Here is a 140,114-nt window from a genome sequence, read left to right on the forward strand (position 1 = left end):
GTTTTATGCTATACACTCCATAGACGGCCGCTGTTATTATTTTTTATACAGCAGGTTCTTATTAGTCATCCATTTTATACACATCAGTGTATACATGTCAGCAGCTGTTAGTTGTGATAGGAGCATGATCTGGTCCCCACACCCCCTGCTCTAACTCAGTTCACATCCTCTTCTTCTCAGCTCTACTGACTCACTTGCTATTCCTCTGTCAGAACATGCACTCTCTGGCCAGTGCTGGCTTCTGGCTTTGCTCACAGTGGAATCTTGGCTGAAACACTTCACATCCTGGTGAATCCTGTAGTCCTTCAGGACTCAGCACACATGCCCCCTTCTCCAGAAATTCCTCTCTGACCTCCCCAGGTTGGGTCAAGCCGCTTCTCAGGCCCTCTAGCAGCCCACACTTACTTCTATCACGGTTCAGTTCTTACTGCACCTTTGGGCGGGCCGTTGCTAAGTTCCTTGCAAGACCACTCAAGCTTTCTGGGAGGTTAAGAAAGGGCCAGCCCACTCCACTTATTGAAGGCTCTTCAGGAAAAGGAGGACGAGGAAACTGTGCTGGGTTTTTCTTTTCTTGTTTCTTGTTTTTGGCCGCGCCGCTGGGCATGCGGCACTTATTTACCCAACCAGGGATCGAACCTGTGGCCCTTGCAGTAGAAGTGCAGAGTCCTAACCACTGGACTTCCAGGGAATTCCCTGCGCTATATTTTAAATGTTTAAATGATTGGCAAGTCGTAGGTGCTCAACAAATATTTGTTGAATATAACAAATTAGTAATGTTGACACAAAGAAAGGCAATGCAGTATAAGTGTGCTATTTCCAAATATGCAATTTGCAGATTTTTATTTTAAATGTGAATTCATAGTGCATTACAGGTGGTTGTTTATATCAGGTTCTGTCACCCTATGTATACCCTCATCTGGAGGAAACTGCAATGGCCCCGTGCCGACCCTGCTGAGGAGATGGGAGATCCTTGGGCAGGGCTGGAGGTGGGAGTATCTGAAGGCCCGGCACGCAAAAGGGGGGGTCTCATCTTCCACCCTACACCCTCGGGGAATCCCCTGTGCCAGCCTCGACCCAGGCCCCTCTCCCGCGCGCCTGGGTGGCGGCCTGGACGCCTCTCGCCGCCCCGCCCGCAGGCGGCGCCCTCCGGCCAGTCTCCCGCTGGGGTCGCGACGGGGCGTGCGCGCTCAAAGGATTGCATCCGCACTTCCTGGTAGCAGCGCGCGGGGCCGTTGCGGGGTTGCTGCGGGGTCCCGGGGACCGTGCTCTCAGCCCCGGCCTGTCCCCGGTCACCTGGGGCCGGGCGCGGCAGGTGCCCGGCGGCGACCTCGCTGCAGGTCTGGGCGGGCGCCCAGCGCCGCGGACGCGGAGCGCGAGCCGGGAACCGGGAGCCGCCGCGCCTCGGGTGAGTTGCGAGGACTCGCGCCTGGCGTCTCGCAGCTGCTTCCCTCCTCACCCGGGGCTCCGGGGTGGGGAGGCCGACGGCACCGCGCCGCTCTCCGCTTCCATAGCTGTGCTCTGCGCGTCGGGGAGGGAGAGGAATTTCACTCCCGGGGATTCAGGGGCTGGGGTTCTTTATTACTTAAGAGATCCTGGAGTGGCTGGTGGCCCTGGACTGAAAGCCGAGGACGCCGCGCTCCGGCTGGGGGGTGATCGTAGCCTTCGCGCCACGGGTCCGCCCCGGGTTTGGACCCGGGGGTGGGGTGCAGGGATGGAACCGGTGGCCTAGGTTGGGTGTATACTCACATCCAGCTCGTACCCCCTTTCCAGGGGAGAGAGCTATTAAACATTGTAAAACATCAGTGTGTGCAACTTTCCTTCCTGGAACACACAGGTGGGCATATAGTCACGGCCACACATGCTCGTGTATTCGTTGGGGCGGACTTTGCGTCCCCTCTCTTGGCCCTCGGGCGTTGGGGACGGTGCTCCCGCGAACGCCGGGCATTGGGATTAAGCCCTGGGGCTTTTCAGGTTGGTTGTTCTCTGAGACCGTGGCGTTCTGGGTGGTTCCTCTGTGCCCAGCCTGGATGGCTCAAAATTCTCTCTAAATAACTTGGGACCGCCCTCCGGAATTTGTTGGCTCAGTGAAACTCCTCTTCTCACCTGGGCAGGTGGTCTCGGGAGGTGGCAGCGGGGTCCCCCGCCCCCCGCATTCCGGAAGCGACCGCGAGGACCCGGCTTGCGGAGGAAGGTCCAGCTGGGAGGAAACGCACTTGCCTCGCACCATTGCTTTGCTTGTGCAAATAACTCGGGTAAGGGCCGGGGCGGGGGGTCGTTCAAACCCCGGAGATAAATCCACCACAGACCAGAATTGCAACGGACACTTGAGTGAGTGTTTGGATCTCAGAATTGTTCATGGCTTCAGGTCAGATCAATTTCGTTTGTGCTTTTCAGGTTACTTTTAAACTTCTTTAACTATGAAACGACTAATTAACATACTCGTTTTTTCTTGACAGCCCCTAAGACTGGAGTTTCTTTGTGGTATCTCTAGAATAGAATTGCTGGGAATTGCAGGTGAGGATCAGCTTGGCTGCTATGAGAATCGTAGGGATGGAGGGAACCTGTGGTTTAAAGACTAAGAGACAGAAGGTGGCAATGCTATGTGTAAACCTTGGTTGGGTCCTGATTTGATGAAAATAGTTTTTTTAAAAATTGTGCCAATAGAGGAAATTTGTACTGGCTGGTTTTTAGTATTAAGAATATTAGTTTTGTTTAGTTACTTTTGGTAACAGTATCATGATTAGGGTTGTTTTGAAACCCTTATCTGTTAGAAATACATTCTAAACTTGAAATATAGGTTGAGGATTTGCTTCAAAATAAGCCAGTTTGGGGGAGGGCTGCTAGCGGAGAAGTGAGGGGGAACAAGGTGAAGGGAGATTGGCCATGAATTGTTAATAGTTGAAGATGGATGAATGGTGGGGGTACGGACTGCCTTGTACTCTTGACTCTGCTTTTGTATGTTTGGCATTTTCCTTTCAACGTAACACCACTTGTGGAGGTTTTTTGCAGAAGGTAGATTTGGAAGGTAACACTAGTGGTTCTAGATTCACAGCCTTCCACAGATCCTCACTCTTTGTTAGCTGGGTATAAAGGCTGCCTCTGCAGACTCATAACAAGTCTTTTCCTCCCTCCCAGGGGTGCCGCTTTATTTTGTTGCGAAGGCATAGAGTATTTGCTGAGTGTGACAAAGCTGAGAGGATCAAGTTGATGCAGGTGGATGCTGGGTCAGCTTTTTTTTTATACAAAGGGTATTAGCGAGCATAAGGGTTGAGTTGTCTCGAAATGGACAGGTTGTATAAAATGTGTTAGCAGTTTTTCTGAACTGCGCAAATCCTTTCTAAGTTATGCTCATCAAAAAACAGAGCCCAGAGTAGTGAACACTCCCGTACACACTTAGGTTTTGTGTACACTTTTGGAAGCACTGTATACATCAGTACAAAGTCAACATTATGAAAACGAATCACAAGGTGAGTGGAGCTCGACTTATTACCCAAGAGAGAGATCTTATCTCTGTGTGTGGCCTGTTTCCTGTCCTTACCTTGTTTGCTTCAGGTATCATGCAGTGTAAATATTTAGCAAAGAACTGGCTCCTGAAATTTCTGTGTATTCTTTTCCAAGAACCTTGCTTTCAAGAGGAGGGACATGGGAAGTTGTATCTATGTATTCATCCAACTTGCTTATTTTTGCCCCCTCTGGATTTATCATATAATTCCTACTCATTCTATCATGCCTGATTAATAATTTGGAAAAGTGATGATCTCATGAGGGAGCTATTAAAGTTCAATAGAGGGAGGAAAGGGAGGCATATAGTCCCGCAAGATAAACCCACATTTCTTAGTAGATATCGTGGAACTGATTTTAATGCCTCCTTGCTTTTAAGAGAAAACAACGCAAGTAAATGATATCAGTGATAGCTGAAAGTTGAAGTGTTAGATGAATGCCCTCAGCCTAGACCTTGCCCGTGTAGATTCACTAGAATAAAAGAGGTTGTAAAGATGCTTTAAGTCAGATTCAGTTGAGGAAATGCCAGAGCATGTCCCAGTTTCCTCGTAGTGCATGGGAAAATGAGAGAACCAACCAAAATCCCCTTACTGTTGGGAAATATCCTAGTGAATTCATGATGGTACTTAAGTGAAATTGTTTGGCTTGTGACAGTTTTCTTTGTGTGAATCAAAGAAATACGCAACTGTTAAGTGACTTTATTTTCGACCTCAGTTCTCTGAGACAAGAACATGGAGAGAGAAAAGAAACTTGCCAGGTTCTTAAGTGAACAGGCAGTGACCTCATGTATGCTCTCCTCTGTGAGAGGATGGTAGATTTGGGCGGACTCTGGAGAGTTGATTGTTAATCGCCATTTTAAGGAATTACCACAAATGTGACACCATCTTCTCCCACATCATGTTATGGAAGGGTATAAACACATTAGAAAAGCAAATTACATACTGCTTTGTTGGCCTAGAAACGAGAGGAAAGGGTGTTGGCAATCCACTCAATAATCCTCTTCTAATTTGTAAGCACTCAGCTCTCATCTACATCACTTCATCCCATCCTGTGAAGTTCAGCAGCGGTGCTGGAGGATTATTTTAGTTTTTAGCAGATGAGAAATTTGAAAATCTAGAGAAGCGAAGGCTTGCCAGGTGGTTTCTTTGGAGATATGGGGGAAGGAAATTTAACATTCATTAAGAGTTCAAGTCATCTTCACACACGTTTTTAATTCTCACAAAGCTCTCTAAATTGGGTATTTTCAACCCATTTTGTGGATGAAATTGTAGCTAAGAGAGGTTCGTAGTTCACTTGAGGTCTGGCAGCTGGTAAAAATAGAGCCAGGATTCAAATTCAGATCTGTTGGACCTTAGAGTTTACGTTATTTCCAGCCTCTGTGCTGGTCCAAACTCTAGCAGACAGCAGAGCTACCATACCCAAGAGTTTTTTTTTTTTTTTTCTGGTACGCGGGCCTCTCACTGTTGTGGCCTCTCCCGTTGCGGTGCACAGGCTCAGGACGCGCAGGCTCAGCGGCCATGGCTCACGGGCCCAGCTGCTCCGCGGCATGTGGGATCTTCCCGGACCCGGGCACGAACCCGTGTCCCCTGCATCAGCAGGTGGACTCTCAACCACTGCGCCACCAGGGAAGCCCAAGGCAAGCTATCTTTTTTGCCACATTCAACTGCCCTGGTTACAAACTGGGGCCGTGTGCCACATCCAGCCGACAAGGATGTTTTATCAGGCCAGCGCAGAGTTTGGGAAAATCAAAAACAAAGCTGAGCCAATGTTGACAATTGAGAGGTTTCAAATATTCTGCCCCCAAGAATTCCTGAAGGCGGTACTGGAGCAGCCTTCTCTCTAGAGAAGGGTAGTGTACTCCATTTCCCCCTGGTCTCCACCACTCCCTATCGTGGTCCCCATCCTTGAGCCCAGGGACCATCGCACTTGCACCGTTGTTTCTTACAGTAAGAGTTCTTCCTACGTGTGCATCTACCCAATATGGAATAACCCAAGAGAGCTTGGGGGCTCTTGTCTCAAGAAAAAGGGAAAGAGCGTATTCCTTTGAGAGAATGAACACTCTTGTGTTTACTCTGCAGTGATTCTGTGACAGAAAATACAAGGTATGTCATCATTTTTCTCACACCCTGTCTGTGTTACTCATTTACATAGAACTACCCCTGCAATACAATAAAAATGGAGTACATGTGTGGGCACGCTGCAGCAGAGAAAAGGAGGGCCTCCCAAACCCCAAACTACTGACTCTTTGTGAGCAGGAAGATGCGTCTTGTGCACCTGGGGGGGTTCCCCGGTGTGTCCTGTAGGGGTGGGCCACCAAGAAGCCCTCTGTCTTTAAGCAGCCTGACTTTGGGATCCAGAGGGATCCTGAGATGGTGCCCTGGCTCTCTGCTCTGAGGGCCCCAGAAAGTAATCCCCTCCCCCTCCTCTGCCCACCCCTCTCCAGCTGGTGACAGATCTGTCCTGCACACCACTGAGGCATGGCCCCATCGGAAAGCTCCGCAGGCAGGAGGAACTGAGGCGCCCTAGTCCAGCCTTTGAGAGGTTTCTGGGGTGCAAGTCCAAGAGTGGCCTGATTCCTCATCTTGAAACTTTCGCTCAAGGGTCGTGGGACAGATGTTCCCGCCTCTGTCTGTATGTGGAGTTTCGTTGCAGGGGAGGCTGCCGTTTAGATCTTTGTTTCCTCTCCCTGAGTTCCGAGTACTCGTGGCTGCTGCGTGGAGGTGTGGGCATGGTGAGGCAGAGGTGCTGAGAAGGAAGTACAGATGGAACCTTGCCGTGCGGTTTTGAGGAAACGTCAGGTGTTGTTTTATGACCTTTGTCACTAGAGCTGTGAGTCTAGGTGTGTGCGTACCCCAGTGTGAGAAGAAACGTGGGACGGGGGGCGCTGCAGGCGGGCTGCCTTGTGTGGTTGGAAGGACATTAGAGGCTGAGGGCTTTCCTAAGTGCCAGGCCGGCGGGTTGATCGGAACCTTTCTGGGGAGCTCTGGGCGTGTTCTCAGGTAGGTGATTACTGCTCCCTGGTCAAACACACGGCCTGCAAGGAGACTAGGTTGATGACCGGCCTCAGCAAACACAGGTGAAGCGTGGCGCCCCCGAGTGTGGACTCTCGCCAGGTGGCTGATGTCTCCCTGGTTCTCCCACCACCTCGCTGTGTGACCTTGACCTTGACCTATTTTTCTAACCACTCTGCCCTTCGGTTTTCTCCTGTGTAAAATGGAAGTACTGAGCACACCTACCTCACAGGGCTGCGAGGATGAAGCGGCGCGTGGAGGGCCCGGCGTGGAGTAGGGGTTCCCTGAGCGCTGGCTGTCGCTGTCGCTGGAGCCCCGCCTTCCTTCGCTTTGGCCTTTATTCGGGGGATTTCCCCCCGAGAATTTTAGAAGGCAGGCTGCAGGGTAGACACGCTTTCCAGCTCTGACCTCCCTGTTTGCAGAGAACGCCTGGCCTGCCTCGTGGCCTGAGGAAATGTCCTCCGTGACAGATGTCAGCAGGGGGTTTGGCGGGGCAGCTTTGGGACTGATGACGAGAACGGGCCGGGAACTGGGGCTGTGGCCCTGTGGTCTGGGGATTGAAATGCTCTGTGCCTCTGGAAAGGAGATGGGTCCCCCCGCCGGCCCCTGGTGGGGGAGGAGCGGACTGCGTAGATGGGGCAGATGCGTCTGCCGCGGCGGCGGGGCTCCGGCCACCTGAGTCCTCTCCGGCGCCTCTTCCCTCAGCTGGGGACGTGCCCTCCTCACGGGAATGCTGGGAGCAGCTAACAAATACGAAGCCCTGACCCAGGCCCCGTGAAGTACTGTGTCCGACCTGCCCTTTGGTGGCGAAGTCAAAGACCGGGTACCCCAGGGGGTTTACTTTTAACTTGGAGAAATAATAGAGGTGCTGTTGACCTGTACTGGCAGAGCATTTTGTAGTTTTCAAAGGGCTCTCCAATTTGATCTTTGACCAGTGCTGCGGGCTTATTTGTTTGCATTTGTTTCTCTTGCCTATTGCTCTCTGTCAGGAGAGGTACACAAGTGAACTGAGGTTCAGGCCAGAGGGGAGCCCAGAAGTGGGAACAGAGGAGTGGGCTGTGCGTTCTGCTTTATCAGAGAAGGTAACCCGTGTTCGTATTCCTTATGCCCTTAAGGAGTCATAGGGAGTGATGACGTCTGGGGAGGGGAAGGGGGAGATTGAGAGCAGAGGTGTTCTCAGGAAGCTGAAAGCATCCCTTGTGTCCAGGGAGGCTGAACGGAGGGGTAGCCCGTCCCCCCCAGAGTCCCCTGCCAGCAGCCGAGGGAGAGGTCCCCCGGTTGACAGCTCCTGCCCAGACCCATTCACGGAGGTACCAGTGGGGCTCAGGGGGAGGCGGGGCTCTGGGCTACTGGGCTGCCTCCTCCTCCTGCCCAGGTCCGGACCTTCATGGAACTGTTGCCTTTCTCCTCCTTTTTTTCTCCTGCGCCGCTTCCAGCCAGGTGTTCCAGTGAGATGCTGCACAGCCTCCACGGCCCTCCCCACCCCAGCTAACAGCCCACAGAGCTGCTCCCTTCTGACTGTTCTGCAGGGGTTTCCCTCCACAGCCCCTGCCATTTCCCATTGGTATCCTTGCCCCTGCTGCCTGCTGATTCTGTGTGTCCTGCAGACCAGCAGCAACGGGAGCTTGTTAGAAGTGCAGAATCTCAGGCCCACCCCAGACACAGTGAATCAGAATCCAGCTTTTACCAAGATCCACATTCAAGCTTGAGAAGTATTGGTCTACAAGGCCATGACCTTACCAACCACAGGTGGCCTGGCATTAATTACCTCTGATCTGTGTATATTCGTACATTTTTCAGGTTTACCCAATATGGGAATAATGCTGTATGTACCACTGGTTTTCAGCCTCCCATCCCCTACCATTAGACTGTCTGAGGATAACAGCTCACGCCTCTCGGTTACGCTGATTCTCAGGGATCAGCACAACCTCTGGAAGGCATGAGGAATTCCATTACAGTATCGCCCCCCACCGTGAGAAACCCTGGTATATACAGCTTTTATCTCAGTTCTGTCATCTTACATTGTATTGTCAGCATTTTCTCGTACTTTAATCTTTCTGAAGAGCTTGTCTTTCATGGCTACAGATAGTAGTCCATCTCATGACTGTCATAAATCATTTGACTACTTCCTTATTGTGAGGCATTTGAATTGCTCTGATCCTTTTGGGGTGGGAGAGTGTTCTGTAGGCTATTATAAGTATGCTGAAGTGAGCTGCTCAGGCCGTAATTACTTCCTTCAGCTCTGATTATTCCCTTATGGTGAATTCCGGAGTGGAGATACTGAATCAAGAGGCATGAACATTCTAAACACTCTTTAAAATGCAGGAGGAGTATAGGAAGTACCCTGACAGATACCCTCCCGGGCACTGGGTAGTGTGGTCTGTAGACAGATTCTCTGGGGAGCAGCAATCACTCCTTGTTCATCATCACACATGTCAAGGCCCAGCTTACAGCAGATTCTGAGGTGTGACTCCCAAGGGGGTTGGCGAGTGGGAGGGAAGTTACCTGAAGGGTGGGGGTGGGTAGCTGCCTGTGATGGTGGCATTTCTTCCTCCTGGCCTGAATCCTGAGTCCACTCACCAGCCAGCAGCTTCCTTCAGGGTGTGTCTGCACGTTTTACTTGCCTTCCAGTGGCAGGCGCAGGCAGGACGGGGAGTTTGTGGAGGCCTGAAATGACAGCCTCACTTACTAGTCCTGAATCTGCAGTTCCCGACTGGCACCAAACTTGTTTTTGCTTCATAAGTCTGTGACCGTTAGGTTTGTAACACTTTTTCCTCCCTCGAGCGGACCAGGAAACTCATGTTAAGTAAACTGTATTCTGAAAGGTACACTCAGATTCTGTCATGAAGAAGAAGTGATATATCAACATTGTATTTGTGATTGAGTCATGGTTTGAACTTGGTTGCCAGGAATATATTTTTGGCCCTCTATAAATATGTTTGGAGTAAATGAGCAAATGAATATGCACAGAATGAATGAGTTCGATTATGTTAAATAACATACATATATTATATTTGTGTGTATCACATGACATAATTAAAACATTTTAAACTGAATATTAAATCATTAGCCATTCATTTATATTAACTATTTGACATGTTATGACTTCCAAATAGACACACACACACACACACTATACTTTCTGGAAATAAGTGTGATTGATTCAGAGGTTGTCTACAGCAAACAACAGACTCTTTTATGAATGGAATACAGTGTACAATAGGAAAACAAAAGTGGCTTCTTTTGTCAACATGTTTTTGAGATTCATGCATGTTGTGTATTTCAGTAGTTTGTTCTTTTTTATTAATAGCTGATATTCCACTCTTTGATTATACAACCATTCATTTGTCCATTCTGCCTGGAAGACCATTTGGGTTGTTTTCAGTTTGGGGCTTTTATGAAGGAAACTGCTGTGACCATTCTTTTACAAGTCCTTTTTTAAAAACACAGTTTTCTTGAGGTGCAATTTACATGCCATAAAATCCACCCATTGTAAGTGTACGATTCTATGATTTTTATAGATTTGTACAGCCATCACCACAATCTAATTTTTGAACATTTCTGTCACCCCCAAAGTTCCCTCATGCCGGCTTAAGTCCCCACTCCTAAGCCCAGGCAGCCACTGACCTACTTCCTGTCTCTTGCCTTTTCTGGATATTTCCTATAAATGGAATCCTAGAATATGTAGGATTTTTGTGTCTAGCTTCTTGCACTTAGCATAATATTTTTGAAGTTCATCCATTTGCAGCATGTATCAGTAGCTTGTTCCTTTGTATTGTTGAATAGTTCAGTTTTACAGATGTAACCACATTTTATTTATTTCTTCGCTAGTTGATGGACATTTGAATTGTTTCTGGGTTTTGGCTGTTATAAATAATGTTTCTGTGCACATTCATGTACAGGTGTGTGTGGGCCTATATTTTTATTTCTCTTGGGTAGATTCTTAGGAGTGTAATTACCAGATTATATAGTAAGTTTATCTTTTTAAGAAACTGGTAAACTGTTTTCCAAAAGTGGCTGTAGTGTCCCACCAACAATGTATGATGGTTTTGATTTCTCCACATTCTTGCCAACACTCAATATTGTTAGTTTTTTAAATTATAGCCATCCTAATGGCTGTATGAGTGTATCTTATTACAGTTTATGTGTTTTTTTGTTTGTTTTTTTTTTTTTGGCCACGCCACTTTCGGGATTAGTTCCCTGACCGGGGATTGAACCCCTGCCCCCTGCAGTGGAAGTTCGGAGTCCTAACCACTGGACCACCAGGGAATTCCCTTATAACAGTTTAAATTTACATTTCCCTAATGACTAATGATGATTAGCACCTTTCCACGTGCTTATTATTATTAGTCATTTGTATATCTGCTTTGCTGAAATATCTAGTTAAATCTTTTGCCCTTTTTTTTTTTTTGGCATGCGGGCCTCTCACTGTTGTGGCCTCTCCCGTTGCAGAGCACAGGCTCTGGACGCGCAGGCTCAGCGGCCATGGCTCACGGGCCTAGCCGCTTCGCAGCATGTGGGATCTTCCCGGACCGGGGCACGAACCCGTGTCCCTTGCATCAGAAGGCGGACTCCCAACCACTGCGCCACCAGGGAAGCCCTGCCCATTTTTTTAATTGGGTTGTCACCATCGTCATATGGAGTTTCAAAAAAATTTTAATATTCTATAAAATATTCAAATAAAAATAATTGAAGTAAAATATTCAAATATTTTTTAAATTCTAGAGGCAAGGGCTTTATCAGATATATGACATGCAAATATTTTCTATGAATCTTTGACTTATATTTTTATTTTCTTAATGGCACCTTTTAAAGAAAAAAGTTTTAAATTTTGATGAAGTCTAAGATATCAATTTCTTTTCTTTTATGGTTTGCACTTCTAATTACATATCTAAGAAATATTTCCTAACTGTGTACAAGCCTTTTTTTAATAGATGTTATCTTTTAGAGCAATTTTAGATCGCAACAAAATTGAGCAGAAGGTACAGTTTCCCGAAGAGATTTCTCATATATTTCCTGTGTCCACGTATGCATAGCCTCCCCTATTATCAGCATCCCCAATCAGTGACACATTTGTTATAGTCGTTGACCTTACATTGACGCATTGTAATCACCCAAAGTCCAAAGTTTACATTACAGTTCTCTCTTGGTGGTGTACATTCTGTGGGATTGGACAAATGTATAGTGACATGTATTCACCATTACAGTAGCATACAGAGTAATACTAAAAATCCTCTGTGCTCTGCCTGTTCATCCCTTCCTCCCCTCTAACCCTTGGCAACTACTCATCTTTTTACTGTTTCCATAGTTTTGCCTTTTCCAGAGTGTCATATAGTTGGATCACACAGTATATAGCTTTTTCAGATTGGCTTCTTTCACCTAGTAAATGCATTTTTTAGGGTTCCTCCATGTCTTTTCATGGCTTGATAGCTTTTTTTTTTTCTTTAATGCTAAGTAATCACAGTTTATCCAGTCACTTTCTGAAGGACATCTTGGTTGCTTCCAACTTTTGGCAATTATCAATAAAGCTGTTATAAAGACTTGTGTATAGGTTTTTGTGTGGATATAAGTTTTAAACTCCTATGGGGTAAATACCAAGGAGGGTGATTGCTGGATCGTATGATAAGAATATGTTTAATTTTGTAAGAAACCGCCAATCTAAACTGTCTTCCCAAGTGGCTGTACCATTTTGTATTTCCACTAGCAGTGAGAGTTCCTGTTGTTCCACAAGCTCACTAGCATTTGGTGTTATCATACAGGTCTTTTTGTGGACATGTATTTTAATTTCTCCTGCATAAATACCTAGGAGTGGAAGTACTGGATCATAGGATAGATGTATGTTTAATGCCAGACTTTTCCAAGGGGTTGTACCATTTTATACTCCTACGTCTTTCCCAATACTTAGTATTGGTCTTTTTACTTGTAGCCATCCTGATGGATGTGAAACTGTATGGCTATGTGCTTTTAATTAGCTTTTTCCTGATGACTAATGATGTTGAGCACCTTTTCACATGCTGTTGACCATACGTCCATTTTCCTTTTGAACTGTCTTTTCAAGTATATTGCCCATTTTTGTTTTGAGTTGTCTTTTTTTTTTTTTTTTTGCGGTACACGGGCCTCTCACTGTTGTGGCCTCTCCCGTTGCGGAGCACAGGCTCCGGACGCGCAGGCTCAGCAGGCTCAGGGGCCATGGCTCACGGGCCCAGCCACTCCGCGGCATGTGGGATTTTCCCGGACCGAGGCACGAACCCGTGTCCCCTGCATCGGCAGGCGGACTCTCAACCACTGCGCCACCAGGCAAGCCCTGAGTTGTTTGTCCTTTTACTGTTGATCTGTAGGCATTATAGATAGATAGGTAGGAAGGTAGTTAAGTAGGTAGACATATAGATAGATAGATAGATAGTCTGGTAGTCTGAGCACAAATCATTTGTTAGATACATGTGTACTGAATATTTTCCCCCAGTATATCTCTTGCTTTTTCATTTTCTTATAAGCAAAAGATTTTAATTTTAATGAGTCTACTTTATAATTTTTTCTTTTATGGTTGGTGCTTTTGTGTTTTGCTTAATAATTCTCTACCTACCCCCAGGGCTGCAAGATTTTCTTCTTTGTTATCCTTCTAAATGCTTTAGTCTTAGCTTTTACATTTAGGCCTGTGATCAATCCTGAATTAATTTGTGAGTATGGTGTGAGATGGGATTGAGCTCCTTCTTTTTCATACAGTTATCCATTTAGTGCAGCACCATTTATTGAAAAGACTTTCCTTTCCTCCATTGAATTGCCTTGGTACTTTCTTGTAAATCAAGTGGACTGTTGGAACTCTCTACTCTGTTCTATCTGTTTGTCTGTTCTTAAGCTAGTACCACACTATCTTCAGTTCGGTAGTTTATCAGTCTTGAAATCAGGTAGTGTAAGCCCTTCAACTTTGTTCTTTTTCAAAAATTTTCAACTATTCTGGCCCTTTGCATTTTCTTTCTTTTTTTTAAATTAACTTTTATTGGAGTATAGTTGCTTTACAATGTTGTGTTAGTTTCTCCTGTACGGCAAAGTGAATCTTTTGCATTTTTCATGTACACTTTAGAATCAACTTGTCAGTTTCTACCAAAAAGCCTGGTTGGATTTTGATCAGGACAGCATTGAGTCTACCAATCTAGAGAGCATTGTCATCTTAACAATATTAATCTTCCATAGACATGGTATATCTTGCCATTTATTTAGGTCTTTAGTTTCTCTCAGCAGTGTTGTTGTTGTCTTCTCAGCAGTGTTTTATAGCTTTTAGCATTGATGATTTGTACATTTTTTTAAAAAAATTATTTACTTACTTATTTTGGCTGCTCCAGGTCTTAGTTGTGGTGTGCGGACTCTTAGTTGCAGCATGCGGACTCTTAGTTGCGGCATGCAGGCTTCTTAGTTGCAGCATGAATGTGGGATCTAGTTCCCTGACCAGAGATTGAACCCGGGCCCCCTGCATTGGAAGTGCAGAGTCTTACCACTGGACCACCAGGGAAGTCCCTGATGATTTGTACACATTTTAAAAGATTTATTCCTATGTATTTTACATTTTAAAGTCTACTGTAAATGGCAATTTTTACATTTTCAAATTTTGTTTTATATATATGCTATATATATATATACACACATACATATATGTGTGTGTCTGTGTGTGTGTATATATATATATATATATATATATATATATATACAATTTTAAAAATTGATCTGCAACCTTAGTAGAGTAACTTAGTAACTCCAGTAAATTTTGGGTAGATGCCTTAGCATTTTCTGTATGTATAAACATCATCTGCAAAGAGTTTTACTTTATTCTTTCTAATCTCTATGCCTTTTTTTTTCCTTGCCTTGTTCCTTTAAGGGAAAAGTGGTCAGTTTTTCACAGTTAAGTATGATGATAGCTGTAGTTTTTTTTATAGATGTCCTTTATCAGGTTGAGGAAATTTCCCTCGATTCCTACTTTGCTGAGAGGTTTTTATCATGAATGGATGTTGAATTTTGTCAAAAACTTTTTTCTGCATTTCTCAAGATGATCATATCGTTTGTTTTCCTTTATTCTGTTCATGTGAATGTGTCTCTTTTTCATCTTTTGGCACTTTTTCATTATGTCAAATTAGGGAAAAGACCACTGTTACTACTTCTGACACTCGAACATCTTGGCATTATTCATTGAATGTAGGTTCAGGAGCATGATTTAGATGGTTTGAATCTGATCATCTCCATAAAATACTTTATAAACTAAAAAGCACCATATATATTTAGGTAGAATTATTTGACTTAAGGGGCCTACCTGTCCCCCAAAACTTCTCTTAATCTCTGAAACTTCTGCTGTTCGTCTCATGCCTAAAAAAATCAGTATGAAAATAACAGAACTGTACACAATGAGATTTTGACCTTAAAAGGTCTTACTTCCTACTTTCTGAGCTTGGGAGACCTAACTTATGGATATGACAAAGTCCTTCCATTTAAGTGTCCAGTAATATTTCTCAAAAAAGAAATTCTCAAAAAAATCTGTATACTTGTTGCCTATGTCCCAATTCTTCATTGACCTGAAAATCCTGGGGGACTAAGAAGTCTATGGTCCTTGGTCTAAACACTGGAGAAATCAATGACTTAAAAGGAATTTCAGATGATTTGGGGTGGAGCTATCACCCTCCCAGACTTCAGACTATACTACAAAGTTACAGTAATCAAAACAGCATGGTACTGGCACAAAAACAGACACATAGATTAGTGGAACAGAATAGAAAGCCCAGAAATAAACCCACACACCTATGGTCAATTAATCTATGACAAAGTAGGCAAGAATATACAATGGAGAAAAGACAGTCTCTTCAATAAGTGGTGCTGGGAAAACTGGACAGCTACATGTAAAACAATGAGATTAGAATATTTCCTCTCACCATATACAAAAGTAAACTTAAAATGGATTAAAGACCTAAATGTAAGACCTGAAACCGTAAAACTCCTAGAAGAGAACATTGGCAGAACATTCTTTGATATAAACTGTAGAAATACTTTTTTTGGACCTGTCTCCTAAGGCAAAGGGATAAAAGCAGAAATAAACAAATGGGGCCTAATTAAACCTAAAAACTTTTGCACAGCAAAGGAAACCATCCACAAAACAAAAAGACAACTTACTGAATGGGAGAAAGTATTTGCAAATGATATGGCTGACAAGGGGTTAATATCCAAAATAAAGAGCTCATACAACTTAATATCCAAAAACAAACAATCAAACCCAATCAAAAATGGGCAGAACACTTGAATAGAAATTTTTCCAAAGAAGACATACAGATGGCTCAACATCACTAATTTTTACAGAAATGCAAATCAAAACCACAATGAGATATCACCTCACACCTGGCAGAATGGCTATCGTCAAAAAGAACACAAATAACAAATGTTGGCAAGGGTGTGGAGAAAAGGGAACCCTTGTACACTTTTGGTGGGAATGTAAATTGGTGCCACCACTATGGAGAAAAGTATGGAGGTTCCTCAAAAAACTAAAAGTAGAACTACCATATGATCCAGCATTTCCACTCCTGGGTTTATATCTGAAAAAAACCAAAAACATGAATTCAAAAAGATACATGCAACCCAGTGTTCATAGCAGCACTATTTACAATAGCCAAGATATGGAAGCAACCCAAGTATCCATCAGCAGATGAACGGATAAAGAAGATATGGTCTATGTATACAATGGAATATTACTCAGCCATATAAAAGAATGAAATTCTGCCATTTGTAGCAATGTGGATGGACCTAGTGAAATAAGGTGCTTAGTGAAACGTCAGAGAAAGACAAATACTATATGATATGATGTATATGTGGAATCTAAAAAATAAAACGAACAAATGTATACACCAAAACAGAAACATATTCACAGATTAAAAAAACAAACTAGTGGTTACCAGTAGGGAGAGGGAAGGAGGGAGGGGCAAGATAGGGGTATGGGATTAAGAGACACAAACTACTATGTATAAAATAGATAAGCAACAAGGATATATTGATAGCACTGGGAATTATAGCCATTGTCTTGTAATAACTTTTAATGGAGAATAATCTAAAAATACTGAATCACTGTGCCATACACCTGAAACCAATATAATATTGTAAATCAACGATAATAAAAATAATGAAATTAATCAATATAAGGAGATGTGTATGTTATATTTTCTGAATCCTGAGAGAATGGAAAAAACAGGTGGGTGTTTATGGTAGTAGTGTAAGCTGGCATAGGTCTGGGATGCTGTTGTCGATGACTTATAGGACAGCTTGACCCTGGTTGATTGGGGAGGCTATCCCAGGTTGTGTGAAGTTGAAAAAAGGATCTCCCTTAGGTGATTGGCCTGGTTCACTTTCTCAGCAATGACCGACAGACCCATAGTTTTAGAAACTATGGACAACTGAACTTGAGCAGTGTCGTCATCTCTTTGATTGTTGAGTCATCCCAGGAGCCATGTTCAGTAGCTTGGGACTGCCAGTGAGGTCTCATTGAGCAGGGGTTTCTGATTGGTACTTTCCAGATCACTGTATGCTTAAACCCCTTCCTTTGCTTGAGAGCAGGACTAAAGTTGATGATAATCATTGAGAACTAGGAAGCAGTCTCTAGTTCAAATGTCCTTTGAGGACTAAACCTCTATAAACATGTTTACTAAGCAGTTGTCCCATATGTATTTGGACATTTCTGGTGGTGGTGCAAACACTAGCTCCCAAACTAACATGTCCTCCTTTTGAAGAATTCCCAATCTGGTAACCCTTTAACTATTACTCTTGTGAATCCCTTTCCCCTATGTGTTGACTTCTTTAGGTATATTCCTATTTATTGCTATCTTTCTTAAAATTTGGTGGCAAAAGCAATTAATACAAGGTATGGAACTCCCTTCTCCTTAATTCTGAACACTGTACTTGTATTAATTTGTGTGTTCACACCAAAATGATGAAGAGATGAATATATATGTGTGGAATTTGCAATAAATAAGACACAGTCACACTGTGAGGGAGGGATATGTGAAAATATACATCACCAGAATATTAATTTATAAGCGAACCTAGGGCATTGGGTAAAAATTAATGACAGCTGTATGGAAAACCAAATCTCATCAATGTAACCTAATTTTTTCAAGAACATAGTAAGGATCTGGAGGAAACAGGGCACATATGTCTTGACTTTCTCATGCTGTTGATTTAATTATGAATAACATAATCAGCAACAACCCAGGGAAACATAGTTTAGCTTATATGATACCAGTCAGATGGTGGGAAGGTCAGAGACATCAAGGATATGGTGCTGGTGCAGGATAGCGCTTACCAGTTAACCCTTCAGAGGTCAGTCTGGGACCCAGTCCCATTAAATAAACTTTATGACTACTGATGTATTGTGTATATATTGGTGTGCCAGAATACTGGAAACAGAAGTCAAAATAACCTGGATAAATTAGGTACTTAACAAACTGGACAATGTCAAATGAAGGCTAATTTTGTAAGCAGGAAGTTCAGATTGGAGAATGATTGGCTCTGTGCCTAGTCTGGCAGAACAAGCCCCTGGGCCGTGATGAATCACAAGGTAGTGGAGCCATCAATGACTATTATACGAGTATGTGCACAGTACCACATCTCGTAAGTCAGTGCTCTGGCTAAGGATACTTTTAGGAGGCTGAGAAGTAGGCAAAACATACAGTGAAGGCTTACAGTGGATAAAAATTTTGAAATAGAAGCAGAAACATAAATGCAGCAAGATGGGAGGGATATGAAAAAGAAGCAATTAGAAGTATTTTGTATTAAGTAGGATAGGCTAAAATGCTGTAAAAATAGGTAAAAAATACAGTGGCTCAAATTCAGTACAAGTTTATTGCTGTCATATAACAGTCCTGGGCGGATATTTCAGGTCATTGGGGGTCCCTCTATATTCAGGGACCCGGCTGATGGTAGCCCGGCTGCCTTCACCATGTGTCCTGCAGAGTTGCTCTGGTTGCCCGTAGGAAGGCGGAATGAGCTTTGCCCAGAAAGGGCTACTATCATGTCTGCTCACATCCCATTGGCTAGAAGTCAGTCATGTGACCATACCTCACTGCAAGGGAGACTGGGAAATATAGGTCCCCTGTGGGCTTCAGGAAGAGAAGAGAGCACAGGTTTTGAAAACCACTAACCGTTTCTGCCATACCTCTAAGAAACAGCAGTTGACAACAGATTTCTCATTAACAATAACATTTAGAATACAAAAGAGTACATACCTTCAACTTAGAATTTAATACTAGTTAAACCATCATTCAAGAATGGTCAGCAGTCCCTATGGAGGAGAATTTGGCAATATATGGCTATGTAAAGATGGAGGCAGAGACAGGTGTTATGCTGTCACAAGCCAAGGAATGCCAGGAGCCTCCAGAAGCTGGAAAAAGCAAGGAAGGATGCTCCTCTAGAGCCTTCAAAGGGAGCATGGCTCTGTTGAGACCTTGATTTCAGATTTCTGGGCTCCAGAACTGTGAGAAAATTAATTTCTTTTCTTTTGACTACCCGGTGGTAATTTGTTATGGCAGCCCTAGGGAACTAATACATCTACCTAGGACCACAACGATTTTCTCCTGTTTTCTTCTAAAAATTTCAGTTTCACTTTTACATTTAGCCTTATGATCCATTTTGAGTTTACTTTGTGTATGATGTGAGGTAAGGGTTAAGGTTAATTTTTCCCATATGGATATATGGTTTCCAGCACCATTTTTAGAAAAGACTATCCTTTCCCCCATTAATTACCTTGTACTTTTGTTGAGAATCAATTGACCATAAATATGTGGGTCTACTTCTGGATTCTCTTCTGTTTGATTTATAGGACTATCCTTATGCTAATACCCCCTCTTTATTTCTATACCTTTATAGCAAGTCTTAAAATCAGGTAGTGTAAGTTCACCAACTTTGTTGCTCTTAAAAATTATTTTGGCTCTGCTGGGTTCTTTACATTTCCATATAAATTGTACAATCAGCTTGCCAATTTCAACAAAAAAACTGGCCGAGTCTTAACAATCCATCATATATGTCTCCATGGATTTAGATCTTCTTTAATTTCTGTTTTATTAAATATTTTATTTATTTATTTGTAAGTGTAAAGGATTTTTTTTAAATTGTATAAAACAGGCAAAATTATTTAGGTCAATACATTCTGAAGGAATTTCACATGTTCTGATTCCTTCCACTGCCAGTCACTTAGTTCCTCCAAGGTTTGAGTCATAATCTTCAAGATAAGATAGCCCTTTCAAAAAGAACTTCTGCTCAGTCCACATTTGTCATGTCAGTCAGTCCACAATTCTTCTAGGTCACCTTCTTTGATCTCCCATAGAATATGGACACACTTTAAAAATTCCCCAACTGTAATTTTTGGGATCCAATTTCCTCAAGCAATTTACTTTAGGACCATGTTTAGGGTCAGAGGAGACGGCTCTGACTGGTTCTGAATTTTAGACACCCTCTAAACATGCATTAAGTTGAAATCAGATTACTCCTATGCTATCACACCCTAGAACAGTACATATCATTGGGCTATGCCACTACCTTTTTTTTTTTTTTAACATCTTTATTGGAGTATAATTGCTTTACAATGGTGTGTTAGTTTCTGCTGTATAACAAAGTGAATCAGCTATACATATACGTATATCCCCATTTCTCTTGCCTCTCCCTCCCACCCTCCCTATCCCACCCCTCTAGGTGGACACAAAGCACCAAGCTGATCTCCCTGTGCCATGCGGCTGCTTCCCACTAGCTATCTTACATTTAGTAGTGTATATATGTCCATGCCACTCTCACTTTGTCCCAGCTTACCCTTCTGCCTCTCCGTGTCCTCAAGTCCATTCTCTACATCTGCGTGTTTATTCCTGTCCTGCCCCTAGTTCTTCAGAACCTTTTTTTTTTCCCTTTTAGATTCCATATATATGTGTTAACATATGGTATTTGTTTTTCTCTTTCTGACTTACTTCACTCTGTATGACAGACTCTGGGTCCATCTACCTCACTACAAATAACTCAATTTTGTTTCTCTTTATGGCTGAGTAATATTCCATTGTATATATGTGCCACATCTTCCTTATCCATTCATCTGTTGATGGGACACTTAGGTTGCTTCCATGTCCTGGCTATTGTAAATAGTACTGCAATGAACATTGTGGTACATGACTCTTTCTGAATTATGGTTTTCTCAGGGTATATGCCTGGTAGTGGGATTGCTGGGTCGTATGGTAGTTCTATTTTTAGTTTTTTAAGGAACCTCCATACTGTTCTCCACAGTGGCTGTATCAATTTACATTCCCACCAACAGTGTAGGAGGATTCCCATTTCTCCACACCCTCTCCAGCATTTATTGTTTGTAGATTTTTTGACGATGGCCATTGTGACCGGTGTGAGGTGATACCTCACTGTAGTTTTGATTTGTATTTCTCTAATGATTAGTGATATTGAGCATCCTTTCATGTGTTTGTTAGCAATCTGTGTATCTTCTTTGGAGAAATGTCTATTTAGGTCTTCTGCCCAGTTTTGGACTGGGTTGTTTGCTTTTTTGATATTGAGCTGCATGAGCTGCTTGTATATTTTGGAGATTAATCCTTTCTCAGTTGCTTCGTTTGCAAATATTTTCTCCCATTCTGAGGGTTGTCTTTTCATCTTGTTTATGGTTTCCTTTGCTGTGCAAAAGCTTTTAGGTTTCATTAGGTCCCATTTGTTTATTTTTGTTTTTATTTCCATTTCTCTAGGAGGTGGGTCAAAAAGGATCTTGCTGTGATTTATGTCATAGAGTGTTCTGCCTGTTTTCCTCTAAGAGTTTTATAGTGTCTGGCCTTACATTTAGGTCTTTAATCCATTTTGAGTTTATTTTTGTGTATGGTGTTAGGGAGTTTTCCAATTTCATTCTTTTACATGTAGTTGTCCAGTTTTCCCAGCACCATTTATCGAAGAGGCTATCTTTTCTCCATTGTATATTCTTGCCTCCTTTATCAAAGATAAGGTGACCATAGGTGCATGGGTTTATCTCTGGGCTTTCTAGCCTGTTCCATTGATCTATATTTCTGTTTTTGTGCCAGTACCATACTGTCTTGATTACTGTAGCTTTGTAGTATAGTCTGAAGTCAGGGAGCCTGATTCCTCCAGGTTTGTTTTTCTTTCTTAAGATTGCTTTGGCTATTCAGCGTCTTTTGTGTTTCCATACAAATTGTGAAATTTTTTGTTCTAGTTCTGTGAAAAATGCCATCGGTAGTTTGATAGGGATTGCATTGAATCTGTAGATTCCTCTGGGTAGTATAGTCTTTTTCACAATGTTGATTCTTCCCATCCAAGAACATGGTATATCTCTCTATCTGTTTGTATCATCTTTAATTTCTTTCATCAGTGTCTTATAGTTTTCTACATACAGGTCTTTTGTCTCCTTAGGTAGGTTTATTCCTAGGTATTTTATTCTTTTTGTTGCAATGGTAAATGGGAGTGTTTCCTTTATGCCAGTACCTTTTTCAAGTCCAGACACTGTGTTCTCAAGATACAAGCCTTAAAAAAGAAGCCATCTTTGTTTCATGTCAACATTAAAATTAGAGTACTAAATCAGTATAGCTGATAATTTCCCTTATATCTTATGCTTTTAAATTATCAATTTTATAGTCCTGGAAGCAACCTTTATGTTTGTAAATACCCCCATCACTTGAACCTGTTTTAAGTATCATGTTCCTTCTTCTGTATCAAAACTCATACTGAAGAATGAGCTCTGGGTTACAAAGGAGGATTTATTTTTGCATCTGTCTGTTAAGTCTTTGTCCACGAATTACACAAAAGCAAACACAAGTACCATTTCTGCAATGTTTAAAATATTCAGAATACTGTGCTTGCCTGTGCTTTGGCAAATTTATTCCTAAATGTTCCATAGTTTTGATGCTATGGCAAATGTTATTTCATTTTCCAATTATTTATCACTGGTATATAGAAATACAATTTTTAAAAAATTAACCCGCAACCTTGCTAAATTCACTTGTTACCTTTTGTAGCTCTTGTTTCAGACTTTCTAAGTACATGATCATGTCACCCATGATTAAAGACAGCTTTACTTCTTTCTTTACAGACTACATGCCTTTTATTTCTTGTTAATGACTTACCGCACTGGCTAGGACCTCTAATAAAATGTTGAGGAGGGTTGTAGGGTGGACATCCTTGCATTGTTCCTGATTTTAGGAGGAAAAAGCCCACTCTTTCATCATTTGAACTTAGATGTGGGTTTTTCATAGATGCTTTTTATCTGGTTGGGAAGTTCCCTTCTATTATTTGTTTTCATGAGAGTTTTTATCATGTTGGATTTTGTTAAATGCTTTTTCTACATCTGTTCAGATGATCATATAGTTTTTCTCCTTTATTCTGTTAACACGATGAAGTACATCGATTTTCTAATGTTAAACCAAGATTGCATAAACTGTGGTGTATTAGATTATATTATTATTTTCATATATTAATGAATTTAATTTTTTCATTAAGGATTTTTGCCTCTATATTCTTAAGGAATGATGCTTTGTAATTTAGTTTTCTTGAAATGTCTTTGGTTTTGTTATAAGGGTAATTCTGGTCTTGTAAAATGAGTTGGAATGTGTTTCTCTCTTCTGTTCTCTTTAAGCTTGGTATTTCTTCCTTAAATGTTGGGCAGAATACATCAGTGAAGACATCTGAGCCTAGAATTTTCTTTGTGGGAAGGTTTTTAAGTACAAAATCAGTTTCTTTAATAGGGATATTTTTGTTTGCGTTTTGGTAGTCCATGTCTTTCCAGAAATGTGTGTGTCATCACAGTTGTCTCATTTATTGGAATAAAATTATTCTTTTAAAAAAATATTTATTTTTGGCTGCATTGGGTCTTTGTTGCTGTGGGCGGGCTTTCTCTAGGTGGAGCGAGCAGGGGCTTCTCATTGCAGTGGCTTCTCTTGTTGCAGAGCACGGGCTGTAACAGGCGCACGGGCTTCAGTAGTTGTGGCATGGGGGCTCAGTAGTTGTGGCATGGGGGCTCAGTAATTGTGGCTCACGGGCTCTAGAGTGCAGGCTCAGTAGTTGTGGTGCACGGGCTTAGTTGCTCCACGGCATGTGGGATCTTCCCAGACCAGGGCTCGAACCCATGTCCCCTGCATTGGCAGGCGGATTCTTAACCACTGCACCACCAGGGAAGTCCCGGAATAAAATTATTCTTAATAGTCCCCTATTATCTTTTTAATGTTTATAGGATCTGTGCTGAGGTCCTCTCTCTCCTAATTTTGGTAAGTTCTTTCTCAGTTTGGTTGGAGGTTTACAATTTTATTGGTTTTTAGAAAGAAGCAGCTTTTGGTTCATTGTGTTTTTTTGTTATTTTTGTTTGTTTTTAAAATTTCATTGTTTTCTGTTCTTTAGCTTACTTCCTTTAGCTTACTTTAGGGTTTAATTTACTCTTCTTTTTCTTTTTGGCCGCACCACGCAGCTTGTGGGATCTTAGTTCCCTGACAGGTATTGAACCCGGGCCCTCAGCAGTGAAAGCGTGGAGTCATAACCACTGGACTGTGAGGGAATTCCCTTACTCTTCTTTTTCTTAAGGCGGAAATTCAGGTCACTGAATCAAGACCTTATTTTCCAATACAGGCAAATATAAGAATCTCAGAACGATACAGTCAAGAGCAATTAATGTAGTGGAAATTAAAACTGAATTTTGCTTTTGCTGGTTTTCTTATATTTGCTTTGCTGCTTTTCAAAGTTCTTTTTTCTACTGTAGATTTATAAATTCTGATAATATAAATAATACATGCTAATTCTTAAAGAAATGTTCAGGGTACAGAGAATTATAAGGAATTTTATGCATCAGGATAGGCCGTAACATATAATCACAAAACCCTTCCAGCTTGATACAACAAACTTTATTTCTTGCTTACACTGTACATCCATTCTGAATCACCTGGGGTTTTGCTCCACTGCTCCACACAGTCACTCAAGGACCCAGATTGACAGAGGTCCCACTGTCTTGAGCTGTACTGTCTGGAACACATCCTGTTTATTCCGTGTGGCAGGGGAAGAGAACACTGAAGGGGCTCTCATGGGATCCTTTGGGTGCCAGTAATCTGCACAGTCACTCTTATTTGGAAAGCTCTTTCATATACATAAATTGGATCCCTTTCTACATTTCCAGTTGTGAGTTGAGCCATAATTGTGTCTTACTGAAGAGCTTTGAAATGAAACCTGAGGTTGAACTTCAAGCTTCAACGCTTAGCGGTCACACATCCTAGGGAAATGAGCTTGTTAACCCCCGAGCATTTCCTCATGCAAAAAAATAATATCTACCCTTCATGATTGTTGTAAGGATTAGATAAAAGGCACATAAAATCCCTGGACAAGGCTCAATACATTATTTCTCCCAGAGGCTTTCTTCACTTGTGAGGCTCAGCAAATACAGCTACAGTGCTAATCCCATTTTCTGTGTAATAGTTGACCAGAACGTTAACTGTGCTCATCTTCCCATCCTATTGTTTAATGCAGATGGTTTTGCTAGGAAACTTTTCTGTGATTGCATAACACAACTATTTGATTGTAATTATGCTATGAAGTTACATACCTCTTTTTTACTCTCAAACTCTCATGAATGTACAGTGGATTTTCCAAAAGCTACATGTGTGATATCACAGCTGATTTTATAGATGAGAATCCAGCTGTCTGCCGTTGAGCCAGATACTACAGTAATTTGTGAAATGTGAAACAGTGCCACTCTGCTCACTCCATTTTTTTGTTTGGGAAAACAGAGTAATTTTTCACTTTAAAAAATGTTACTCACGTTAACATGCACCAAGTGTCAAAAGGTCCTGAAATGAAAGTTTGAGAGCTGCTAGTTTAGACTCTGAACCTGTGGGTGAAAACTGCAATGTAGGCAGTATTTCTACAAACGGATACCATGTTATCTGCACCCATATCTCAGGGTCTTTGGTGACTTTTAATCTAAGTATCCCTTTCCTTCCTTTTGCTGAAAAAAGAAGTTACTTGCCGTAATCCTACAAATAGTTACAGTTTCTCTAAGCAGAGATCTGGAGGCAGTTACAGTGAATTCCAGTTATTTAGGTGGCTATTAATGACGGTTATTTTATTTTCTATCTTTCACACAGAGCTTATTCACATGGCATTTTGGTATGCCAGGAACCAGAAGTGATACTTAAAGGCAGTAAAACTGAAGTAAAATAGGAAGATCAGCTAAGAAAGACCTACTGGAGAAAGCAAAGTAAGTGTGGTGTGTTAAGAATTAATTGGGTTATAAGTGGAAAAGCAGAGACTGGGTCAGTGAAAAGAAGTCGTCGTTTGTTTCCCTCAGGCCCTACTAATACTTCTAAACTGGCCAGATCACACAGCAAGCCCAAAGATGCCCTGAAAAGGACCTGCACATTAACTTCTTGAATTGTATATGAAGCATGACTTGATTCATAAGTAGTTTAAAACATCATGCAGGAAAAGGATCATATCTTCATAAATCTTTGCATCCCAGTAGGTTAATGTGAACATTTTTCAAGGGAAAATTGGAGGACGGGTAGCCCATCAAAGGCTTTTTGTCTTCTACAGGGAGGTTTTTTTAAAGACCAAAATAGTGGAATTTTGAATACTTTCAGTAGTTTATGGAGTAAGTAGGGTTTAACATTTTCATCTAAGAAAGTTTTCATTGGTTTCCATGATTATGGTGTTCAGGAACCATTGTAAAATGACCAAAACCTCATTTTCCAACATACATTTTTCCATACAGTCCCTTTGACTGCTTTTTATTGCCTCAAGTTGCATATCTTCCCTAGGCCTTGTCTCTGAAGTTTCTTCCAGCTTTATGTTTCTCTTGCATATTCCATTTCAGATTTGTTGTCTTCTTTCTCCCCATCTTCTTCTGAAGAGGTTCTTGGTTAGTGCCTCGGTGGCTGTGGCTGACCCTCTGCCCCCGACCCGCTTCCTTGGCCCCTGGGAGACACTCAAGGTTGCTTCCCTCCTGCAGGGACAGGCCTGCTGTCCTGGCCTTCCAATCAGCTCCCCTGGGAGAGTCAGTGGTGAAATGGAAACTGAGGAAACATCCCTTGGATGTCGCTTACTTAAGTACGATTCCTTAGCTTTAATTTTGGATAGAACTGTAAAGGGTACAGTCATTTTATACTGATAATCCTTTCTTTTATCTTAAACATGCTTTTTTTGTTTTGTTTTGTTTTGTTTTTCCGGTACGCGGGCCTCTCACTGCTGTGGCCTCTCCCGTTGCGGAGCGCAGGCTCCGGACGCGCAGGCTCAGCGGCCATGGCTCACGGGCCCAGCCGCTCCGTGGCATGTGGGATCTTCCCGGACCGGGGCACGAACCCGTGTCCCCTGCATCGGCAGGCGGACTCTCAACCACTGCACCACCAAGGAAGCCCTAAACATGCTTTTTTAATAAGTGGGTCTTTATAAATATGAACCCACATCGTTTCCCTTCCCCACCCCCATTCTGAACCAACATTTGCTATTTAAAACTAAGCCTGTTTTTTTTCTTGGCACAAGGATTTCATATGGTCTTAACCATTCCACCCAGGTTTCCTTATCCAAGGCCAGTAGTGTTTGTCAAGGTGGCAGCCATGATTCTGTGCCCCTGTATATCAAATCTGGAATGGAACTTTTTCTGAGAGGGAAAAGTTAAACTATATAGTATATTTGAGTATAGGAAAAAAATTGAGCGTACAAAAGAACTTGTTTCATTTGTTCTTTTATAACCTATAGTTATGAAAATAGGTATTGGATGCTTTTTTATAACTCTTTACATGTGTGTGTAAATAGATACATTATTTGTGTGTCTTAATAACTTAGCTAATGACAAGGTACATTGATGGCCATGAGAATATGTTAAAGAAAAAATTATTTATGATCCTTGTTAAAGAACAATGAGGCAGACTTTATTCAAGATGACTGCAATAGGTGTGGGGACCACAATAATGGGATTTTGCAGTTGGGGTTGGGGGGGTATAGAGACTAGACTCAACTCCAAGTACAACAAGGAAAAGGGGGAATTTATACCCAAGGAGGAAGGTGGGGGTCAGGTCAGTGAATGGACTGTTACCAAGGAAACATCAGGGGTTACGAGGGGATTCTGGTGAAACTGACCTACCAGAATTCTTGCTGAAGGCAGGTCAAGGTGATTAGACATCAGCTAAACTAAAGGATGATGGGGATGAGGAACCTGGTCAGATATTAAGAGAGATCAGATATTGAGAGTGAGAGATCCTGCCTAAACCGACTTAGCAATATTCTTGCTAAAACTGGACAATGAAAAGACAAATACAGAAGCTCAAAAGTTGGCCTAGTTGAAGAGAGTTGAATTCTCTTCTCAACTAGGAGAGACTCTTTGTCAACTTAGGGTTCATTCTGTCAACAGAACTGGTGGCCCTCTCCCTCTCTTTTCTTTACCCTCAGACAGTATCCTCACTACTTCCTTGAAATTAATCATCAGTTACCTGTAGGCAAATTGTTTTTTTTACTTTTCAGACTTGATACTCCCTTACTTTTTTTTCTGTAAAGTTTGAGAAAATCAGAAAAACCTATAATACTACCATATTAATAACCTGATATGTATCTTTTCAGTCTCTTTCTATACATGTATAATATCTGTAAAAAATTAGATGACATGTTGCTGCATAATTTTTTATCCTGCATTTCACTTAAGTAAACATACTGTGGAAATTTATCATGGTATTTTTTTTTTTAACATGTAACAAAACCACAAGGCATAACAACATTTAATAAGTATAGAAAAGGTAGAGTGAAAACTAAGTCTTCCTATCCCGAGAAACTTTTTTTTTTTTTTTAATAAATTTATTTATTTATTTTTGGCTGTGTTGGGTCTTCGTTTCTGTGCGAGGGCTTTCTCTAGTTGTGGCAAGCGGGGGCCACTTGTCATCGCGGTGCACGGGCCTCTCACTGTTGCGGCCTCTCTTGTTGCGGAGCACAGGCTCCAGACGCGCAGGCTCAGTAGTTGTGGCTCACAGGCCCAGTTGCTCCGCGGCATGTGGGATCCTCCCAGACCAGGGCTTGAACCCGTATCCCCTGCATTGGCAGGCAGCTTCTCAACCACTGTGCCACCAGGGAAGCCCCCGAGAAACATTTTTAATGGCTGCATAATAGTACATCGTAAGGATGTATCACTTTATTTTTACTTTAATTTTTTAAATTTTTGGCTGTGTTGGGTCTTTGTTGTTGTGTGCGGGCTCCTCACTGTGGTGGCTTCTCGTTGTGGAGCATCAGCTTCAGTAGTTGTGGCACATGGGCTCAGTAGTTGTGGCTCACGGGCTCTAGAGCGCAGGCTCAGTAGCTGTGGCCCACGGGCTTAGTTGCTCCGCGGCATGTGGGATCTTCCCGGACCAGGGCTCAAACCCGTGTCTCCTGCATTGGCAGGCGGATTCTTAACCACTGCGCCACCAGGGAAGCCCCAAGGATGTATCACTTTTTTTTTTTTTTTTTTTGCGGTACGCGGGCCTCTCACTGTTGTGGCCTCTCCCATTGCGGAGCACAGGCTCCGGACGCGCAGGCTCAGCGGCCATGGCTCACGGGCCCAGCCGCTCCGCGGCATGTGGGATCTTCCCGGACCGGGGCACGAACCCGTGTCCCCTGCATCGGCAGGCGGACTCTCAACCACTGCACCACCAGGGAAGCCCAGGATGTATCACTTTTAATGCATCCCTAATTGTTGACATTCATGGGTAGGTTTTTTGTTATTATTTGGGTTTTGTTTTGCTGTTATAAACACGGTTGAACAGTCCTGCAGAAACAACTTAGGGTTAACTGTGTTTTGTTTTTTTTTTTAAGGCTAAATTTGTGTGGGATTTTCTTTTTTTTAAGGCTAAATTTCTTGAATTTCCTTCCTTTTCTTCCATCCTTTCCTGCTTTCTTTCTCTTTGAACTTTCCCTTTCATCATCTTTTTCCTGCTTTGAATGCATTTATCACTCAAGCTCAGCTCCTGTTCGTTTGCCCTTACCTAGCAATTCTTAACGTTCTCAGGTATCCCTACTGCCTCCCTGTATTCTTTCATCTCTCCAGATGCTACACCTGATGAATCTTTTTCCTCAACCAATATTTTCATGATTTTCAGCTGAACCGTCTGTTTTATATCTTTGAGCTTCAGAGATTTATTTGAATGATGATCCTGCAGCTAAAAAGATCTGAAACCAGATATACTAAAGGGGCCTCATAAGCATTATCTAAATTTCACGGACAGAAAGACAAAACCGGGTAATGTCTGGTGTCAGAGTGGGACTGAGTCAACAGCTATCAGTGGATTGTTCTGAGTATTCCTATCAGGCTGCTATTTGAAGCCTATGTGTATATATATATATATTATATTATAGATATTATATATAATATATTATCTATAATATATATATTATAATCTATAATATATTATATATATATATTTTTTTGTATTTTCTTGGAATGTATTTTATTTCTAGAAGTCAAACTTGCTAAATGTTTTTTTCCCAAAGGAGAAAATTCAAACCATCAATGTGATATCTTATTCACAACACAGTTAATAGTAGAATGATCTCATGATTATGTCATGACTTAATGCAGGAACCTTCCAGATTTTTGGAAAGAAGGACCTCAGTTTTTATTTCCAAGGAACTATTCTCTTTCTAGGAGAGTAAAGGAGTGAAAATCAGGTATCCTAGATCCTCTTTCTAGTGCTACACAGAGTTTCTATGCCTTTTTTCTGAATTATTCCCAGCTCTTCAGTTATAAAATTGGATGACATAAAACATGGCTTGTTTTTACAGTAGATGTATTTCTAAGAGTGTTTCAGTCATTTTTTAAAATTAATTTTTATTGGAGTATAGTTGCTTTATAATGTTGTGTTAGTTTCTGCTGTACAGCAAAGTGAATCAGCTATATGAAGGCTGTATTTTGGCTCTGGTAGATAAAAGTGTTTTTCTACCTTTTTTCAACAAGTTATTAAAACCTGTGCTTCTGTAGAAGTTAGTAATTTATATAAAACAGTTTGGTTATAGATCTGAGAGCTCTGGACCATCTGGGTCTCAAAGAATGACGAGAGTATACACATTAATTATTCTTGATCATATTCTGTATTCTAAGTATAAGAAATATGTTTATTTGGGGAAATGATTGGATTAAAATAGATTTTTGAGATGAGGTGCTTGCTTTGTAAAGTTTTAAAACAGTGATAGCATCAAGATAACATCAAGGTTTTCTTTTCACTTTTCTTTGCAGGGATGGAAAATAAAGTGAAGCACTGTTTTATTGTAGCAGCAGGCCTTTGAAATTGAACTGAAAAAAAAAATGACTGCTCTTACTTCAGAGAACTGCTCTTTTCAGTACCAGCTACATCAAACAAATCAGCCCCTAGATGGTAACTGTCTGTTATTCTTGATTACACTTGGGAAAATATTATTAAATATCCTCACACTAGGAATGAGAAGAAAAAACACCCATCAAAATTTTATGGAATATTTTTGCATTTCACTAGCATTTACTGATCTTCTACTTTTGGTGAATATTTCCATTATATCCTATTTCAGGGATTTTGTACTTTTAGGCATTAGGTTTACTAAATACCACATCTGCCTATTTACTCAAATTATTTCTTTTACTTACGGCTTTTTGCATTATCCAGTTTTTCTGACAGCTTGTATAGATTATTACCTGAATTTCTGTAAAGCCACCAAGCTTCCATTTAAGTGTCAAAAAGTATTTTATTTCTTTGCAGTTATTTTAATTTGGAGTTCAGTCCTTACTTATGTTTTGGGAGATCCAGCTATCTACCAAAGCCTGAAGGTACAGAATGTTTATTCTTATCAGTGTCCTTTCTACATCAGCATTCAGAGTTACTGGCTGTCATTTTCCATGGTGATGATTTTATTTATGGCTTTTATAACCTCTTGGTCAGAAGTTATTACCTTGGTACAGGCTGTTAGGATAACTTCCTATATGAATGAGACTGTCCTATATTTTCCCTTTTCATCCCACTGTAGTTATACTGTGAGCTCTAAAAAAACACTCTTGCCCAAGTTGATTATCTGTTTTCTTGGTACCTGGTTACCATTTGTACTACTTCAAATAATTATCCTTTTACTTAAAGTACAGATTCCAGCGTACATCGAGATGAACATTCCGTGGTTGTACTTTGTCAATAGTTTTCTCATTGCTACAGTTTTTTGGTTTAATTGTCACAAACTTAATTTTAGAAACATGGCATTACCTGTGGATCCATTTGTCAACTGGAAATGCTGCTTCATTCCACTTACAATTCATAATCTTGAGCAGATTGAAAAGCCTATATCAGTAATAATTTGTTGACATGTTGCCATGTTAAAACTAAAACTAACAGCTACAAGAATTATAATTTTACAAATGGGAAAGAATGATGACTTGGGACATATAAAGAATGAACTGAACTGAAAGCTCTCCCCCACATCCCAAACTTTCATACCTTTTCAGAATATGTCTTTTTGGGATTGTGATATTATTGTTTTTTTTTTTTAACAAAATACTTCCAATAAGAAATATTTATACCTGTTGACCATACTGATATTTGTGTTACCCAGAAAACTACTGGATACAAACTGTTAGGTAAATCTGCGATTCACTGCCAACTTTTCAAATTTAAATAAACATTTTTATTACACTTAGAGCAAGAATATCAAGATTGTTTTCTTTAAATAATTTGGTGTAAATATTCTTTAACATAAGGGGAAAGATTAGTGCAATTTAAATTTAGCTAATTTTAGGACTTCCCTGGTGGCGCAGTGGTTAAGAATCCGCCTGCCAATGCAGGGGACACGGGTTCGAGCCCTGGTCCGGCAAGATCCTACATGCCGCGGAGCAACTAAGCCAGTGCGCCACAACTACCGAGCCTGCGCTCAAGAGCCCGCGAGCCACAACTACCGAAGCCTGCGCACCCTAGAGCCCGTGGGCTGCAACTACTGCAGCCTGTGCACTCTAGGGCCTGCGTGCCTCAACTACTGAGCCCATGTGAGGCAGCTACTTAAGCCCGCGCGCCTAGAGCCCGTGCTCCACAGCAAGAGAAGCCACCGCGATGAGAAGCCCGCGCACCGCAATGAAGAGTAGCCCCCGCTTGCCGCAGCTAGAGAGAAAGGCCACGTGCAGCAATGAAGACCCAGCACAGCCAATAAATAAATAAATTCTTTTTAAAAAATAAAGTGGTTAAAATGGTAAATGAAAAAAAAAATAAATTCATTTAACTTAAAAAAATATATCTCTGTTCTTAGTGCAAATATTCCTAAAAGAAAAGTTTTGGTTGCTCACCTTACAGAACTGGGAGTGGTGACTAGGTCTCTTCCCTGACATAACAGATCCATCTTCAGTTGTAACTTATCATCTGTCATATATTTGCATGACAACCCGTAATCACATGGGCGACGTACCATGGTGTGAAGGTAGGGTTTCTCACCCTCAGCACTACTGATGTTTTCTGTTGGATAACCCTTCGTTGGGGGAGCTGTGCTGTGTGCTGCAGCACGTTTGGCAGCATCTCTGCCTTCTATCCACTAGGTGCCAGTAGAACCTCCTTTCCCAGTCACTACAATCACAACGTCTCCGGAGACTGCCGTACTCCCCTTCAGTGGGCAAAACTGTTCCCGGTTGAGAACTACTGGAGTGAAGCAATCTAAACGGCAGAAAAATCTGAAATCACTCTGTGAGTTAAGCTACACAGATACCGTCTAATTTGTCAATGTACAAACCTACTCTACTTCTCTGTGTTACTTTCCTTCTGAATGTAGTGGCTTTCTAATTGGCCATCTGTGGAACTGAGATACTTAAGAATATATTTTACTTAATAAGTAAAGACTTACCCTCTCTGCAGATTTTAAACCTGGATAATGTATAACTATTTCAAGCCCCACTAAGCTGTTTGTTTACTTAGAAGATGCCCCGTGCCTCACAAGCTTAAAGGAAAAAAAGAAATTATTCAGTTGACCAGCCAAATGGAAGAGGCTTTTATTTGTAAAGAAATGAACTTACAACTGGTCTACAATATATTATTGTAATATAAACAATATAAATAAATGATCCTGTAGGCCCACTAACCTTCCATCCAGACCCACATGAAGCAATGTTACAACAATATTCTATGTGAAAATGTGCAGGTAACAAAGGTGCAATTACAAGCAAGTTTAAGCAGCAGAGTATAAGGTGCTTTAATTTAACAGTTAATGTTGCCATCAACAAACATTTGAAATGTTCAATTTTACTTCACTGAATACAGACACAACAAATATGAAAATCTAAAATTCATACACATGCTACTGTTAATATGAAAGTGCTTTCTCTTTTTTAAAAAAATACACCAAATGGACAATCTTTTTACATAGATCATGGTGTGCTCTCATAATGCAAAATTAACTTCATTGTCAGGTTATACATTTTAAAACTGCAGCTATAGACACCAATCTAGGACCGCTAATGCTAAGAGTGCTAAAACTATTTCATTCCCTGCAAGGAGGACTCTAGTACAATATCCAACATAAAGAATACATCTATATATAATCTTAACATTTGTTTTTTGTAAAGATAAAAAAATGTTTTCTTTCCCCTTGGTGATTCTTTGTTTATCCTGGTTGGGTCAGTGTTTGAGGTTTTAATAATATGAAAGTCCTATTTAATTAGAACAATGGGAGGAAGCAAAAGGAGGAATTAAAAAATCAGTTAACATGTGCATAAGGCATCAAAAATAAAAATTTTTTAAAGTTTATCACAATTTGCCTTTGTTAAGTCAACAGCAAAAAATGTTTTCAACAAGCAAGCAGACAAAAAGCACTAATTCAACAAAGAGGCTTGAAATGCCTGACACCAGTGTCGGTATCCATCCTGCACGCTGCTGTCTACAACTCCAACCTACACCACAAGCTCACCCCTTACTTTGAGGAGTTTTTTGGAGCTTACTTTGACTTTTTTTTTTCCTATGGAAAAAACAGAAAGACCAAGCTTTTGAATGAGGTGACTGGGAATCTAGTTAAATGTCTTAGAAATTAGATGTCCAAAATTATACCATCTTTGCACACTCCCACTGATTTTTTAAAAATTTAGAATACACATACAAAAAGTATTTATGTAATAGATATTTTAACAGCAAAAATATTTGAAAAATTACGTAAGTTAAAATATTTTAAAAGTTTTAACCAGTACCATGGAAAAATTTTTTTAAACCCAGACTATCTGGTCACTTGGATGTTAGTGTTCCTGTTTACAAACACTTTATTATAGATTCTAGTCTAACACGTATTTGGACATTTTCCTGCTTTAAAAAGCTGTGACTATGATACATAAAAGATCTTTTTAATGTATTTTCATTTTGTATCTTTATGGAGAAGGTTAGTATCAAGTGATATTAATATGTAAAGTTGTGTCAACAGGAAATCACAATGTAATTCACAGAATCCTCGGGTGGTAAGGGACCTTCTTCCCAGTTAATCAATTCTCCCATTCTATATTTACTCCCCAAATACTTGTAAATTCAAGCTCCAAGCACAAAACTGTTTTACTCCTTACCGGTTCTGCATTTTAAAGGAAACCCTTTTACTATGCAATATATGAGTGCTTTCTAAAAAGTAGATATTTGTGATAACAGTAAAATTTTATGTAATCTTTCTTGCTTTAAAAAGACAAAAACAAAATAAAAACCAAACCTGTTCAGCAAGCTCTTCTGAGATTTTTCAGTTTTCAAAAGTTACTGCACTGTCAATACTGGGTGTAGTTCAAAATGTATAGTAAATCAGCACCAGCTTCTTTGTATTGTTCTGTCACACACCCTGCATATAGCAACACCTCTGGAATAGATTCAAGTGTCAAAATAATTCTGAGAAATATGGGCTGTCACAACAGTTTCAAAATATAAATCCTAATATTAGGTACCTTTAATTCTGTAACCTAATCAGATATATGGATTAGTATGCAAAATGTTTTATAGGAATTATGATGTGATTCACTCAGCTCCCTTAGATATCACCTAGCCTAATCCTTTACCCAATGCATAAAAATTCCCTCTCAGTTCCAACTTTACATTCAGTACATTAAGTAATAATAATTACATCCATGTTTGTTCAAGCCACAATCAAAAATGGGGGGAAGAGAGGATTTTGTTTACTTATTACTAGTTCCTTAAGTATACCACACACTGCACAGTAAATGTTCAAATGGTTTGCTAAATGAATGGATAAATGAATGAATGACAATGTTCTGATGTATTCATATGTTCAGTGGTTTAGCAAGAGGTGTTTAGAAAAACGTCCTCATTTGCTCATCTGTGTGAATTCTCTACCTTAATCCTTAGGAGAACAAAGACTGTGGGTGACCCAGGAAACGGATGCTTAATAAGTAATTATCTTTTAGCAAAGGCTCTTAAGTGTGAAATGAACCATTAAGAAAGGAAATTAAGAGAATTAAGATAAAAGAGAATTAAGTAGGAGCAACTTTAAAAAATACCCCATTATGTGGCCTAGAATCGTAGTTTTATACAGCTTAAAGATGATTTTAAACAAAATCAACGTTTTGAGTAGTACAGGCTCCATGCTGGATACTCAGAAGAGGAAACAGGTTAAAAGCTAAGTAATGGCCTAAGGTGTCACACAGCTAATTCACCAACTAGAAGTAAAACCCCAGTCTCCCAGCCAGTGTTTTATCTTCATTTATCATGTTAATTTAATGATTATGTGCATCTCTTATTTACTATTGAAGTAATTATTTAGTACTACCTAAAACAAAATTATGGCTTTAACATAAGCATTCTAAAAGATTTTAAGCAATGGATACATCTGGTTTGCTTGAGGCAAGACTAAAAAAGTTCCTTTTTCTAAAATATGTTGATGTTCATTTCACTACCATTCCCCACCGCTCCTATAAACCCCCAATTTTTCACCTCCATCAATTAAAGCTCCACAAAATCAAGGATTTAACACTGATAATAGTCCCTAAAGTATAACTTTCAAGTCAATAAGACGGCTACTGTCCATCCTTAAGATTACTGGAGTGAATTTAAATAGGTGGTCTAAAAGGACTTACTTTTTTTACTCTTACATTTAAAACTATACCATGTTAGCATAATAGTGCTTTAAATTTATATAGATTTTTTTCCAAATTAAAATTCATTTATTACTTCTTTTAAACAATACATTTTAAGACCTTTACACACAGGTTTTCTTTTTCTATGGATTCATACTGACGCCACCAATATCACTGAGAACAACTGTACTTTTCAAAGGCAGTAGAAAAAAATACTTTTTAAATGTACCTCTTCTCTAATGTCGGAGGTTGAAATTGTCACCTTTAAGTAAAATTAAATGTTCACAAGCTATACAAAGGGAAAAAAAATGAAACATTTGTGGAAAACATTTCCCAAAGCTCCCATGAACATGGCACTTCAGAGGTGTGTGTTCATGTGGTAGAGCAGAATGGGAGAGTTTTCATTAGAGAAGCTGAGCTTCGGATCTGAGAAGGAGGGCAGGTCTCCCTTCTCATGTACGTGTACTAAAGTGAAAGTTCAGGAAAAGCCAGACGTTTTGCTCTGGAATATGATGGTAAAAATTATATTTGTGTTAGTGCTTTACAACTTCCAAAAAAACACCTTTACCATAGTATTATTTTAAAGTAGATTAAATAAGCTCTGAAAAATAATATGTAAAACTTTATAATTTTTAAAAATTTAGGAAACTTTTTCCAAAGAAGATAATATAATTTTCAACATTTTTTTTATTGAAGAAATGGCTTATATTAGTGCTATGAGGGAAACTATATAATGATACATGTTATGAACTTCTAACAAAAGAGGAATATCTTCCCAAAGAATTTTTTTAAGATGTACAGCTTATAATAGGTTGAAATTAAATTTTAATAAGATTGCATATTTACTTTCCCTAATATTGTATTTGTGCTTATTTAATTGAATCACAATTGTTAAGATGAAATCAAATGCTCTAAACAGATTCAGAAAATACCAATATTGATGAATGTAGATTAAACAGTTCATTTCATGATCCACACTATTGTGCATCAAAGAAATAGAGGTAGGCTTGTGTTTACTGAAATCCACGCTAATAAACAGAACCCTACAGCTCTTAGTCATCCAACTCTTAGACTGAGACACAACCTAACAAAACACTATCTTAAAAATCTTAAAAATGCCTTTGTAACAATCCACAAGGTTGATTCAACTGTAGTATCTGACAATGGATACTCTCTCCTCTATATAATTCTGATAACTCAATTATAACAATCTTTGAGTTCTTGACAAATATTCTCCAACTATAATAATTGTCACCTTTTTCAGAAGTCAAAAATCACCAATTTATGTATCATTGGAACTATTAATATGCTCCTAAGGGCAGAATCTCTTGATAAAGAGAGTAAAAGAATGAGTTTGATTACAGGTAAATCTTGACATAAAAAAACCTATACTGTTTATTGCTATAACTGGGACCCAACCATTACAATTTATTATTCTGAACTACTGATGGCCATATCTATACTACACAACCTCACTCAGTTAACCATATTATCCTCTTGGGTCTGGAATGCTTTTCCCCCCGTTTGTCTCCTCCTCCACTTCCCTGTCCTTTCCCCTAGAAAACCTTCCCCAAGGCCCCGTTATAGTTACATGTCCTGCAAAGGAAACAGACTGAGCAAATATTGTACATAAATGGCCAGTTTCCACTGCCCAGAGGGTTTACGAAGACATGACTGTTAGGTATTAGAAATTCCTGCCCCAGTTACCTCCCTAAAATTAACCCGACTACAAAGTCCTCTGTAGGGATTTTCAGGCAAAGGTCTCTCTAAGAAGAAAGTTTTCACACTGTTTCCTTGGGGCTTGAGGAGGTAAGGGGAGTGAGGCTCTTTCATCCTATTAGGCAGTAATGCTCAATGCCCATTGCCCAGAGGCAGCATGAGTTCCTGCCATTCACTAAGGGTGAGGATCTTCAAACCACAAAATATAACCAGGCTGTTCTGGTGGAAAATATGTCTTTGAAATGTTTTAACAGTGTGTCCAGCCAGGGATTTCTTCCACTCCATATGGCTATGAGGATAGCATCATTCCCCATATATGTGCAATAGTTTACTCTTTCCAAGACTGTTTACACACATGCAAACATAGCCTAAGACTATACTCAATCTGTATATTGCCTCCTTACCATACTTGTGCTATGGTGGTACCAAAACCCTGCAAATGCAAATAATGGGACTTCATAACATTTAATTGAACAAGCCAGTGATATGGGGCACTCGGACAGATTTCAATCCAAGACTGGTATTTGAATAAATGTCTGACTATAATATTACACTGGATATGGGAAGATAAACTATGTCAAAAATTAAAATAAAGTCGGCTACCTACAAAAAATAATTTCTATTTGGAACTAGGTAAAACATGACTATTAACTTCAAAAGTGCAGAAGTTTGTTCAGCGCTGAAGTGGGATAAACAAAGTGCCAGTTCTCTTGTCTGCTTCTCCACCATTCTCAAGCTCCTTCACTAATACTTCCTTCCTTCTATTCCACATTCTCTATTCTGAGGGGACGGCCCTTAAACTGGGACTTTAAAAAATGTCTGTTTAGAGGATGTGCCAGCAAATTAAAAGTACCATCATGGAAAAATTACCAGCCACTTAAAAAGTGACAGCTTGTGGGACAGCACTCTTATACTGATTATATATCAAAGCTGCACAGCTGTGTCAGACACATGCCTACACAAGGCTTGATGAAAATGCACATCATGTAAGAAACAACTTTTATAAACCAGCTCTCTGTGTACTTTCTTAGGAACACATGGCTTAAAGCAAATAAAATTTCAAACTTGTAGGGATTTTCTTCCTCAATGGGAAAAGTGCATCAGTATAAAGAAGTCAGAAAATGCAAACTTAGGTAGCAAAAGTAGGAAGAACTTCCCATGTACCCTTTCTGTTGTCATTCCTTCTCCTCAATCAAAATCCTAAAACAACTAGTAATATGAAGGAAAACGAAAATGACAGCACCCTCCCCACCTATTTCATACTAAAACTGTGCTTTAAGCTCAGGAGAGAAGTGGACACCCAGTGTTATTGTCTATATCCATTATACATAACGAAATTTTGAAATTCAGATAGTTAAATCACCCAGAAAGAAACAGCTGCATCAATGGGAAAACTACTAGTTAAAAGCCAATGAGCCATTTCTAAATAAAATAACCTGAAAAAAGCAAGTATATTTTCTGGGTATGTTTTGAGTAGGGACAACAGAAGATCTGGTCTGTTCTTAAGATTATTATAAGATTTAGGATTATAAGGTGCTCTCCAATGGAAACCCCTCTTGTAAGCTTTCTCAGATACTTAACACAGTGCTACGCACAGGGGCTTTCAGTAAGTACATAATGACTGATATCAGAAGAGGGACCACAGTTCCAAGTTAATACCTTAAAGGCTATGTATAGGTAATATAGTTATGGGAGGTAATCATTATTGCCAGGGGAGTCTATCCCCAAAGAATCAATTCTGTATGAATTGTTTGTGGATCATCTGTGACAAAGTTTTAATTCCAGGGGAGACTTTCCATTGTGCCCTTCAGCCCTCATACAGTGGACCATCTCCTACTAATGCTTAACCTATACTTGTGTTCTGAAATTACAAGATGAGGGGAAAAGTCAAAGCATATGACAACTCTGTCATAATGATTAACTGCTAATAAATGAAAATTAACTGTAGAGTACCTACATTTCCTTGAAACTGTAATCCAATAATTAAAAATGTGATATACAGAAATATGTGACATAGACTACAAGCTATTGTAGGTCTGGAACATGAGCCTTACGCTATATTACATATTCTAATCCTACACATAACTATCAGTAAATGTCTTTTCTTTAAAACATTACTACACAAAAGAATCCCACAAAGCATACATTCAAACAAGAGGCATCTAAAGGTTAAAAAAATTACCCGCTGTATTTTTGTATAAAAATAATCAACATTCTCTAATGTACACAAAGCCAAAAGATAAATATCTGTGATGTCTTTAATGACATCTTTAGTCTTCTACTAGCGTAACACAATCTTTTTTAAAAGATCAGTGACAATGACTGAAACCCATGGACTCTTCCTCACTTACTGAACTTCTGCCAAATATCTGTGTATGTTCCTTCAATTATTAAAACATTTCCATTGTATGGTAAAGATAAGATAAAAAAAGATTAAAACATTTCTGATGTCCAGGACTATAAAGTTCACAGGCCTGCCACAATTTTTAGTGCCGTAATTCTAACAGAACGCTAACTGTTCAATGAAAGGTTTTGCTTTAAAATCTTTTTTCCCTAAAACGTGTACATACAAAATTAGATCCAATTATCCAAGAGAGATCAGTTGGATAAGTGCTTTGCAGGAAGCATACAAAGATTTAGTCAAGGAAAAAGGAATGTGCATTCTAGCTAGATCCAGCTTGTTCAACACTAGAAAAATCCAAAGACCAACCACATAGCCACTACAAAGTATCGCCCTGCCAGCAAAGGCTGTGCACTGGTTCATAAGGCATAATCATATTATGCCTTCATCAGTGCAGAGAGATATGAAAGAGAATTGTTATTATGACTCAATACTGAGAGGCAAAATTCTAAGTATGCTAGTTCTCATTTTACAGGCAGATTTCCCCCCTTTTTCTAGAATGCATAAAACTGGGAAAAATACTCTAGCAGAACATTAATGCTATCTGAAATACTTCCGTTGTACAATGTATTCCTTATTACATCCCTTTTTAAATTTTTTTCCTCAAAATATCCCTCTGGGTGAAAAAGAGCAACATTTATCCCTCCTATGTTACGGTTTCTCAACCTTGGCACTACTGACATTTTGGACCAGATAACTCTTTGTTGTAGAGGGCTGTCCTGTGCATTGTAGGATATTTAGCGACATCCCTGTCCACGCTTCAGATACCAACAGCAACCCCCTGCCCAACCCCTAAGCTATGACAACCAAAATGTCCCTTGACATTTTCAAATGTCCCCTGGGGAACAAAACTGACCTCTGTTGAGAACCACTGCTCTAAGAGAACAAAAACTAAGAGGAAAACTAACTTCCTCAGTCACACCAAATTCTTGGTCAAGTTTGGAAAAGAAACCAAATCTTCTAACTTCCAGATCAGTATTATTCATGCTAGAATGCAATCCTTTTTATAGACAAAGCAATTGTCTACAAGACATGTTTTTTAAAACATACAGTGATATCTCACTGCATACAATTCCAGTCACTGGACTCCAAAATTATTCCTAAATCACTCCTAAATTATATCTCTCACGACAACCCATAGAAAAATTATAGGGTAGAAAAATGTATAAGAAAACCGAATCAAAAGAGGAGAAATGTAAATCATTAAATTACTTTCAAAAGGATTTTTTATATTAATGATAAACATCACCTTTAAAAAAATTATCTAGTAAAACACTTTGAAAAATATCATGGCCCTCTATAACAAGTCTTTCAATGTTGTGTGTAACCTGTAAAATTAATTCACCAATGTTAGCTAATTATGAAAATGTATCAATATAATGAATTATTTTATCTGTAGAAGAAATGTCAGCCTTAATGCAGAGATCCCAATGTGCTTGGCTATCCATCACAGTAAGTGATAATATTGTAGGCCAATTTGAGCCTTTACCTTACAAGTTTGTTTAAGAATAAAACTGCTGTTATCTCAGAGCCTCATGATCCCGTTAAGATTCCTTCAGAGAGTTGATGCGTGCACAGATCTTTAGGGCCGGGCCTAGCTTGATATTCATTGCACTCATAAGATGGTCTTCTTTTAGCAAGAGAAGAGCCTGTCCATCAATCTCCTGTGCTCTGAACTCATCTGCAATATCCTGGCAGCCTAGAATTTGATCAGAGGAAGGATGTTAGAATTAATACACAACAATCAGAGGTTACTCCTAACAGTCACAATTATGCTCTCACTGGGTCTGAGTATCTGAAATACAGGCTGAGAAACAAATGAAATTTATTGATGGTCGTCTTGGGTTCACTCTTGAAGAAGAGAGTATTTCCTGACATTCTAAAAAGTAAGAATTCGAAATCCAGGTAAAGCAATTTACTTGGAATTCTTGTTCTAAAAATAATATTGCAGAAATAATTATAAGTCAGGTAAAATGTACAGATTGTTCAGTCCAGATATAACATACCTTCATGAAAAGGGCAATGCTGTCACCTGAAAGCATGCCACACATACAGCAAGTTTGGATTAACTAGTCATTATACCTCAAGAACTTTACTTTGTATAACATATCCTTCACATACAGGTACAAAAGAATAAAATATAATGTTCTGCCATTTAAATAATAATTTAGAAATATTTTCTCAAGTACCACTTTCATTATCATTTGTATCTTTATTCTGATTTACAGCCTTCAATGTGCCAGGCATATCCAAAACATTTTTATTATTCACTCAGGACAGAACCAATCCATCAAAATTATAGTATCAATCTATTGCTGAAATGTATTACAACGATCAACTTGTAATTTCAACTTCAAATCTTAATATCACTGGACTAATCTCCACTTCTGATAAGAAAACATAAATTCTCATTGAAATTTTGAGCTTGCTGGCTAATCTCTTGACAAATAACCAATATTTTACCTCTCTGTGTAAACCAAGTGCTTTAAAGCAAGTAACAACGTGAGCACTCTACTTGAACCTCAAACGTTTCTATTATCTACCAAATTTTGCACAGCCAGGCTAATAAACTTCCCCACTAAGGGTAAAGAAACCAGCAGGGAAGGTAATGAATTAACGAACCATGAGAGGAGACAATGCAAAAATATGGAAGCTTCCTTATAAAAGACAAAATTATAAAAGTGAATTTAAGAATAAAAACTAACAGCTTAAAGTCTTTCTTTTCTATTCAAATCAGCATTCTAAGGGAGAACACAAAGAAAAAGATAATGGAAATGGTTACATTATACCTTTGGATACAACTTTGCTGGAATGATTATTCTTTCTACTGCAAATGTATCATCCTCTTGTTTATATAAGAGGATGATGTCATCCCTATAACCCCAGCACCAAGCACAAAACATTGTAGGTGCTAAATACATATATTTTTGGATAAGGGAAGGACTGACTGAATGAATAATGAACAAAACCAGAATCTTCTAAAAAGGAGCCATCTGTAAGAGTAACACAAACTTTTTTTTCTGTATTCAGCTGTGTGGCCAGCTTTTCTCTTGGTTATTTCTTTTCCATCTTCTCTGTTGGTTGTATCCTTCCTATTTCCTATATAGCAAACAGCTTTTCAATTTCTCTATTTTAATAATTTCTCAGATTTTTAAAAACTGACATTTCAAAAGTACCCTATGCAAAATTTTTATGCTTTTGGCCACTTACCATATAAAAGAAACTATATAGTTAAAATGGGATTACTCACCATAGAAAAGCCCCTTTTCTTTTCCCAGAGGTAGCTCTCAAAACTGGGCAGACAAAACTGACTAATCTTGCATCTAGTTGTGACTTCATCCTTCTTTTTATGAAAGAACTAAATGTTCTTCTCTCTTCAGTCTTACAAGAACACAGGAAAGAAAAGAAGAGAGAGAAAGATAGCGTAGGACTTACTTAGATTCAGAAAACAGAAGCAATGAGAAGTAATGAGGACCATAAGAGCTACATTTGGGAATAGAAACAAGGAGTTCTCCATGAAGAAATTCATAGCATGTGCTTGTTCCTCGGGATTATCAGAGCGCTCTTCAAATGTCTTCTTGTAGACAGACAGTAAATGTATCAGCAAAATAATACAGAACAAAAAGTTGGGAAACAGCATGATCAAACAGGAATGAATTAGCTTCAGAATTTTAGATCACAACTTTCTTAAGCAAACCACAAAAAGTGTATTTATACCATACATTAGTATAGAAATGAAAAAATAAAGTGACTTAAAAAAGAAAAATGGAAAAAAAAGGCAGAAGCAAATACGCTTTCCTGAAACATATTAGAGAAAGATGAATTTTTTAAAAAAACCTAGATGCTCAAGGTATACTGAGCTATAGTTCTATCAATTTCTGACATATTTAGAATCTACTTCTGTAAAACAGCTGGCGCCCCAGGAACATTACAGAACATATCCCAACTGCAGCAACCAGTCAGCTCAGCTGGCTTTACATCACCACAAGCAGACATCAGAATGGGCATGGACCTCTGCACATGGACATGGGTCTCAAATGAACCTTACAAATGTCCAGTCACTTTTCCAGCTAAACCTAAAACAAAACACCCCACCCCAAAACTAACATCAGTAAGGATGATGAAAAGATATTACCTGCACTCAATACTACAGAATTAGAAAGTCCCAATATCAGTATTATGAAAACCAGTAAACCGTCATATGTTTTTAGACAATACCTACTTTATATGCCTTCAGGGAAACCAAATCTACTGCAGATTCACAGATCAACAAATACAGACTAAAGTGATCTTTGCAAAAGGCAGTTCACTGTATCAAGGAAGAGTTAAGGAAGATAACTGCAGTAAACTGAGAATAAAAAGAACCGTTCCTATAGAGAACTTTTTAATGTACAAAAATTTTGAAGAAAATAATTTTTCACTCGGTAACAGCTCTGAGACTGGTCTGCATACCAGCTCTAACATGGTCCCACCAAGATGGTTCACAAGATGACATTATACGATGAGAAGAGAAAACGTTAGGAATAAATATAGGTGCCCTGATGAAAGAGGGAAACCTAGCCTCAACTGGAAAGAAACAAAATACAAGAGATTACAAAATTTACAAGTTTGTTCACTCCATGAGAAAAGCTCAGGGAAAAAAAAAAAAAATCCAGCCCTGAATGAGCTGAAAGCGGCGCAAAAGGAAGTTTACAAAGGCCAGAGGAACATAGAGAAATAAAGATAACGGCTTTCTGGCTGAGATTTACCTTAAGCTACAGGCATTATTCAGAGAAAAACTTTGAGAAAGAAGATGTTAACTGATCACACAAATAAGCTTGTTATTTAGCCTGTCAAAGCAGTTTAGAAATACTCCCATTTAATCAGGTAAAAGAAAAGCAGAGTTATATTCAGCAAACTCTTAAACAGTACCAAGCAATCCTAAATTATAAAGCAGTCTGCTTTATATATAATGTTTTCTAAACAATCAGCAACAAAATTAAGTGTCTTGATGAACTCAATAAGACAAGCATCTCAAGTTATAAGAAATAATTTTTTTCAATTCAAATGAAGCAAGAGTAAGACAAAGGAGTTAGCCTTTGTTCTAATAAAGCAGCCAAGAGTAGTCTCATGGCAAATGGATGCTGGGGAAAATTAGAAAACTAGTCCTAAAAAAAAAAAGCATATGAAGTCATAGAAGAATCAGCAGTATCTATTATTTGTTAATTATGTGGCCAACTACTTTCCTCCTCCCCAAAGTAAAAGAAATATTTTCCCCCTAATGAGAAATCAGGCTGACAGCTCATGTACTCCATTTGGAAGACTATGTCTGAAGATGACAGAATCAAAGTCCAGCCTCAGGGATTAGTGTCAATTCCAATGTTAATTCTCAAGATATCTAGACTGGTATAAAACTTAAAATTTTTTGCACTGAGTATTAAAACCACACCCAGTGAAGACTCACCATTCTCTAATATGTCAGCTTTTTAAAGCAGATTCTAAACCCACATGGTCAGCACTTAAATCACACCTAAGTTTTCCTAGATGCATGCTTAAAACTCTTCCCATGAAAAATGTATCCCTTCTTTAAACAATTTCATCTTTCTTAAAAGTGACCATACCTTGTTTAAAAAAAAAAGAAAAACTTATTTAACATTTCTAAAACAAGCTATTGAAACAATAATTTAATAAAATTTCAGAGTTCTGTACATATATCTTCCTCAACTTACATCCTGACAAACCCATCGTAAGTTGAAAACATCAAGTCGAAAATGCATTTAATACACCTAACCTTCTGAACATCATAGTTTAGCCTAGCCTACCTTAAACGTCCTCAGAACACTTACATTAGCCTACTGTAAGTTGGGCAAAATTTTCTAACACAAAGTCTATTTTATAATAAAGTGTTAAATGTCTCAAGTAATTTATTGAATACTGTGCTGAAAGCGAAAACCAGAGTTGCGTGGGTACAGAATGGTTCTATCAGCTATTTACCCTCGTGACAGCGTGGCTGACTGGGAGCTGCCCTACCCAACCTGAGGAGAGAGTACTGTGCTTCATATCACCAGCAAAAGATCAAAATTCAAAACTAAAGCACAGTTTCTATTGAATGTGTATCGTTTTGTACCACCATAAAATCGGAAGTTCATTAAGACAACCCATCACAAGCCAGGAATTTTTTAAAAAGCAGAATACTTCTGAATATACTTTCTTCACTCATACAACACTTTATTTAATTAATTTATTTTAATTTTTATTATTATTATTTTTTGTATTTTGGCCGCACCACACGGCATGTGGGATGATTCCCCAACAAGGGATTGAACCTGGGCCACTGCAGTGAAAGCGATGAATCCTAACGTCTAGGTCACCAGGGAACTCCCAACACTTTAGCTGTAAGTTTGCTTCTGAGACAGTGGTCACCTTCACAGAAAGATTAATTAGCAAAAATAGCTGGATTAATTTTAATAAGTCTGTAGACAAGTTCAAAGGGGATGTATTTTTCTGGAAAGCTTGTGTCAAGAGATATGATAGATTCACTGAAAAACCAAAATGGAACAAATATTTTTAAAACCTTATTTTCTATATTCATAATGTCAAAGTGAATGATAAAGGTTTGCTGATTTAAAATATATTGTCTTAACATATATAGCAGTGTGGGTCTCATGATAAGCAAAGGTGCAGCTGTCTTTAGTAGCCAGCCCCTTAGAGAAAGTGGAAATAAAAGATTATTGTTGTAGTAAAGAAAAAAGATAAAGAACATAATGACTTAAGCTGATGGAAGGAGTACCAAATGAGAGAGCAGAAAACATAAATAAGAAAGTAACCCTACTGGAATGGAATATCATAACTGAATTTCAGTTGTCTACTTAATTTCAGAAGTATTCTTGATGTCTATTTACTGCAAAGAATCAAAGAATGCAGCCTCCTTTAAAAGAAACAGCTTGTTTTTCTTTTTTTAAAGAAGCCAAACTTTTATATTATAAAAGGTGCTGATTAGCTTTCAAAAAAGTAAAAAAAAAAAAAATTATAGTCTCTCTTACTTCATTTAAAAAAGGTTAAATTAGGAAATAAGGAGGAAATAGAATAGAAAACTGGAAGAGCAGAAGGGAAGAAGTGTCTGACTCAATCTCTCTACTGACCTCTCGAGAGAAATCAGACTGAAGAGAAGAGAGCACCTTTAATCTCTTCACCGGCTGAGGTGTCACAGCAGAAGCAGGACTAGTCAGTTTTTATCGACTTGGGGGGGTATGAGAAAATACCCAGTTGTGCTGAGGGAATAAGCAAGAGGAGACAGATCACATTTCAATACCAAATGCCATTTAATGAGTACATATACATAGAACTTCTCTAACCCTTTTGTGCAATAGGTGTGGATGGATCTAATGTCATTCCTCTGTGTGTGCACAAGACAAATATGAAGGCCAAAGTGGTGAATCACATACCAGGCAAAGAATGGATGAAGGCCCAGACGTCATCAACTGTCCATACAGATGGCTCCGTTTGTGCAACTGGTAGCAAGTCACTGTTCTCAGGCATTTTCCTCATTCTCACATCCCGAAGCTCACGCTCTCTTTCCCGCTCACTCTGCCTGCGCAGGCGTGTTGTCATAGCAGATGGCACAGAATCTTCATGAGAAGCCAAGTCTTCTTCTGCAGATGGATAAGTAATTGGAAGCTGGAAAATGTAGTACAGGTAAAATACAGCATTGCACTTTCCTTGTATTTCTGAAAAGGGTATTGTACATTGAATCAAAGTTTCTACAGACCTGCCTAAGGATATGTTCTCTTGCTGCCCCATCAGGGCCACTTGGACGACGGCCACGATGCCCAAGACTTTGATTATCAGGCTTACGATTCCAACGACTAAGTGCAAATTTTTTAGAACAGCTAACATTGTACCTAAGAAATTCAAGTAAGAAAAAAATTAAATGATGTATGGGACACTCCATTTAGTAACTAATTATGACCTTAAAGTGCAGTTGTGAATCAGTAAGTGCCATTTATTTCATTATGGTCTGTAATACCTCAGAAAGTAAACCATAGTGTTCAATAGATTTACTTATGCTAACAGTAAAAAAAAAAAAAAAAAAGTGGCCTCGTTTTACATCATAATATAGCTTTCAATATAATACTGGACACCTATAACAAGGTATTGATATTTTCTCCTAATAACAGCGTGATAGAAACTCTCTGCAAAATACAGAGGATAACTCATTTTTCTAGCTGCAAAATAATTCAAGATTCCAGGAGAAAATAAATTATGAATTAATTATTTAAACATTCAAATTGTTATTTTTCCAGGTAATCATTTCTGAAGAGATTAATAAAAAGAGGTTAATATAGTAGAGAGGGGGAAATCTCAAATGGCTAGTAAAATATTTTTCAAATATAACTAAAATCAAGGAATGAAAAGGTAAAGTTGAGATTTCAAAGTTCCACAAGGAATTCATGGGTCTCAGGAATTCAGGAAATTCAAATATATATAATTCTTTAAAATTGGCTGAAAGATTACTGTCTAATATTTTTAAATATACATTTTTAACATATATATATTTAATATATGGAACACTTTATGTATTTGCCTATCATCTTTGTGCAGGGGCCATGCTAATCTTCTCTGTAGCATTCCAATTTTAGAATATGTGCTGTCGAAGTGAGCACTCTAAAATTTTTTAATGTAGACCTTTGTAAAGCATGATGACAGCTTATAAGAGTCCTATGCCATTTACTTAGTTCCAACACCCTAGAACAGGTGCTGGCAAACTTCTTCTATAAAGGGCCAGATATTAAATATTTTAGGCTTTGTAAGCCACACAAGTTTCTGGCACAACTACTCAACTCTGCAACTGTAACATGAAAGCAGCCAAAGACAATAATGAATGAGCATGGGGACTTCCCTGGTGGCACAGTGGTTGAGAATCCGCCTGCCAATGCAGGGGACACAGGTTCAAGCCCTGGTCTGGGAAGATCCCACATGCCATGGAGCAACTAGGCCCATGCGCCACAACTGCTGAACCTGCGCTCTAGAGCCCACGAGCCACAATTACTGAGCCTGCACGCCACAACTACTGAAACCTGCACGCCTAGAGTCTGTGCTCTGCAACAAAGAGAAGCCACCGCAATGAGAAGCCCACGCACCGCAATGAAAAGCAGCCCCCGCTCTCGCAACTAGAGGAAGCCTGTGAGCAGCAACAAAGACCCAACGCAGCCAAAAATAAATAAATAAATATATTAAAAAAAAAAAAGAATGAGCATGGATGTGTTCCAATAAAACTTTATTTAATAACATTTAAATTTGAATTTTATGTAATTTTCAGGTGTCACAAAACGTTATTCTTTTGATTCTTTTTCAACCACCTAAAAATTTAAATACTATCCTTAGTTCAGGAACCATATAAAAATAGGCTCCAAAAAGGACTCAGCCTGGGCATAGTTTGCCAACCCCTTCCCTAGAAAGAAGAGTGAAAAGAGATGATCTAAGATACAAATTTCTGAAAAGCTACACAAAGGCTAAGAAAAATATACACAGTTCCTCTTTTTTTACACATAAAACTGCCATTGTAATTTCTTATTTTCAAAACTCTTTTGCTCTAAGATGATTTTTCAGGGAAATGACAAGAATTTCCTCACCTATGTTTTATGAAAATATCAGGAGGTAGAAGGACTACTATGAGAGTGAATAGGCTATTTTTCCACTAAAACTATAAAAAAGAAAAGTGTCCTGATGGTCACTTCATTTTACTCTAAAACAATTCAACAAGCTCCTCCTGTGTTCATTATGCCTATCTGTGGACTCAGCTCTAAAGGTTTCTGATTTCCATTCACATCAACTGACAAAACTTCTTTCCTAGCTGACTACAGAACAGAGAAGAGAGACTAACTTTACACTTGCTATTTAGTCCCTAAATATTTAGATATCTTAGACAGATAGCTAGGCAGACATGTAAACTGCAGTTCTCAGGTGAGACCTAATTTATCCTCTCCTCCTTGCTCTTCTCTCGTCTGCATTTTCAGGACCCCTAAACCTCTAAAGAGCTTCGCCTAAAGGTATAATAACAGGACAACTGAGCAATCACCTCTGGGAGAAGAGTGATCGTAGTGTGTTAAATGTCCTGAAATATTTCTAAATAGTCAAGAAGTTTAAGATATTCTGAAAGGCAATCCTTCTCCCTCAGTTTTTAATCCCTTAGAATCAGAGAGCCACTATTCTTTCTTGTAGTACATGCAAACTGGAAAAACTCCTAAGTTAAAATAGGAGTTACATAATTTGATTAGGACTATCAATAACATGAAAGAATATCTGAATAACAGATTGACAATTGAAAAACCAGTAACTCATTTTTAGAGGAAAATACTTCTACTAGTTATTTAACTTAAGTTTTACTAAGTATATTTTTGGGGCACCATACTAAATAATGTATTCAAGCAAGAAATTCCCTGGATGAATCTTTAAGTTCTTAAATTCTTTGAGAGAATAATAACTTTTGGAATAGAAAACAAATTTCAAAATAATCAATCTGTGCACTTCACCTTTGGTGGGAAATACCTATAATTAGGATTTATAATCAGAATTAGAGGGGTGTTCTTTAATGTAAACTAAACTTGCGACTAGATCAATGAAGGTACTAAAAATTTTGATAGTAATACTATTCACCTATAACATTACTATTGAAAATGCAGGTTTAGAAGACAGGCCATTTTGTTGTCAGATAATATAACAATGTGGAGAACTTATGCTATAGCTGTCCCACTTAGAAACCTAAAATAAACAGGATATGGTTAAAAGAAATGAAACATTTAAAAATATAACAAAGTAAATCCAGGTATTTCAATATTGATAAAACAAATATTGTTTTGACACCTTAAGGACCAGTAGTCTATTCACAGGAGGGGTTCTCCTAAGCATATTCTTACCACCAGAAGATTGCCACTTCAATATTAGATTATGCTGTATGTGTTATGAATATGCAGTTTTCACGGAGCAAAAGTTAACAACTAAATAGCAAAGTAGCTCCAAATAATGCCTATTTGATATCATTCCTCTATAATATCTAGTTTTGACTAATGGTAAACTCTACAAGTTTTTTGATTTTGTTACAGCAGTTGTTGGCTTGTGCTCTAGGAAATTCAAGAGAACAGAAATACCTTTTGGCACACGACATAGTGCAGAATCGTTTTGACCGCAGAAATTCATTAGCATACCCCATCTTTCCACAGAATTCACACTTGAGCAACTCACTGTCCATTTCTTCTAATGCCTCTAAAAAGAAGAAAACAAAGAAAAAACTTCCAAAACTTTAATAGTGGCAAATTTTCTTTTAGCTTCTACATTGGTTGGATGCTGCTAGAGTTCAGACCCTCCAGGAAACTTAAAAGGAATGGTCTTTTAACTTTTCAATCCATAGCCACTTTGGCAAGGCAAAGCCCCCCAAAACAACCACTTCCACCAATTCCCTCTTGCTCCTGCATAAAAATATTTTATGGAGTTTTCTCTATATAAATAAGCAATACATTTTTAAAGGTTCATTTTGCTAAGAATCCAACCTACCTAAAATGTGCAAAATAAAACAACGTCACTACCTTTCAAAAAGCATCAGGTAGTATATGAATTTTGATACATTGTGCTATGTACAATATATATAGCAAAGAACACACTTCTAACTGGAAAAAATGAGGATGAATCCAAAAAGAAGGTAAAATTTTGATGTCTGATTTCAGAGGAGCATTTAAAACAGTTAACACTCTCAAAGATCTGCAATGTACAACAGAATATATAAAGATGTATTTATGTAATTATAAAACAGTCCCTTTTAGTTTTATCATATTAAAACAAAGTAATTTACATTTACCTTCAAAATCACCATTGGTTTTGTAACTTCTAACCTCTGCTCCTTTTTGTCAGGGTGCTTCTCTGTTAAATGAGAATGTCCTTCCCTCCACCTCTATATCCATAACTTTCAAGTCATACCACAGGACCCAAAGAAACTTCCCACCTAAATCCTCAAGTATTCAGCAGCAGCAGTCACCTGTAAGTAAGCAACTTAATCTTCAGGACCCACAGTTTTCTCATCTGTAAATTGGAGTTTAAAATACCCTTCCTGAAGAATTGCAGTGAAGATTACATGAATGCCCAATAGGTAGCAGGCATAAAAAAGTGACAGTTCCATTTCCTATTTTCCACATAAGAACTAAGAGTACTAAGACCTGTAATAAGTGCTTAAGAAATACTTCAATGAAAACTGTTAAATTCTTAAATCCACCATATTTTGCCATTTTCATGCATCATCATGATTCCTATGCCGAGTCACATAAAATATACAAAAAAAGAACTCCACTAACTAAAGCTTTTAGCTATGAGCTCCATATGTGCTTTTCTATGTTATTCATTTAAGCAAGACTTGTTAAGATGAAGAAAGGGGCTCTGAAATGTAGACATGGATGACATGTACTCAGTACATTCAAGCATCACATTATCCCAGTGTTACTGGAGAAGCAAAGTGCTAAATTAAGTGAAGGCAGCAAGAACTAAAAAACACACTGTGAAATATTTGAAGTTCCAAGGGACATCCAAATACACTGTCATGACCAATCAAATCATAAACTAGCAAGTGATCATCTCAAGGAAATTCTCAAGACTGTCTTCATAAACAAAACTCATCTATTTAGTAGCAATGAGGAACAAAAGAGTCTCAAAGCAAGTAAAGTAAAAACTGCTCCTTCCAATGACCTAGAGATGGCTTTCACACAGTTGTGCCCCTCACCACATCCCTGGGACCTAGTGTCATACTTCCAGGAGTATTGCTTTTACGCTGTCATGCTTGTAACCAGATCTGACCTTGATAAGCCTGTACCGGAGACAGAACCTCTCATTCGACCACGACTGCCACCAATCCAGCCCCAAAGAGCCCATCTGTCAACTAGTTCCGTTTTGACTTATACTGAAAGCTTTATTTCAAAAGTTTGTATTAATTAACATAATAATATGCAACACTTGATTAACAGGTTAGAATACCTTATGAAGGAGAAGGAAATGTTTTTGCTGGTGAGAGAGGGGAGATCCCAAACAGGTATAGTCTAAGGGTTAACAACCTGACAAAAATAGAACATCAGTTTTACTTCTCATAAAGAAGAGAGGAATATTAACAGATTCAAAAAAGTCCAGTTCTAATATCTGGTCAAAACTTCAACAAATCTGGTAATGTTACCAAGGCTACTTTTTCACATTTGTAAATAAAAAATTACAGAGCCAAGTAAGTTTAAAAAACTATTGCTTTAGCTAATAAAGATGGGATTCTATGGCAGAGACAGCTGGCACTTCCCTACTATCCAGTCTTCACTGTTCTCCCACAGTAACAAAATCCTAGTATTTAGCTAGGCATATGGCCACTGAGAATAAAAAGTACAGTTTCTGCCCCATGTGTGGCCAGTTTCTGACCAAATTCCAGGTAGTGCCCTTTCTCCCATCTTACAATTAGAATGTGATCATGAAGATTAGCTATCTTGGAAATGTGAGCAACGTTCTAGGGATGGCAGAGCCACTGACAGCTTAGCTGCCCAACACAATGGAGCCCTGCACTGCTTACCTTTAGACTATGTCAGAGAATATTAAACTTTATTTCATCAGGTATTATTCTGGGTCTCTAATGGAGTGGCCAAACACATATCCTAACTAATAGAGATCCCCAATTTTTCTGTGCAAGGAGGAGTTACTTTTCAATTTTCCTGAAGACTTGAGATCATGTGATGATCAGCAGCAAAGAGAGGCAATGAGATAGAAACCATGATCAGTGTAATGATTTACCAGGGAAGACATAAGATATTTTGGTAAATCACATTTTGGTTGGAGATTCTGGTTATAGAACCAGTCCAAATAGAGACATAGTTTATCCTTTAAAAAAAGAATAATCCTTACATTGTTTTTCATACTGAATTAAACTGTATATACTACTACAACCAAAGCCACTAAATAAGTGACCTCACCATTTCACCCTGTAATACTTCCCATAAACACCGAAGTATACAGTAACAGAAACACTTTATAAAATTACCTTGGGAAATCATGAAGTATTTTAAAATTTGACACATTTTCAGTAAATATATCTCTACTATGAAATAGATTAATCTTTCTTTAACTGAATATAGTTAACATAAAACTGTGTAAATTTAAGGTGTAAAATACATTAACTTGATACATTTATATATTATAATATGACTGCCTTTGTAGCAATATTGAGCACTTCTATCACATTACATTTTTATCCTATCATTTTAGTCACTGGGATAATTAAGTTTAAGTCTCTTAGCAAGGTTGATGATTATAGCATAATATTGTTGTCTATACTCATTATACCATGCATTAGATCTCTACGGCTTATTTATTATTCATTGCATAGATTAATCATCTTTAAATCTCCCTTTTCCTTACTCTGGTATCTTGTCCTTTAAAACTACCCTTTGCCTTGTCTTCCTCTTCCCACCATGACTACAGGTATCAATTACATGCCAAACCTCTACACTGCTCCTACCTGTGACCAGCAGAGTTTCCAAAAACACTCTTTTTTGTGTCATCCGCCTAAAAAATCTTCAGTAACCATCCTCTTGACAGCAAGATAACTCCTAACTCCATAGTCGAATATCAAAGTATGCTAGAATCTGACTGCCTTACTACCCACTACTTCTCTAACCCAACTGTCTACTCTTCACTGCCCCCTCCTGAAGTTACCTAGCACTTGCACATCTTTTGTGCGTTTATTCATGGTATGCTAACCTGAAAGGTTATTCCTGTTATCTTCAATCTATGCTTTACCAGCCAAGACCCAGGTCAAATCCCATCTCTACAGAAAACTCACCAAACTGGCAATAATCTCACCCAGTTTTAAGGTGCCAAGTTCTTACTGTCTATAATAATTCATTTAATACCTACCATATGTTGCTCCTTAGTTGTCTTTCTGTTGTGGAGATTGCTACTTCCTACTAGATCAAAAGCTCCTCTAGGTTCCAGCATAGTCCAGCATATGTTTTAATTGTATTATAAACCATGAGCATCACAAAATACGCTATGAAGCTTCCTAAGCAGTTTTCCATTTTTCTCCAGTATGTGCACATAAGAGAGCACATTACATATGCTTATTAGCCTAGAAAACTTTTGTTTATACACTTATTCTATAGACAAGAAAAAAAAAAAAAACCCTGCACATTCATCTTTACTACTCTTTATCTCAAATGAAAAATTTTCTCAAATAAATAGTATGCATAACTAAAAGCAAGTATTTAGGAATTAAATGAAATTAAATTCATAACAACAAAGGGCAAAATGTAGACATTGTTTGGATCCTGACTTGAACAAAATAACTATAAAAGAACATTTATACAATTTAAGCAATTATACAACTGAGGAAATCTGAATATGGACCAGGTACTAGATGACACCAAACAGTTATTAATGTTGTTTTGTGTGACACAGCATTAAAATGTACACTTTTTATAGATGCACACTGAAGCATGTACTAGCAAAATACAGTAAGAACCATGATCTTTTTTTAAACAGAGGAATAAAGGGAGAAAAGGGAAAGAGAAAAAGCAACAGAGAAAGAGATAAGGGGGGAACATAGGGAGAAAAAACCAAAAGGGATGGATGAAGCTGGTGTGGCAAAATAATGTTTAAAATTGGGTAATGTTGCATCTGGGTGAGTTGGGATTCATTATACAGTTCTCTCTAATTGTATGTATGTTTGAAAATTTTCATGTTTAACATTCTTTTAAATGAAAAAAAAATCAAATTGAACTCAACGTAAGTTAGCAGTAAAAAAATTTTATACTACTATCATACTCTTCGCTATTCAAATAAGAAGTAAAACAGTGATAAATACTTTGCAACAGTTCATAAATTACCACAATGACAGAGGTGCCTTCCTCTTAAGAATTAGGAAAACTGTGAGCCAAGTCAGTATCTATTTTGCTTACCAGCATGCTCTTTTACTTAATTTTAGCAAAGTACAGGCACATAATATATGCTAAATAAATATTTACAAAATGAATAAATTAATTTTAGATGAAATATATTAATATATTGAGGATTACTTAGACACAGATATTAATTAATTCACTATTACAGAGCTCTGACTATATTAAATGCTATTTAATTAAACTGAATGGTATCAACTGCAGAGCCATGATCAGAATCAATAAAAAGTAAAATATATCATTTTTGCATTTATTTGTGTTTGTTTTCCTGAAGTCACTTTGCATTACCACTTGACTTTTATGGAATATTCACTATTAGAATAAGGTCTATAAAAAAAATTCTTTGACACTGAGAAGATTTAGTGATATTTTCCTCTATGAACAAACTTAATCGCCTTTTGATTGAAGACTACGTCCTTAACACAACTGTAATAGCCACCTGATATCAAACATCTGAATACATAAAGTCTAAAACCAAACAACCCAGAAGCTCTAAATTTTTAAGCAAACTCAGTAAAACAGTCATTTACTTAAGTCTGCTTAAGAAAGAGAATTGGTTGTTTTGATCCTAAAATTCTGAATTAGTTTCATATATAATGGAGCTTTTCCCAACCACACTCCTTCAAATGTCCAACTGATAGTATACAGATTAACACCAATCTTGCTATTTTAATTATATGACCATTAAGAGTCTGATTAGCTTTCCCACTATTTTAGTCAAATAATACATTATATGAGAAAAAAAGTAAATACTTCCAAGTGAAAATCTGTGTGGAATAAATATCCATGTCTTATTTCAAACAATCAAAGTCAAAGTTAAAGGGCATCTTAAAGAAAAATCCACAAACCTTCAGCAATCATGTCTTCCATCTCCGTGTCAGATGAATTATCTGCATGCTTTGCATTATTCTGTAGCTCTGGCTGAACACACACGGAATTTATCACCTGATTATCCAAAATAGGCCTTTTTTTCACAGGCTGTTCAATCAGCAGAGATGAACGACTCACCTTTAAAAGACAGACAGAACAAAATAAAATAATCTTTTAAAAGATTTTCAAAAACAACTTAGTTTAAAAATCTCTTGAAACGAATGGTATCTGTGATAATTTACTTGTACGACTGATCAGATCCATTCATTAAGGGCTTTATTCCTTGAGAAAAGGTTAGGCAACCTGAACATAAATGCTTTATACTGCAGTCCATGAGCAGTATGGATGCTTCAAAGTCTCAGTCAAATGGAACCAAGGGTCCTAGTTTAGGCAGGTAGGCTAAAAAGTTTTTTAAAAAATCAGTAATAAATTTTGATGAGCCAGTACCTTTAATATATTTTTTTCCTGCAATAACTTTTAAGATTTATTTTTCATGCACAAAGCTTTTTATTTGTAGGATTATCTCCTCAGGATAGATCATTATCATATGCATTTTAAAGATAAGGGAACTCGACTCCCCTGGTGGCACAGTGGTTAAGAATCCGCCTGCCAATGCAGGGGACATGGGTTCAAGCCCTGGTCCAGGAAGATCCCACATGCCACAGAGCAACTAAGCCCACGTACCACAATTACAGAGCCTGTGCTCTAGAGCTTGCAAGCCACAACTACTGAGCCCATGTGCCACAACTACTGAAGCCTGTGCGCCGAGAGCCTGGGCTCTGCAACAAGAGAAGCCACCGCAATGAGAAGCCCACGCACCACAAAGAAGAGTAGCCCCTGCTCGCCGCAACCAGAGAAAGCCCGCACGCAGCAATGAACATCCAATGCAGCCAAAAATAAATACATACATACATACATACATTAAAAAAAAATAAAGGGAACTAATGTTAAAAGTATGCAGGTGGAGGAGGAGACCTTCAAGATGACGGAAGAGTAAGACGCACAGATCACCTTCCTCCCCACAGATACACCAGAAATACATCTACACGTGGAACAACTCCTACAGAACACCTACTGAACACTGGCAGAAGACCTCAGACCTCCCAAAAGGCAAGAAACTCCCCACATACCTGGGTAGGGCAAAAAAAAAAAAAAAAAGAATAAACAGAGACAAAAGAATAGGGACGGGAACTGCACCTCCAGAAGGGAGCTGTGAAGGAGGAAAAGTTTCCACACACTAACACAGAATCAGGGGCAAAGGGCAAAGCGGAGAGATTTCCGCACAGAGGATCAGTGCCGACCAGCACTCACCAGCCCAAGAGGCTTGTCTGCTCACCCACCGGGGCAGGTAGGGGCTGGGAGCCGAGGCACTGGCTTCCGAGGCCAGATCCCAGGGAGAGGACTGGGGTTGGCTGAGTGAACACAGCCTGAAGGGAGTTAGTGCACCACAGCTAGCCAGGAGGGAGTCCGGGAAAAACTCTAAACGTGCCTAAGAGGCAAGAGACCATTGTTTCAGGGTGCACGAAGAGAGGGGATTCAGAGCACCACCTAAACAAGCTCCGGAGACTGGCGCGAGCTGCAGCTATAAGGATGGACCCCACAGTCGGGCATGAGACGCTAAGGCTGTTGCTGCCGCCACCAAGAAGCCTGTGTGCGAGCACAGGTCACTATCCACACCTCCCCTCCTGGCAGCCTGTGCAGCCCGCCACTGCCAAGGTCCTGTGATCCAGGGACAACTTCCCAGGGAGAACACACGGCATGCCTCAAGCTGGTGCAACGTCACGCTGGCCTCTGCCGCCACAGGCTCGCCCGCACTCCGTGCCCCTCCTCCCCCCGGCCTGAGTGAGCCAGAGCCCCCTAATCAGCTGCTCCTTTAACCCCGTCCTGTCTGAGCGGGAACAGACGCCCTCTGGCGACCTACACGCAGAGGTGGGGCCAAATCCAAAGCTGAGCCCCGGGAGCTGTGCGAACAAAGAAGAGAAAGGGAAATTTCTCCCAGCAGCCTCAGAAGCAGCAGATTAAAGCTCCACAATCAACTTGATGTACCCTGCATCTGTGGAATACCTGAATAGACAACGAATCATTCCAAAATTGAGGTGGCAGACTTTGGGAGCAGCTATAGACTTGGGGTTTGCTTTCTGCATCTAATTTGTTTCTGATTTTATGTTTACCTTAGTTTACTATTTAGAGTTTATTATCATTGGTAGATTTGTTTATTGATTTGGCTGCTCGCTTACTTTTTTTTTAAATACATATTTTTTTTCCCTTTTTCTCTTTTTGTGAGTGTGTATGTGTATGCTTCTTTGTGTGATTTTGTTTGTATAGCTTTGCTTTTAACATGTGTCCTAGGGTTCTGTCTGTCCATTCTTTCTTTCTTTTTTCTTTAGTATAGTTTTTAGTGCTTGTTACCATTGGTGGATTTGCTTTTTGGTTTTGTTGCTCTCTTTTTTCTTTCTTTCTATTACTTTTTAGTTTTTTATTTTTAATAATTTTTTAAAGATTTTTATTTTAATACCTTTATTTTATTTTATTTTTTCCTCCCTCCCTCCCTCCCTCCCTTTCTTTCTTTCTTTCTCTTTCTTTCTTTCTCCATTTTCTCCTGAGCCATGCGGCTGACAGGGTCTTGGTGCTGTGGCTGGGGGTCAGGCCTGTGCCTCTGAGGTGGGAGAGCTGAGTTCAGGACACTGGTCCACCAGAGACCTCCCGGCTCCACGTAATATCACACAGTGAAAGTTCTCCCAGAGATCTCCATCTCAACGCTAAGACCCAGCTCAACTCAATGACCAGCAAGCTACACTGCTTGACACCCTATGCCAAACAACTAGCAAGACAGGAATACAGCCCCACCCATTAGCAGAGAGGCTGCCTAAAATCATAATAAGGTCACAGACACCCCAAAACACATCACCAGATGCAGTGCTGCCCAACAGAAAGACAATATCCAGCCTCATCCACGAGAACACAGGCACCAGTCCTCTCCATCAGGAAGCCTACACAACCCACTAAACCAATCTTAGCCACTGAGGGCAGACACCAAAAACAATGGGAACTATGAACATGTAGTCTGTGAAAAGGAGACCCCAAACACAGTAAGTTAAGCAAAATGAGAAGACAGAGAAACACACAGCAGACGGAGGAGCAAGGAAAAAACCCACCAGACCAAAAAGATGAAGAGGAAATAGGCAGTCTACCTGAAAGAGAATTCAGAGTAATGATAGTAAAGGTGATCCAAAATCTTTGAAATAGAATGGAGAAAATACAAGAAACGTTTAACAAGGACTTACAAGAACTAAAGAGCAAAGAAACAATGATGAACAACACAATAAATGAAATTAAAAATTCTCTAGAAGGAAATCAATGGCAGAATAAATGAGGCAGAAGAACGGATAAGTAACCTGGAAGATAAAACAGTGGAAATAACTACTGCAGAGCAGAATAAAGAAAAAAGAATGAAAAGAATTGAGGACAGTCTTAAGAGACCTCTACGACAACAATAAATGCACCAACATTCGAATTATAGGGGGGCCCAGAAGAAGAAGAGAAAAAGAAAGGGACTGAGAAAATATTTGATGAGATTATAGTTGAAAACTTCCCTATTATGGGGAAGGAAATAGCCAATCAAGTCCAGGAAGCGCAGAGAGTCCCATACAGGATAAACCCAAGGAGAAACATGCCAAGACACATATTAATCAAAAATTAATTATAAAGAAAAAATATTAAAAGCAGCAAGGGAAAAACAACAAATAACATACAAGGGAATCCCCATAAGGTTAACAGCTGATCTTTCAGCAGAAACTCTGACAGCCAGAAGGGAGTGGCAGGACACATTTAAAGCGATGAAAGGGAAAAACCTACAACCAAGAATACTCTATCCAGCAAGGACCTTATTCAGATTCAAAGGAGAAATTAAAACCTGTACAGAGAAGCAAAAGCTAAGAGAATTCAGCACCACCAAACCAGCTTTAAAACAAATGCTAAAGGAACTTCTCTAGGCAGGAAACACAAGAGAAGGAAAAGACCTATAATAACAAACCCAAAACAATTAAGAAAACGGTAATAGGAACATACATATCGATAACTGCCTTAAATGTAAATGGATTAAATGCTCCAACCAAAAGACACAGACTGGCTGAATGGATACCAAAACAAGACCCATATATATGCTGTCTACAAAAGAGCCACATCAGACCTAGGGACACATACAGACTGAAAGTAAGGGGATGGAAAAAGATATACCATGCAAATGGAAATCAAAAGAAAGCTGGAGTAGCAGTTCTCGTATCAGATAAAATAGACGTTAAAATAAAGACTACTACAAGAGACAAAGAAGGACACTACATAATGATCAAGGGATCGATCCAAGAAGAAGATATAACAATTGTAAATATTTATGCACCCAACATAAGAGCACCTCAATACATAAGGCAAATGCTAACAGCCATAAAAGGGGAAATCGACAGTAACACAATCATAGTAGGGGACTTTAACACCCCACTTTCACCAATGGACAGATCATCCAAAATGAAAATGAATGTAAGGATACACAAGCTTTAAATGATACATTAAACAAGATGGACTTAATTGATATTTATAGGACATTCCATCAAAAACAACAGAATACATTTTCTTCTCAAGTACTCATGGAACATTCTCCAGGATAGACCATATCCTGGGACACAAACCAAGCTGTGGTAAATTTAAGAAAACTGAAATTGTATCAAGTATCTTTTCTGACCACAACAGTATGAGACTAGATGTCAATTACAGGAAAAAATCTGTAAAAAATACAAACACATGGAGGCTAAACCATACACTACTAAATACACTACTAAATCTCTTGGTTAAGAGATCACTGAAGAAATCAAAGAGGAAATCAAAAAATACCTAGAAACAAATGACAATGAAAACACGACAACCCAAAACTTACGGGATCCAGCAAAAGCAGTTCTAAGAGGGAAGTTAGTAGCAATACAATCCTACCTCAGGAAACATCACAAATAAACAACCTAACCGTACACATAAAGCAATTAGAGAAAGAAGAACAAAAAAACCCCCAAAATTAGCAGAAGGAAAGAAATCATAAAGATCAGATTAGAAATAAATGAAAAAGAAATGAAGGAAACAATAGCAAAGGTCAATAAAACTTAAAGCTGGTTCTTGAGAAGATAAACGAAAGTGATAAACCATTAGCCAGACTCATCAAGAAAAAAAGGGAGAAGACTCAAATCAATATAATTGAAATGAAATGAAAAAGAAGTAACAACTGATACTGCAGAAATACAAAGGATCATGAGAGATTACTACAAGCAACTATATGCTAAGAAAATGGACAACGTGCAAGAAATGGACAAATTCTTAAAAAGCACAACCTTCTGAGACTGAACCAGGAAGAAATAGAAAATATAAACAGACCAATCACAAGCAATGAAATTGAGACTGTGATTAAAAATCTTCCAACAAACAAAAGCCTAGGACCAGATGGCTTCACAGGTGAATTCTAACAAACATTTAGGGAAGAGCTAACACCTATCCTTCTCAAACTCTTCCAATATATAGCAGAGGGAGGAACACCCCCAAACTCATTCTATGAGGCCACCATCAATCACCCTGATATCGAAACCAGGCAAGGATGTCACAAAGAAAGAAAACTACAGGCCAATATCACTGATGAACATAGATGCAAAAATCCTCAACAAAATACTAGCAAACAGAATCCAACAGCACATTAAAAGGAACATACACCATGATCAAGTGGGGTTTATCCCAGGAATGCAAGGATTCTTCAATATACACAAATCAATCAATGTGATACACCATATTAACAAACTGAAGGAGAAAAACCGTATGACCATCTCAATAGATACAGAAAAAGCTTTCTACAAAATTCAACACCTGTTTATGATAAAAGCCATCCAGAAAGTAGGCACAGAGGGAACTTACCTCAACATAATAAAGGCCATATATGACAAACCCACAGCCAACACTGCTCTCAATGGGGAAAAACTGAAACCATTTCCTCTAAGATCAGGAACAAGACAAGGTTGTTCACTCTAACCACTATTATTCAACACAGTTTTGGAAGTTTTAGCCAAAGCAATCAGAGAAGAAAAAGAAATAAAAGGAATCCAAATCAGAAAAGAAGTAAAGCTGTCACTGTTTGCAGATGACATGATACTATACACAGAGAATCGAAAAGATGCTACCAGGAAACTACCAGAGCTAATCAATGAATTTGGTAAAGTAGCAGGATACAAAATTAACGCACAGAAATCTCTTGCATTCCCAAACTCGAATGATGAAAAATGTGAAAGAGAAATTAAGGAAACACTCTCATTTACCACTGCAACAAAAAGAATAAAATACCCAGGAATAAGCCTACCTAAAGAAACAAAAGACCTGCATGCAGAAAACTATAAGACATTGATGAAAGAAATTAAAGATGATACAAACAGATGGAGAGATATACCATGTTCTTGGATGGGAAGAATCAACACTGTGAAAATGTCTATACTACCCAGAGCAATCTACAGATTCAATGCAATCCCTATGAAACTACCAATGGCATTTTTCCCAGAACTAGAACAAAAAATTTCACAATTTGTATGGAAACACAAAAGACCCCGAATAGCCAAAGCAATCTTGAGAAACAAAAACGGAGCTGGAGGAATCAGGCTCCTGGACTTCAGACTACACTACAAAGCTACAGTAATCAAGACAGTATGGTCGTGTCACAAAAACAGAAATATAGATCAATGGAACAGGATAGAAAGCCCAGAGATAAACCCACACACATATGTTCACCTTATTTTTGATAAAGGAGTTAAGAATATACAATGAAGAAAAGACAGCCTCTTCAGTAAGTGGTGCTGGGAAAACTGGACAGCTACATGTAAAAGAAAGAAATTAGAACACTCCCTAACACCATGCACAAAAATAAACTCAAAATAGATTAAAGACCTAAATGTAAGGTCAGACCCTATAAAACTCTTAGAGGAAAACATAGGCAGAACACTCTATGACATAAAGTACCAAAAGTTCCTTTTTCACCCACCTCCTTGAGAAATGGAAATAAAAACAAAAATAAACAAACGGGACCTAATGAAACTTAAAAGCTTTTGCACAGCAAAGGAAACCACATCAAGATGGAAGACAACCCTCAGAATGGGAGAAATATATATGCAAATGAAGCAACTCACAAAGGATTAATCTCCAAAATTTATAAGCAGCTCATGCAGCTCAATATCCAAAAAACAAACAACCCAATCCAAAAATGGGCAGCAGACCTAAATAGACATTTCTCCAAAGATATACAGACTGCCAACAAACACATGAAAGAATGCTCAACATCATTAATCATTAGAGAAATGCAAATCAAAACTACAATGAGGTATCACCTCACACCAGTTAGGATGGCCATCATCAAAATATCTACAAACAGGGCTTCCCTGGGTGGCGCAGTGGTTGAGAGTCCTCCTGCCGATGCAGGGGACACGGGTTTGTGCCCTGGTCCGGGAAGATCCCACATGCCGCAGAGCAGCTAGGCCCGTGGGCCATGGCCGCTGAGCCTGCGCGTCCGGAGCCTGTGCTCTGCAACAGGAGAGGCCACAACAGTGAGAGGCCCGCGTACCGAAAAAAAAAAAAAATCTACAAACAATAAATGCTGGACAGGGTGTGGAGAAAAGGGAATCCTCTTGCACTGTTGGTAGGAATGTAAATTGATACAGCCACTATGGAGAACAGTATGGAGGATCCTTAAGAAACTAAAAATAGAACTACCATACGACCCAGCAATCCCACTACTAGGCATATACCCTGAGAAAACCATAATTCAAAAAGAGTCATGTACCACAATGTTCATTGCAGCACTCTTTACAATAGCCAGGATATGGAAGCACCTCAGTGTCCATCGACAGATGAATGGATAAAGAAGATGTGCCACATATATACAATGGAATATTACTCAGCCATAAAAAGAAACGAAGCTGAGTTATTTGTAGAGAGGTGGATGGACCTAGAGTCTGTCATACAGAGTGAAGTAAGTCAGAAAGAGAAAAATACCATATGCTAACACATATATTTGGAATCTTAAAAAAAATAGGTTCTGAAGAACCTAGGGGCAGGACAGGAATAAAGACACAGATGTAGAGAATGCACTTGAGGACACGGAGAGGGGGAAAGGTAAGTTGGGACGAAGTGAGAGAGTGGCATGGACTTATATACACTACCAACGTAAAATAGATAGCTAGTGGGAAGCAGCCACATAGCACAGGGAGATCAGCTCGGTGCCTTGCGACCACCTAGAGGGGTGGGATAGGGAGGGTGGGAGTGAGATGCAAGAGGGAGGAGATATGGGGATATATGTATATGTATAGCTGATTCACTTTGTTATAAAGCAGAAACTAACACACCACTGTAAAGCAATTATACTCCAATAAAGGTGTTAAAAAAATAAAACAAAGGAATGCCTATCCAAAACAAACAAACAAAAATATGCAGGTGATTTCTTTACAAAAGCAGAATCAGGAACTCAAGTCTCCTGACTCCCTAGTTCAGCAACCTATTATAATCAAAAAAAGAAAAAATGGAAAACTCATTGCTGAAAAAACTGTAATATTCAGTGCTGCTATGAGTATACACTTCTGGTATATGAATAAATTTAAATAATCTTCCAGAAAATAATTTGGCAATATATATCAGGAGTCTTATGAATACATACGTTGAATATATATGTAATGTGATCCAATACCTATACTTCTAGGAATTTATGCTAAAGAAATTATTTAAAATGTGGATTTCAAATGTGGATAATTTACATACAAAGATATTCCTTTCAGGGCTATCTGAACAGCAAAAAAATGGAAACCTGAATGTCCAACAACATAGTTGTCCCTCAGTACTTGCAGGGGATTGGTTCCAAGACTCCAGAGGATACAAATTCTGCAGATGCTCAAGTCCCTTATGTAAAATGGAGTATTATTTGCATATAACCTATGCAACATTCTCCCATGTACTTTTTTTTTTTTTTTGGCCACACCACATGGCATACGGGATCTTAGTTCCCTGACCAGGGATTGAACCCAATGCATTGGGAGCACAGAGTCTTGACCACTGGACTGCAGGGAAGTCCCATCCCATATACTTTATATCATCTCTAGATTACTTATAATACTGAATACAATGTAAATGCAAAGTAAATAGTTGCCCGTGCATGGCAAATTCAAGTTTTGCTTTCTGGAACTTTGTAGACTGTTTTTTTTTTAATTCTTGATCTATGATTGGGTTGACTGACTGATGTGAAACCAGTGGATATGGGGGGCCAACTGTAATGGAAGGATTATATAAATTACAGTTGACCAGAAAGTGAAATATTATGTAACCTTTCAAAATGTTTCCTAAGTACTATTAATCAAACTAGAAAATAAATGCTCAAGATACACTAAGTGAAAGAAGCTGAACTGTATATATAATAATAACCTTGATCATATGAAAAAATATATATATTAAAATATACTCTGTGGTATTGCTGAGGATTATTTGTTCTCTACATTTTCCATTAAAAAAATAATACATATTACTTTTGTAATCTGAAAAAAGAAGTTGTAACTGTCACTAGTAATAATTGATAATCATAGCTATGGCCATTAAGTGCCAGGCACTACACAGCAATTTATGCACATTTATTCCTCACCATAACCCTAAGAGCAAAGTATCACCTCCATTTGCTGGATGAACAAATGAATTTCAAAAAGGCTGAATGACTTGACAAAGGTTACACAGTCTATATGTGGCACGGCCAGATCCAATCACCGAGGAATAGGGAGAAAAAAACCTGTTCCTCCACTCACTATATATCAGAGATTCTTAGATCCAAGCTTAATATACACACAGTAAACTGAAAGCAAAGGCAACTGATTAGACAGTCAACTATCACAGTGCAATCACAATGCACTACCTGTGAATCTGAAAAATCAGATAGTTCAAAGTCCTCCAAAATACATAATTTTGTTTTCTTGTCTTTGATTTGGGCTTTGATTTTGGCCACTTGTCTTGGTATATTTTCTAAGGGAAAATGTTCATCTCTGGATATTAGTATGTAATGTATCTAGTATAGCTGTAATGTACAGCTAGTCTCAAATCACAATACTCTTAGTGACAGACATAGCACCTCAATTTTTTTTTTTTTTTTTTTTTTTTTTTTTTGCGGTACGCGGGCCACTGTTGTGGCCTCTCCCGTTGCGGAGCACAGGCTCCAGACGTGCAGGCTCAGCGGCCATGGCTCATGGGCCCAGCCACTCCGCGGCACGTGGGATCTTTCCAGACCGGGGCACAAACCCGTGTCCCCTGCATCGGCAGGCGGACTCTCAACCACTGTGCCACCAGGGAAGCCCGCACCTCAATTTTGAGGTGAACATTTTGAAGCATTTTTGAAATCTGACTGAAGGCTGAGATTTAAGAATAATGAAAAGATCTATTTGCTAATTTTAAAGCATCAACTGGGTAACATCAGAAGTATGAGATCACTGGGAAGTCATTATTTTCTGTACTCAAGGTAAAGTTCACAATGTATCATATTATACAAGAAACACCATTAAAAAGAAACTAATGAACTTTAGGTATCATTTCAAGCCCCTTAAAAAAAATAGAAAGTTTATTTCATTGGAGTAAACATATAATTGCCTTCTCTAAAAATTATAAAACTGGTATCCTTATATCCTGAAAGTTTTCTTCTTAGTTTATACATTTAAATAGCTAGCGTAAAATTCTAGGAGTATATCTGGAAATATATAAAGGATACATATAAAGAAATTCTAGATAAAAGATTAACAACTTTTGAGATAAAATTACAAGCTTTTTATTAGATAACAACAGATTATACATTTTAAGATAATGCTACATGAATAATTATAAAAATACAAATTTGCTTGCTACTTACAGGAAATGGCTCCAATCCCTCCTGAATTACAAAGCCTTCAATAACATGGGTCAAGATCTGTGGCTTAACAATAGCCTGTGGAGGTTTGTTTTCTACACTGGGTATGCTACTAGGCATAGATGTACTATTACTCCTTGTGGTAGCAGCTGGAAGTAAGAGTGGAGGTGGAGGAACAGACACATGTGAAGGATCTGATGGAGATTTAATTACTGAAGCACTGACTGATGCCACAACAGGTAATTCTACTTGCTCTGTGGAACAAAAAAAAAAAGTCATTTTTTTAATCTTTAGCATTCTGCCCAGGCAAATATGAAAGAAAATTCAAGAATGAATATTAGTAACAATAACAGCTAATATCTGGTGCTTTAAAAAAACATTCTAAGCAATAATAGTTAATATCTGGTGCTTTAAAAAAAATTCTAAGACCTTTATATTTATTATCTCATTTAATCTCCACAATAACCTTATGAGATACATACTACTATTCCCACTTACAGAGGAAGGGGGTGACTTGCTCAAAGTTGTCATTCCAACTTTGATTACAAAGAACTGTCCCATAAGACACGAAAATGTTTTAGAATGTCAATTTAAGAATAATTATTAAAAAAACTTTTAAATGTTAAGCTATACAGATATTAAATTCCCTATGTTTCTGTTTATATATTCCAAATGATATGGGGGGAAAAAAGTACTTTGAAAACACGCTTAAGAAAAAAAGAATCATGAAATCCACAGAATAAGTAGAAATTTTAATGAATTATACAGGGCATTACCTTTATTTCAAGCTAATTCACATCCATGCACAAATGTTCTTTGTTGTTGTTATCTTTAACAACTCTTCATTGGCACCGTACATGTCAATTTGGGGGAACACTGTATACCAGGCAATTGCAAAATGTTGGGCTGGATCACTGTGATTCCTCCCCTTCAAACTCTGAGGACCACAATAAGACAGACCCACAGCCTACAATGGAGACTTTACCTCCCCATTCGGTAGCAATAAACCTTTACTAAGCTGTACCAAAGTGGAGAGGCGGAACCAGCTGATAGCTAGGAATACCAGTGAGTACAAGATGTCTGAGAAAAATAACAAAAAAAGAACATGTGGTAAAGATAATATTACTACTTATTGAGCACTTTTGTGCCAGGTACTGTATAAATGTCTTACATGTTATAACACATTTAGCCCTCAAAACTAGCCTATGGGTAGGTACTGTTATTATCTCCATTTTATAGATGTGGAAACCAAAACACAGAAAGATAAAGCAACTTGCCTAGAGGCACACAGCTAATAAGCAGTGGAGCTGGGATACTAACCCAGGCAGTCAGGTTCTGGGTTCCGGAGACAATGCTTTTTTCATTGCTACGGTAACTCCTCTCCACCATCAGTATGAAAAGGATTGATATCACTATCAAAAATGCTCAAAATATAGCTCAGTTAGGTAGAGAAGAAAGAAAAGAAATCCCTATCGAATAAAAATTTCAGCTAACAAAATAGTGTAGTGATAATCGGTGTAGTGTCAGAAATGGAAAAGCTAACAGTTCAGACATAGTAACTCTGATGTAATTAATAACACTATGTAGCTTATCACAGCAAGATTACAGCCCTAACTTAACCTAGTTCCACCAAATAATCCACCAGGATAAACTGTACTGGAAAAGCTATTTAAAGTCACACAATCCCTCATTAAGAATTACAAAAGAAAGTCAGCAGAGGACTTCCCTGGTGGCTCAGTGGTTAAGAATCTGCCTGCCAATTCAGGGGACACGGGTTCGATCCCTAGTCCGGTAAGATCCCACAAGCCGCAGAGCATGTGCGCCACAACTACTGAGCCTGCGTGCCACAACTACTGAAGCCTGCCTGCCTAGAGCCCATGCTCCGCAACAAGAGAAGCCACTGCAATGAGAAGCCCGTGCACAGCACAAAGAGTAGCCCCCGCTCGCCGCAACTAGAGAAAGCCCATGCAGCAACGAAGACCCAACGCAGCCCAAAAAAAAAAAAAGAAAAGAAAAAGTCAGCAGGAAATACTGGTTTGCTTATTTCCAGGAACAAATACACAATTGTACACATGCGTTACCAGACTGAAGAACTCCATAAAAATCCTACCCCACAAACCCAATTTTCACATATACTCCTAGAGGAAAAGGATAAAAGATATAATCCTGAACTGGGACTAAAAAGCAATTTTTCTGTTGGAAGGAAAATATAAATCTATGGAGAAGTGAAAAATAAGATAAATTTTAATATCCCTTATATATTTATAAATATTTGGTTACTTTAGAAATATAAAGCTGCATTAAGTATATTGTGGCTTATTCAGAAAATACTGCTTAGTATATGTTCTAACTAATTTTTGGATCATACATACAAATAGATCTAAATTTTGTTGAAAACAAAGTTGTAAGTTACTGACTTCTTAAAAAAGTTATTAATAGCTATGACTTGCCAGTTTATAATCAGCTGTTAAAATCAAAAACACAAGAAACACTGACATATTATAGCAGAACAAAAACACAATTATTGGGGACTTCCCTGGTGGGGAAGCGCAGCGGTTAAGAATCCGCCTGCCAATGCAGGGGACATCGGTTCAATCCCCAATCTGGGAAGATCCCACATGCCGCTGAGCAACTAAGCCCATGTGCCACAACTACTGAGCCTGCACTCTAGAGCCCGTGAGCCACAACTACTGAGCCCGTGTGCCACAACTACTGAAGCCCACGTGCCTAGAGCCCGTGCTCCGCAACAAGAGAAGCCACCGCAATGGGAAGCCCACGCACCTCAACAAAGAGCAGCCCCCACTTGCCACAACTAGAGAAAGCCCACGAGCAGCAACGAAGACCCAACGCAGGCAAAATTTAATTAATTAGTTTTTAAAAAAACAAAAAAAACACAATTACTACACTCTCTAGATTTAAGACAACTGTGAGAGAGAAACCCCAAGTTAACTGATAAGACTTTGCCACAGGTTACTCTGCCTATTCACAGTCTCATTTTCTGAGCAAGATCTATGAGCTTTTTCTACTCTTTTTTATGGATGCTTTTTTAAGAATTCTTATAGATTTATGAAGACCAAATCCTGGGTGGAAACAAGTCCCTCTATTTTTACAGGTTAGTTTATTACATGATTTGATGAGCAACCTGTGCTTGCTTTCCCCCCCTCATATACTACAGAAACTAGTTAAGTATGAAGTAAATTAAAGGAAGATTCAAAAATCTACATTGTACTTAGACAATTTAGCCAGAGGGATGGATATGCCTGCCAGGATCTCAGACTACATTCCTGAGGAAATAATGTGAAGATATTCTTGAGTTTCAATATATCAAAAATGTTTAAATTTTCTTGAGTATCATTAGTAATGCTTATTAGGTAATTAAATCACAGTCACAATGCAAGGTTAGTATCCAATTAAACACATATTTCTGCCTTTAAATCAAAATTCCAAGAAATCTGCAGCAACATAAATCCATTTTCAGTGTATACAAACTACAAAGATTTAATACTATAGTTAGATTTTCTTAAATCTATCTTTTGAGGTATTATTTTGAATAAGCAAAGGCAATAATATTGAACTTGTCTTAAATATTTTATATCATTTTATTGACTAAATGTTTTCTATTTTTCAGGAAGGGGAAAAAGTTGGAGGAAAATTGGTTTTCCCCCTCCATGCTTTCCAGAGATTCATATTGGTAGTAAGGGATAAAAGCTAGAAAGAAGAGAAGGGATAGAAATGTGGGATGCTGAAGAAAAGAGAGGACAAGGGCTGCTTTGGTAGCAAAGTCAGTGCCCCGTTACAGTCTGTTTCCATGCCTGTTACAGTGGTTCGTCTTAACTGAAAGTGATCATGAAGGCCATGAGATATTCAATAGAATAAAATACTTATGACAAAGCCTGGACCAAGATTAGTATTATCTGGATAAGTGGTCAGTAAACTTTCTATAAAGGACATATGGTCTCTGCAATGACTCATCTTTGCTGCAGTAATGCAAAAGTAGCCATAGATAATATCTGAACAAATGAACATGGCTGTGTTGCATAGAACTCTATTCATGGACAATGAAATTTGAATTTCACATAATCTTCACATGACATGAAACATTACTCTTCTTTTGATTTTTTTTCCAAACATTTAAAAATTTTAAAACCATACTTAGCTCATGGGCCATACAAAAACATGCAGCAGGAAGGATCTGAAGCGTGAGCTATCATTTGCCAACCCCTGATCTAAATAAAATACTAAAAAAAAAAAACAAAAAAACCCCTAACACAGAATATATCTTTTTTAGGACTTAGATACCAGGCTATAGATTATAATGTTTTAGTAAAATACCTAGGATTCACAGTCACTTTGATGTTATGAGGAGGAGTATAGAGAAGATTTACTTGAACTTGAAGTAGTTCTGAAGTAGTGAATAAGAATTTGAATGCTTAAACTCAAGAATTTTTTAATCCACGTCCCTAGTAAGAATTAGTGAGGCTTAATTTAAGTACTGTCTGGGAAAGAACACTTTTAAAAGCATTTACTCAGTATGGGTCACAAGCAATTATGACAAATGTCAGATATGACTTCAAATGCTTTGTGATTTTTTTTTTGCGGTACGCGGGACTCTCGCTGTTGTGGCCTCTCCCGTTGCGGAGCACAGGCTCCGGACGCGCAGGCTCAGCAGCCACGGCTCACGGGCCCAGCCGCTCCGCGGCATGTGGGATCCTCCCAGAGCGGGGCACGAACCCATATCCCCTACATTGGCAGGCAGACTCTCAACCACTGCGCCACCAGGGAAGCCCATGTTTTGTGATTTTTGGAAAGTATAATTGAAACCTTCTGATAGAACTTTGATTTATTCTAGTTTTTAAGCTAGAAATAGCTTGACACATAAATCTGAATGGTCATATGAAACACATCTGTACAAACTACTAGAAATTCAAAGGCTGAAATACGTTTTTGATTTGGGTAGTTCCTCAACAACTGTTCTAAGTATTCCTCATCAAAAAAAAAAAATCTTGGGACTTCCCTGGTGGCGCAGTGGTTAAGAATCTGCCTGCCAATGCAGGGGACACGGGTTCGAGCCCTGGTCCAGGAAGATCCCACATGCCGCGGAGCAACTAAGCCTGTGCGCCACAACTACTGAGCCTGTGCTGTAGAGCCTGCGAGCCACAACTACTGAGCCTGCATGCCACAACTACTGAAGCTTAAGTGCCTAGAGCCCATGCTCTGCAACAAGAGAAGCCACCACAATGAGAAGCCTGCGCACCACAAAGAAGAGTAGCCCCCACTCATTGCACTAGAGGAAGCCCGCGCACCGCAATGAAGACCCAATGCGGCCATAAATTAATTAATTAATTTTTAAGAAGTCTTGAATTCTAATCTATGTTTTGCAGCAATTAATTACACAGCAAATTAGTTTAATACCACCTCTACTGAAAAAAACCTTTTTCCGTTACTAACATTTCCCTAATAGAAAATTTTCCCAAATTCAGGCATTTTCTCACCTAACAAAGGATGCTCAGAAGTCAAATCTTCTCCTCTCCCCACAGTTATAGCTGCTGGAGACAATGTGGGTGGTGGTGGAGTTCTATCCATTCGGACACATTCTTCTGACTCCTCTGGCATTTCTTCTTCACATACATCTTCTACTTGATAAACCTGCAACGACAAACCACGCTGCCTAAAAATGTTTCTAAAATACATTTGATAAGGTGTTCTTAATTTAATTAACAAAATAAATTCCGAGTGTTTTAAAAATTAAAAGGCAAAATGACTATTTGACAGATTGAAAGGAAAACTTTAAAATCATTCAAATGAAGTTTTTCATAATCCTTGATGATTCATGATACTTGATGATATTTCACTGAAAGCAAGCTGTGGATCAGTACCTAGGCTATAAATCACTAAGGTTTCCCAAAGGTGATAGTCAAGTCAGGACATATTTTTAATTTTGTTAATTTTTTTAAATGTTTTGATTTTATACACTCAAACAACTGTTTGGGGAATTTACTATAGTTTCTGTTAACTTCCACTGTCATAAATCAAAATAGATACTAATATTTTTCACAAGCATGTTAAGTAAATCTCCAAAATGACACATATTATATAAGGAAATGCACTGTTTAAAGGACTACATCCCAGGTTTTTCTTTATTATATTTATGTGAATTAAAGATTAAATTTTGAAAAGTAATGTCTGAGTACCCACAAAAAAGGTATGTGATTACATGTTTAATCTTCTGATCTACTCAAGAATCTAATGAATTTTTATAAGCTAGTATCAGTTAAACAGAAAACATCTGTCCTTGAAATAACACACACACACCCCCATCCTAAACCATTTGACATATTACTTTTAGTTCTTTAATATTGTTCCATACTTATAGAAGAAAGTTACATCTTTAATTTAACTACCTTGTTATCCAATGGTAAAGATAATACTTAAGAAGAAAACGTGGACTCAAAAGTACTCTGAGAAGGAACTTTAAAAACGTCTAACCTATTATTGATTTTTTATTAAACTTAAGGCTGAATTTTCAAAGTCCACTTGTAGAGACTGACATAGGTATTTATTTTAATTTGTCATCATTTTTTATTTAATCATTATTTTTGAAAGATGACAGGTCACCAAAAACAAAGCCACAAAGCAATTTACCCCCTTCTTATATGTACAAAGTTTATTACTTACATTTATAAAAGTTGTGAGTTTTTAAGATAACCTACCCAAACTGATTAATATTTCTAATAAATATCAAAACAAAAAATGTTTCTTTAACATTCACAAAAAACTTTTAAATGATCTAATATTGTATATATTTTTAATCAAACTATTGAAAAAGTTTGATTTGAAATTAAATATAAAAACAATCAATATTTCTGAAACCAGCATAAACAATGTGTGATAAAAAGGACTTGAAGTTTTACCTACAAAGGCATATCTAACAATAGCAATAGAATTTAAAAACCAAAACAAACAAAAAAACCCCCTAATTTTTCAAGATAATCTATTAAGAAAAAAATAGCTTTCTTTTTTTAAAATTAAAAAATCCCTTTGTTACTGATAATTTTATATCAAATATAATATCCAGAGCTGTGATTCCCATCAGCTACTAAGTAGGCAACATTTTTAAAAGTTATTTGCTCACAACCCTGAATCTGGAAGCCTGTTTCACTAAGAGAGAGTCCTTGCCTCATGTCTGGATCCTCAGGAGTGAAAGCAGTCGTTCATTACTGTACAGCGCAACAATGATAGCTGCTAGTATCTGTTCATGATAATTTTTTTTAAATGATGATAATGTCCAATACAGGGAAAGTCATCCAAAAAAATGTCCTGGGGGTTAAAGGAAAAACAAAAAACAAAAAACTTCTAGTGAGGGGCACCTGCTGTAGTAGAGATTACCTTAATTTGGCAGAGTGGTGGGGATGTTGATTCAGAGGTAATTAGGCAAGTAATGGTTGTATCAACCAGCTCAACTGTATCTATGTAGCATTCCTTTATTAGATATTACTTTTCTTCCAAAGATCATCTTTTCATAAAATGCTGAAACTCTCTCTTTAATATTAATGCTGTCACAAGTTTTTCAAACACCTACTACAGTACCTTTTAAGGAATCAAAGATCATGCATGAGCATGAATAGTATTCTGATTTTTAAAATATAATGAAAGAGTTTTAAAGGATTAAAAGAGGCAAACACAAATAACATATTCTGAAATAATCCAACAAAGAATACTGTAAAATATTTTTCGTTCTTTACAGGTAAGCCTAACTGTACATACTTTCTTCCACATCCCCCATGTAAAGGCAAAGTAAGTTAAAGAATAAAAGAAGTAGGCAAAAGCAAATCTGTCACAGACATCTGGCACCATCAGCATTAAAAAAATCTAAGTGCGACAACTAAAAGACTGAATAAAGCAAAGAAGTGAAGGTTTTGCTCACAAGATCATTTGGAAACTGTACATCACAATTTCTCTTTAGTTCGTAACTATGACTATTCTAAAACTAACACTGGCTGCCAAACTTACCTCAATAAAGTACATTAGTCCCATCTGTCTCCTTTCCCTAAATAAACTGTGGAAAACATTTATTAGTTCTAAATTATCTACACTTACCATATCTTACTTATCATACCTAAATGTCAATGAAAAATCTTTTAAAAAAACATACTGATGTTACTTTGAAAATTCACTTATCTTTGAAAATTTCACATCTCTTAGAAGTATCTCTCTACCTTTGAATATTTGAAACAACCAGGAAATTGTGAACGAATGTGTAATTCATGAAGAAATGGGATGGTTAAAAAAATTGATTTAATAAAGGTAATAACAGAAAAATACAGCAATTTAATAAATAGGCTATGGTACTCAAAGAAAGGTAAAAGATAAGAATGATAACATGGAAACATCTGTAGCAAATATGACCATACCAGTGATAGCAGAGAAAGTTATTCTTCTCATGAAAAAAAACAATTCCAAAAATGAGGTAACATAAATTTTAAAAAAACCAAAATTAATAGAGGGCAGAAAATAATAAGATCCTAGATATTTTTAACTTTAATCCAAGTGTTGTTATGTTTTTGATATTTCTATCCCAAACATGTTCCTCCAAGGTCTGCCCTAACAAAAATAATTAGAAAAATATAAGGCATATAGAGAAATTTTATTTTTTTACTTGTTAGAAACCAATTCATTGAACTAGAAAGTGAGAATATAAATTCAAATTAAATTTGATTTCTTTGAAGGTACTGTACACTTTTAAGCCTGTGTTTTTATATTACAATATCCATTGTAAACTCTTCAAAAATACATTAAAAGAAAATATAGAGACATAATAATTGAAATACAAACTTATTTCTAGATGCCCATTGTTGTCTTTGTCAAATTCTGTTCTTAATAAAAGTGAGTAGGAAGTGGAATTCAATCTCTTCATGCCTATTAAGATCAGTCAGAATGACAAGAATGAAGAATCTATAAATTTGCATCCTGAGCACCAAAATGTTTCCCATTAAGGAACAGACTTTGAAACCCCTTTCCTTTCTGAGTTTATGGTTACTAGCCTTTAAGTGATAAAATCTCTTTAGTGAGGTTTGATATAAAACCTCCTTTGGGGGGTGGTGGTGGTGGTGGGATGAACTGGGAGATTGAGATTGACATGTATACACTAATATGTATAAAATAGATAACTAATAAGAACCCGCTATATAAAAATAAATAAAATAAAATTCAAAAAAATAAAAAAATAAAACCTCTTTTGAGAATATTGTTTTCCTCAGTTATAAATTAATTATGAATTTGATCATTCTAACATTTAGAGACCTTATTTCAATTTTTATTATAAATTATTTTATAAATTTAAAAGTCCTTTATAGAATGTTTAAAAGAAAAACATTTTTCAGGATAATTTTCCTCTGTAGGCAGTATGTACCATTTCTAGAGGTTTATTTTGATAAATTTCACCACAATCTCAGTTACTCAAAACTTTTACTCCTCCCAGTGGATTTTTTCATCCTCAGTATTCAACTCATCTGCTGAGATTTTCTTAGCTTTTTAAATGAGAAATATTTTAAGTACATATTCTCCCTTAGTAGAAATTTAAAAATCAGTTTAATAATTCTAAAAGATGGCCTACAGTTAATGTTTTTTTTTGCAAAGTTGGATTCTTTCCTAGAATAACTGGTTTTTACAAAGTTTTAATTACAAAATACAAGTTTACCAAAAAATTACATCATACAAGCATACCTCCACCTTGAAGCAAAAGCCCCATAAAGGCCTAGTACTTCAGAATGCATACAACCAAAAAGGTTAGCTAGATAAACCATACGTTTAAGAACATACAAGCCAACAGAAGGGATCTATGAAGGATAATCACCTTAAGAGAAAAAACTTTGTGCAGATGACACTGGTTCAAATGCATTCCCTTGGGGAAAAAAAATCAACTCTGTAAAGATAGCAGATGGATTTGTTTAAATAGTAATAAAATTAACGAGGGACTTCAATAACCATTACAAATTATCAAGCATGCAACCATACTACAACAAAAGGTTTTTTTTTTTTTTTTTTGCCCATACAGCATGTATGTCAGATACTGACAGATGGAAATTTCAAGCTTTTTAAATTCATTGGCATTTAGATCTAATGATATAACATAGCGTGGGAGAAAACTGTTTTTACTTTCAGGTCGGCAAGAAAGTCAAAGAGCTTCCAAGGGCTTACCACTGGTGGATCAACGGATGCTGGTGGTTGTACTTGTAGGTTTACCGCAACAGTCTGTGGAGGAGGAAGAGTCTGAAATGGCAACTGGACCAAAGCTTCTGCAGCTGGAAGCTCCTCTTCTGACACCAAAGCATTCTGCACCAAAACCTGGCCCTGGGACAGAATTTCAGGCTGCACTTGTAAAGACTGCATAGACTGCAAGGGCAGTGGTGGAATCTGAGCTGGAGGAGATGTCGACATCTGCGGAGGGGTTGCAATTGGGATTGGAGAGGACTGCAGGGTTGAATATTGCTGGTGTGATGCTGGAGACACAATCTGCTGACCTGGGGACACCAAGGTGGACTGCTGCACTGGGCCAATGTGTACAACAGGGGAAGCTGGAAGTGGAAGATGGGATGGAAGATTCAGCTGTGCTGTAGGTTGCACCTGATTAGCAGTGGACTGCTGCAAGTTTGACCCTGGCTGGAGAGCTGATGACACAAGTGGGTGTGGCTGAATAAGTGCTTGTGGATGAATAATTATAGTAGGAGACTGACTTGGTGAATGAGGTGGTGGAGGAGACACCACTACAGACTGCTGTGCTGACTGTGACTGGCTAGGAGACACTGGTAAAGGAGGGGGATGACTCTGAATTGGGGAACAATGCTGTGACTGGGCACTACTGGGAGCTGGAGGCAGGCCGTGGTTTTGGAGTGGTAAACAGTGCTGGGATGGTGGTGGGTCTTGAGTTGGACTTTGAAGTGTGATTGGCTGAATTTGCTGTTGCTGCTGCTGTAGCATCAGCTGATGGTGGGAAACTTTGGGAGGTGGTGAATGAAGAGGAATCTGTTGATGTTTTATTAGAGGATGAGGCTGAATTGGAGGATATGAAGCTGTGAGAGAAAAAAATGACAATTAGTATTTATTTCAAAAGTAATCACATAAATTTTAAAATAAATCTAAATGAGGAACGTTTTCGCATCAGAAGGTCATAATCATCAGAAATCTATTACAAGTCTTCCCAACAAGAATGGCTCAAAAATGTAATGACAAACAACTTTTCCTTGGAAAACTACATAATTTCATAAAACAAACTGTACTGTGATAAGTTCCAAAAGAAAACTGCCTAAAACAACTGATTCATAAATCTGAATCTACACGATTTATTCTTATGAAATTTTATATGTCACCAGAATATTTCCATTAACTTTTAACAAAGTTTATCCACTTGAATTCCTTCTCTGGGAAGAAGAGGAGTGTAACTGAACAAGTGTAATATAAATAAAGATAACTTCAAAATCATAAAATAAAGGTCTCATCCTTTCTAATCCATGTCTAAACATTCTTCCAACTAACAGTCAATGTAATTACCTATAAAGCTTCCCAAGTAAGTTCCCCAATTTGAACCGAGATGAATAGTTGGTACTATTTGACCCAGGAAAATATTTTGTATAAAAAGTTAATTTACTTAAGCAAAACACATGTGTGAATCCTACAGCATGGTTAAATAATCACAGTAAGTAAGAAATGAAGTTTCAGGGGCCATTCCAAATCCAGGAGAGCAATAGTTTTGCTTGCAGAAAAAATGACGCAATCAGCCATGCTGTCTAGACAAATGATCCTGTTTTACTTCTCTCTCCCACATACACTAAAAGAAACCTACAGTAATCTATAAGTGATAATACCAGTTTTCTCCACAAGGGAGCCACTCATGACAGGAAATATATATGTAAGAATTAGCAAAATCAAGTAGAAAGTAGTTTCCACATCATTATGCCTCTTCTGCATACTGACTGGTGCACATGTTCACACAGAGGGAGATGCTGGTGAAATCCTCTCTATCTAAATAAGAATGGAAACTGGGTTCACCAGAAGATAAACTGAAGATTACTTAATATTAATATCATGTAACATTATCACATTTAAAATATACCTAAAGACAGGCAAAACTTTTTTCTTAATCTCAGACTGTAATGCCTTGTATCTATTTTTACATTCAACCATTATTTGTGACAAAGACCTTATAAAAAATTCTAACAACTTTTTTTCAACCTTTCTGTATTTGGTTCATTATTATTTGAAATTCTGGAGATTCTTTAAGGAAATTAACATCTGATTAACATCTCAAGAAAGAAGCATTTAGAAGGTTCAACAAATACCCACGAATTGTTAAAAACAAAATGGAAATTAGATCTCAAATTTCATCTAACGAAGTAATTTTCATATAACTAGACTAGCATTTCAAACTAAGACTGAAAATTTTATGTCAGCACTTTATAAATGTGTTGATAAAGACTCTCTATTATAGAGTATTCAAAAAAATCTTGGACTTTTATAGAGTACCCTTCCACCAAGGGGCTTAAGATGCTTTCACATCTCTCTCCTTTGTACTCACAAAATACCTGTTGAGTAGGTACCCTTTTACAGATAAGGAAATAGAGGTTTAGCAAAGGCCCACTTTAATTCAATTTTTAAGTTATAATTAAAATTTACCATACTCTTGAAGTACAATGGAGATTATATTCATGGGAATAAAAAGTCTTTCTTTGCTCTAGCAAGTAAGCAATCTTTGCCTTCTAGAGCTGGTAATTCAATACAGTAATAGTTATCCTTTCGCCTAAATAAAATTTTTCTTTGATCAGAAATCAAAATGAGTCTATATATTTTATATTAGTCCATTAAGTCCAACTGACAAGCACATATACTACAGAATAACTGAGGATATCTTAAACAATACTTCCATATAAGAAAAGTCCTAGTGTTCTGGAGAATCATGACGTGTGTTAATTTCTCTGATTTTAATAAACACTTTAGTATTGTCAGGGTGGCCTTATAACTGGAGAATTAATGATTGGCATCATCTCTCACATACGCAGCAGAACCTTTTATTATTGCAAATAATTAAATATATTATTGTAAATTATTAAATATATTACTTCATTCAGTAGTTACTACAACCCCATGAGGTACACAGGGTACTATACTAATCCAGTATATATCAAGTGAAGAAACTTTCAGTAGTGAAGTGACTTGCCTAAAATCACCTGGCTATTAAGAGGCAGCGCTGCGTATAAAAGAATCCACAGTCTTAGCTGAGTCTAGGTTCCTATTATGGTCTGAATGTATGTGTCCCCCAAAATTCATGTTGAAGCCCTAACCCTTAATGTGACTGTGTTTGGTAAGGGGGCCTCTAAGGAAGTAATTATGGTTAAATGAGGTCAAAAGGGTGAGGCCCTGACCCAACAGGATGAGACAGAAGAGAACTCGATATCCTCTCTTCTTGCACTCAGATGAAAGACTGTATGAGGACACACTAGAAGGCAGCCATCTGCAAGCCTGAAAGAGCGCGCTCACCAAAAACCAAATACTGCCAGTTCTTGATCTTGAGCTTCCCAGCCTCCAGAACTGTGAAAAGATAAATTTCTGTTGTTTCAGCCAGTGGTCCCCAACCATTTTGGCACCAGGGACCACTTTCATGGAAGACAATTTTTCCAGGGATGGGGAGGGGGGCAGATATGGTGGTTCAGGCCGTAATGTGAGCAATGAGGAATGGGGAGCAGGAGATGAAGCTTCACTACTCACTCACCTGCCGCTCACCTCCTGCTGTGTGGCCTGATTTCTAACAGGTCGAGGACTGCTACTGGTCCGTGGACTGGGGGTTGGGGACCCCTGGTTTAAGCTATCTAGGCCACGGTATTTTTTTATGATAGCCTAAGCAGACTAATTAGTCTTTTCACTACATACTGGATTAATGTCTGCAAAAAAAGATGCATATTTTTTCTAACTTATTTCATAAAAGCTCTAAAGACTGAGCTCTAATATAGTTCATGATAATTTCCAGACATTTGGTTAAAGTTTGCCTTTATTTTATATATTAAAAATAGGATTAATAAATATCAAGTGGGAATTCCACCCTCAAGAAGAAATGATGAAGAAAACTAAATGATGTTAGCACCCTAGAAATACATGTAAGGAAATAATAACCATGTCTGTTATATGTCTATTATAATAATTACTAGACTATACTATGTTAGAATACAAGCAGATTTTTTAATACTTGAAAGTGACCTGCAGGAGCAAGCATTTTTCTAATTGAAGAAAAGGACAAATTACCAATTCAAGAATCTCAAAAAAAAAAAAAAAAAGTCTTAGCTTCAGACTAACTCCATACCAACAAGAGCAGAAAAACTAAAAGGGTAGAAAAATTATAACTGCTGTCTTGCCAGAAGATATAAATTGCTTTGAATAACTGCATTTTTAAGTTAAAATTGAATTTTTAAGTTTGGAAGCTGCAAAGGTTTATGTGGCTTAGGGTGTTCCATTTGGTTTTATTTCTAAAAAGTAACACCACAGAAAACTGGAGTTTGGTTAATACACATAAGCTCTAAATCTGGAATTGCAATGGTCCTGAAGTCTCAGGATGGTGTAAGGCCCTCTTACTCTTAGATGGTTTTAGCTTACTGGTCTCCTCCATACTTACATAAAATACTGGCCATCAGAGGAAGGCAACTAGAAAGATATTATCACACTATCAATGAAAAGGGGAAGAATAAGTGTTAACTTAGAACCAGATATTGTGAGTTCAGGGGGAATGAAAATCCAAAAGAAGATCTCTTTGCTTGAACTAACCCTGAAAGAGTTCCTACCTTTCTCTTTGAAAGGAAATTAACCTACCCTCCATTATAATCTATCAAAACTATAGAAATCAATATAAATTGTCCCCTGAGCAGTCATTCCAAGCACAGTGGGTCACTGCCTCTCCACACTAACTCCTTCCATCAACACTGGCCAGGGAATTCCCTGGCGTTCCAGTGGTTAGGACTCTGCGCTTTCACTGCCGAGGGCATGGGTTCAACCTCTGGTTGGGTAACTAAGATCCCACAAGCCATGGAGCGCAGCCAAACAGAAAACAAAACAAAGAAAAACACTGGCCAGAGGCTGGTTTGAGGCTAAGAATACTCTGGACAATACAGTACAAAAATCCTGTTATCATGCCATATAGATAGCAGGACCTTGCACACAGATGTTTATAAAAAAGAATTCACATCTAACCATACTATGAGTGGATTTATTATTTATACATTCTAACAAACCCTTCACTTATCTAAGATTCAGATTGAAGAATTCTAAGCAGTGATACCTAGTTAGTACAAATGGAAAAAACTGTGCTATAACTTCCAAAATCCAAATGGAAAAAAAAAATCAACTATTAATCCAACAAATATTTACTATTGTCCACCTATTATAGATACAAGTACATATAAGGCATAACTTGGTGCTGTCAAGATAAAAGAATGAAAAGGTTAATCTGAAAAAGGATTAAAAGACTTAATAAATGTAAAGTACCTGACACATAGGTGCTTGATATTAGTTCCCTACCCTCAAAGAGCTTACTTACTGTCTAGTAGAAAAGCTAAGATCAATAAGTATATAAATAACTATAAAAGAAAAAGTACCACAAAGAAATATAAAAATGCTATACAAGGGACTTCCCTGGTGGTCCAGTTAAGACTCTGCACTCCCAGTGCAAGGGGCCCAGGTTCGATCCCTGGTCAGGGAACTAGATCCCACATGACACAACCAAGAGTTCACATGCCGCACCTAAAGATCCCACATGCTGCAACTAAAAGATCCCCGCATGCTGCAACTAAGACCCAGTGCAGACAATTAAATAAATATATACTTTTTAAATGCTATACAAGTTCAGAAGGAGAGATTTCTAACTAGGGGAATCAAACAATTCCAAGATCTTGAGATTGCGTGATACAGAGAATGTTGGCAATATCAGCACAGAAGAAACATAAAAAGAGAAAAGGCAACCTTCAGCAGTGTAAAATGGATCTTTAAAAAGTAATGCAAAAAAAAGAAAAAAAGTAATGCATAATTATAAAAGGATAGAAAGAAGATGCTTACCTGATGAGGCTGGATCAAAGGAAGATTTTTTTTTTAATGTAACATATGTGAGGTATCTAGCCCAGTGCGTCACACACACACACACACACACACACACTTTCAATAAACAATAGTTAAACTGGTATAAAAACATATGTAGAGGGCTTCCCGGGTGGCGCAGTGGTTGAGCGTCCACCTGCCGATGCAGGGGACACGGGTTCGTGCCCCGGTCCGGGAGGATCCCACATGCCGCGGAGCGGCTGGGCCCGTGAGCCATGGCCGCTGAGCCTGCGCGTCCGGAGCCTGTGCTCCGCAATGGGAGAGGCCACAACAGTGAGAGGCCCGCGTACCAAAAAAAACAAAAACAAAACAAACAAACAAACAAACACCATATGTAGATATATTAAGAATAGGAGAGATCTAAGTATGCTTAAGAAGCAAAAGAAAGGATCCAGCATGAGGGAGACAAAAGATGCTATAATAACTATGAAAGAAGGTCAGGAGTCAGTAAAAAAGATGCAATCAATGACACAAGGAAATAGTGCTAACTTTAAAGAAGAAAGCAGATAATTCCTTATCCTATTAGAAGTGAAGAAAGCTCAACACTGAGAAATTCTGAGATGAACAGAAGACACGGTAAGGAAACAGTCTGCACGGCCCCAGAATTTCCAGCATGAGAACCATGAAGCAACATTATCTGTAGATGGCAGAGGGAGCACACATGGGATTCAAAGGCTGATGAAAATGAAAACGACTTAGTTGATTCCCTGACATTTGCCTCTCAGAGATGAAATCAAAGATGGAAAAATAGCAACATGGTGAGGAAAATAATTATGCATAATCCTTATTTTTGGAAACTGATAAATTCCTTCCACCAATGACAATGTTAAAGAAAAATACATGCTTGCTTTTTTTAAAAAGCTTTTAATTTTGTTCCACTAAAGCACATTAAACCACAGGCAAATTATTTTAAAGCTAAAAGGTTTTATCGACATAACAGCAGATCAGCACATGATGAAGATGTTAATCAAATGTCAACTGACCCAAAAAATCTATTTTATTATTATAATTTGTTTTAGCTGTTGGGCTCTTTTGATTTCTCTTTTTTCAAGCTACACTACTGTTCTTTTGTTAACTTATAAAATTCACATTTTAAAATGTTTTAAAAGTATTCTCTTTCAAGTAATGGACATCTTTTGTTTTGCTCTGCCTGCTAAGAAAATGAATAATGCAACTGTTTTCAACAAAAGCTTTATCCCACCTGGTGCTATTAACTGGTGAATACTTGATGTCCGGGTGACAGCTGTGCTTCGTGATTCCAGACTTGGACTTTCTCCTTTCTTATTACTTTCTGGAGAAGGATCTCGTTGGCTGATTTTAGAACTGGTCACTGTTGTTTTGTTATGACAAATTGTCAATGACTGAGTTTGACTAGTACTTTTTGGCGGACCATTTTGTGAGCTAGATAATACACCCAACTTCTGGCTGCGTAATGTTAAATTCTGAACCTAAGAACCACATAACAAAAAATAAGGATGAAACAGATGGTATTAATTGATGTGGTAATCACTACCATTATAACAACGACAACACATTTATATTATGCTTTTTATATTATGCATAAAGCTACAAGCACTTGAAACAACTAATTAACCCTGAAGGAAAGGGGAGCTATTATTCTAAGTAATCATATCTTAAACATTAAGTGGCAATTTTTTTAAAAAGACATTAAGGAAAAGAATCGTTAAGAACTAAATGAAAATAGAATATATATATATATATATACACACACATATATATATTGCAAATGAACTATCAATATGAGGAAATTACTCTGCAACATACTGCATTTTAAAGTTACCAGGTCAGAGACAGTCAAAAGGAAGGAGAACGAGGAAGAGCATTCCAGGCAAAAAGGAAAACTTGAGCAAAGCTGCAGAGGTGGGAGAGCCCAGGGTGTGGAGGGAAGAATGAGCAATTCCTTCTACTTCACTGAGTTCTCCATGACAGGATTGTGAAACATTTTAAGGCTACAAGTCCCTCATAAACTTGTGAGAAATTACTACGCACAATTAGGATAGTGTGGATATAATATTGCTATCTTAATAAAGATCAGAAAGATAACAAAAAAAGCAAGTTAATAGGTCTATAGAGATTATAAGGGAACATTAATCTTCTAAGTAAGAAGACAAATTCATGAAATCACCTACCCCATTGTGATAATTATGAAAAGCATTTCCTATTAACTAACTTTAAAGAGTTAGTGAGATTTTGTTGTGGTGGTTATGAAACACTCATTTGCCTTTGAGAACTAGATCCCATGAACTAAAGACATCATGCATGGCCTTGAAATGGTTTACGTGATGACTCCTATCTACACCGGGGCTATTCTAAACACACTGCCAGTCTGGATGGTGGCAAGGATTATCCCAATTACTCTCACCTGAGGTCTATAACATTTTCAAACAGCAAGGCAAAAATGCCTCTCCAATAGCTTCCTAACCTTTTGCCTCAGAAATGAATGCACCTAATACATTTATGCTAGCACTGGCCCTGGGAGGGAAACTGAAGTAAAAGAGATTCTAAAGTAACAAATATATTGCTGCTTTATGAATGTTCTTCAGTTTCATGTGTGTTCTGTCTCTACAGCTGTATCATTAACTGATGCTCTATACCTTCTCTTTCCAAGTGCCAATGCAGTGTTCAGCCAACAGCAGATGCTGAATAAATGTTTACTTCAGGGCAGCTGAAGTTTTAATCAGTTCTATTCTAAGCTACTGAAAGAATTTTCTAAGTGGATCATATGGAGCATCTTCTCTGATTTTTGTCAAATATTTCACAGCATTGTAAATGGACTAACTACTGCTGTATTACTGAAATTTAATGCAAAAATAAAATATGCTAAAATCCAGATTTCTCAGCTTGCCACTCAAAGCCCTCCACAGTCTGGGCCCAAACTGCTTTGAGCCCCTTTTTCCACTATTTATTTCACAATCCTCATACTCTAGCCAAACTGTTCTGCTCACCCTTCTCCAAACATACCTTGCACTGTCTTCATTTAGAGCCCTTGCTCAAATTCCTCTTTCCTCAACGCTGTCTCTTGAAACCCAACACAGTGCTCAAGACCATTAAAATTCTACCCATTCTCCCAAAGAAACCTCTCGAAGTCCCTGGTTAGAAATAATTTCTCCTCCCCTCTATGCTTTTCCCATAGAATTTGGATCATAGTGGCCTATACCAATGACAAACATCTAGCTTGGTTTAGAATTACTAATGTCTGTGTCTGTGAAATACTGGGACTCTGACTGGCAGGCTCTCATCTCTGACATTCATTTTTGTACTCCCCGCAATTCCGGCTGCAGACATAACAGAAACTACACAAGTCTGAGGTATTCTCCTATATCTGATTCTGAAAAATGTATTGCATGGATTTTGTTGCTCTTGTTGTTGTTAAGTATCTTGTTTTATTTATGGTTTTCTTAAGCTAACATTAAAATCTGTTCATGTTTTACCAAAAGAAATCTCAACAAATGTCTAGCAGAGGAATATTAAAATCTCTCAGGAAGCAAGGGAAAAACAGCAAGAAATTTAACATCTGCCATAAATAATGTATAAGGTGGACCACAGAATGATGGTAATCAAGGTCTGAACTATAACCTGAAAAACAAAAGCTTTCCTTCAAAGGAAAAGCATATTCAAAGTAAATGAGGATCTGACACAGTGAACCCTTAAGCTGTAGCAGTCCACTTCTATAGAATAATATATTTTTCTTCTAATTTTCCTTTTGTTTTCTGGAATTCTGAAAGAAAACGTATGCATGTGCGTATTATATACTATATGTTATTTATATGAATAGATAAATTTTAGAATATGGCTTTACTATCTATGGTCATCTTGGCTTAAATATTTACAATAAATTTCAAACATGTAAACTATACTCCTAAAGCATATACAGAGCTAACTGAGCTGTTAATAGATCACATATTCAGATTTCCTTGACAGAGCTTCACTTTTAAAAAGAACCCACCCTTTCTAAGATAAAGAATATTATGGCATCTAATGCCCAACTTTAATTTCATCTGAACTTTTCCTGTGATCAGTTTGGGGAAACTTTCTGACTTTTGAAAAAGTCAAGGTTTCCCACAAAGTATTTTTGCTAATTTCACACCTTACATTTTTATAGTGGATTATCCAAATACCCTCACTTCAGTTTTTTAATTTGGATCTAACAAATAATGTGTGAATTATCGTAGGATCTCTTCTTCGTACATAAGGAAATTAAGAGTTCATGTCACACTGCCAGCAGTAGAACTGTTTCTAGCTTTTAAATTTAAAAGGCTGTTTTCTCCTCAATTCTTACAGAATTGCCCAGAGAGCCTTGGTAAGATTTCTTACTTTTCTATAACATACTTTTAGTCTTATGATATCTTTCTGAAAGTCACATTTTTTTTTCATGATAAGGAGAAGAGATGGAGCATTTAAAATGGTAAGATATTCCGAATTTCTCATTTTTTTACAGTATGCTATAAATTTTAATACTGAGGAAAAATTAACTGTTATACTGACTTTTGTCAGTTAAAGAGTACTAAAATAAAACTTCAAATTTGGTATTTCTCAATTACAAACAAATTAAATGTTTTAAAAACTGCAAATATATGTTTAAAAATTAACAAAGTGGAGCACAAATTTTTCAAAACTAACAGCCCTGAACTTGAGGAAAGTTACCACTGGAATATTCAAAATATTAGCATCACCTACCACTGTCAGCCTCATTCACTGCCACTTCTAAAGCACAGCAAAGAAAAACATTAGTAGAGAAGTTCCTAAAGGTCAATCCATCCCTCTATTTCCTCAGTCTATTCTTGAATTGAGTCAGATTATTAGAAAGCCACATACCTATACACATCAAACTGGACCCCAAAGAGCTAATTCTACAAATTACTTTGACTATGAGAACCCACAAAACAGACTGTGCTCTAGAGAGTTTGTTAGTTGTATTTTCCTAATAACTGGTTTATTTTACCTTGGAAACTGCAAATCCTTTAAATGGTTGAGCTTCTCTCTTCACTATTAGCTACATGAAAGCTAAGAACCAAATTCATGACTCATCTTTAGACAGTGCATAACAAAAACAGTAATTAGTAGCATGTGATATCTTATGTGCCAGGCACTATGCTGAGTGCTTTATTTATGATTACTGTCTCATTTATTCCTTATAACAACTCTGAGTTATTACTTCCAGTTCACAGTGAAGAAACTGAGGCTTAGCATAAGTAATAACAGCTAACATTTAGTGAGTGCTCACTAGGTAACAGACACTGTTCTGTTTTTCATTTATTAACCTATTTAATCCTCATTACAACTCTACGAAGCAATACATTTATTTTATTTTATATTGTTGAAACTGAGGTTTAAGGATATACAATGAGAAGGTGGTAGAACATGTATTTGAATCCAGAGAATCTGGCTCCAGAGTCCAAACTTATAAACACCATGCTATACTATGACCTATCCAAAATCAATCAACTGGCAAGTGACAAAGCAACTGTTGCTGAAGTCAGACTATAAACCCAGGTCTTCCTATTCTCCCCTTTGCAGAAAAAGTACTAATGAGTACCTACAATATTCTAGACACTAAACATATATTACTCACTCTTCAACTTACCCTGCAAGTATATATGACTATTAGAGATGTTTGGTAACTTATCTCAAGTCATACAACTAATAAATGACTGCAGTGGGAGTTGAACTTAAGCCCATGCAGGACTTCATGCATGTAATTTCAATGGCAACCACACGCCCAGCTCCATGCCACTTTATCATTCTGGAAGTTGACAGGTTTTATAAAACCAAACCAAACCAAACCAAACCAAAACAAACAGGAAGATAATATCTTCAACAAATTCATTCCACAAAGAGACATTTAAAGTTTAGAGCTGAAAAAACCTTAAAGTTAACAAAAGTCTCATTTTGTAAATATGGAAACTGAAGTCCAAATAAGTTAAGGAACTATAGAGGGTCACAGAGCACATTATGAGAAACCGGAGTTTAACTGATCACCATCTTTATATGCTGATATATGAAAATTGGACTTTGTTATTAAATAAAATAGAGATTCTATGAAAAATACCAAAGAATATTACTGCTATCTCATTTTTTACTTTTTACCAGATGACTGAGATTATTAAATTAAAAATTCAAAGCCAAGGATGACCTTGAGATATACCAATTTCTGCCATATGCAATCCAAAACATTATCTATGGAAAAATATCAAAATGGTATCATACAATATAAAAGTCTACTCAACTGTTTTAATTTAAAATTTACTCAATTTCATTCATTTTTATTAACTTTACTGAGGTGTGACTTACATACAATAAAATGAATGAACCAGTTCAATAAGTTTTGACATTATGTATATACCATGTTACCACCACCCCAATCAAGATATAGAACATTTCCATCACTCATACCCCTTCCCAGTCAATCGCCCCCACCTTCTGCCCCAGGTAGCACAAATCCATTTTTTTTCACTATAGATTAGTTCTGCCTGTTCAGAAATTTCATATAAATAGAGTCGCAGAGTATTGCACTCTGTGATGTCTGGCATCATTTACTAATTATAATGTTTCTGAGATGTACCAGTAGTTTCTTCCTTTTTATTTCTGAGTAATATTCCACAATATGTTTATCCATTCACCAGTTAAAAGACAGTGGTTACTTCCAGTTTGGGGCTATTCTGAATAGAGCTGCTACGAACATTCATTTAAACATCTTCATGTGGATATATGTTTTCAAATCTCTCAGGGTAAACATCTAGAAGTGGAATTGCTGGGTAACATGTTAAGCATATGTTTAACTTTATAAGAAAACTTTTTCAAAGTGGTTGTACTCTTTTACACTTTCACCAGCCACATATGATAGTATGGTTCCTCCACATTCTCGCCAAAATGTGGCATTTTCAGTCTCCTTCATTTCAGACATTCTAGTGAGTGTGTAGTGATATTCACTGTGGTTTTGATTTATATTTCTAGGAAGATTAATCATGTCGAGCATTTTTTCATGTGCTTCTTGGCCTTTCGCATATCTTCTGTGAAGTGTTCAAATTTCTGCCCATTTTTAACTGAACTGTTCATGATCTTATTACTGAGTTGTAAACCCACTTTATATATTCTGAATACAAGTCCTTTGTCAGATATATGTATTGTGAACATTTTCCCTCAGTCTGCGGCTTTGCCTCTTTGTTTTTGTAGCAATGCCTTTTGAAGAACAGTTTTTAAATTTTGATAAAGTCCAATTTATCATTCTTTTCTTTTACAGTTAATGCTTTTTGTGTCCTATCTGAGAAAGCTTTGCCTACCCTGGAGTTGTAGAGATATCCCCTATGTTTTCTTCTAGAGGTTTTATAGTTTTGTCTTTTGTCTTTAGGTCTACATTACTTCTGGTTTATTTTTGTGAATGGTGTAAGGAGAAAATTAAAGTTCATTTTTTCCATAGTACCAAACAAAGTATAAACAAAAAACTGAGTAACATTCTGCTCAATTTTTTAAGTTTAAAGTTTACCCAGCTCATTTTTAAATTTAAAAGCCATCGTGACACGGTTATTACCTAACTGCTTACAAAGGAATCTAAAGAAAAGAATATATCTCACATAATAAATCTGCTTTACAATAAAACTAAACATACAATGTCATAGCAAAACGTATTAACTTTCACTAATGTCAAATAACCTAAATATCCCTGTTTAATGGCATTATAATTTCTATAAAACCAAAAAATTTTCTTGAAGTTCTCACTGGATTAAATGTTGATCTGAAATGTGTGACAAAGAGCACTGAAACTATCAGTAACTTAAACACAAATGTATGTTTACCTTTAGCCTGAAGACCCAGACCTTAAGTACCACATTATGAAGCTAGACAAGCTCACCTGAGTAGCTGCAGACTGACAGGAAGATGACGATGACGACGAGACAACAGGAATGTCAGACTGTACAGCAGCCACAGTGGTAGCGGGTGTGAAAATCAGCTGTACAGACAGAAAAACCAAAAAAATACCCTAAGACAAAAGAACATGTCCCACACACAATGTATAGCAGGCAAGAGAGACTGAAATTTGTGACAGAAAGACAATGCAGTTTAGGATTGTCTCCTAAGCAAAAGGTCTTACATGACAAGGAGAACTTTTTGATAATAGAGAACTCAAAAGGAAAAAAAAAAACCAGAAACATTTTTGAAACAGCTCATGATTCTGATGAGTAGAAAATAAATCAGTGCTCAAAAAAGAAAATGTATTTTGGCAATATGAAATCCTCATACCAAATTTTTCCCCAAATAAGCTATTATACTTAAACTTTTCCCAGCTCAAAACTATTGTGGCAGGATTCCTAAAATGGAAGTTAGAATAGGCAACCATAGTCACTGCTCTTGAATGCAAACTAAATTTCAGTGAGAAACATGAAAAGAAACACCAAAAAGTCTTTTCAGTCCTCTTTACCCCAAAGGATAACTATGCCACATGCTACGTTACAATATTTCACTCAGCTACACAGGATCTGTGTAGTACAAACCTAGGTTGCTCTTGATTTTAAAACTATTTGTAAAGAAATATTCATTCTAAATGTAAATGCCACAACATGTTAAAAGTCAACAACAAAGCAGCCTGCAAAAAAAAACTTCACATCAAAAAAAAAAAGAAAAAGAAAGGAAAGACATACTTGATTTATTTAATTATCACCATCTCTTTTCAAATACTTTTTTTCAATACTGAAACAGAATGCCATTAATTTAAAAAGGCAATACAATCCACTCAGAGATTATCCAATCCAATTTAGTAAATTATGACAGTTGTTTCAAAGAACCTGTGAATACTCTATCTCAAAACTGCATCAAGTTATACAGTTCCTCAAAAGCCATTTCTGTTTTAATTAAAATTACCAATTAAAGGATCATTTAAACTTCAGTTCTTTACATACTAAATTTAAGTGAATTAAATAACAAGTATAACTTTCACAAGAAAGTAATTTCTAGTACAAACAGCTAAAAGCACTATACCTAAAAAGATGTTCTATCTAGCGTGAACCATATTAAACTGCCAGTTTTAGAAGTCAAAAACGGTCCAGTAGCAACCATTTCAAATGGTTCTCCCTAATTCTGAAGTATATTACTGATTAAATAAGATCTCATGGGGAAAAAACCCCAGAAATATGGTAATGTCTATTGAATAGTCTGTAAATAAAAAGAGGGTCATATCATTGTTTCCTGTTAGAAATATGATGGAAACCTTCTTTGCAATTTTAGTGTAGAACTGGGGATCCAGATATATATTCAGTTCACTGGATAAAAAAGAATATAAATAAATACATATCAGGGACAAAGTTCTTCTCTAGCTACCTGTAAAGACATCAAATAAAGTAAATGTCAACCAATTTTTACATTCCTTAAAGAAGGCTCAACAAGTAAATTAGGAAATCAGTAGATAACACAATAGCCAAATTAACATTCCTGTATTAACAAAAGATCAAAGTGAGCATAGGAACACAAATCACCTTGCAGATTTTAAGACGGGAATAACCAAAGCTAAGACTCATCTGATAAATTATCACGAACTCCAATCCAGATTTCAGAAGATCCCACAATATAAATTCTAATTTATAGTTAACAACCAAGTTTTTTATGTTTCTAACAATTTCATCAAATCTAAGATGTCAAAGATATACGGTGATTTTATGTATCACTACAAGCACCAACTACAACCGTAAGATGCCATCAATTATAAAATGCATCTCAGTTTCAGAAGATGTTAAAATATGAAAAAGTGTTTGAAATCAAAGAAATTTGATATTAAAAATTAATCACTCCTATGTTACAGAATCTGTTAGCTCCCTAATGCTGCTAATTACTATTTGATACACCAAGAAGGCCTACCAATTAAAGGTAGAATTTTTCATGACATAAATGTATAAGAGCTAGGCACATACACAAAAATTTTGTTAAACATTTCTTAAATATTAAAAATGCCTCCTATTGCATCAAATCAAGAAACATTTTGATCTCTCTCAAGTCTTTAAACACTGAAAAAATCTGGTAGCTCATATCTTACCATTTGAGCTCGGAGATACATTTGAGCTTGGCTTGCCGTTAAGGTAGGGGAGGTACTCCCTAGTAACATAGTCTGTTGGGTAATACTGCCACTGGTAGAACTGGAAGCCTGGGAACGGCTTATTAACTGTGCAGGTGTAGGAGAAGTAGAGAGGTTGATCTAAGGAAGAAAACATATCAGGTCATAGGCTTCCATTTCTTGCTTCCATGTCACTGAATTTCACCAAGCTGCAGTTAGGCAATCAATGGTATATATTGTGGCTGAGGAACCTAAGAGAGGGCTTCATCTTTGACAGACCCATCATTTCTATAGGCGATTATTTGCGCATATGCAAACAATAGCATGTACTGGTTAGTAATTAGGACAATTTTTAAGGATATCCTCATTGTGTTTCATAAGATTCCAACATCTTAAAGTATCATTTCTACTATCTCCCAAAAATTAGGGCTATTGTTCCATTATTTTAATATTCCATGTAGTGACTTAAAACATTTGAATCAACAGTCTACATTATTTTGTCATTTTCTGTCACATTTCGAGGGATTTCTGAAATGAACAAAAGTTAAAACACAGATAATCCATGCACATGTATATAAACATACACGTAACATATAACTAGTATAAAATTCTCCTTCAAAAGCTCTCAGAAAAGAAGAAAATAGAATTGTTACTGGTCAAACAGACGGAAAACTCCTGAATATTGGTTACAAGATTAAATTATAAACACTAAAGCTACTGTTAAAGAATAAACTAGTGCATGGTCTATCTCTAGGATATATAAGAGACTGGTAACTGGTTGTACCTGTGAAGGCAAACTGGGTGGGAACAGGACAAAGGGACACATGTAGACTACCACATGCATACATGCATGCATGTATTATCCATTTTAAAAATAAATAATATTTTTAACGAGAATAACATAATGCAACCTCAAATCCTTTTTATGGACAATGTAGAGAATAAAATTAAGAAATAAGAAATAGTTTATTAGACTTCTGATTCAAGGAACAAGGCAGATTGAACTAATACATCCACGTGCCCAAATGCACTCACTGAAATGCAAGATCAACATGAAAAATTATAAAAATATATAACTGAACTCAAAAAAGGGGAAGGGAGGGGGAATTCCCAGGTGCCGGAAAGGAAGAAACTCAAAGATGTAAGCTCCAGCTGACACCAAGGCAATCTAGGGAGATACTGGCCCACAGAGATAGAAGACCTGATTTTGAGCCTATTTCAGGGGGGACCTAGAAGTAAAACCTGTTTTGAGCCAAGATCCTCAAAAGAGCTCCTCAATATGTGAAAAGGAGTTGGAAAAGCTCCACCTATGGCTTCCTGAGAAGCAGCAAGAAAGGTTGCTATCTGTCCTGCCCCAGGTGGAAGGAGAGAGGCTCTTATGAGAATCAAAACTTCAGGTTTGCACCACATAGGGGTACAGAATCCATATTCACACTACCTGCACAGTTCCATAATATATCCCAAAACATTAGCATTTGTACCAGTCCGGGACATTTGTTAAACTGAACAAGTGACTGGAGGAGGCTGAGTGAAAGCTATACAGAAGGACCTCTCTATACCGTTTTCGTAACTTCCTGAGTCGATAATTATTTAAAAATAAAAAGTTAAATAAACTGCATAGTGGGTACACAAGTTGGTTAACTAATTATATTTATCTGTATCTTTTAAGTATTTCTTAATTTTAATAAAATACTTAAATCTGTATTTGGGTGCGTTGGGTCCTCGTTGCTGCACACAGGCTTTCTCTAGTTGCAGCAAGTGGGGGCTACTCTTCGTTGCAGTGCACCGGCTTCTCAATGCAGTGGTTTCTCTTGTTGCGGAGCATGGGCTAGGCACGTGGGCTTCATTGGTTGTGGCGCGTGGGCTCAGTCGTTGTGGCACGCAGGCTCTAGAGTGCAGGCTCAGCAGTTGTGGTGCACGGGCTTAGTTGCTCCATGGCATGTGGGATCTTCCCGGACCAGGGCTCAAACCCATGTCCCCTGCATTGGCAGGCGGATTCTTAACCACTGCACCACCAGGGAAGCCCTATCATTCCTTCTTAAACCAGCTTCTCCTCAAATGGCCACTGGCATCTTCTAAAAATCCCCCAAGACAGACTAATCTGGAAATCATCCTAACTCCTCCCTCTCATATAACTCACACACAAAATCAGTCACATGTCTTACTGTTTCTACACCTTTATCTTCCTCAATTTCATTTTAATTTTGAATCACATAGTTTGAGATTCTGAGCCCATAGCACTTCTATCTACATTGCTTCAACAGCTGTAAACTGATCTCTCTGCTTGGAATATTGTCTCCTCTGACTTGCCAGACAATCTTTCCCTAATTTTAATTAATAAATATTAATTAGCCATTTAAAAATCTTCTAGATAACATTCAAACTCCCCTAACTACCTCTGCAGTATCATCTCCTTCCACTCCTCCATACATACTCTTCATATTAGCCATATGAAGCTATTTGCAGTGTCATCATGTCTCAGGCCTCTACGGCTCTGGTAACAACTCTGGACTGAACTGAGCATCACCTACCCCCATACCCCACCTCTTCCCCCTCTATGTAGTGTACAACTCTCTCTCAAAAATCACCTGCTAAGCTTTTTCAGGCATCCCAACCCCGTAGTAGAACTGACTACTCCTCTTTTGCCTGTTATCTTCCATAATTTCCATATTCTTCTAGCATAAACTTCTGTCTCACTCGTCTAAACAATAATTTCTTTAAGGGTGGGGACCATGTGTTATTTATCTTCATATAACCAATATCTATGAGAGTGCCTTCATTCAATACGTTTATTAACTTAATGAATGCCATGTTATTTTAAGGCATACTTCATACTTTAAATGTAGTATATAAGTCTATCACAAAGACTGAGCGTGTGTGTGTGTGTGTGTGTGTACAACAGCAAGAAGAGAAAACAATTCTGGTCTAGCCCCTAACAAAGCAGAGTGAAAATGCAGATCGTGTGGTGATACTAGTTCAACTTTACTTTTGATGTGCTATACAATAAATTATTAATAAGCACCCCCCCAAACATATTCTTTTTCTACGCCACTCCACAAACAGGTATCTTGGATAAAGCCTTGCTCCAAAGGTTAAATCACTTAGCAGGGTAAAATTGGACCAGGTTTTCTGACTCATATGTTGGCATGCAGGGTGCTTTCCTATACTGTGAGAGCTTGTTAATTTGGGTCACTCTACAGTAATAATGCCTTGGCAGTTTTTCCAGTCAGTGATTCTTAAAAATAAAGGGGGGAAGAAAGAAAGAACGATACTCTAGTAAAGGATAGACCACACACTCTTTAAACAAAAACATACAAGTTTTTTAAAAAACTGACTGGCTGATAGCCAAGTGCCTGAGAGTGCTCTGTAAGGAATAAGGAAGTAGAACAAAAATTACAAATAGAATGCTTTTTTTTCCTAAACAGGAAGTAAGAAAACTAAATAGTAGCCTCCTAGCCACCTGCATTTCACTTCATCTAAGTTGTGTGATCAAAGAACAAACATCATGTTTATTTTTAAGTTCCAAATGGCAAGTGCCATTCCAGACTGCGTCTACTAATGAATGCCAAACCCACGAGGGCAAGGCCATCAGTAGCCAACTCTGCAAGAAGTCCCTTCCTTTCCACAACTGATATGTCTCTCCTCTATTTTCTCCTTTGCTCTGCTGACCTGAACCAGATGCCTTCAACTGTTTCCATTATCTTCTCTGTCAATCCCATCTCAACATGCGTAATTTCCTTTCATTTTAAAGCCTCGGCCAATCCTGTCGTCTCACACCTCAAGCCCCACACTCCATAAAGGAACTTACTCCTTTAGCCCTATTGTTGGAAGCTCTCTCCTTACTGACACTAAGAGCCACCAAAGAAAACCACATCTGCCAAGAAAAGCCATTTAACTCTCAACCACTCCTTAGTGCCTCTGGCCCAGAGTACTCCCTAGAACCAAAGCCCATGTGAGACCCACTGCTGCCATGTAACTGATCAGAATCAATCAGGTATATCTACAGAGAGACATGGTACACAGACATTAAAAGGCTGATTATATCTGTATTCAATGGCATGAAAATATCTTTATGACCCACTGCTGAGTGAAAAAACTGTAGAATAACATGTAGAACATAATCCACGTATACAATTACATACAAATATCTGCATGTATGTATATATACATTCCACACATGTGAAAAACATGTTGAGAGAAAGATGTCTGCACTGTATACACACACAATAATGCATACTCATAAATTTGTATCTGATTAGATTTGGTATAGAAATATACACATACACACACACACCTGGAAGAGCAGTCACCAAAATGCTAAAGGTGAATAATGCCTACTAGGGGTAAAACTTGGGAATGATTTATATTTTCTTTCCCAAAGTTTTTGTCATTTCTATGTAGGTATTAACTTTAGAATCAGAGAGGAAATGATATTTTCCTTTTTTTATATTTACTTCAGTATATTGTTTTGTTTTTATCACATTAAAGCAGCATATAAATTTTCTTGCCTCATTATTCAGTGGGAATTTATGCAATTCAAATATCTAGAAGTGTTAAATATTATATAGAAATTTCAAATAATAATATCTACCCATGAAGGATATCCTTTTTAAGAGACCACATATTTTTAACAATGAAATGAAATAAAATGCCTACCTATTTATTACAGAAAATCATTATTTCTACTTTCTGCAATACAAGCTGTAAAAACAACAGCAAAACAAACAAAAAACAACTTCACAACCTCCCAATTGTGTTCAGATTTTGACACCCTAAAAAGAAAAGTTGCAATGCAGAAACAATTAAAATATTGGAAATAACTGTCCAGCAACAAAGATAGTTATATAAGACAAACTGCAGCCATGCTGTGCACAGTAGCTCAAGTGAGTGAGATAGAAAGCTCTGAAGACACACTGTTAAGTGTAAAAACAAAATGCAGAATACCTACGTGTGTTTACAGTGTATTAAAAAAATTGTGTTCTAAACACATAGGCACACATTTCTTTATACTATATATGTCCTTAATGCATAGGTGAAGATCTGACGGGATATCCAGCAAACTGAGAAGACAGAAGGGCTGAAGGGGAAAGAAGGCTGAAGGTGACGACACTTTTTTACTTTACCTGTACTATGGGAATATTTTATAAGAATGCAGTAAAACTGCTCATGACCGGACAAATACGCAGACTGCAGTGTTATTTTAAACTGCTATTAAGCTTTGAAATAGGTTTCTAACAATCCTTGAAAACAATGAGTTTTAAAACTTAAAATACCTCCTAATATTAATAATAGAGGATAAGTACCTTGGTTTTAAGCAAGTAATTTTCCCCCAGATAAATTCATAATGAATCCATTTGATATGTAGTTGATCTGATGTAGACATTTTTAGAGAAAACTGATCATTTATAAGGCTCTTGATCTAAAAACAATCTCATTGACCTAATATACTAATATTCCTAATATTCCTAAGAGTATACTCTTAGGAAATTTTTTTTAAAGAGAATTACTAGATATAAAGATACGTAACATTCAATGCAGGTTTATTTATAATAGCAAAAAAAGGGAAAAATTAAAACTGCCAGCAAGAGGAAAATAGGTAGAATATTATGTAGCCATTAAAAATCATGTTTATAAAACAATAAATACTGAAGATAATGGTCTGAGCACACCCATTTGCTTCTCCCTCCTACTAAAACCCACTGAAATAGCAGTTAATACAATAACAAAAAAGACTGGGGGAAAAAAAAGCAATTATACTCCAATAAAGATGTTTAAAAAACAAAAAAAAAGACTGGGGGTAACAAACATACAAATTTAGACTGTGGGACATTCCGTAAGATAAGTGACCTGAGCTCTTTAAAAAAAAAGGTGGGGGAGGAGATTTTTTTTTTTTGCGGTACGCGGGCCTCTCACTGTTGTGGCCTCTCCCGTTGCAGAGCACAGGCTCCAGACGCGCAGGCTCAGTGGCCATGGCTCACGGGCCCAGCCGCTCCGTGGCATGCGGTTTCCTCCCGGACCGGGTCACGAACCCGTGTCCCCTGCATCAGTAGGCAGACTCTCAACCACTGCACCACCAGGGAAGCCCAGATCTTTTTATATTAAAGGAAAATCGGGCATCCACATGCATGTGTGACCCTTAATTAAATCCTGGGAAAAGGTATTTTGGAGACTACTGAGGGAATCCAAATATGGGGCACATAGGTCAGAAAAACCGTGTGAATAGAGAGGAACTTAACAATTGTTATGGATAGCTACATGAAGGGTACACAAGGGTCAATGCTTACTCTTTCCATTTTTCTGTGGGTTTAAATGTTTTTTCCAAAAAAACTTGGGGGATTAAAAGAACAACATTAAACAAAAAGAAAACACACATACAGCAAAGTGAGAGCGATAAGGGTACCATCTGCATTTCTGTAAGACTTAAAGATGAGATCATACTGAAGGAGAAAACAGAGAGAAGGAAGCTCTCTGTAGTCCAGAATACAGGAAGAAACAGACCAGAGTGGATTTAGTTAGACTCAGAATTTAGAGGTATGAAAGCAGAAGTAAGAAGTGGGGCTAAAAATTGAAGGATTATCTACAGGTCTGTCTAGAAAACAGTCTCACCAGTCACAACCCCACCCCTCTCCCATACAGAAGGGGTATCGAGACCTAGAAAGAAAGGACACTTCTCTTTAAAAGTCTAAAAACTGCCACGGAAAAGCTAGGCTTCTAGAGTGGGTACTGGTACCTTGAAGTAAAACCCTCCTTATTCCGAAACTGCTGGCTCACCAGTCTAATGGCCAGCTTCTAACCTGCACACCTTCAATTCTAAACCTGCCAAAGATATATCCTTACCACTGTCATCACCACTGCTATTCCCACATGCAAATACAGAAATCTTAATCGGCCTTTCCACTAAGGAAAGGGGTCTGCTAAGGAACAACCTATCTTCAAAGCAGTGGAAGAAACCCATGTTAATTAATTTATATAATCATTTACTCTTAAATATAAGCAGAAAACCAAGCATTTTAAGGGAAAACTTCTTTTTCTTATAAGAGAAAAACCAGCAGCATGAAAAAAAAGACAAAGATAATTTCTAAGGAACATAAATTATTTAGGAAACAACAAAAAAAAGAGTTTTAAAATCTGATAAGTATCACAACAGAGATCTAAAATATTCCAGCCATAACAGAGAAATAGGATTCCAAGGGAAAAGAATAAGAAAATTCTCTTAGAAATTGGAAATACAAAGGCTGAACTAAAATTTTCTTTTAAATGTGAAACGAAAGGATTAAAAAAGAAAAGGGTAAGGAAATATGTCACAACAGAATAAAAAGATAAAGACAGAAAATGAGTAAAAAGCTAAAAGAAGTAAAGGATCAATCCAGAAAGACCAATATCCAACTAAGGAGCTCCAGAAAAAGAGAACAGAGAAAAATAGAAGGAAATAAATTTTTGTTAAAACTTTTTTAGTTTCATACACATGAACATTAAGTTTCACACTAAGAGAGTCCAAAAAGTGTCTGAACTCAATGACATCTAGAGAGCCTCATGAAACTCCAGAATAGCTAAAGAAAACAGGCAAACCCAAAAGACTGAAGAGAAAAAGTACCAATTAGTGATAATAAGACAAAATCAGCCTTTTCTTTGGTAATACTAAAAATTTGAAAACAATGGTTTCAAGTTTCCTAAGAAAAATCATTTTCAATATAGAATTTACATACAAATAATCATTAAAAAGATATGGGGAGGGAATTTTTAGGACTACAAAGATTCCAAATTTATTTTCCATGTACCCTTTACAAGCAAGTTATTAGAAGATAACTCCAGTAAAACAAAACTCCTATCACAGTGTCCTTTGACTATTTACATGTCTGTAGACTATATCCACTGTACTCTAAGACGTTTGTTCACTTTGGATTCTTGACACCTAACACCACGCCTGGCACCAAGTAGGCATTCAATAAGGAAATATTGGCACAGATTATCCTCAGGAGTGTGGGAGACTAGCAAAGAATCCCATTCAGGAATGAATCCATGAAACTAAGCTCTGCTATTTCAGGAACATGAGCTCAGGATGAGTCCTCTTCTCTGCAAACTCCACGTATTTTTTAAAGCTCAGCTTAAGTCCCGTACAAAAAGCCTTCTTCAACTACTCCAATCCCCAAAGATCTCTTTTCTGTTAACTCCCATGGAATTTATCACTTGATTATATACTGTTATGTTGGTTACTGTTTGATATGTCTAGGCACAGTTCTTCAAATGTCTATTACTGTCTCTGAGGGAAGGGACTTTGACTCATGTGTACCCCCAGGGCCACTAGCACAGTGTGGGACAATAGGTAAACCTGATTAACTGGCTGCCTGCTCATAACTAACAACAAAAGAATCTCATCACTGAGGTCAGGACTTAGACTCTCTTCCATAATGCAATTTCAGGCAATCAGAATATATCCTAAAATGATTCTTTGCACTGAAGATAAACCACTTGCGGTACCAAGATAACCAAGAATTAAAATTAATACGATGCATTACATGTTCTAGTTGATGATTATAATTAAACTTCATCTTTCAACAAATATTTATTACACACCTACTATGTGATAGGCTAAGTCCCTACAGAATCTTAGATTAACATCTAAACCACTGGTTCTCAAATTTTTTTTTTTTAATAGAACCCTTTCTTCACACACCATCTTATTCAGAACTCCCAGATTCAAACAGATCACAAAACTGTTCTGTCTAAAGTTTAAGGTAAGGGGGCTTCCCTGGTGGCACAGTGGTTAAGAATCCACCTGCCAATGCAGGGGACACGGGTTCCATCCCTGGTCCGGGAGGATGCCACATGCCGTGGAGCAGCTAAGCCCGTGCACCACAACTACTGAAGCCCCTGCACCTAAAGCCCATGCTCCACAACAAGAGAAACCACCGCAATGAGAAGCCCGAGCACCACAACGAAGAGAAGCCCCCACTCGCCGCAACTAGAGAAAGCCCAAGCGCAGCAACGAAGACCCAATGCAGCCAATAATAAAAAATTTTTTAAATAAATAAAGTTTAAGGTAAGGCTCAGAGCCCTATCTATCTTAGTCTGCTCAAGCTGCCATAACGAGGTGCCACAGACTGGGTAGCTCAAACAACAGAAATTTATTTCCCACTGTTCTAGAGGCTAGGAAGTCCAGGACCAAGGTGCCAGCCAATTCAGTTTCTGGTGCAAGCTCTATGCTGGCTTGCAGATGGCCACCTTCTTACCTCTCAGCAGTTAAGAGGGGAGATCTCTGATGTCTCTCCTCTGATAAAGCCACCAGGTCTACTGGATCAGAGCTCCACACTTAGGACCTCTTTTAACCTTAACCACCTCCTTAAAGGCCCTGTTTCTAATATAGTCACATGCGAGTTTAAGGCTTCAACATATGAATTTGGGAGGGATGCAATTTAGTGCATAGCACCATCTACTGAACCTTCTCCTTGATCTAGGCCCAGGGACACATGGATGAAAAGACTAAAAACCATCTAATTAGACAACTTAATTTTACATAAAACCGGGGTGTAAGGAGGTTAAATGACTTGCCCTAAGTCACACCACCAGTCAGTCACAGAATTAAGACCAGAAGCCAGGTCCCTTATGTCCTCAAACTTTCTCTCATAATATTCTACAATTGGTAGTAAAGTCACCATGTACTCTTCTGACTTGAATTGTCAATGAGATGCACAAGACATCACTAATCACCAGACCTGCCACATGAACTCCAAACTCATATATCCAACATCTACTCAACATCTATAGGTGGGTGTCTAACATACATCGTGTTGAAAACCAAACTCCTTGTTTTCTTCTCCAACACCTGCTTTAGCAGATTCTTCCAGGTGTTCAGGCCAAAATACTACAGTTATCGGTGACTCTACCTTTCCTCACATCTCTTATTCAATCCCTCAGCACATACTGTTAGGTCTATTTTCAAAACATCCAAATTTCTTTTTTTGGCCACACCATGAGGCATGCAGGGATCTTAGTTTCCCAACCAGCGATCGAACCCATGCCCCCTGCATTGGGAGCGCAGGGTCTTAACCACTGGACCGCCAGGGAAGTCCCAAAACATCCAAATTTCTATAATAAAATATTGGAGAAAAAAAATTCAGAATCTGGCTAACCACTTTTTACCATATCTACTGTCACCATCACGGTCCAAGCCCCCAATATCGCTCTCTTGGATTATTACAGGAACCACTTAACTGGTCTCCCTGCTTCTATCACTGGCCCCTGGAACTTACTCTCAACATTGTACCTAAGTTAAAGCTTGTGTGAGATCATGTCACATCCCTACTAAAACAGCTTTCCAGTAGCTTCCCAACTCACGCAGAGTAAAACCCAAGGGTTTAACAATCTCGTGATTACATTACAATTACCTCTCTAAAGTCATCTCTAAACATACTCCCACTCTCTCATTCCACTCCAGCCACACTACCCTCCTTTCTGTTCCTTAAGCATGTTTGCCTCCCTCACCCTCCTTCAAATGCCATTTTTATTAGCAATGCTTTCCCTTATCACCCTAATTAAAAGAGCAAATTCCCTCATCCCATTCCCCTTCCTTGCTTTATTTTTCTCTATAGAACTTACCACCATCTGACATATTATATACTAGTTTACCTGTTATCTATCTATCCCTAGCTGCATAAAGACAAGAGGTTTTATCTGCTGTGTTGCTGTATTCCCTGCACCTAGAATGGTGTTTAAATGCTCAATAAATATTTGTTGAATAAATGAGTTAATGTATGAATGAATAAAGTCATAAAACTAACTGGGCTTCAAAAGCTCATCTTGGGACTTTCCTGGTGGTCCAGTGTTTAAGACTCTGCACTCCCAAGCAGCGGGAACGGGTTCAACCCCTGGTGGGGGAACTAAGTTCCAACATGCCGTGGCACCCCCCACCCAAAAAAAAAAAAAAGAAAGAAAGCTCATTTTGTCTGACACCAGAGCCAGAAAGCTATCAAAAATAAGGTTTTTCCTTCTTGACAGAATAGTACAGTGAATTAAAGTCAAAACATCTGGGATTAATGTAGATTCTAGGGCCAAAAAACAGCAAAGAAAGGGAAAGGGAATGAGATACAAACAGCCTTTGAGTCATTTATAGACCTATGACTGCAATTTCTAGCCACATAATCCTTTCCAGCTGAAAATGCCCAAAGACTTAGAAAAGAAAGATACAGAATGATCGCTTACAATAAAACAAATAAAATTAACCATAGCCTATCTATTTACATTTATGTATAGAAATGTACAGTAATAAGATAGGAAAGCTTCACATAAAACTTTGTCAGGGCAAAAGGGACTACTGAAATGGGATGTCACTTTTACTCTATATTGTCTGTACTGTCAGTATCTTAGACAACAAGAGTATATTCATGTTTTATTTAGACAAAATGAAGCTCTTCAACCTACTTCCTCAAAGATAACCACTGATTAATTTGTTGTGTATTACAGATTTTCTTCCTACATAACCAGACAGACATATAGATATAAATTTTAAAAAATAAGTTAAATGATAGGAATTTTGTTTCCAGGAAAGTGGAATAGACATGCTTCTCCCTACTCCTCCCCCTAAGTATAACTAAAAATCCCGAATGTTACATATAAAATAAATGTAAGAGGATCCTAAAAGGTGGAGAAAAGCAGACTCCAGGACCCAGTGAATGATGTGCTTGCAAGCTCCCTGGGTTTCCTTTTTAAATCTCATATAACCCAAACATAAAGGTGAACAAGTCAGTAACCCAGAAACAGCAGTGGGTACAGACCAAAAAAAAAAAAAAAAAAAAAGCTCCAATGGGCTGCTCTTTCTAGCCAAGGATCAGAAAAGGGACAGCCTAGCAACACAGAAAACTTTTAGGCAATAATTGCTCTACTCCAGCCAAACGCCACAGAGAACACTATGGCCCCATCCACATCCACATTAGCAAAGACCTAGGCTTCTATCCTCATCAGGCTGTAACGAGGCACCCGGATTCCACAAATCCTTCCAACAGGTTAGTGCCAGAGAAGGCCAGGTAGAGAGCCAAGACTTTCATACCAGCCAAGCACTAAAAGATCACGAACAACAAACCAGCCCATCCCTGTAGTATCAGTGGAGACCACGTGGGGAGCAGTAACGCAGCATTCCTATCCCTCCTAGCCAGAGATACCTCAGTAGAGGCCTAGTGAGCCAGAATTCATGCTCACTTAGCAATTACAAGGAGCATCCCTCAGGTATCAATGGAAACCAAATGGGGAACCTGGACTTCTACCCCCAAATGGCAGTAAGGATGTGACAAACGCTCTTTCAGAAGCCAGCCAAAACAGAAAATTTAAATAAGATTCACAATCTCATAACATAATACTCAATATGTCCAGGTTTCAATCAAAAATCACTCATTGTACCAAGAACCAGAAAGACCTCAAGCTGAATGAAAAAGACAATCAATAAACAGATGCCAACACCAAGATGAAAGAAGTATTTTAATTATCTGACAAAGATTTTAAAGCAGTAGTCATAAAAATGCTTTGAACAAGCAATTATGAGCCCACTTGAAACAAATGAAAACATAAACTCTCAGCAAAAGAAACAGAAGATACAAAGAAAAAGCAAATGGCAATTTTAGAACTGAAAAATAGAATAACCTATTAAATAAGTTAAATGAGATGATATATTCTTGCTTTTTTCACCTAATAACTAATGAAAACCTAAGTCTCTTTATATACACACACATAACATTTTTAAGCAGCTATAGTATTCCACTGTATGAATTAACTATCTTTTAACTAATCCTCAATTACTGAACATTTGTATTGTTTATAATTTTCCACCATTACAAACCATGCATATTTGCATAATTATCTATGTCATAATTATCTCTCATATTTAGTCAATGACATCACTAAAAATCAGACTATGTGAAAAGGCACGCATAGTTTAAATTTTCATACACACTGCCAAATAACCCTCCAGAAAAGTTGTACCAATTATTATACATTCCCACCAATAGTGTATGAGTGTACCATACTTGCCAACAACTGTTACTGTCTCAATGTTTTTCCCTGTTTTCTAATTTGACAAGTGAAAATAGAACATTATTGCTATTTTTACATACATTTCTTTATTACTAATATGCTTAATATATTTTCATGTGTTTAAAACCCAAAAGTAGTCTTTCTTTTGAAAATTACCAATGCAGGTCTTTTGTGTATTCTCATTGTTTATCTTACTAATATAACAGAGCCCTTGGTATTTTACAAATATAAGCTGGGTGACATATATGGTGCAAATACATTTTCAACCATTTTGCTGGTTTTTAACTTTGTTGATTTTATTTTGCATAAGAGTTTTTAACTGGCTTAGATTTCATTTTAGCAAATCAAATTTAAAGACTAAATCTTAGTCCCACTAAATTGAAGTACAGACATCAACCTAAAGACTTGGTCCCAACTAGTTTTAGAGATAATCAATCATACACACACACACACACACACACACACACACACACACACACACCAAAAACAAAAAAAAAAACACCACTCTCACTACTGGTAAGAGTCTAGAATTAGCCTTTCTGTTCTCATGACAGTAAAGAAGAGGATGCTGGCACCACTAAATACCTATACATTCAATTAACAATGGTCTCCTCCACATACACAGTTTCCCCAGGTGTATGATTGGACTTCTTACTTCGTTTTTTAAAATACAATATTCCATTTCCCCATTGGCATTCCACTCCTACTCTGAACCCCAACCTATCTGGCTGGTGACTTGACAACTTACCTTGTAGCCCTCTTATCTACTGGAGGCTGGACCCTTCCCTCATGTCATTCACTGTTATCGGAAACCTATTTCAAAATAACCAAAACTCTGAAAACCAGCAGACTGCCACCTGACGGCTCATTATTATCACTACCTAGAGATTTCTGCTACCATGCTCTGCCCCTCTTTTGGAGACTGAGCTAAATTTACTAAGCTACCTTGAGTATCATAATTTGGACTGCAAGTCCACTCACTTGATCTACTGCTCAGCTGGGACAGAAAACAGAACAAATGCTATGTATTATTCCCGTGTTTTTTTCTAGACATCTATTCTCCCTACTTCTTTTCCCCCACCAGCCAGGCACAGGTTCTGGCATTCTTCATCATACAAGGCTACCTGGTTTATGACAAGTAGCACTAGCAATTTCATAAAAAATAAGCACAATCACTGAAACTGTGATTGTAAAAGTCACATACATAAAATCATAATGAAACAAAAATGGTTTAAAAGGATACCTTTTAATAATGTGAAGGGAAAAAAATTCAGACCACATATCTCTATACATATATACCCTAATGTCATTCCAGTACTTCACAGAATAAAGAATTTATCTATAATTTTTTTAGCCAGTTTACCAGTCCTTTCCATAACTACCAATGTATTAGTTAACGATATTATCTGACATCAATATCGGTAACTATAGCATTAATGCTTAGGGCTAAATTACATTACTTAAATTTTTCATTTTCTTCAGTCTAACATTTTCAAGTCGTTAAGTAATTTCTTTCTTAACTAATTTTATTCACATTCCAGGATACTTCCATGCTAAAATGTAATTTTTTAATTAAAAATATCAGCTCAATAGCCCAAAAATAACTGTATGCTCATCATACATGTACTTAGTAAAGATCACAACCTTAACTAAAGAAATACAGCACAAGTTCATCTTCAATTCCTCAGCAATCTATAAACTATACTCCATTGGATTCAATTTTACAAAGCTTCAAAGTATTACCATCCTGGATCAGGAAAAAACAGCTAAAGAGGATGTTATTAGGTTAACTCAATGGTTCTCAACAAGGGGCAATTTGGCCCCTCAGGAAACATCTGGCAGTGCCTGCAGACATTTTTGGCTGTCACACTAGGGAAAAGAGGCGGGCATAGCCTACTGGTATCTAAGCTAGGCATGCTGCTTAATGTCCTATAACGCACAGGATAGCCCCCCTACAAGAATTATCTGGTCCATAATGTCTATAGTGATGAGGCTGAGAAATACGGAACAACTGATGAAATCTGTATATGAACGGCACTGTATCAATGCTAAACTTCCTGAATTCGATCCACTTCATGTGGCTCATAAAAGAATGACTTTGTTACTAGGAAGTACATATCAAAGTTATTTAGGAGTAAAGGAACATGTCTCAACTTACCCACAAATGGTTCAGAAAAAGGTAACTGTATATATGTAGATAGAAAGAATGCATGATAAAGCTATGAGCCAAAATGCTAACAACTGGTGAATCTGAGTAAAGGGTATACAGAAATTTATTTTATTATTCTTGCAACTTGAAATTATATCAAAATAAAAAGTTAAACAAGTATTACCACACCTGTAAATTTCTTTTAACTGGGATACTCTGCACAATTTCCCAGTATATATGTGCAATACAACAAATCACCTTTCTTTTACTCCTTTCTCAAAATAAATACCACTATCTTGAATGGATACTTGTAAATTTGACCCACATAACTCAAGTAAGCATAAACTGGAAAGTAAAATTTCTAAAACGTGAATTGCACAGAAAGAGCTAGAAACATTTAGATGTCTACCAAGGACATGACATTCTTTAGTATATCACAGTAAAAGTATGACTTAATTCCCTGAATTATATGTTTCATGCTTTCAATGCACACTGAAAACTGCAATCATTCAGAATCACAGAAGATGTGAACACAGTCAGTGGGAAAACATACATAAGAAATAATACAAAAACTTTTTTAAGACTCAGATTTTCAGAAGTTTGACATTATTTCCAAATTCTTGAAATGTATCATTCTTGTTTCTAGACACTTGTTATTTCAATAATATTAAACAGATAAACAATAACAGTTTTGTAAATATTAACAGTTCACTTCTGAAAAGCAATAATTTAAAATTTTAAAACCAGGAAAAAATTTCGGGCACTTACAGATGTCTGGGACATACTTGACTGCTGTGTGACACTTCCTGTGGGGGATGTAGGTGGTCTTCCACTGGACAAACTTGCCTAAAATAATAAAATCTTTATAATATGTCTATAAAAGCCTGAAGTTAAAAACTTTCTGGTACCAGGATACCATAAAACCACAATAAAAGTCAAAACATCTATTTTACAGTTATTTTACAGTCAACATGGATTAAGCTTTAGCCAAACAGATTAAGAAAAAAAGAAAACACTGAACAGTGAAAACAGAAGACCCAAAGGCTAATCTTATTTTAATAGCCGCAGTCATTGTCAGTTTTACTCTACAGGTCTCAGTCTTCTTTGAAGTGAAATCACTACTCTAATGTTATGAAAAAGAAATTGGAGCTATATCAAGTACCAGTGGGTTTCGGTTTCCTTACTTGTATCATGTACACGACGTTATTTAAAATTACACTACCGAGAAGAAGTAACAGCTGGGGATGTGTTTATAACAGAAATAAACCTTTTTTCAGGTTCAGTCAACTGAGATTCTCCTTTGGTGAGGACATTTAAGATTAAATCTCACATACAGTTTAATTTAAATAAACAGTGCAATAATAATGAAGATCTTTTTAAAAACATAAGCATTTAATCATAAAATCATCCTGTTAGCAGTAGGAATCATGAGTGGATTTTAGAAAAGTGTACATACATATTTTTATACAGAACATTCCTGGAGGGATACATATTAAACTTTTAGTGGCCACCTCTGAAGAGTGGAAAATAGCAGGGGATATGGAAAAGGAATACCTCTATACTTTACCTCTTATGGTCAATTTTATACTGTTTGTTTTTTTTTTTAATGAGTGTAAATTACTTATGTAATTTAAAAAACCTTTTTTGTTAAAATGTAGATAAGATTCATGTAACCCTAACTACTCACTGTTGTACCTAAAATTTTACACACAAAACCATGACATTAGTATAGCATTTCTGCAATGTAGATTAAAAAGCAGAGGGACAAAAGTTAGCAATAGAGTAACACATAAAACACATTCATTTGTTTTTAAACTAACCTCAATCTGGCAGCCTATTATATTTCCTTAAGAAAAAATAATCACAGGACACCTGAAAACTCTAAAATAATACCAACATATTTATTTTCAGGAATTATCTGCAGGTCATGTCAACTTTGGCCTCATAAGTTCTTAATTCAGTTCCGTCTCACCTGAACAGCAGCAAGGCTCTGAAGCTGGGAGCTGCTTAAGTGCTGCTGCTGGAGAGCTGCTGTGTGCAGCATTAAGTGCTGTTGCTGAGCGGCATACATTTGCTGTAGATACTGAGCAGCTGAGCTGGGAGGGCGGTGCAATGCCTGTTGAATTACCTGTGATAAGTCAATTGAACCAATGTCAAACCATAATCTTAACCATAAAATAAAGTATTAAAAAAGCAGCAGTTTAAAATTTCACTACTTTAAGAGAATGGACTTGAGGACGCGGGGAGGGGGAAGGGTAAGCTGGGACGAAGTGAGAGAGTGGCAAGGACATATATACACTACCAAATGTAAAACAGATAGCTAGTGGGAAGCAGCCGCATAGCACAGGGAGATCAGCTCGATGCTTTGTGACCACCTAGAGGGGTGGGATAGGGAGAGTGGGAGGGAGACGCAAGAGGGAGGGGATATGGGGATATATGTATACATATAGCCAATTCACTTTGTTACACAGCAGAAACTAACACAACATTGTGAAGCAACTATACTCCAATAAAGATGTTAAAAAGGGCTTTCCTGGTGGCACAGTGGTTGAGAATCTGCCTGCCAATGCAGGGGACATGGATTCGAGCCCTGGTCTGGGAAGATCCCACATGCCGCGGAGGAACTAGGCCCGTGAGCCGCAACTACTGAGCCTGCGCATCTGGAGCCTGTGCCCCGCAACAAGAGAGGCCACGACAGTGAAAGGCCCTTGCACCGCGATGAAGAGTGGCCCCCGCTTGCCACAACTAGGGAAAGCCCTCGCACAGAAACGAAGACCCAACACAGCCAAATATAAAAATAAGTAAAAAAAAAAAAAAGTATAGCATTGTCTAGAGTCTGTGCATGTACTTTAAAAAAAATAAACTAAAATAAAATTTCACTACTTTAATGTTCAATGTCATATCAACATAGTTCTCTCCTAGTTACATATCACTAGGATTCACTAATCTGTACAAATTAAAGTTACCCAGTAGAGGCAATTCACAAAAGGAAAAAGTGCTAAGTAAGCATGTGAAAAGATCTTCAATCTCACTAGTAGTCAAAACTTACAAATTAAGACACTATTTTCCAACATTCCAATGGATAAAGACTTAAAAGAATACTACTACTACTGGAGAAACAGATACACTCATACACTGTTAGTAAGAATGTAAATTGGTATAACCACTTTGGATAAAACTTGGTAGGATTTGCAGCTTGTGTAGCGAGGATATGTATACCCTGCAAGCATTACGAATATCAATGTAGATCAGTGCCATCCAATACAGCAGCCACGAATCTACTGAGCACTTACAAGGTGGCTAGTGCAACTAAGGAACTAAGTTTTTAATTTTACTGAATTTTAATTATAATTTAAATATAAAATAGCCACATGCAGCTAGTAGCTACTATATTGAACAGAGCAGATATATCTATTAACAAAAAATTCCCAAATATATCATTAGGTGAAAAAGCAGGTTACTAAGTGTATAGAGTAAGATACGATTTATATTAAAATATTTTAAAGAATATTCAGGAAAACATTAAAAGACTACTGACGGGTAGCTAGATTAGAAGTGATTTTTACCTTCTCATTTGTATTTTTCTTTAAATGTCTGAAAATACTTAGCTTCATTATATTAATAACCACTTAAAATTATAAAGCTATTTTTTTAGGAAATTACTAAATAATCACTTTTTAAAATGTTTTTAAATGTTTTTTAAATGTCAGATTCAACTGTTTCAAAACAGAATAAAACTGTTCTTACTAAAAAAAAAATTCCTGGTAAAGTGTTAATGACTGTGACTATTGAAAACTATGAACCTGAACTTCATAAATCGATAAGTATAGAAAAGCAAGTATTCTAATAAGAGGAAAATCCTTTATCTGTCCAAATGGTAAGTCAGACTTACCAGTACTCTGCAAACACATCCTAAAGTCACATCATGCCCATGATGACTCTGAAACAGCACCCTAAATCTCAGCATCAAACCAGAGTTTTCAAAGAGCTAAGGGAGTAATAGAGCCATAATCCTACAGCTTGAGCTTCTGAGTCAGGCCACCTTTACCACAAACCTATGAATCTCTTTATCCAAATTCCAAGAAAGCATATTTCCTTGTGTTTTTTACCTTAGTGTGTTCATATCTCAATTCCTCAACAAAAGACTGCTATACCAGGCTTCCCTGGTGGCACAGTGGTTAAGAGTCTGCCTGCCAACACAGGGGAAGTGGGTTCGTGTCCCGGTCCGGGAGGATCCCACATGCCGCGGAGCGGCTGGGCCCGTGAGCCATGGCTGCTGAGCCTGCGCGTCCGGAGCCTGTGCTCCGCAACGGGAGAGGCCACAACAGTGAGAGGCCCGCGTACCGCAAAAAAAAAAAAAAAAAAAAAGGACTGCTATACCTACTGCAGACTCTTGTCACAAAACCAATGTAGGCTTTTGACACCTAGTTGCAGGGGACTATAGATCTGCATTGTGATTTAGAATCACAACAATATGTCTTTTTCGTCAGGTAAATCTATATATGTTCTTCTAATTCCATAAAAAATTTCTAAAATCAAACTGAAATAAAAAATGAATAACCTATTTGGCACATATTTCTGTCAGAGTATAGTAATTATTTTCTATTGTCAGCACAGTCTTTCATTACGATTCAACACTATACTCATGGGAGAGAGACTCTTTAAATGCAAGTTAAAGATACAGCATATTGTTCTTATTTTGTTCCTATGAAGGAGCAAAGAAGGGGAAGAGGATTCTCAGGACTGAAAAAGAAAGCTGAAAGGTATTAAAGAACTACTTAGGTAGTTCAGTAAATATTGATTTGATTACATTTAAAGGGAAGCAATTCTATGATCTCATAAGAATTAGAGTTAGTGCTATTTGTGAGATATATCTGTATCTACACATCTTCAATAACTTTTTTTTATTAACACATCCAGCTTAGGTAAAGCTAGAGAACAAAATGGCATTTAAAATGTCACATCATCTGTATGCTCAAGCTCTAGATACTCTTCCCTATATCCCTTGCCTCAGAGAAAGGTGAAAAACATTAAAAACACACTCTCCATTCCAGTTTGAATTCTTACTGAACTGACTAGGTCTCCAACAATTCTGATTCTACTCCACAGTAGCTTCAGAATCCTAAGCCACAGAACAGCTAAATAGCCAGTATACTGGGATCTCCACTCTAGAAAAATGTATCAGGGAGATGACTACATCACAAACAAGTAAGTTAGCCATGGCATGCAGGATCTTCACTGCAGCATGCAAACCTCTTAGTCGCGGCATGCATGTGGGATCTAGTTCCCCAACCAGGGGTCGAACCTGGGCCCCCTGCACTGGGAGCTCGCAGTCTTACCCACTGGACACCAGCGAAGTCCCAAGGGCACAACTCTAAAGCTACAGTACCAACTAGTTATGTGGGTTTAGGAAAGTTATTTAGCCAATTTACAACATCAGTTTTCCCATTTGTTAAATGGAGAAAATCCATATTAAGAACCTATCAAATGCTTGGCACATAGCAAGTATTCAATATATATTAGCTATTACTGTTTACTGAGTATATATAATGTGCCCCACACAATTCTAGATGCTTCCTTTAATCCTCGTAACTAACTAAGCAGGTGGTCTCATCCTCATTTTTCAGTTTCCTGAGGCTCAAGGAGATTATGCCTCTCACCCAAGGCTACATATCTACTAATGATAAAGAAAATGGAATTCAAAGAGCACATCAGATTGCAATGCCCATGCCCTTTTCATGCTATACCATATTGCCTCAACCTCCATTATTATAAAGGTTAACGACGTAAACTTTATTTTCCCAACTAAGTGAAGAGCCTAAGACTTTTCCTAATTAAAGATTCCCTTCCTCCTCTGCCCCTTAGAGCTCTTGAATGGATCCTCCTGTTTAGGGTTCTTAGGCCACTTGGGTTTAAAATGAACCTCTTAACGTATCTACAGAGCTGAACAGATCTGAATAGATCCTAAGTCCATATTTTGGGTTCATATGTAAAATAATCAGAAAAACCTAGAGCCATTCTTCATGTTGGGGCTCTTGGTTGAGTCTGTCAATGTTGTAGCAGTACCTAGAGACCTTCCAATTATAATTTTCCCAACATATTGTTTTATAAGCTACACGCTGACAAATATAGGCCCTCTCAATAGAATGATTCTTCAATAACTCTGTTGCTTGTTCCAAACATGAACAATTCTAACTGTACTCATTTAGAGGGTATCAAGTAACTCATCTGAGGACATGAAACAATAGATTCATCTGGCTTAAGCAAAAAGTAATGACATCCTCAGTCTTAGCCTACGCATCATGGTAACTGAAATACCTGTACAGCATGTCGGTCTGAGCCACTATAGACAGAGATCTGTGGTTGCTGCATTCGAGAGGAGGAAGTGGTGATGGTGGTCGTGGTAGTGCTACTGGTTGTTGTCGATACCGAAGATGTTCCAGGGTTTGGTTCACTATCCATAGCTGTACTGTGGTCCTTAAACCTAGCAGATAACACAAAGGATTTATATTGGCAAAAGCATTATCTTATGGTGTTTAAAGAATAATTATTCCAAGAAATAATCAGCAACAGTCTAAATTTCTAAGAAGGCCCTCATTAAATACAGAGAGCACACAGTCACCATAAATACGTGCCAGGGAAAAATACTTCACAAATATATAGCATATTTAATGGTTCATACCTACTAAATTTGAATTCAAATGACTCAGGATATGTAATTCAGATAAAGCCTGGCCTAAAGTTTACCTTTTTATTGTTGAAGGAAGATGAGTGTTTTGAAACCAAAACAGGTGATGACGGAATACTTAACTACCTAGGAAAATTAAAACTGAAGCAATGTCAGAGTATTAAAATATTTCTTTATATTCTTGTGACCATACTAATTACAAATTTAAAGTCATTCTTATCTAGACATTAAAATAGGATGCCTATGGACTTGTGTTAGCTTAGTTTAGTAGTTTAGCTTAGTTTAGTCAATTAGCTTAGTTTTTGGTTACCATATATACTTTATTTAAAAATAAGCTCTCTTAGAAAATAATTAAAAAAAATAATTTATTAACTCACACTGCTTTCCCTCTAATTATTCTACAACATTGTCCTCACTACATGTAATAACTGAGTAATACTCACAAGCACATTACTCTGACTGGGTAAATAAGAGAAGCAGCTGAAAACAATTTCTCCACTTCCTTACAAAAATCTCTTTTTCACAAATAATAGCTCCAAATTTTGAAAACAGCATAATTATGTCACTTTCCTCATGTACGGACAGTAAAGTGCAGTTTTGTACCACACTGATTCTTTTCCCTACAATATTACAAACTCATTTCACTGCTGTGGTACAAAATTCCACTAAATACAGAATCTGTATTTTAACAAGTTCAAACAACATATTAAGTCAATTCTGAGGGGCTTAATATTGTTAGTAAACGAGAACTACAATATTTTTTTGAAGGGTCAGAAATGCACCACAATGGTGAAAAGCACACTTGAGAATATACTGGCTTTATCTGCTTTTCTTATCAGTCTTTTCTTCTGAGAGACAAAACCTGACCCACCTCATAGAAGCAGCATTGACAAGAATGTAACAAGAACACTTTCTACTTCATGAAAAGACAAAGGAATTTGGCACTAACTGTGTATGCACGCACTATTCCCATACGGTGTCCTTTTATGTACAAATTTTCTTTGTTCTTTATATCATGTATGTAAATAGTATTTATGTGCTCTTTCAGGAATCAAATGGTTAAAAAAAATCCCGATTTAATAAGAGGAAAAGTGAAAGGAAAAAGTGGGGGGGAGCTGACTCTTACTAATTATTTTGATTAGTAAATACCACATCTTTATGCTTCGCTGGGTTTTTTTTGGGGGGGGCGGTTTGTAGTTTTGCAAACTGCCTTCCAATCATCAAATCACAGCATCATATGGTAACTATTCAACAGCATACAGACATAGCGGTAGATAAACTTTTTACCGAATTACTACCTGTCATAGCACTTCTGAACCACGTACCAAAGATATGCAAAAAGCCAGCTTAAATTCTGGTCCTTTTACAGTGCTATTCTGCTCAGCCATGTGCCCAACCTCAAACCCTACGGTAAGCAGTTCAGTAACTAACTAAATATGGTCACAGAGAATCCAAATGCGAGACACAGGTCTAAACATCGGTGGGTAGAACTGGCCAAGCCAGTGCACTGCATTTGGAGACCTGGCACAAAAGAACAATTTTGGTAACTCCGCCGTCTACGCACAGTTTTGCCTGCAAAATACAAACGGCAGTTCTGCTGCACCAGCGGCCTACCCAGGAAACACTAAGTTTGAGTCGCTAACTAAGCATACCATCACACCGCCACACAGGAATGTGGCCCTCTAGGGCGGCATCAACACTGCAGCCAGAGACCCGAAGGAAAGGAAGATCTTTCCTTGCAGGGTGTTTTCAGCCTCGTCAGACTCGCAACAGACCCCGCCGCTGCAAGGCCGGCGCTGCGACACCTCCTCCAAGCCTCCCGGGGGAGGGCGGTGAGCAGCCCCACGTCTCGCGTTCTCCCACTGAGAGAAGCAGTGGGGTGGCGCTGGGCGGGGTGGCGGGGTGGGGGGGGGGAAGGAGGCGAGCGCGAAGGAGGCCTGGCAGTGCCCGCCCAGCCCTACCCAGCCTCCGCGGGCCCCCGGCTCGGCAGCCGTCACAAGGTTGCCCGCGGGGCCCACTTGCAGGGATGACAGCGCCTGAGGGGTCCAGTCGGGCTCATCTTCCGGAAGATTCCTACGGTCGGGGTCCGAGGGACAACCCTGCGCACAGGGCCCCGCAAATCCGGGGACAGACGGCGGAAGGGGCGCTCCCGCCTGGAGGTAACCGGACCCTTACAGTTCTCCTCCGTCTCCCCACAAGGGCCAAGCGGGGTCCTCCACGATAAGAAAGCTCTCACGTCCCCCTTTCCCCGCACTGCCCGCGAAAGAGCCCTGAGCTCAAGGGGACGTGTCGCTGCCCCCCACTCGCCCCCCGGTTACGACATTAGTCACCAGCAAGTAACTCACTCCGCTTCCGCCATCTTCTCTCCTCCATCACTACCATGGGCTGCGCATGCGCCCCCCGGCGGCCACGGCGGCGGCGAGGGAGGGGGCGGGGTCGGCTAGCCTCGGGCCCCCGAGGTCACGTGGGGGCCTCGTCTTCCAATCCCCCCTCCCAGTACAAGCCTTGCTTGCTGTGGAAAGTGACCAGGTTTCCAGTTTAGATACCAGTGTCTCACCTTCCCCAGTGCTCGCTTTCTTTTGCTTAGGGTCTTCTTCCTCTTGGGGAGGGTGTCTGTAACTAAGATGTGAAAAGTTCTGATTAGACTGTTAAAATTTTTAAGAACATCTAAAATATATCAAAGCCTATGTGAACTGCAAAGAGTGAGATGGAAGAGAATACCACGAGGATTGGATGATGAGGTGTCAGTGAAAGGAAATGCCATGGTAGCTGCAGGGTTTGTTACCTGGGGCGCATGGCAGTTTGGGGATGGAACCGGCAATTCCTCTCTTGGGCTCAAAGACAGTGTTCTAGATCCCCATAAGGTGGACGGTTAAGGAATCATCATGATTACCCTATGAATATCACTCATGTGTTTGACATGAATTTACAGAGTGGTCAGTGGAGATTGCAAACTTGCATACCGCAGAGAACGAGCAGGAATGGCCACTAGTTTGCTAATGTAATTTACTATATTCTACGCATATGGCAACTAATCTGAAGCAGGATGAGACAAACATGCAAATTTGCGTGAAACAAGTCCCTGTCTTCCAACAAATCTTAATCTGGAGAGTGAAGTGGGTTTTACAGAGATAGCCACACATTCTAAGTGATCTGACACATCCATCGAGCGCTTTGGCAACCTTAAGTTCAAGGAATAATAAATCTTTACAGTCCTTCACCAAAAACAGCATGCTGATCACAAACAGTGCCTTCTTTTTCCACGTTTTAAGATGGTGGAGTCTCATTTCAAGAACTGAGAAATGAATTAGTGATATAAATTCATCGCAAAGTGTAATATGGTCTAATGAAAAGTATACTTAATCTTATAAATCCTGTGATCAGGATGTCCCTAGGGAAGGTAAGAGACCACTGCCTATGTAAGGTAAATTGTCCTTTACCACTTCTCCCTGTATGTTAACATTGTTTCTTTACCTTATTTTCTTATCTAAAGCAGTGACATTCCTCCTACTCCTAGGAGAACTCACTGAGAAAGTCCCCTTTGAAAAGTCCCTGTAGATGCTTAAAAATAAGATATTACTACTTTTTCTTTCTTTTCTGAGCTGCTCATATGATGCCATTGCCATTTAACTCTCAAGAATCAACTGTTGGGACTTCCTTGGTGGTCCAGTGGTTAAGAGTCCACTCTTCCAATGCAAGGCGTGTGGGTTTGATCCCGGGTTGGGGAACTAAGATCCTGCATGCTGCGTGGCCAAAAAAAAAAAAAAATCAACTGTCTATTGGTATTGCTGACATTTTTGTTTAGTAAAACAAAACTGAAGAAAGCAGTCTTAGACCTAAACATGAAAAATGCGTAATCCAAAGGAATGTTTGGAATAAATGGGCCAAAATTATGCCTTTTCATCCCTCTTTCCTTTGAACATCTAAGGCCTATATCTATATTGTCATCTCATGCAGATTGACTTTAAAAGTCAGAACATATATTAGGTAAAATCAGGCCAGTACTTCTTTTTATTTATTTTATTCTATTTTATTTTTTATTTTTTTTGGCAGTGGCTTGCAGGAGCTTAGTTCCCGGACCAGGGATGGAACCCAGTGCCGGCAGTGAGAGTTCCAAGTCCTAACCGCTGGACCTCCAGAGAATCCCCAGTACTGCTTTTTAGAAACATTTCAAAACCCAATATTTATTATAACAACAACTAGCATTTGTATAGCCTTTTACTAAAAGCAGAGGATTTCCACAAACTCATTTGATCATCACAACAATCCTAGTTATCATTTTCATTTAGCACAGAAATATAATGAGGCTCGGGCTTCCCTGGTGGTGCAGTGGTTGAGAATCCGCCTTCCAATGCAGGGGACATGGGTTCGAGCCCTGGTCTGGGAAGATCCCACATGCCTCAGAGCAACTAAGCCCATGCACCACAACTACTGAGCCTGTGCTCTAGAGCCCGCAAGCCACAACTACTGAGCCCGCATGCTGCAACTACTGAAGCCCGCGTGCCTAGAGCCCATGTTCCGCAACAAGAAAAGCCACCACAATGAGAAGCCCGTGCACCACAATGAAGAGTAACCCCCGCTCGCTGCAGTTAGAGAAAGCCGTGCACAGCAACGAAGACCCAACACAGCCAAAAATAAATAAATGAAATAAATAAATTTATTTTTAAAAAAAGAAATATAATGAGGCTCAAGGTGATTAAATGCCTGTGGTGACTCTGCTAGACTGTACCAGAAATGGGGTTCTAACTTAAGCTTTCCATGGGCAAAATCAAGTTTTCGTTCCTGCATCATTCAGCAAGCCACTGTGTGAAATGTTAGTGGAGGCAAAGTATGATAAAGGACTACCCTCAAGAAATTTATCATCACTTATCTGATGAAACAGAGGAAGGTGTATTACCTCTTTGTGATTTCCTAATGAAGAGATTTATGTGTCATGCTAACAGGCTGAACTTCTTTCTGAAGTTTCCAGGAAACGTTGCTTTGGAGAAGTGCCAGCATCGTATATTTTAGAAAAGTCCCTCTAGCAAGGATGGATTGGAGGAAAGTAAAACCGGAGACAGGGAAACTGGTTGGCAAACTGTATTAATCCTTAAAGAAATGGTAAAAGGCTCCAGGAATGAAAAAGAAGGATAAAAATTTTTGCTCCTTTGTTGCACCAGTCACACTTCAAGCGCTCAATAGCCATATGTGGCTAGTGGCAACTATATTGTACAGTGTAGATATAGAACATTTCCATTATTACAGAAAGGTCTATTGGACAGTGCTCATCTGAATGCTAGATTAGGGATTGGCAAACTACTATTTCTGTCTTAGTCAGTTTGGGCAGCTATGACAGAGGCCATGGACTGGGCAGCTTAAGCAAACATTTATTTCTCACAGTTCTGGAGACTGGGAAGTCCAGGGTCACAGTGCAGGCAGATTCAGTGTCCAGTAAGGACCCTCTTCCTGATTTGCAGACAGCCACCTTCTCACTGAATCCTCACATGGTGGAGAGAGAAGACAGTATAGCAGAAATGGGGACCATGGGCATTTGGGCCACTTCTTCATGTAATTCACTTGTGCCTCAAGGCCTGCTCAGCCCTATCATGTATAGTCCACTTCCATTTGATGGTGGAATGCTGCTATGCACACCCAACTTTACGGTCTGGTGGACCAGATGACACTCAGTTCACAATGAGCAGCTTGCGTGGTAACTTGGTGACCCATAGTTAAGCATTCAGTCTCTACTAAGGTCCAGTAGCAGGCCAAGAGCTGTTTCTCAAGAGGAGAGTAGTTATCTGCAGAGGGTGATAGGGCTTTGTTCCAAAATCCTGAGGACCTGTGCTGTGATTTCCCTATAGGGCCCTGCCGAAGGCTCCAAACAGCATTCCTATCTGCTGCTACCACTTGGGATGGAGTAACACACCCAAATGAGGAGTATGTTGCCTCCAAAATCCAAATGGGCCCTCTAGGTATTAGACTTCTTTTTTTGTTTGTAGGAGGGGCCAGATGCAACAATTTATCCCTCACCTTAGAAGGGATATTTCAACATGCCCTGCACCTCTGGACCTCCTAGAAATTTCACTGACATGGAAGAAGAAATGTCGTTGAATTTTTCTCAGATTTATTTCCCACCTTCTGACACACAAATGTCTTACCAATAAGTTGAGTAGTTGCTACTTTTTGCACACTATGTCCGATCAGCATAATGTCTTCAATGTAATGGACCAGTGGACCAGTGTGATATGATGTGAAAGAAAAAGGTGATCAAAATTCTTGCAAACTGGGCTTCCCTGGTGGCACAGTGGTTAAGAATCCGCCTCCCAATGCAAGGGACACGGGTTCGAGCCCTGGTCCGGGAAGATCCCACATGCCGCGGAACAACTAAGTCCGTGCGCCACAACTACTGAGCCTGCGCTCTAGAGTCCGTGAGCCACAACTACTGAGCTCACACGCCTAGAGCCCGTGATCTACAACAGGAGAAGCCACCGCAATGAGAAGCCCGCGCACCGCAACAAAGAGTAGCCCTCGCTCACTGCAACTAGAGAAAGCCTACGCACAGCAACGAAGACCCAACACAGCCAAAAATAAATAAATAAAATAAATAAATTAAAAAAAAAAATTCTTGCAAACTAATTATGACATAGGGTTGCAGGGTTGATTTAGCCCTGATGTAGGATTGTGAAGGTGTATTGCTGGCCTTTCCAGCTGAAAACAAACTGCTTCTGGTGGTCTTTACTAACAGGTATCAAGAAAAAAGCATTTGTCAGATCAATAGTTGCATACTAGGTACCAGAGGATATATTAATTTGCCCAACCAATAAAAACCGCATCTGGTACAGCAGCTGCAACTGAAGTCACCAACTGGTCAAGCTTAGAGTAATCCACTGTCATTCTCCAAAATCTGTCTGCCTTCTGCACAGGCCAACAGGCAAGTTGAGCGGGGATGTGGTGGCGCTAATCTCTGCAATCCCTCCAGGAATACGGTATTGCTTTTGGTTTACTATTTTCCTAGGTAGAGGCAGTTCTACTGGCTTCCACTTGACCTTTACCACCATACTAGTCCTCACTCCACAGGTCAAGGAACCAATGTGGTGATTCTGCCAGGTGCTCAGTGTATCTATTTTTTATTTTTTGGGGGGGCTGTGTCGGGTCTTAGTTGCGGCATGTGGGATCTTTCATTGAGGCGTGTGAGTTTCTCTCTAGTTGTGGCACGTGGGCTCCAGGACACACGGGTTCTGTGTTTGCGGCACATGGGCTTAGTTGCCCCGCGGCATGTGGGATCTTAGTTCCCCCACCGGGGATCGAACCTGTGTCCCCTGCATTGGAAGCGGATTCTTTACCACTGGACCACCAGGGAAATCCCTCAGTGTATCTATTCTAATTCCTCATTCCAGGACTAGGGAAATAACCATAGGATGGGTTTGGGGACCCACTGGGCCCACTGTGAGACAAACTTGAGATAAAACTCCTTCAATCACCTGACTTCCGTAAGCCCTTTCTGTAACTGGTAGACCACAGTGATGTTTGATCTCCTGGAATTAATGTCAGTTCAGAGCCAGCATCCAGCAGTCCCCAAATGGTCTGATTATTTCTTTTTCCCCAGTGCACAGTTACCCTGCTAAAAGGTTGTAGGTCCCTTTGGTGAAGTCTGGAGAAAGATTAACTGTATAAACTTTGGCTGGTGTACCAGTGTCCTTTCTGTCGGGGATGTAGCCTCTTCTTTATTTAAGGGGTACTGAGGTCTGTAAACCAGCTCAAGTCTGGGAATTGATTGAAGGGATATGACTCTCTTTTTATGATTCAGGTTAGACTTTTGTTTACTTGACCTAGAACTTTTTCTACTGATACTGTTCAAGTAAGAATTTAGGGCTTCCCTGGTGGCTCAGTGGTTGAGAGTCCGTCTGCCGATGCAGGGGACGCGGGTTCGTGCCCCGGTCCGGGAGGATCCCACATACTGTGGAGCGGCTGGGCCCGTGAGCCATGGCCGCTGAGCCTGCGCATCCGGAGCCTGTGCTCCGCAACGGGAGAGGCCACAGCAGTGAGAGGCCCAGGTACCACAAAAAAAAAAAAAAAAAAATTTCGTAGGTTTCCTATCTGTTTCACTTCTAGGAATACCATGATCAACTAGCCAATGACATAGGTCTGCACAAGTCAGACTATCCGGATTGCTGCTCTGACTCTGCTGTCCACCAGTGCCGCCACTTGGTCCCTGCAACCCTAGGATCCAATTACTCCTGTTGCATTTAGGTTCCCCAATTCAGTGGCTACAGTTCCCACTGTAAGGTCTGGCCTACAGAGAAGAGCGATCACAGAGCCTTTCACGGATGCCGGAGCTCCCCTCACAAACTGCTATGGAGTGAGTATTTGTGTCCCCCCCAAATGTTGAAGCCCTAATCCCCAATGTGATGGTATTTGGAAACTTTGGGAGGTAATTAGGTCATCAGAGTTGAACCTTTATAAATGGGATTAGTGCTCTTAGGAGAAGAAAGATGAGAGAGATGATCTCTCTCCACCATGTGAGGATACAGCAACAAGGTGGCCATTGTCTGCAAACTGGGAAGAAGTTTCTCACCAGACACCACATTTGCCAGCACCTTGATCCTGGACTTCCCACTCTCTAGAACTGTGAGAAATAATTGTTTGTTGTTTAAACCACCCAGTCTGTGGTATTTATTATAGCAGCCCAAACTGACTAACACAAGCCCACAGGCCAAATCCAGCCTGGGCTTGTTTTTATACAGCCCTCAAGCTAAGAATGGTTTCTACATTTTCTAATGATTGAAAAAAATATCCAAGGAAGAATATTTTGTGACAATGAGAATTATGTGAAATTTATATTTCAGTGTCCATAAATTAGGTCTTATTGGAACACAGCAATACTCACTCGTTTACAGCTACTTTTGTGCTTCAAGGGCAGAGTTGAGTAGTTGCAACAGACACTGTAATGGTCCACTTGACAGAAAAAGTATGCTGACCTGTGTTCTAAATACTGATCACCTCGTGCTGGACACTTGCAGGGTAGTTAATGTAGTACATACACTGTCCTACACCCCATCTAGACTTGATTGCTGTCCTAATATCCTATATGGTGAGACAGAAGGTCAAGTGACCCAGATTTGAATTCTGGTAAAGTACTGACCCTCCTTGGGAAACTGCTTCACGTTTTAGGTTTTTTTTGTCGTTTTGTTTTGTTTTTTATTTATTTATTTGGTTGTGCTGGGTCTTAGTTGCTTTTTTTTTTTTTTTTGAGGTCTTAGTTTTATAATGTGAAAAAAAGAGGGACAACACCTTACAAGATTGTTGTACAGCCTTAAAAAACCAAATGTAAAGTCTAAAAAAGTTCTCTTTTTTCTTCTTTTAACTTTTTATCAAAGTCTTCCTTCACCTGAATTTGTTCAATAAATGTTACTGAGTATGCCTAATACTCAATAGGTTTTAAATGCTTGTCGAGGGAATGAATGCTTGAATATTTGGATGAATGAGGACTAAAATTCTAGTATATCCCGTAGGTTGGAATGACGCAGTATATGGACTTGCTTCCTCTTTTCCTTGAAAGTAATACAGTATACTAAAACCAAATACTTTGACTAAAGCAAATAGTACTGAAACTGAAAAGACAGTCTAGGCCTGCCACCTCTCATCTACTCTTACAATAATCAGTATGTTAATCATATGCTTATCAATCTTATCTTCCCTTGTATACCTGTGGTTGGCACTGTTACTAGTTGGCTATGTTTCCCCAGGGGCTGAATAGCACAAACTGGGAGCTTTAAAGCTTAAAGGGACATTAGACGTCATGTGACCCATGCTGAGGAAGAATCCGTGGCAAAAGCAGAATCTGAACTCTGATCTCCTAACCTCCTATCCATCCAGTCCGGAGTTTTTTGCCTTGTGCCACGAAGCCTTCCTTCAAGCATGTAGGTACTTGATAAACACTTGAAGCTGCTATGGACTTTCATTTCCATTCTGCTTTTTGCTTAATGTTTACTTAGCATTGTGGCAGCCTGGAAGAGTTGTGCTACGTAGAGCTGTAGAAACAGACAAACTTAGATTTCAATCCTGACTTTGCCATTCTCTAGCTGTGTGACCTCTTGCCATGCTATCAGCTCCACCTTCAAAATATAACCTCATCATAACTGAATCACTTTGCTGTACACCTGAAACTAACACAACACTGTAAGTCAACTGTTTTCAAGAAAAATTTAGATATATATACAAATAAAACCTCATCTCTGGCCACACTATCATGAACACGCATGAAATTATCAAAGTACAAACCAAGGCAATGTGACACTTCTCACCACCTCCACAGTTATCAGCCCAAGCCAGGCCACCATCATCTCTCCCCTGGACCACTGCCATCGGCTCCTGACAGGTCACCAGCTTCTCTTCTTGCTCCTCTGTAATTTACTCTCTGCAGAGCAGTCTAAGTAAGCTTTATAGCTGTAAATCAGATCACATCACTGTCCTGCTCAAATCATCCAGTGCCCATCACACTCAGCAGAGAGTTTTCTCTTGTTCACTCTGCTCCAGCCACTCTGGCATCCTTGCTTTTCCTTCTCACACTTGCTACTTCCCAGTTGGGAAAGCCTTTTACACAGGTCTCACTTCCTCACTTCATCCAGGACTCTGCTCAAATATCTCCTCAGAGCTCACTCCCCACCACCTAACCCAACGTGGGCTTCTCATCACTTTCCTTCCCTTATCTCACTTTACTTTTCTTCATGACACTTCAATGCTCCACACATTATGTTATGTGCATATTTGTTTGTTTATTTACTACTCCCATCAACCTCCAGGCTATAAACTACACATTTTGTTTACTTCTACGTTCCTAGTTCTTTAAACATTAAGTGCTCAATAATTATGCATTGAATAAATGAAGTTTACTTAACTGCTCTAATCCCCAGTTTGCTAATCTGAAAAATGGGGACAGTATTTACCACACTTATTGTACAAGTTGAAAAAAGATGAAATAATGTATCTAAACAGTAGAGCATAATAAACGCTCACTAAGCATAGCTGTAATTATTTTAAAATTTTGCCACAAATTATTATGCTTAAAGTAAAGGAAAATAATCCTCCTATTGTATTTCCAAAAGTTATGCAATTTTTATGAGGCCATCCTTACTTTTTTCTTTTTAAGATTTATTTATTTTATTTATTTTTGGCTGCTTTGGGTCTTAGTTGCGGCACACGGGATCTTCTTTGTGGTGCACGGGCTTCTCTCTAGTTGTGGTGTACGGGTTTTTCTCTTCTCTAGTTGTGGTACGCGGGCTTCAGGGCGCATGGGCTCTGTAGTTGTGGCATGAGGGTTCCAGAGCGTGTGGGCTCTGTAGTTTGTGGCACGGCGGGCTCTCTAGTTGAGGCGCATGAGCTCAGTAGTTGTGGCACAGGGGCTTAGTTGCTCTGAGGCATGTGGGATCTTAGTTCCCTGACCAGGGATCAAACCTGTGTCCCCTGCATTGTAAGGCAGATTCTTTACCACTGGACCACCAGGGAAGTCCCCCTTACTTTTAAAAGTTAGTTAGCAGATACATTTTTTAATATGCATATGCTGTAATTTAAAATATTTAGTGTCAGTATCTGAGAATAGATTTTTGCCTGTGTGCTCCTAATGTATTAAAATAAACAGTGTCATATCAGTTTCATATTAAATCTTAATTGTAATGTTCTATTTATGGTAGATAAGTCTCTCTTAATTATGTAAAATGCCAGAGACAACAGGAGGCAGAACAAAATACATTATAGAGAACAAGCAAAGCTAGTGAACAGGAATGAAAAGTTAGCGAAGTTGGTGAAAAGTTATGTGACAGAAGCATACAATGATATAGAACTTAATTTTAATATTTACCTCTAGCAAATCCTGAATACAAAATTGTCCAAAAATCTAAATAATGCAGAAATATATATGAAATAGGAAGTGAAAGTCCACTACAATCCATGTCCAAAAATAATCATTAACGGCTTATTTTATATTCTTTTTGATTTTCTATGTACTAACATACATATAAGTATATGTATCTCTTTATCAAAAATGGTATTGGACTATATACACTCTTTTGCAACCACTTTCACTTAATAGTATATCCTTCCATGTCAGTGTATGTGGTTTTCTTCCAGTTCCTCAAAGATGCCACTTTGCTTACCTCATGGCCTTCCATACAATCCTGGAATATTCTCTCCCATACTTTGCAAATCTAGTTCCTTGTTTCCCTTTAATTCTCTGCATAAACGTCATTTCTTTAGAGAGGTTTTTCCAGATCAATTTATAGAGTTCTCCCCACCATTATTCTCTGTCACTGCACAATATTTATTTCCCTTGGAGCAGGTACCACAGTTTGTAATTGTGGGTTTGTTCACTTATTTTCTTGCCTATTTTTTCTCTCTAAACTGTGAATCTCACAAGGACAGGCAATAAGCCTGTTTTCTTCATGACTGTATATTCAGTGCCTTGCACAGTGCCAGGCACCATAGTAAGCTCTAAATAAATGTGTTGAAATAAATAAGTGTGTAAGTAACACACTGAAAAAAGGGTGTTTGTTCTTTCACTCCCTGTCTGTGATGGATAGAGCATTGCTTTCTTTTTTCTTCAGTTCTTTACTTATTCTTAGTTAAGAAACAATACTGTACAGTTGACCTTTGAACATCATGTGTTTGAACTGTGCAGGTCCACTTTTACATGGATTTTTTTTCAGTAAATGCATACTACAGTATTACATGATATGTGATTGGTTGAATCTGTGGTTGTGGAACTGTGGATACAGAAGGTCAACCGTAAAGTTACACACAAAGTTTTGACAGCACAGAAGTTAGTGCCCCTAACTTCCTACATTGTTCAACTGTACTTATCTTGATTCACACCTGGGATGTGTTTTAATCAGGTATGGTAAGGTGACAGACACAAGGACAACTGCTTTTGAAATAAGAGTTTATTATTTACAGTTCCCAAAGAAAGGGAGCATGCCACACCATGCAGGGCCACGTGGGGAAGAACCAGGGTCAGTCTGGAGGCAGAAGGAGTGAAAGAGAAAGCATGGCCCAGAGCTTTATTGTAGTTTCTGCAGAAAGGAATGGAAGAGGCAGCATATGAAAGTTTAAGTAAATTTGGGATTGGATAGTTTGAATATTTTTAGCAGGCTCTGGTCTATAGCGATGGTGGTCTCTAGTTGTCCAGTACCTGGCCCTGGGTGGGGAGGGGTGATTTAGAACAGGGGAAATACTGGCTTGGTGTATGAGAATTAAATAAAGGAGGAAGTCGAGGATATGGGCTTTGGATTGGTTGGTTTGCATATGAAAGCCACATTCACAGAGGAGAAGTCATTTGCTATCTCTAGGATAATTTTTAGAGATAAAAGCCCTGGGAGGGGCAGCCCCTCCTCTGTCAGTAAGGCCACCAAGCTATCAAAGCATCATAAAATATACAAAATAAAAAGCATGATTAATACATTTCCAACCTAATTTAGGTATCATGAATGCTCATTCCCCAGTTAAATTTTTCAGATGAAAGATAGAAACCACATCTGTGTATATAAATCTTTGTCTCGTTAAATGCAGGAAGATGGGCAGGACCTGAAATTTGGAGTTAAGAACCTGACTTTAAGCACTGATCCTTCCCATTTCCAGCTGGGTGCTCTTAGCCAATCCAATTAACCTCTCTGAACACCAAGTTCATCATAAGTAAAGCAGGGATAACAGTAATATTTACCAGAAATGTGATTGTATTTGTCAAAATGTTTTGTAGCTACAATGCACCATGTACATGTTTAAAGTTTTACTGCAGTATACTGCAGGGACTTTTTCTCAGAATAAGAATTTAGAAGGTGTTTTTGTTGTTGTTGTAATTGTAGAAATGTTCAAGGGCAAGACTGGAGGGGGAACACTAAAAATTTATTCAGGAAAAGAATAAGATTTCACTGTCTAGTTACATAGTGCAATTTTGGATTAAAGGGTACTTTCCATCAATGGACTTCAAAGAGCTTTGAAACATTTATTTATTTTCATAATATTTTGAAGTCAGTTAGGTTAAAGTTGTCGTCATTTACTCTCTGAAAGAGAAATAAATACACAGCAAGTTACATAACCTGCTTGAGTCAAAATTAGAACCAAGGCTTTCAGTTTTGCCACATAGTGCTCAGACTGGAGCTGCACTGCTCCCCAGAATAAGCAAGCACCTTCTTTTGCTGGAATCATCTAAGGTTTGGTTTTATCACAATGTTTGCTGGATCAAGCAATTTAAGAAAAATTAGAAAATCTGTCATCAAATAATCATTAGCAATTCGTTACCAGCAAATAAGCCTCATCAAGTGCTTCTAAGATGTAGGCATTGGTTTTACTTAATGAAGTTAAGAATCTGTGTCCTCTCCTGAGGTCCTAGAATTTTTGTCTCTTCTGGGTCATTCTTCCCTCTGCTCTCATCTAAAGAACCAATGTTTTTACATTCTTCTTCTCCCTAAAATTTCAGGTGATTTAGGACTAAATCCAAAGCTCCTTCTGTGGCTTACAGAGTCTTTATTTTCTGACTCTAAAACACCTTCTTCCTCTGCTTCCAACTGCCTTTATACTTAATCCTCATTAAATTTCTCATCAGGCAGACAAAAGCTAGGCCTTTTCACTGCCCTGCCCTTACACCCAACTTTAATTCACCTAAAATGGCAATAAGGGGAGGCTGAGAGGAGAAAGAGAAGGCTACACTTGTTAAATACAGTTGTCACTCGGTAGCCACCGTGAATTGGTTCCAGGACCCCCTCGGATACCAAAATCCATGGGTTCTCACTTTTTCTCTATAAAATGGCGTAGTATTTCCACATAACCTATGTGCATTCTTCTGTATACCTTAAATCATCTCCAGATTACTTATAATACCCAATGCAATGTAAATGCAATGTAAATATTTGTAAATACAGTGTAAATGCTATGAAATAGTTGCCAGAGCATGGTAAACTCAAATTTTGCTTTTTGAAACTTTCTGAAATTTTTTTTTTTTTTAATATTTTCGATCTACAGTTGGTTGAATCTGTGGATGCAGAACCCGAGGATATGGAGGGCCAACTGTCCTTGCTGAGTGCTCTACATACAGTATCCTATCTGATTTGCACAGCAAACCCATGAAGCAGGTATCATTATCCTCCATTTTGCTGATGAGGGTACTCATTTTAGTGGGATTAAGTAACCTGTCCAAGGTCATACTGCTAGTAAGTGGCAGGATTAGCTTTGGAACCGAAGTCCACCTGCAAAATGCATGCCCTGGCCTCTTCCATATGCTGACCCTCTCCACCCACTATTGTCATCTGGCATTATTCTTCAGATTCTGCTCAACCTTTTCATCCTTTGGGCTTCACAGCCTCACCCAGATGGAGTTAGCGCTCTCATAGTACTCTGTTTATACTCCTCTAATAATACTTACCAGGTATTTACTTTTAATTGAGATATAATTCACATAAAATTCATCTGTTTAAAGCATATAACTCAGTGTATATTCACAATGTCATGTAACCATCACTATTATCTAATTCCAGAATATTTTCATCGCCCCAGAAGAAACTCCAAGACCTTTAAGCAATCACTCCCCGTTCCCCCTTTCCTGAAACCTCTGGCAACCACTAATCTGCTTTCTGTCTCTATAGATTTGTCTGTTATGGACATTTAATATGAATGGAATTATACAATATGTAGCCTTTTGTGCCTGTCTTCTTTTGCTTAGTGTTTTCAAGGTTTATCCACATTGTCATGTGTTTCGGGACTTCATTCCTTTTTACGGATGAATACTATTTCATTTTAGGGATATACCACATTTTGTTTATCCATTCTGCAATTAATGGACATTTGGCTTGATCTCACTTTTTAGTTACTGTGAATAATGCTTACATGAACATTTGTGTACTGCTTTTTGTGCAGACATATGTTTTTAATTCTCTTGGTTATATAACTAGGAAAGGAATTGCTGAGTCATATGGTAACTCAATATTTAACATCTTGAGAAACTGTCAAACTGTTTTCCAAAGTAGCTGCACTTCTTCACATTCCCGCCTGCAATGTATGAGGGTTCCAATTTCTGCACACCCTTGCCAACGCTTGTTATCATCCATCTTTTGATTATAGTCAACCTAGTAGGTATGAAGTGATTGAGTTGCATTTCCCTAATGACTAATAATGAATATTTTTCATGCTTTTATGGCCATTTGTATGTCTTCTTTGGAGAAATGTCTATTCAAATTCTTTGCCCACAAAGAGAAATTAAGTTGTCTTTTGTAAGAGTTACTTGTATATCTGAATACTAGTCCCTTATCAGACATATGATTTGCAAATGTTTTCTCCCATTCTGAGGGAAGACTTTTCTCTTTCTTGATTGTGTCCTTTGAAATACCAACATTTTAAATTTTGATGAAGTTCAATTTATCTTTTTCTTTTGTTACTTGTGCTTTTGGTGGCAATCTAAGGTCACAAAGATTTGCTGCTGTGTTTTTTCTAAGAGTTTTATAATTTTAGCTCTTATACTTAAATCTTTGATCCATCTTGAGCTAAATTTTGTAAATGGTTTAGGTAGAAGTCCAACTTCATTCTTCTGTATATGGATATTCAATTGTTCCAGCATCATTTGTTAAAACAAATTAACCCCACCCCCAAGAAAAAGACCTATTTTTTCCCCCACTGAATTGTCTTGGCCCTTTACATTGACACATGTCTGCTAGTGTGAGCTCCTTGAGGGCAAGGTTTTTTATATTACTACCTGCGTGTCTAGCATGGGACTATGATGTAGTAAACCCTCAAAACACGTGTTCAATAAATGAAAAGCTGATTTGAAAATCCTAGTGTCAACCTACACGTAGCAAGTGCCATAGACTTTGCTAGATGCTGGGGAAGTTTTATACGTGAACTCACAGTCTAGTAAAGTTTTCAAACCAAAAGTTTCCAAGGGGTCCGAGAATCTTACAATGCTACACTGGAATGGGTCTTGGAGGTCGGGATTCCAGTAAGGAAAAGCAGACCTGACAAGGCTAAATAGCAGCCTGTGGCCTTATCTCATGTTAATTTGCCAGAGATCCCAGGTCTCTTTGAAATTACATTATGACTTTACAACTTAACAAAGGATTTTTTTTCAGTTAGGCCTCCATAAAGCATTTTTTCAGTTAGGTAGGCCTTGAGAAAGTCCTCTCCAGATGAAAGACAGCTGCTTCTGTTTCATATCACTCTTATCTTCTGAGATAACTGCTATCAGAGATTAAAAAAATCTTTTTCTCCACCCTAGCTGGACATAATCACTCCTTTCTCTGAACTTCTATAGCTCTTACTTGCTCTTCCAGAAAATTAGCAATTTGTTTTGTACTGCCCTAGTGCTTTGGATTTTTATGTAATCCTGAATTATTTATCACCAGTTTATGTGTGAACTTCCTAAGTAGACTGCCCCAACTAGACTCAGGGGCAAAAGTTGCATTTTACATTTATTGTATGAAATATAGGGCTTTGTACCTAGTGGACATGCAACAGGTATTTCTTGACATTATTTGTGTTTTTATAGAATTTATTTTTAAAATAAGAAGCTATTAGGCTTAAGTTTCATTCTGTTTTTCCCTAGAGGCTAAGGGTGTGAGGCTCAAAGGGAGAAGCACCTTCTCTCCTTTGGACAATTACTAGTCACCCTCTACTTGCTTTCCTAGAGGAATGGAGACACCAGAGAACTAATAATTAGTACATGTACATATTTAAATATTTCTTAATATTACTATTAAAGGTTTTAAAATTCTATGAAAAGGATAACAGAGATTGGCAGAATTCCCCCCAGAACCCAGTAAATTAAACTAACTCTCAAGGAAACTCTGAGTTGTAGTTTTTAAATTACCGAGTTAGAAAGTAGAGAAACAGGGACTTCCCTGGTGGTCCAGTGGTTAAGACTCCATGCTTCCACTGCAGGGGGCACGGGTTCGATCCTTGGTCGGTGGAACTAAGGTCCTACATGGCTTGTGGCGTGGCAAAAAAAAAAAAAGTAGAGAAAAGACATCCTGTTTCTCTTCTTTTTTGTGGTACGCGGGCCTCTCACTGTTGTGGTCTCTCCCGTTGCGGAGCACAGGCTCCGGACGTGCAGGCTCAGCGGCCATGGCTCACGGGCCCACCCGCTCCGCGGCTTGTGGGATCTTCCCGGACCGGGGCACGAACCCGTGTCCTCTGCATCGGCAGGCGGACTCTTAACCACTGCGCCACCAGGGAAGCCCCTGTTTCTTTTCTTATCTCAAGCTTGCTTTCTAGTTATGAGGTGGAAGAAGGAGATGGAATAATCTAGCCTCATATTGAACAGTGTCCTGCAGAACATAACCAGAATCTTTGGAACTGTTTAACTAAGGTAAAATAGAAAAGGTGGCTGAATGGAAGAGTGAGTATATCATGACATGATACTCAGTACACTGTCATGCACCTATAGGAACACAGTGAGCCTGTTAATGGATTATGATAAGAACAGGTTATGTATGGATTAAAATGATTCTCTAATAGCAATGAATCTCCACAGCATTTTAGCATGTGGTTAGATCATGGAAAACAAAAAGCAAATCAAAACTAAGAATTTTGTGAAGTTAATATTTTTTCCTCATCTGCCAGAAATCACTCAGTCCTTGTTTCAAATTCATGGTATTTTAAAATTAGGCTAAATAGTGGAAAACATTGGAATAATGATAAAGTCACTGTCATTTCAGTCCTTTGGACTTCATTTGTAAAATGAGGCGTAGATTTTTTGTTCTTCAAACTGTCATTGGGGGACCAGCAGCATCAGACCTTTTAAATCAGAATATGCATTTGAACAAAATCCCTGCCTAATTAGTATGGTTATCAAAGTTTGAGAAGACTGACCTGGATGACACAAAGTAACTTCCAGCTAGTAAATTCAACCATTCCGTGATTCTAGTTGGAAGAGTCCACCTTAGGTAAAAGGAGAGTCACTTTCTTAGGAGTTGTGTTTGACTTGAGTAAACAGATTGCTCAGCGAGTTGAACTAATTTTTCAGGTCATAGCTTTAACAAAGCAAACAGAAAATGAAGACTTGTTCTGCTTATATGGTGCTGTCAGCTTCCTTCCTATGACAGTAAGATTAATTTTAGTATTTAAGTGGACCTAAACCAACAGGAAATTATTTCAATATTAAATTAAATAATTTAATATTTGTCGAATACCAACAATTTTCTAAGTGCCAAAAAGAACTTAGAAGGTAAGATTCCTGCTCTTGAGGCACCTAATAATGCTTTGCTTTAAAAGTCTCAGTGACTGGAGTCCTTATTAATTTAATTATAGTCTGATTCATAATTTGTTAGTTTCCAGAATGGGAAGCCATACCAATTCAGTAGACTATCTCATGCCTAAGTCGCAGGGTGATAAGCACAGTATACAGGTAAACTAACAGGCAGCTTTATCTCTGGAATGCTGTTCCCCTTGATATTGTACGTGTGATTAAGCAGCCAAAAAATCATTACAGACTATAAGCTCTGCTTTTCCCCCTTGATTTTTCTGTGGCCCAAAACAGGATGTGGTTTAATTCAAGGTCAGCAGAAATTCAATATGAAAAGATTTGAGTCCAGTAGGAAGTAGGTGGAGGTGGTAGAGAAAATGAGCTAGTCCTCTGTGAGAGGGGTGAAGACGGGTTGACAACCTTGTGTGGGAGAGGAGTGTACGCCAGAGGCTGTGAGAGAGAACTAGGTTATTATTTTCTTTTAATATTTATTTATTTATCTTGGCTGCGCTGGGTCTTAGTTGCGGGCTAAGAAGCACGGCATGTGGGCTTCCGAGTTGCAGCGTGTGAACTGTAAGTTGCGGCATGCATGTGGGATGTAGTTCCCCCACAAGGGATCGAAACCGCGCCCCCTGCATCGGGAGCGTGGAGTCTCACACACTGGACACCAGGGAAGTCCCCGAGAACTAGGGTATTAAAGGAGGCCAATGCTGGGGTGGGTGAGCTGCTGGAGTGGGGAGAATTTATTAGATAAGGTTTAAATTTTCAATTGGATACGCCATCCTCAAGAACAGGTTTGCCTCTTCAAATTGGAGGGTAGCTTACATTTAATGGTTGACTGCTGTTAGGGACAGCATACTTGGTGTGCCAACATCATTAAACAAATGATACTTCTAAAAGAAGTTTGTGTGTTTTAATGGAGGCTTTTTCAACCTGACATTTTACTAGTCAACTCTGTGCCTTTCAGTTAAGCCAGACACAAGTGGGTTCTTCTGGTTCCTAAAGAAGATGAGGTAGCACTCGGGAGCTGTTGCAATTATTCTTTGTCACTTACTGGCGCACAGTTTCCCATTTTGCATTTTTTCTCTTTATTGGTACATGTCCTGACATCCTATCTGGATTGTAACTTTCTTGAAAAGAAGGGGAGAGCGTAATGCCTGCACCAACTAACCCCATAGGAGTGAATTATGCTGAGGTTTCTCAGACATCTTTTTTTTTTTTGCGGTACGCGGGCCTCTCACTGCTGTGGCCTCTCCCGTTGCGGAGCACAGGCTCCAGACGCACAGGCTCAGCGGCCATGGCTCACGGGCCCGGCCGCTCCGCGGCATGTGGGATCTTCCCGGAACGGAGCACGAACCCGTGTCCCCTGCATCGGCAGGCGGACGCTCAACCACTGCGCCACCAGGGAAGCCCACTCAGACATCTTTGGCTATTCAGTGACTTTCATTAAGTAAATGTTTTATATTATTTTATTTATTCATTTTGCTGTCTCTTCAGCTTAATGGAACTCTCCACTGACAGTTCATTAAAACAAAGACATTTTATTTCAAAAGCAAAATAAGTTAAGGCTCAAACTGCCGTATGTCATTATCTGTACTGTGGGAGTGAGATTGGGGAACTGCAATGGAAATGAGTGTATGTGGCTGGAGTGAAGGGAGTACCCAGATAAAGCTGGCGGTATCAATGGGGCAGTGAGAGGGCACAGGAGAAAGAAGGGGGAAAGGGAGTCATGGGGGTATTGTTTGCTATCTATGCTAGCTCAGTAAGGTTAATTAACAGAATAAAAACTAAACTCTTACTAACAGCTGTCAGGATTCCAATCAGGAGTTTGGGTCACAACTTTTGCTCTTGAAGGCTAAGTAAAACAATTAATGTAATACTATTAGGACATGATTACACAGGACATGTGTCTACTATTTATTATCTCATTCCATTCACCAAGCAGTTTATTTCTTTGACGCACATTGGGACAAGCACTCTGATAATGACAAAATGAGAGAATGTTGGCCAAAAATATTTTAAATCCCTTAAGCTGGTGGATTTGAGCATTAATTAATTTTTTTTCTATTCAAGTCATCACAGTGAGCCAAAAGTAAGTATAATTTAGCTCAGAGCCCAATATTTATCTCTACAGGTCACAGAGTCCCTCCAAATGATCAGGACTTGCAGTTGAAACACTTTTCTCTCTTTTTAGTGACATGATCAAATGCTTAATGAAACCACAGAAGAATGCTAGGTGAAGAGAGGCAGGCTTACCCAAAGTTGAAGGTACTAGTAAGCACCATTTTAAGTACAACAGAAAGAAAATGGGCTGTGGGAGGCTTTTTCACAATGTTTACCAATGACTTCCCATTTTGTATCATGTGATTCTCAGTTGAGAAACAGGCATCAAAGATCCAGCAGCAGGATTTATTAGATGGCATAAAGAACATGAAAATCAAATTTTCATATTTGATCTATGTACAGCAGGACACACTGGTGAGGCTAATTAATATTGAATATAAAGGCCTACCTATTCTGAGTAGACATTTTCTTGTTAGAGCAGCTCAATCTGTAGAAAGGAAGCCATATTTTCCTAAAGATATGATTAATATGATGCCAGGTTCCTTTTAAACCCTTTAACAGAGTCCTGTTTTCTTTAAACTAAAGAGATGGCTCAATAGTTTCTCATATTTTGTTACTAAAAATGACATAATTTCTGTGCCCTGATTATCCTATATGCTTAACTGTCTGTGCCTTGTATCTATTTTATTTATTTATATTTTTTATTAAAAAATTTTATTTATTTTATTTTTTGCTATGTTGGGTCTTTGTTGCTGCACGCACGCTTTTCTCTAGTTGCGGCGAGTGGGGACTACTCTTCATTGCGGTGCGCGGGCTTCTCATTGCAGTGGTTTCTCTTGTTGCAGAGCACGGACTCTAGGCGCGTGGGCTTCAGTAGTTGTGGCACGTGGGCTCAGTAGTTGTGGCTCGCGGGCTCTAGAGTGCATGCTCAGTAGTTGTGGTGCACGGGCTTAGTTGCTCTGCGGCATGTGGGATCTTCCCCGACCAGGGCTCAAACCCGTGTCCCCCGCATTGGCAGGCGGATTCTTAACCACTGCGCCACCAGGGAAGCCCCTGTATCTATTTTAATTGCATCACACTGACTTTAAAAATTAATGTCAGAGCACTTCCAGAACGGAAACATGAGGAGCTCCCTGTATACTCGCCCCAATGAAATCACCATAACTGGTGAAAATTATAAATAAAAAAGGACCATTGGATCAGACTGTGGAACAATTTTATGCCCCAGGGCACTGTCAAAAACACTGGAGCAATCAGTTGCCAATTAGTGGACGCTAACAGCTGGGAGCTATATCCATAAAGGCAAACCAGCTAAAAGCTTGATAGGGAGATGAGGAAAAGAGACAGTCAAAGAGAACCTGACTAAAACCACTGTCATCCCCCAGGGGAGGGACAAGGAGTCAGGGTGACGGTGTGCATGCCAAAGTTGCACCTTCTGAGGAGAGATATTAGAGGCTGCACACTGTGGAGGAAACAAGAGTCTATTGACCAAGTCTGGCCAACTCACAAATAAACAAGCAAACAACAACGACAACCAGACCTAGAGCCAGTCTGGATAGGTCTTCAGAGTTGCTACCATGGAAATGTACAGTTTGCAACAAAAAAACTTATGAGACATACAAAGAAACAGGCAATGGGACCCATACACACAGAAACTGTCTTTGAGAGGACCCATATGTTGGACTTAGCACACAAAGACTTCAAAGCAGCTGTTACAAACATGTCTAAAGAACTAAAGGAAACCATGCTTATGAGTGTAGATTCAAAATTCCTCAACAAAATATTAACAAACCGAATTTAGCAACGTATAAAAACGATTATATGTCATAACCAAGAGGGATTTTTCCCAGGAATGCAAGACTGGCTTACATCTAAAAGTTAATGTAACAGGGCTTCCCTGGTGGCGCAGTGGTTGAGAGTCCGCCTGCCGATGCAGGGGACTGCGGGTTCGTGCCCCAATCCGGGAAGATCTCACATGCCGCGGAGCGGCTGGGCCCCGTGAGCCATGGCCGCTGAGCCTGCGCGTCCGGAGCCTGTGCTCCGCAACGGGAGAGGCCACAGCAGCGAGAGGCCCGCGTACCGCAAAAAAAAAAAAAAAGTTAATGTAACATATCACACCAATAGAATAAAGCACAAAACCACATGATAATCTCAATAGACACAGAAAAGGCACTAAACAAAACCCAACACCCTACATAATAAAAATAGGCAACAAACTAGGAATAGAATGAAACTTCCTCAACCTGATAAAGGGCATCTACAAAAAAACTAAAGCAATAATCACATTTAATGGTGAAAGACTGAAAACTATCCACATAAGACTGAGAACAGTACAAGAATGTTAACATACTTCTCTTTATTCAACGTAATTCTAGAAGTTCTATCTAATGCAATCAG

At 38.4% G+C, this 140,114-nt stretch overlaps 2 protein-coding genes across 7 annotated transcripts; one reads left to right on the top strand and one right to left on the bottom strand.

The window, feature by feature from the left end:
- Positions 1-1,316: 1,316 nt before the first annotated feature.
- GPR160 (G protein-coupled receptor 160) lies at positions 1,317-32,704 on the top strand. Of its 5 annotated transcripts, none has more exons than XM_082655427.1 (3): positions 1,317-1,405; positions 25,637-25,749; positions 30,742-32,704. In XM_082655427.1, the coding sequence occupies exon 3, from the start codon at positions 30,811-30,813 to the stop codon at positions 31,825-31,827; it is 1,017 nt and encodes a 338-aa protein (XP_082511553.1). In that variant the 5' UTR covers positions 1,317-1,405; positions 25,637-25,749; positions 30,742-30,810; the 3' UTR covers positions 31,828-32,704. The 5 variants fall into 5 exon arrangements, with proteins under 5 accessions (XP_082511553.1, XP_082511551.1, XP_082511550.1 ...); XM_082655425.1 differs by lacking the exon at positions 1,317-1,405 and adding an exon at positions 1,895-1,971; XM_082655424.1 differs by lacking the exon at positions 1,317-1,405 and adding an exon at positions 2,216-2,252.
- Positions 32,705-33,477: 773 nt separating this feature from the next.
- PHC3 (polyhomeotic homolog 3) lies at positions 33,478-118,827 on the bottom strand. Of its 2 annotated transcripts, XM_082655198.1 has the most exons (16): positions 118,804-118,827; positions 116,089-116,254; positions 111,743-111,898; positions 110,539-110,616; positions 94,584-94,742; positions 92,412-92,510; positions 85,743-85,989; positions 78,611-79,482; positions 78,267-78,314; positions 73,906-74,059; positions 68,417-68,667; positions 57,462-57,621; positions 51,796-51,910; positions 48,417-48,549; positions 48,094-48,325; positions 33,478-42,368 (listed from the first exon to the last, which is right to left on the bottom strand). In XM_082655198.1, the coding sequence occupies exons 1-16, from the start codon at positions 118,815-118,817 to the stop codon at positions 42,214-42,216; spliced, it is 3,039 nt and encodes a 1,012-aa protein (XP_082511324.1). In that variant the 5' UTR covers positions 118,818-118,827; the 3' UTR covers positions 33,478-42,213. The 2 variants fall into 2 exon arrangements, with proteins under 2 accessions (XP_082511324.1, XP_082511325.1); XM_082655199.1 differs by lacking the exon at positions 78,267-78,314.
- Positions 118,828-140,114: the final 21,287 nt, after the last annotated feature.

This window comes from Grampus griseus (assembly GCF_964374135.1).
Source record: "Grampus griseus genome assembly, chromosome: 5".
Classification (NCBI taxonomy): Eukaryota; Metazoa; Chordata; class Mammalia; order Artiodactyla; family Delphinidae; genus Grampus; species Grampus griseus.

Bases quoted from the DNA above. Each gene is read 5' to 3' on its own strand.
- GPR160 (XM_082655427.1), top strand. From the start codon at position 30,811: ATGACTGCTCTTACTTCAGAGAACTGCTCTTTTCAGTACCAGCTACAT.
- PHC3 (XM_082655198.1), bottom strand. The intron at 94,743-110,538 runs GTAAGTGCCCGA...TTTCTTCCTTAG, and splicing joins CAAGTATGTCCCAGACATCT to ATCAACCTCTCTACTTCTCC. The intron at 42,369-48,093 runs GTATGTGATTCA...ATCAAATTCTAG, and splicing joins CTTCATCCATTCTTTGCCTG to GCTGCCAGGATATTGCAGAT.